At 44.2% G+C, this 144,179-nt stretch overlaps 1 protein-coding gene across 4 annotated transcripts; it reads left to right on the top strand.

Annotated features, from left to right (window-relative positions):
• Nucleotides 1–28,645: 28,645 nt before the first annotated feature.
• MACROH2A1 (macroH2A.1 histone) lies at nucleotides 28,646–93,030 on the top strand. Of its 4 annotated transcripts, none has more exons than XM_054249629.2 (9): nucleotides 28,646–28,817; nucleotides 39,113–39,317; nucleotides 57,741–57,847; nucleotides 58,255–58,452; nucleotides 67,123–67,230; nucleotides 76,953–77,043; nucleotides 81,839–81,928; nucleotides 84,552–84,726; nucleotides 92,278–93,030. In XM_054249629.2, exons 2-9 carry the CDS (start codon nucleotides 39,146–39,148, stop codon nucleotides 92,441–92,443), a joined length of 1,107 nt encoding a protein of 368 aa, XP_054105604.1. In that variant the 5' UTR covers nucleotides 28,646–28,817; nucleotides 39,113–39,145; the 3' UTR covers nucleotides 92,444–93,030. The 4 variants fall into 4 exon arrangements, with proteins under 4 accessions (XP_054105604.1, XP_054105598.1, XP_054105600.1 ...); XM_054249623.2 differs by lacking the exon at nucleotides 76,953–77,043 and adding an exon at nucleotides 74,846–74,945; XM_054249625.2 differs by having other exon boundaries at nucleotides 67,120–67,230.
• Nucleotides 93,031–144,179: the final 51,149 nt, after the last annotated feature.

Here is a 144,179-nt window from a genome sequence, read left to right as displayed (position 1 = left end):
TGATCCTGCTATGAGAATTAGTGTTCAAGTATCTACTTGAGTCCCTGTCTTCCTTTTTTTGTGTATGTATATACCTAGAAGTGAAATTGCTGGGTCATATATAACTCTATGTTTCACTTTTTGAGGAACTGCCATACTGTTTTCTACAGTGGCTGAACTATTTTATATTTCTACCCATAATGCATGAGCGTTCCAATTTCTTCACATCCTCACCAATGCTCGTTATTTTCCCTTTTTTTTTTTCTGCCTAATGTGCATAGCTTTGGGATGTGGGAGGAAACCCAAGTGCCCAGAGAAAACCCACACAGATCTGTGGAAACTGTGCCAACTGCACACAGACAGTGGCCCCGGCAGGAATTGATTTTTTTTTCTCATCAATGTTATAACGAAGCAACATTGGGTGAACGGACATTACCAGAGGACCCATTGTGTAGCCATCTCAGTAGGTGTGAAGTGGAATCTCACTGTGGTTTTCTTCAGATCATTCTCACACACGCTGAAGCTGGAGAACTCTGCTGTCAATAAAAGAGAACATTCAGCAGAGAGGGACCCAGGGTAAAGGGAAGCGGATTTTTGCCACTTTTCAAATAGTTCATTCTTTTCTTTTTCTTTTTCTTTCTTTCTTTTTTTTAACAAATGCTGGTTGCTAATGCTGAGTTCAGTGGCCCATCACGAGCACTTCATAGTCCTGAAGTGAATTTGAAGAGTTTGGGGGCTGCAAAGACTGGATTTAGAGTTGCGAGGCTGCAGGCAGGCTTGAGTGAGCGGGGCAGTGGGCCAGCGCGGGTGACAGTGGTGCTGTGGAAGCCCACGGGCAGGGCTGCACGCTCATTAAGCTTTTGCTGGTGGAAGGGATTGAGTCCGAGCATCTCTCCAGGGCCTAATAATTTTATGAGTCGGCTTTGTGGGATAACTTTGCTTTTTTGGAAGCACTGTAATGAGAATGCACAATAGGAAAAGTGCCAACTGGCTTTTTAATAAAGTCATCTGAGGCAGGGGTGAGAGAATAACTTCCCTGCCTTCCCACCAGAATGGTTTGTGCAACAGGACTCAGAGGGGAAGATACCAGGCTTCGGGCCCATCTTGACAGACATCAAATAGAGGGATTTTCTTTTATTCCAGGGCTCTGGTCCAGGCTGAGTAATAAATCTCTCTGGAAGCAGGGGGATGCCTCCTTATGACCCTGCATCAGCCTGACCAAGAAGCAGGTTCCCATTAGTCGTGGGGGTTCTGAGGGTCTGAGAAGGGTTGGGTGGTACCCAGAGCTGACCCGTAAGCCCTGTAGAGGCTGCTTTCTTCCAAATGCCAAATCCTGCCAGAAGAAACACTCATTGTTTTAGGTGTGATTGTGCTTATTTGGCTACACTGGGACAATTAGCAAAGCAGAACTCTGTGGGTAAGAGCACTCTCAGTGGGACTTGTAAGAGCCACAGCCAAGAGATCAAATAACCCCGTTGCTCTCTGTGCAGCAGGCCTGGACTCCATCAGAGGGACACGCCCAGCCAGCCATGATGTAACTTTAGTGCAGACAGCCAGCGGGGCAGTGAAGCAAGCAATAAAAAGGCCTAATCTCTTAAGGCAACATGAATTGTTGGTGAGAACAAAACGGGAAAGCAACATTAGCCGAGGATCATTTTCTTCTTGTTATAGGTGCCTGCAGACTGCTTGGAAAAACCAAAGTGGGAAAAAATCCTGCTAACACTGGTGGGCAGCAAGATGCAATTTACAGGACTGATACTGTACACTGTTAGTCGTCCTGTAATGATTAGTGACTACCATCAACTAAGCACTTCTTCTGCAACAGGTATTTTATGTTTAATAGCTTGCCTAATCCTCATGATCCGGAAAAATTAGTAGTATTATCACCCTGTGTCAGTCAAGTTCAGTGTAAGAAACAGAAGTCACTCTAAGTATTTCAAGCAAAAGGGGATTTTCCTAGAGGGAATCAAATGTTTATAAGATTGTGGTTAGGTCTGGAGGAGCACATGCATGGGGGTGATGATAAGCAGTTGGATACGTGGACACATCAGACAGCCGAAATATCAGGAAGCTGCTGTAGCTGCCACCAGAGCCACTGTCATGACTACTTCTTCCACCCTTGAAGCTGGTGACCACCTTCCTTGGCTGCCTCTAAACTCACCACAACCAAGTTTACCAGCAACCTCAGAGGGAGGAAGAAGGTGTCCCTCAGCTCTGCCTTCCAGACCTCTCTCATAAGAACCATGACTAGTGGAATTTACTTCTAGCCAGAGCCCTAGCTGCAAGGGAGTCTGGGAAGCTTTCCAGGCTGCCCAAGGAAGGAGAGTAGACGTGACAATTCAGTTGAGTCCAGAGAGGTTAAGTCATTTGCTCAGGGTCACTCAGTTGGTAGTGGAGCCATTACTTGAGCCCAGGTTCGTAGGACTCTGAAGGCTGATCTTCCCATTGCTTTACAGAGAAGTTAGGAAGAAGAGCATTCTACATATTTTAAGCATCCCCTTTAATTATAATTACATTGGATGGTTATTATGTGATCTCAGATTAAATTCCCAGTGGATTACTCTGAGTTTTAGAGATAAAGACTCTGGCCATTGTGAGAAATGAATTGTTCCAGTATGAGGAAAGAGAGGGTAAAAACGGGAGTGGTGAGAGAAAATAAATGGGACTAGTCTGGATTTAGCTTCAGAGCAAACCTGTTTTCCCCTGGATCCCCATTCCAGGCTCCAGGTTCTTGAGCCCAAGCCATGGGCAGCCTGGGGAGCTTTACAGCATCATTGTTGAAGGGCGAGCATGGAAAAGCAACACTTACAGCTTACTTAGTCTTACTTAGGTGCCATGGATTAAGGCATTTCGTCCACACAGCAACATATGAAGTAGGCAACTATCTCCTCCAAATTTCATAGATGAGGAGATTACATCTCAGGGAGGTTGAATGACTTATCTAATGTCATACAGACCATCTGTGGGAAAGCCAGAGTTGGCACCTGAGTCTGTTTCAGTCCATATTCTTAGCCCTTGGCCATGTCTATACCTCCCTGACCTTATGAGTTCTGGCAGCCTCTTAGAGCACACAAGAACCTGGACTAGTCCAAAAAGGCTGACACCAGTTGGGTGGAAACTGCCTGTGGCAGAGCCGTAGTGACTGACTCCATTCTGGAGAACTCAGGGGAGTGGGCTCCAGCAGGCTTGGGAACCACCTGGGGCTAGGCCATCTCTCTCCACCAGCGATTCCTTCCAGATGCATCATGCAGTTGCCCACTGCACCGCGTCTTGTGAGACCTGGGGCCTGAAACCACATTGTTCCAGTTGTGAAATCTTGATGGTGTGCTAATCTAACCCTCCCATAGCACAGACGGAGAAGCAGAGACTCTAAGAAGGTGCCCCACCAAAGATAATTCCCATGGCTGGGCTCGGGGAGGGCAGACCCCAGGCCTCTTCATCCTCTCTTCAAGTTTAGTGCTAACATTTTTAAAAAGAGGCATTATAGCCCAAAATAATGGGTCGGACACTGAATGCCACTTGAATTCCTCTCATCACCAAGAACTCCTCCACCTGCCCTTCTTGGCTGGAAGCTTCTAAGACAGTGGTAATGTTCCATTTCTTGATCTCGGTGAGAATTACTTGGCTATACTAAACTGGTGAAAATTCATTGGACTGGATACTTACTTTGTTTTTGTATTTTTCTGTATTATGTCATGCTTCAATTAAAGAAAAAAAAAAAAGAAAGAAAGCTTACTTAAAGATAATGTTGGCTGTACACCTCTCCCAAGACCAGTAAAATATTCCTGTGTTTTAATTGAAAGGTATCTTCCTCTAGTCTTAAGACTCTGAAAAAACTCTAACCAATGCTGCTGTCAACTCGGGAGTTAAGTAGACTTGGAGATGAAAAGACCAAGCAGGTTCGAGAGTTCTGATGGAAGCTGAGAACTTTTACTTTACCTCAGAAGGCAGAAATGCACCCACACAAATGATACCTGTGGCAGAGACTTGATAGTTGTTTACAAACTTTTTACATCTTCCTCCTGGGCAACCAGCTAGACTACATTTCCCAGCCTCCCTTGCAGGTAGGCGTAGTCATAAGACTGAATTCTGGCAGGGGGCAGTGGCTCACGCCTTTAATCCCAGCACTTTGGGAGGTTGAGGAGGGGGGATCACGAGGTCAAGAGATCAAGACCATCCTGGCTAACATGGTGAAACCTATCTCTACTCAAAATGCAAAAATTAACTGGGTGTGGTGGTGCACCCCTGTAGTCCAAGCTACTTGGGAGGCTGAGGCAAGAGAATTGCTTGAACCCAGGAGGCAGAGGTTGCAGTGAGCCAAGATCACACCACTGCACTCCAGCCTGGTGACAGAGACTTTGTCTAAAAAAAAAAAGACTGAATTCTGGCCAATAGAATGCCCAAGGTGATAGATGCACATTCCAAATCTGGCCCATAAACACTCCGTTGTACATCCCCTGATTGCCTTTTTCAATCTACTGAGTAAATAGAAAATTCTCTGCGGCCCTAAGGAGGGTGGTGCCATTAGATGAGAAGAGGCTGTGTCCCTGTGACATCACCTGGAGGAGAGCCACGTAGGAGAGTTACCTGACCAGGAGGACTTACAATGGGTCAGTGCATGAGCAAGACATAAACTTTATTATGCAAAGCATTGAAGTGTATAGCTTATTTATTATATGTGAGCCTACTCTGAATAATACAAGAGCCATTTTAAAATTAGGCAAATCATTTTCTCAACCTAAAGTCAGCTCCAAAGTATTTTTAAAAATCTAAGAAGCTACAGGGGCCTCTTGCCTGTTACCTAGTGACTCATAAATCAGAAACAGCTTTAACAAGGACAATTCACCTGTTTCCCAGGTCATCAGGGCAGCAAATCAATGGAGAAAGACTCATTCTTATAAAATGCGAGATTTGGCAGTCATTTTTTAAAAAACGATTGTTCTGTCTCCTTCCTTATTGACAAAGAACCTGTAACAGCAACGTTCTGGACCCCTTTAATACAAGGGCTAACAGTTCTGTACCACCAGAGGGCGATACTATGTAATAGCGATGCACAATAGAAGAATCCTTATGACAGTGAGCAATGGAGTCAACATTTATAGAAAGGGACCAGAGGCAGACACCAAAATTGTGGACAGGTTCCTGGGCAATAGGATGGGAGACAGCACAGGAATCTCCTTTCACATTTACCCCACCGCTACCATCTCCTCACAACTAAACTCTGCCCGTATTTTTCCTGCATGTATAAAAATTCTCCAGCTGAAATACCTGATTGCATAAGGCAAGGAAAAAAATGTGCTCAAGCTACCTTCTACCAAAACATCCAAACATGCGAGCTGTTAGGAAATGAAGACATTGAGAAAAAAAAAAAAAAACAGAAAGAAGGAGATAGGCACACAAGGGAACAGGCCCCTTTTGTTCTCTGTTGGGCCTGGGGCCTGCAAGAGTCTACAAGAAAACAGCAGTTTCTCCAGCATTACTCTGCGGTTTCCGGTTAAAACCATACGTTGCGAGTTCTGCTTCCTAGAATGGGGAGCTAGCTTTTGTCCAGACCAAACCTCTGGCTGAAAAATAACTAGAAAAGGACAAAAATATTTCATTTAATCTGTGTGATGGCATTGAAGAACAATGACAGACCTGGAGAAGCAAGATCTAGGGGAGAAGGAGGAAGCCCAATTTTCTTTCTTCCTTCCTTCCTTTCTTTCTTTTTTTTTTTTTTTTGACAGAGTTTCGCTCTTGTTGCCCAGGCTGGAGTGCAATGGCACCATCTCGGCTCACTGCAAGCTCTCCCTCCTGAATTCAAGCGATTCTCCTGCCTCAGCCTCCCAAGTAGCTGGGATTACAGGGGCCCACCACCATGCCCAGCTAATTTTTGTGTCTTTAGAAGAGGCAGGGTTTCACCATGTTGGCCAGGCTGGTCTCGAACTCTGAATTCAGGTGATCCGCCCACCTCCATCTTTCAAAGTGCTGGGATTACAGGCATAAGCAACCACGCCCAGTCAAGGAAGCCCAGTTTTTAGCAGCCCTTCTCCTTGGGATATTTGCCAATTTAAACTTTTTGATCAAAAAGCTGATCAGAAAAGTGCAGCTGAGAAGCTGAGAAGAACTTTTGACCGTCTCTCACCAGGGTGCAGGTACAAAAATTAGAGTTCAAGATGTGCCAATCAATCAGGAAAGGCTATGATTAGCAGCTCAGGTTTTCAGCTGGGATCTCAAATAAGTACAGCACAGAAATAAGAGAATTTTGACCCAGGTTTCCTAGAATACAGAGCCCAAAGCAAAAGCTTGCATGCTTCCTAGGAAATATAACTGCAGGGAAGCTGGAGTGAGGAAGAAAGGTGAGTGAAGCAGAGAAACACGAGCACATATAAGGAAGTGGATCACTGAGCTTTACAACAAGTGCAGCTGACTGCAATGTTTCACGGGAAATGCTATGTCAGTCCTTCCAAGGGCATGTGGGTTGAAAATTTTCCTGCCAGTGCCTTGCATCTCTTGTCCCCTAGGGTAAAAGTTCACTCCATAGAGGGTTAACTCCTACATTTCAAGATTATACACCAATCCCTTTCGCAGCCTCAAGACAGCCATATTCCACACCCTTTATATCTGTGTGTAGAAGCTGTAGGGGAAGCCAGAGACTTCACAGCAGATTCATGTGTCTTGAATGCCTTTTTCAGAGTCAGTAACCCTTGTGTTGGCCAGGGCTGAACAGGCAACCAATAGCCCTAAAGACAGGTGAAACTCATAAGATCTGAAAAAGAATGTAAGTGGTGTCTGGTCCACAATAAGTAGACCAGAACTAGAGCAGCACTAGCCAAATCCAGCTTTCAATATTAAATCATTTCAATCTCTGATTGGATTATGGAGATCTGCCCCTGGAAAGGCAAGACTAAGATAAAGTCCAGTGAGGGACTCCACTGGGTGCAAAATTTAAGGGGGCTCAAAAAAATCTTTATGCTTGTGATAATCTACAATTGCAATATTTAAAAGATAAAAATTAACACAAAATATTTATGATGAAGAAATATCAAAATGGTGTTTTGATTGGAAACTGCAAGACTAATGACAAAAGGAACTGCACAGAAATAAGGAACTTTCCTTAGTAAAGCTGTTCCTCACAGGGGTATAGGTTAACAATTCTGAACCTGCTGCACGTGTGTGATGGGACTGAACAAATGAGTAAATGAAAGAGAGAGAGGTGGTTGGAGCCAGGTTTCTCACTGTTAGAGCTAGAGGGTGTAGAAAGGAAAGTGAGGAAGCATGTGGTTTTAGATTAGTGCAGACAGCAGTATGAACTCATGAGTAGCTCAAAATAGATACAGATGGAGAGACATAGAAATAATTACAGACATGTATGTATATAAATATATATGTGGGTTATTATACATATGTACATATATTTCCTAGCTCTGTCTACTGAGAGGGCCTAGGAACTATGGTGTTCTAGCAACAGTGAGGATACCCAGTGCCTTAATCTTGGTTTCTGCTAAAAGCACCCAGGGATCTTTGATTCTAGGGCTGGGCCTGAAGCTCATCTTGTAGTACCAGAAAATAAGGAAGTGCTCAAAAAAAGGAAAACCATAGGGACATGACTCAAGAGCCAACCTGAAAGGGTTCTAAAGAGCTAAATCTGGAACAATTTCAGCAACATGAAATTACAATATTGGATTATAACCCCAAGTGTAAAATACATATCCATGAAGCAATACTGATACCAGTTATTGAATAAATAAATCAAGGAATTCCAAATAATTGATGTGGTTGCTCCCTGCTCCAGGAGGTAGACTTCACTCTCCTCTCCAGTTTCAAATAAGCCGTGCTCAGTGAATTGCTTCCTAAAAGTAGAGTATGAAGAGGGGAAAAAAATTTACTTCATGGAGGAGAAACCTGGCCAGCACTCCCTCAGCCCAGGGATAATAGATCATGAGTCATGTTGATGGCAGGTACCCTTGATATGATGTGATAAGACTGGCATCTCACCTCTGGTCTTTTTCCCCCAACCACCAGAAAAACGTCACATAAACTAAAATTGAGGGACATCCTACAAAACACAGTACTCCTCAAAACTCTCAAGGTCTGAGAATCTGGAGAAACAAAGAAAGTCTGAGGCTGTCGCAGACCAAGGAAGGCTAAGGAGACATGAAAGCTGAATATGACATGGTGTCCTGTTGCAGAAAAAGAGCATTAGGGAAAACTAATGAAATCCAAAAGAACTATGGAGGTTAGTAAAAAGTTGTGCACCAGTGCTGTTTTCTTAGTTGTTACAAATGTACCACAATAATGTAAATTTTTAACAATGGGGGAAATTGGGTCCAATATATGTGGAAATTTCTATACTACCTTTTCAACTTTTCTGTAAATTTAGAAGTATTTAAAATAAAACTTTCATTTAAAAACAAGATAAACAGGTAAGTCCAAATACATTTTCACTGTTGAAAACATCAATAATAATGTCTTGGTAGGTTATATGTATGTGTGTGTGATATTATTTATAATTAAATCACATAACAACAGATAATATATTTATCAAATGTTAATAAATATATTATCTGTTGTTATGTGATTTAATTATAAATAATTAATTACATTCTTTATATATTAAATCTTAATATCAGCATATATAGTTATAAACATAATTAAAATATGCAACAACAATAGCACAAAAAGGGACTAAATGGAGCTAGGATGTTCTAATAATTGTAAAAACAGTAATTTATATTAGATTTTAATAAATCAAAAATGCATACTGTAATCTCTAGGTTAATTGCCAGTAGAATATAACTAACAACTAATAAAGAAGAAAGCCAGAAAAGTAAAAATAATGCAAAAGGGAGTAAGAAAGGAAATGGAGTATAAAAGGTGAAACAAGTAAAATAAACAGTAAGTTATAATGCTGAGACCCAAATACATTATAAAATTAAACATAAATGAAGAAAGTGCTCTAAATAAAAGTGTAATTAGATTAGATTTAGATTCAATAGCAGTGACAACCAAAAGCTCCTTTAAATACATACTTAAATGTAAGGATACAGAATTACTTAAAAATAATAGGGTGAAAAAACATTTAATTCAAACATTAATTTGTAAAAGATTGATGTAGCTAAGGGGACTTTAAAACAAAAGCGTTACTAGAGGTAAAAAGGGGTAATGTATATTTAAAAGATCAATCTACCACAAATATACAGCAATTCCCCATTTGTATGCATTTCATAAGTTCAAAATATAAAGAGCAAAATTCACAAAACTAAAAGGAAAAAGACAAATCTACAATTAAATGGGCAATTTAAATACATTTCTCTTAGTAACTGATAAAACAAGCTGAAAATAATAAGCAAAGATTTAGAAAATGTGAACAATATGATTAAAAAGTTGATCTAATTAACATACATAGAGTATGACCTGCCAGCAGTGAAAGAATATACATTCTTTTCAACTGCACATGAAAATTTGCCAAAATTGAACATACATTGAGCCACAAAGTAAATTTCAACAGATTTCAAAGAACTGAAATCACACAGAAGATATTCTTTACCCAGTAGCATTAAACTAGAAATAATTAGCAATAAAATTAGTAGAAAAATCCTCAAATATTTGGAAATTAAGCAATATACTTCTAAGTAAATCACGGGTCAAAGGAGAAATCACAGTGGAAAGGAGAAACTAACTGAATAACAATGAAAATACAACAGATGAAAACCACACAGTAAACCCAGACTTAGAGAGAAATGTATACCCTGGGATTCACATAAGGGAAAAGAGGAATGAGCATCTATCCCTTGGAAGCTAATATTACAAAAGCAAATCAAACTCAGAGTTCCACTTTTTAAATAGATGAAGTAGATAGTGGAAAGGCAATGTTCCTGCTAAAATGACATAGAAAAATCAGAGATCTTATAAAAATTACATATTCAAAAGCATCAGAATTACAGAGATTATGGAATAAGGAAGTAAAATTCCATTGAAAGGAGAATCTTTCAGGGCCAAGCTGAATGTATCTATCCTTGGGGTATTTGTAGATCCTGGGCACAGGCCACAGATTGAGAATCTGGGGTAGGAACTGTGCAGGGGTCTCTTAGGGGCAGAGTTTTAGGAAATCACATGAGACTAGACTCTTACAATTGGAGACGTGAGGGGCCTCAGACACATGGCAGGTTTCCTTTTCAAGACCTTAGCTGAAATCTCAAACTTCACATTTCAGGAGGCTAAATAATTAATCCAAATTCTTAGAAAGCTGAGAATTTTCTACAGTCTTAACATGTTTGGTAGATAAAAATCTGCTTGGGGAGTGAGCAATGAGAGCCCTAGGAATAATAATAATTGACACTAACAATCTCCCACTCCCTTCACTAGCAGCTGGGCATACCAGGAGGCGAAGAATCCAGTTTTGGTGCCTAGCAGAAGGCTTCTGCCATAGGACTGAGAAGCCAGCCTTAGGTAGTTGGAAAGCCTCAAATACATAGTTTTCCCTTTCAGAATTACTGCAAAATTCTGAAAGTACTCAAGGTGGGAGGCTAAAAATTTAAGCCAAAAACCTCTGAAAAGCAGAGTGAAAAGTTCCCATGTCTTTAGAGGCGGAGAAAAAAAAATAACACATGAGTCTCTCAATTCTGGAGAGCCACAACCTGTAACAGGGACAAACCAGAGGTAAAGTGCATTGAACTTAATTTGTGCCGTAGGTATAACTGAGTGTTATAACGGGTAAATTGTAATAAATGCTGTTAATGACCTGATCAGATTTCTTTGGGCCATATCATTGTAGCACACAATGACCTAACTTCCAACAGCTTGATGGCTTTATTCTAGATGCTGAAGCCCACTCTATGCATGCACACAGAAGAACCAGAAAATCAGTGTCTCCTGGGAGCAGCCTTCAATCAATGACTAATGAGAGCTAATTAATAAATATCTCCACTCCTTCGTCTGTCAGATGGGCAAACTCTTAGCATGCATTCCACATGGATGCTCAACATTCCCAAGCAAAAGAAAGCTCCAGTTACTCACAGTGAGAACTTGCTTGATAATGAACCCTTAGTTGACTGTATTTGCTCTCCTGTCTCACTTCCCCATTCCATTACCAATATTTTCTGGGATCATATTTTACATGAACAACTTGTTCTCAAATTAAATACCAGGGTCCACTTCTAAAAGGACCCAAAGAAACAAAGCAGAAGACAGAATCAATAAACTTGAAGACAGATGAACAGAAAAATCCAAGCTGAATCACAGAGAGAAAAAGAATATGGATGGGGGGATGGGGAACCAGGACCAAGTGTAAGAAACCTAAAGAATACAGCCCAAAAGCTTAACTTGTGTAACTGAAATTAGCAAAAGAGGAGAGAAAGAATGAGGCAGAGGCACTATTGGAAAAAATTATGGCTAATTATTTTACAAGCCTTACAAAATGCATCAAACCACAGACCAAGAAACCTAATAAAACTCCAACAAGATAAATACAAAGAAAACCGCACCTAGGCACGTTACCACAAAGCCATTGAAAACAAAGACCAAGAGAAATCATGAAAGTAGATAGAGAAAATAGACACACCATCCTCAAAAAATCTCAGTAAGAGGGAGAGATAAATTATTACCAGAAATGAAAACCCAAAGACAATGAAACAATGCTTACTTGACGTGCTAAAAGAAGCTAGGCATGGTGGCATGTGCCTATAGCTTCAGCTACTTGAGAGGTTGAGGCAGAACCATGCCTTGAGCCCTGAAGTTCAAGGCCAGCCTGGTCAATATAGCCAGACCCCATCTAAAAAAAATGAAGTTTTAAAAGAAAATAATTGTCAACCAAGAATACTACATTCAGTGAAAATATTCTTGAAAAATAAATATGAGGAGTTCTAGCTTCTGGTCAGACTAACCATTTTGCAGATAACAATATTTTAAATTCAGACAGATTTTAAAATATAATTATTTGAGGATATTGAAAATTTAATAAACCAGACAGGAATTAGATGTAAGCCCTCCCTTGAAAAATGAACTGTAACAGATGAATAGTAAATTTACTGAACTGTAAGTGGTGCACATGGCAGAAAGCCACAGTCTTACTGGCTTGTGTTGTTAGAAAAAAAGAGTGAACAATCTTCCCTGTTTGCCCAGGACTATCAGAGCTAAAACAGGCACAATCCCAAGCAAACCAGATCAGTTAGTCATCCTACACAGAGTTCTGCCAAAATACCCGGAAAATTAGGAGGAGAATCTTTAAAATAAGAATATACAGAGGACAGTAGGCCCCAAAGACTGCACATAAAATTAGCCCTAAATCAAATAAAGTCCTGGTTGACTGGATATCTATACATGGACATGGAATCATTAGAAGACTCAAGGAAAAAAAGCAACAGCTGGAATTGTGAAAGAAGTAAACAGAGATTCCCACTGCTGTCCAGCATGAAAGAGAAACAGTTTTGAAAAGTTAACTTAATGGACTCAAAGTTAACTGTTTACTAGAATAAAAATTATTCTTCAGAGGAACATAACAGAACTCAGTTCAACAAACACTACTCATGTTGTCCACTATTCAATTAAAAATAAACAGACCCATGAAGAAACATAAAAATATGACCTACATTGAAGAAGAATATCAGTTTATGGAAACTCAGATGTTGCAAATAATAAAGTATTTAAATAACCATCATAAATAAATTTAAGTATTTAAAGGAGACAATGGACACATTAATGGAAAATCTCAATAGAGGAAAATATTGTTTTAAGCCAAATGAATATTTTGGATCTGGATAGTACAATAACTAAAATGAAAAAAATTCACTGGATGAGCTTAACAGCAGATTGAAAACGATGGAAATGAGAGCCACTGAAATTCAAGACACAGCGAGAGAAGTTATCCAACCTAAAGAAAAGAGAGGTGAAAGAATGAAGAAATGAACAGAAATTCAGAGACATTGTGGCCAAATATCAAGTGGTTTACTGGTTTAACACACCCTTGACATGCAATTGAATTCCCAGAAGGAGAGGACATTTTTATTGCTCGTATTAAAAAAAGAAAAAAGAACTTAAAATAAGTGATCTAAGTCTCTACCTTAGAAAACTTAGAAAAAAACAAGCAAATAAAACCCAAAGTATGTAGACAGAAGATGATAAAGATAAGAACAAAAGATCAGTGGAATAGAAAACAATGAGTGGAGAAAATTAACAAAGCCAAAAGTGGTATCTTTGGAAAAAAATCTATACAATTGATAAATCTTTAGGAAGACAAATAAAGAAACAAGAAGAGAAAGCACAATTACCAATACCAGAAATAAAGAGGGGAATGTTACTATAGTTCTTACAGTCATTCAAAGGGGAAAAAGGAGAATAGTATGAATAACTTTATGCAAACAAATTTGATAACTTAGATGAAATTAATATTTTTGTTAAAACACCCTGTACCCAAACTTTCACAGAGACAAAAAATAGAACATAGTTACTAAGGGCTGAGGGGAGAAGAGAGTAGGGAGTTATTGTTTAATAGGTACAGAGTGGCCGGGCGCAGTGGCTCACGCCTGTAATCCCATCACTTTGGGAGGCCGAGACGGGTGGATCACGAGGTCGAGAGATCGAGACCATCCTGGTCAACATGGTGAAACTCCGTCTCTACTAAAAATACAAAAAAAAAAAATTAGCTGGGCATGGTGGCGCGTGCCTGTAATCCCAGCTACTCAGGAGGCTGAGGCAGGAGAATTGCCTGAACCCAGGAGGCGGAGGTTGCGGTGAGCCGAGATCGCACCATTGCACTCCAGCCTGGGTAACAAGAGCGAAACTCCGTCTTGAAAAAAAAGAAAAAAAAATAGGTACAGAGTTTCAGTTTGGGAAGATGAAAAGTTCTAGCAATAAGATGATAGCTGTGGTTGCACAACAATGTAAATGTACTTAGGCCACCAAAATTTCCACTTAAAATTATTAAAAATGGTAAATTTTATGTTATACATATTTTTCTACAGTTTAAAAAATGATTTAAGAAACCAATACAAGACAAAATTTATAATCTTACTACTCTAAATCTGTCAAAGAAATTGAATTTCTTGTCAAACCCTTCCACAAACACACGCATCTCTCTAGAATGAGACGATTTCACTGGTGAATTCTATCAAACAGTTAAGAAGACTTAATGCAAATTCTGCATAAACCCCTTCAGAAAATAGAGAAAGGAGAAACACTTTCTAATGCATAAGACCAGAATAATTTTGATAGCAAAACCACACCAAAATATTATTAAAAAAATACAATTTTAAACCAACATCTCTCATAGTATTGATATGGAAAAAAAAAACCAACATGATATTTGTAAATCGAATTGAGCAACATATAAAATGGGTAGTATATCATGACAAACTAAGGTTTCTTCCAGGAATATAAGATTGATTTCACATTTCACAATCAGCTAATAAATTCCATCATACTAACAAAATAAAGGAGTAAGATTATATGTCAGAACTGCAGAAAAAGCATATGACAGATTTCAATGCTATTACGAAAATTCTCAGAAAAATTGAAAGATAATGGAATTTCTTTCATTTGTTAAAGGACATCCACAAGAAATCTACAGCTAACATCATACTAAACATTTTTCCTCTATTATGAAAAGGTAAAACTGGCTTCTATCACCAGTTTTATTCAGTATTATACTAGAGGACCTAGTTAGTGAAATAAGATAAGCAAAATAAATAAATTACATTCACACTAGAAAGAAAAAGTAAACCTGCTTCTATTCTCAGACAGTTTTTTAACCTAGAAAAAAACAAAGAAATGAACACCAACAATAAAACCCCTAAATATGATAAATAAGTTTAGCAAAGTTTTAGTATAAAAGGTTAATATATAATATTCAATTGTATTTATATTAGCAACAAATAATTACAAAAATGAAAATCAATTGCATTAAAATAGTATCAAAAACTTAAAATGCATAGAAATACACTTAACAAAAGACAGGCAAAACGTTTACTCTGAAAAACCATAAAACACTGCGCCAAGAAATAAAAGACCTAAATAATATGGTAGATGGATATTCCATGTTTATGGATTGGTCAATTCAATTTTGTTAAGTTATTAAGTTTCCTTAAATTATATTTTCAACACTATCTTAGTCATAATACTGAGCTGTTTTTAAAAATAAAAATTAATGGCTGACTTTTAAATGTATATGAAGGACCTAAAATAACCAAATAATTCAGAAAAGATGAACAAAACTGAAGGGCATATGTTATTTAACTTCAAGATTTAGTATAAAGTTAATCAACAAAGTTTAGTGTTAGTACAAGGATAGACAAATAGAGCAATGGAACTGAATAGAGAGCCTAGAAATAGAATGGCATTTATATAGTTAATTTGTTTTCAATAAAGGTGTCACATCAAGTCAATGGGAAAAGAAAAGCCATTCTATCAGACGGCGCTGAAGCAACTGTACATCCATATGGAATAAAATGAAGCTTGACCTCCTAACCTCACACTTTATACAAGATTTAATTTAAGATGGATCACAGACCAAACCGTAAAAGCTAAAAGTGTAAATATATATAAATATCTGTCACCTGGGGCTAGGTGAAGATGTCTTGGATAAAACCAGAGAGATATAACAAGAAAGAAATTTATTGATGAAAATTGAATTTATCAACACTAAAATATTATGTTTATTAAAAGACACCATAAAGAAAATAAATAGGCAAACTACAGATTGGAAGAAATTATTTGCAAGATATATAACAGAGAAAGCATTTGTATACCAAATACATAAAAACTCCTATAAGTAAATAATAGAAGTGACAAAAAAAAGCCATAAAAATGAGCAAAAGACCTGACGGACACTTCACAAAGGGCAATACTCAATTAAACAATAAGCCAATGAAAAAAAAATGTTGTTGTAGTTGTTGTTGTTGTTGTTGAGATGGAGTCTTGCTCTGCTGCCCAGGCTGGAGTGCAGTGCTGCGATCTTAGCTCACTGCAACCTCCACCTCCCGGGTTCAAGTGATTCTTCTGCCTCAGCCTCCAGAGTAGCTGGTACTACAGGCGCGCACCACCGCACCCAGCTAATTTTTGTATTTTTAGTAGAGACGGGGTTTCACCATATTGACCAGGCTGGCTTTGAACACTTGACCTCGTGATCTGCCCACCTCAGTCTCCCAAAGTGCTGGGATTACAGGCGTGAACCACAAAACCCGGCCTGCAATTTTTCTTTTTAATTAATTTTTAATTTTAATTTTTTATTGAAATAGCCTTAAGGGTACAAATGGTTTTTGGTTACATGGATGAATTGTACAGTGGTAAAGTCTGGGATTTTAGTGCACCCTTCACCTGAGTAGTGTACATTGTACTGAACAAGTAGTTTTCATCTCTCACCACCCTCCCAACCTCTCTGCTGCTGAGTCTTCAATGTCCATTATTTCATTCCATATGCCTTTGGCAATTTCTTATTAAGTTAAATATGCACTTATACTTTGATCCAGCAATTCCAATTCAGCCATTTATACAAGAGATATAAAAACAAATGTATGCAAACCAGCTGGTACAAGAATGTTATCTCACTTTTATTCACAATAATACAAAATTTGAAAAAAAAATTCAAAGGACACTCAAAGTTTGAAAAGCCCAATTTAAAAAACTAGAGTTAATTGACATTGCACCCAACAACAATAGAATTTACATTATTTTCAAGTGCACATCAAATTTTTGACAAAATAGTTTCATGAGTGGAACCAAAAAGAGGCTCAATAATATTCCAGTGTTTACAATCATCCATAGTATAGTCTCTGAGTACAACTGAATTAAGAAGTAAATAGCAAAATCCACAAGTGTCTAAAAAATCAAACATGTACTTCAAAAATATCTGTAGTTTAAAGAAGAAACTACAGGTGAATGAGAAAATATTATGAACTTCATATAATGAAGAAGCTATATATCAAAACTTGCAGAATACAATTAAATCAGAGAAAAATTTATAATTCTAACTACATATGTTAGAAAATAAAAAAAGATCAATTACCTAAGCTTCTGTCTCAATAAGATGTAAAAAGACCAGTGTGTTAAATCCAATGAAAGTAGAAGGAAGGAAAGAGGAGCTGAAATTTAATTAAATAGGAAAACTTTAATAGAGAAATTAAATAAAGCCAAAAGTAGGTTCTTTGAAAAACTGATAAACCCTTAGAAATACCAGTTGAAACAAAAGAGAGAAATCCCAGGCTATCAGTAATGACAAGGAAGACATCACTACAAATGCTGTATTAAAAAGATAAGGAAGTATCTGAACAATTTTTCTTCAAGCCAGAAAAAGAGCCCTTATCAGAAACTGAATACGCTGACATCTTGATCTTGTATTTCTCAGCCTCCAGAAGTGTGAGAAATACATTTCTGTTGTTTAAGCCACCTAGCTTATGTTTTGTTTTGATAGTTCAAGCAAACTAAGACAAGTAGAAAGCCCAGAAGCAAATCCACAATCAGTCACTTGATTGATGATACTATGGTGCAGTGTGGAAAGTGTAAAAATTATTCACTAATTGGTGCTGGAAAAATTAGAAAAAAATTATCTTTATTGTATTTTTGTATTCCAGATGGATTGCAAATTTAAGTGTGAAAGATAAATTTTTCTGATTTCTTTTAAAAAATGTTTTTATTTTTAAATTTTATGTATACTATAGTTTTTATAGACTACATATTTTTATATAATATAGTATATATACTATATTATATAAGTATATAGTATATATAATATAGTATATATACTATATTATATAAGTATATAGTATATATAATATAGTATATATACTATATTATATAAGTATATAGTATATATAATATATACTATTATAGTAAAGATGTCCATTTTTCCAAAACCGATCTATAGGTTTAATGCAATTTCTATCAAAATTCCAAGGGTTTTTTGTAGATATAGACAATCTTATTCTAAAACAGCTACGACAATCTTGACAAAAAAGAAGAAAGCAGAAGCAACCACTCTCCTGGTATTAAGGTTTAATATATAGCTCCAGTAATGAAGACATGGATTGACACTGGCAGAGGGACAGACATATGGGCCAGTGGAACAGAATAGGGAACTCAGAAATAGACCCACAGCAATATGCCTAACTCATTTTGACAAAGGTCCAAAACCAATGCAATGGAGGAAGGATAGCCTTTTCAGCAAACAGTACTCAAGCAAATAGACATACACGGGAGAAAATAGAATAGGAAAGAAAAAAACCTTGATCTAAGCCTCACACTTTATACAGAAATTAATTTAAAATGGATTCTGGGGTTAAATGTAAAACATATGGCCAAGCGCTGTGGCTTACTCCTGTAATCCCAGCATCCCAGCACTTTAGGAGGCTGAGGACGGTGTATCATTTGAGGCCAGGAGTTCAAGACCAGCCTGGCCAACATGAGGAAACCCATGTCTCTACAAACAACAACAACAACAAAACTAGCTGGATGTGGTGGCACACACCTGTAGTCCTAGTAACACAGGAGGTTGAGGTATGAGAATCACTTGAACCCGGGAGGTGGAGTTTGCAGTGAGTAGATTGTGCCACTGCACTCCAGCCTGGGCTACAGACAGAGACCACTGTCGAAAAGAAAGAGAGAGAGAGAGAGAGGGAGGGAGGGAGGAAGGAAGGAGAGAAAGAAACAAAGAAAGAAAGGGAGAGAGAGAAAAAGGAAGAAAGAATAGAAATAAAAAAGAAAAAAGGAGAAAAATCTTTGGAATCTAGGGCTAGGCAAGTAATTCTTATTATGACTGAAAGAATGATCCATAAAAGGAAAAACTGATAAATTGGACCTCACTGCAAATAAAGAGACACTAGAACAATAGAACATTATTTAACAACAACAAAAAAGAGTGAATTGCTGCTCCATAGAACAGTGTGAATGAATCTCGAAGATAACAGGTCAAGCAAAAGAAGCCGGACATACAAGAGTACATATTGTATGACTCCATTTATGGAAAGTTCAAAACAGACAAAGTAAATTCACGGTGTTAAACATCAGGATAACATCTACTTTGAGGGCTGGAAACTGAAAGAGGGTACAGAGGAAGAGATTCTAGTATGCTGATAATATTCTGTCTCTTGATCTAGGTGCTATTTACACAGATATATTCACTTTGTGAAAAACTACACAGGCTTACAATTTGTGCACTTTTTTGCATGTGTATTATATTTCAGTAAAAGTTAAAAAAAATTAAACCCCGAGTAGAAAGAAATAAGTAACAATAAATAAAATAATAGAAATTGATGAATTAAGGAACGAGCACAATAAAGATGATCAACAAAGTTGGTTTGTTGAACAGACTCATAAAGTGGATAAACCATAGCAAAACTGATTTAAAAAATAGAAAAGACACAAAAAAGTATCAGAAATTAAGAAAGATCTATAGCAATGAACCTATGGATCTGAAAAAAGAGAATTATGTAATATTATTAGTAATTTAATATCATTAAATTAGAAACCAGTTGAAATGAATGAATTCCTAGAAAAACACAATTAACCAAAATTTGCACAAGAATAAATCATCTGAATAGTGGATGTGCTTATTGCTACAGGGATGTCTTTCGCTTTGGCCCTTTAAACAGACAGAGCTAGGAAATACATGCATGTGTATACACATATACACACACATACACATGCATATGCATGTATATACATGTGCATATATACACATACATATTTATATATAGTTATTTTTAAAATCATGACTTCACACCTTTGCCTCTGATTCCAGTACATCCCCGTGTGGTATTTTCTTGTCTTCCTCCATTACATGGTTCTATATCTCTTCTTCCACAGGGAGAAATTTGGCCCTCGATAACATCAGCACGTTTACTCATTTGCTAAAGCCTATAATACATCAAAAATTATTTTAGAATGGATTTCCCCATGCCACTACAAAAAACAAACTAAAAAAATAAGAGTTCAGGATGCATTTGTAATTCCTCCCTTTCTCTCTTCCCCACCACAGACTGAGAATATCAAATACTGTGGTCATAAATTTCTTGAATTATTTTTCTCTCCCTTTTAGTGGGATCATGATATTCATTTGAAATGCAATTAGATTCATTGGTGTTAATTTGCTTTATGTTTTAGGAATTTTCTCCTTGCCTGTTCTTATAGGTGTCGTTTTAGTTTTTGAATATGTAGAACATTAACACCCTTCTAAAAGTCAAAAGTATACAAAAAAAGTATACTGATAAGTGTCACTTTCTTCCTTATTCTTTCTGCCCCTCACTCCTTATAGGAACTATTGTCATCATTTTATAGTTTATCCTTCCTGTGGTTCTGGTTGTATCTGTAAGCAAATAGACGTAAGCTTTCTTAATTTCCCTTTTTCCTTCTACAAAATGTAGCACAATATGTATGTTTTCTTAATTTCCCTTTTTTCTTATACAAAATGTGGCATAATATGTATGTTTTCTTAATTTCCCTTTTTTCTTACACAAAATGGGGCATACTCTCATTTGCACTTTGCTTTTTTCACAACATCTTCTGGAATTCACCTCATATAAGTTTATAGAGATCTTCATCATTCTTTTTTACAGCATATAATATTCTTTGTGTATATTATATCATAATTTATTCAACTAATTTTCTATGCTTGTACATTTAAGTAGCTGCCAATATTTTGCAATTACCAATAATGAGGCAATGAATAACCTTGTACATATGAATTTTTTTATTATTGGCAATGTAGCTTCAGGATAAGTTCTAAAAGCATAATTATTTGGTTAAGGGTAAAGGCAGAGATAACTTTTATTAAATATTGCTAAATTTCCCTCCATAGAATTAAAGCAGTATTTCCACAAGTCTCTTTAGAGAAAGAGCCTGTTTCCTACAGCCCTGCCAATATAGTTTCAAGCTTTTGACCTTTTGCCAGGCCGGTAAGTAAGAAAGGGTTTCTATGTGGACTTCTATTTGCACTTCTCTTACGAATGAAGTTCAACATCTTTCCATATTTTAAGTACATTTTTATATCTCTTCCTATTAGATATTCATATTTTCTGGGTATCTTTCAATGGGACATTAATTAATTTTCAGAAGGTTTTTTGTTTGTTTGTTTTTTGTTCTTTTTTCTTGAGACAGGATCTGGCTCTGTTGCCCAGGCTGGAGGGCAGTAGCATGATCTCAGCTCATTGCAGCCTCAGCCTCCCTGGGTCAAGCATCCTCCCACCTCAGACGTCCAAGTAGCTGGGACTACAGGCACATGCCACCACACCCAATTAATTTTTGTATTTTTCATAGAGATGGGTTTTTACCATGTTGTCCAGGCTGATCTTGAAATCCTGGGCTCAAACTATCTGCCCAAGCTATTGGCCCTCCCAAAGTGCTGAGATTACAGGCATAAGCCACCCCGCCCAGCCAGAAGATATTAGGGAGTGCTATGAACTGAATTCTGTCTCCCACAAATTCATACGTTGAAGCTCTAACCTCCAATGTGATGGTAATTGGAGATGGAGCCTTTAGGAGGTAACTAAGTTTAAATGAGATCATAAGGATGGGACTCTAATCCAATACAATTAGTGTCTTTATAGGAAGTGACATCAAATAATGCTTTCTCTAGCCCCCCAAACCACCCACACGCATCCATGGAAAAAAGGCTATGTAAGGACAAAGCAGTTGTGTACACGCCAGAAAGAAAGCCCTTTCCAGGAACCAAACATTGTTGGAAGACCTTGGACTTTCAAGCTTCCATAACCGTGAGAAAACTAATTCCTGTTGTTTAAGCCACCCGATCTATGGTATTTTGTTATGGCAGCCCAAGAAGACTAAAGCAAGGACAATAGTTTTTATTTGTGTTATATTTTGCCAATGTTTTCTTCCAGTTTGTCATTTGGCTTTTTAATGGTGTTTTTCTTTCCATGCAAAAGTTTTGTTTTTCTTTTAAAGGAAGGAATATTACAGTACTCTTTTCAGATAACTGTGGATGTGTTCTCTGATTCTATACCAAAACTCAACAGGTGGTCAGCTCTTAAGGTTTCGTAGTTATGTAGAATTTGAAAACATCGCTAACTTTTCATACTCTGTGACATTAAATCCATCGGTTTACCTTGCACTTTGAATGGATCTTTTTATCTATGCATGATTTTGTGGCATCATACATAGGTCACTTCAAAAATATTGGTTTGCTAATGTATACAGATCTTTCAACATCAAAAAGTTATATTAGTGAATACTAGCACCAATCTCAGAAAAGTATTGGGAAGCTCTCAAGTTTATGGTAGCAGATACAAGCTTTTAAAATTTTAAAAAAATTTGTTTCCCTAGGGACATTCTTAATTCTTAAGTGAAACTAATGCTCTCTTTCTGTGGGCTGTGTGTGTGTGCGTGCATGTGTGTCTGTGTGTGATGAGGTGAAGAATTCTATGACTGTTAGTACAGTTTGGGGCCACTGCCCTGATTCATGCTAAGGCTCCAGCAGTTTACCCACCAATGCTTTTGTGTCATCAGTGCAAATGTCAACACAATGAAAAAGGCACATTATTTTGAAAGTAGTTTTGGCCGCAGACCACGTGAAAAGGTCTCAGGGATCCCATAGTAGTCTGCAGAGGACACTTGTGAGTTTCACTGCTCTATAGGTATCCTAAATCCTTCAACTAGTAGTTTCAATCCAGCTCTCACCTCAGGGGGAAAAAAAACATTTAAATTTAGAGGCAAGAAAAGAGGTAATACAGCCCTCTTCCTTCCTACAAACTCTCTAGGATGGTTTCCCTTGGCCCCTTTGTTATTCCTCATTAAGGGTAACTATTCACCTATACTTATCTTAAAGAAGGGCATTAACTGCTTAAAAAAGACAGGAGGGGTTGTTGAAAACAAGGAAAAGTGTCAGATGTTGCCGCCAATTGCAGATCAAAGAGAAAGAACCCATCCCTGCAGTAATCAAGTGAGGAAGAAAGGCTTCGGCTTGCAAAGATGCCGAATGAATCTGTTCATGGAATAAAGCACATGTTTGTTAGTGGAGGGCAGAGGACACTGAGGGAGAAGTATGGAAGGTTTGCCTGAGGCTTTCTTTCCGGATGTCCCCTCCCTGGCTACCCCACTCATGCAATGCACACACATTCCTCTTGGTTTGAAGTGTGTTGATCAAAAGTTTAGGAGACCTACTCTGTCCTCCCACAAAGGAAGTCAAGATAAACTGAGGGAAATGGTGACACCTCTATTGTTTGACTCTCAGATTATCATAGGTCTTGGGGAACACTCAGGGTAGGGCAAGAAGGTTGTGGGGAAACCAGAATGCTCAGCCTTGTCTATTGGCCCAAACACTGTCCCAGCTTCTCTGGAGAGCCCTGTGTTAAAGCTTTTAAATTGGGATCTTTAATTCAGCAATTCCACCTCTAAGAATGTATCCTTGATAACCAGATGTACACAAATATATATATATCTTTTTTGGGGGGAGACAGTGTCGCTCTGTCACCCAGGCTGGAGTGCAGTGGCATGATCTCAGCTCACTGCCACCTCTGCCTCCTGGGTTTAAGCAATTCTCCTGCCTCAGCTTCCTGAGTAGCTGCAGTTACAGGCCCACACTCCCACACCCAGCTAATTTTTGTAGTTTTAGTAGAGATGGGGTTTCACCATGTTGGCCAGGCTGCTCTCAAACTTCTGACCTCAAGGAATTCGCCCACCTTGGCCTGCCAAAGTGCTGGGATAATAGGCGTGAGCCACTGCGCCTGGCCAATCTTTAAGAATATTCATAACGCCTTTATAATAGAGTTGGAAGCAGCCTGAAAGAAGAAAAAATAAGGAGTTTGTTAAATTAACAATGGCCCAGCTTGTGGATGTTGTGAAGCAGTGCTTCTCGAAATGTGGTCTGCAGACCCCCAAAGGTCACTGAGGCCCTTTCTGGAGGGCTCAGGGTCTATTTTTATGTTAACATTAAAATTATTTGGCTTTTCACTGTGCTGATCTTTGCACAAATAGTGCAAGAACAATAGTAGGTAAAACTGCTGGTGACTTACCACAAATTAGCAATGGCATCAATGATCATCATCTTACTCTTATTATTTATTATTATTTTATTATTACCTTGCACTCACAGACATACAAATAAAAAGAGCCAGTTTAACTTAAGAATGTCCTTGATGAAATAGTAAAAAGTATTAATTTTATTAAATCTGACACTTTGGAACACAATTTAAAATATTCCATGTGACCCAAAGGGAAGTATGCATAAAGCACTTCTGCTAGGATGGTCGCCTTGAAGAAAAGCACATGTGCGACTGAGCTGTGAGTTGAACTAGCTGCTTTTCTCATGGAATCCCAGTGTTTCTTGAAAGAAGGACTGACAGCAGGGCTGTGTTACACTGTCATGGCCCTAGGCACTTTACCTTCCTGAATTCCCTCTTCTATAAAACGATAGAAAAAAAAAATTACAACTGTTTGTAAAAAGACAAATATATTAACATTATATATTAAAATATTTTCTTCAATATAAAAGAACTAACCTTCATTTTATTCTATTTATTTTTTGAGATGGAGTCTCACTCTGTCACTCAGGCTGGAGTGCAGTGGCACAATCTTGGCTCACTACAACCTCCGTCTCCTGTGTTCAATCGATGTTCCTGCCTCAGCCTCCCGCGTAGCTGAGATTACAGGCACATGCCACCATGCCTGGCTAATTTTTTATTTTTATTTTTAATAGAGACGGGGTTTTCACTATGTTAGCCAGAATGGTCTCGATCTCTTGATCTCATGATCCGCCCACCTTGGCCTCCCAAAGGGCTGGAATTACAGGCGTGAGCCAGCGCACCCAGCCTTATTCTGATTTTAAAAGAAATTTAGATATTTTTGTGGTCCCATAAAGTCCTGGGGGCCTGGGTAGTGTTTCTAATGGAGAAACTACACCTGACAGACAAACTATGGGTATTCAGAATTGGGTGTATGTAGGGCTGAATGCTCCACGAGGCACAGTCTTAATATATAATATTAATGTACTTGTCTTTATACCAGTGCAGTTGTCTTTTTAGTGGAGGAAGGGGCCTGTGAAGGCAAAAATGCCTATGGCCTTTTTAAAGTCATAATGCGGTCCTTCATTTGTGATAGACATTTTCTTGAAAATGAATGAAATGAACCTGTTCCTTCTAGGAAAATCACTGTGACAGTATGTTGTCAGTGATAAACTTGAGCTTTCAAGCAGAAATTACAATTTTGGGAAACCCATATCTGCTAACATGAGCTTGACAATTTCCCAATACTTGAAAACCTTCAGATGACATCAGTGGTGCTATTAATAGATGCGATTTTCTAACATTGTACAATGAAATGTGTTTACATTTGGAAGATCTGTATAAATCAGTGAACTGATATCTCCCAAATGGCCAATATATGATTTTACTAAATCATGCATGGCTAAAGGACCCAGACAAAATATAAAATAGGCCAATGGATTTTAATGTATTAACTGAGTCAAAAAGTTTATTGACTTTTTTTCAGGTTTTACATTGCACTTAACCTTTAAGAAATTACTCCTGTCAACAGATCGAGACCATCCTGGTCAACATGGTGAAACCCCGTCTCTACTAAAAATACAAAAAATTAGCTGGGCATGGTGGCGTGTGCCTGTAATCCCAGCTACTCAGGGGGCTGAGGCAGGAAAATTGCCTGAACCCAGGAGGCAGAGGTTGCGGTGAGCCGAGATCGCGCCATTGCACTCCAGCCTGGGTAACAAGAGCGAAACTCTGTCTCAAAAAAAAAAAAAAAAAGAAAAGAAAAGAAACTACTCCTTCTTGCATTTTGGTGTAGGGGAAAAGAATAACATCTCTAATTGTCTGAAAAGGTGATTGAAATCCTCTATTCTTTCCCATATACATATCTACATAAGCCTGAATTTTCTCCACATATTTCAAACAAAACATGCTGTGACCGACTGAATGCAGGAAGCGACAAGAAACCAGCTATCTTCTATTACACCAGACATTAGAGAGTTGTGCAAAATTGTAAACAATGCCACTCTTCCCACTATTTTTCTTTGAAAAATACAATTATTCTCCTAAAATATATTATTTATGTAATATAACTTGTTTACATGTTAACATTTTTAAAAAATTCACATTTTCTCAGTTTTTATTTCTAATAAAGCAGATATTGACAGATGTAACCTGTAAAACAAAAGCTCTTCAGGGTTCTCAATAATTTTTAAGAGGGTCAAGAGAAACCCAAACAGTTCCAGTAATGTTATTGTAGAATAACTACCCGGTAAAATGCTCATAAAGCACCATTAAGTTTAAAATGCAGCTAACAATCACTAAACAGAGTAGAAACTCTATATGTTTAATATGAAATAGATATAAAGGCTGGAATGGGAGCAGCCTGTTCTAGCAATGAACGTAGATTGGTTTTTATTTTTTGAGCATTTTTATTTTCCATATTTTCAGAGTGAGCATACTTCTTTTTTTTTTTATTTTTTTTTTTTTGTAATTGGGAAAAATAGAAACCTTTAAAAGAAGAAGCAATAGCAGCAGCAGCTGGTATACTTCTCCGAGCCAGATTAGGGGAGGGGACAGGTCACTGAAGTGGAAGAACAGGAACTACCAAGTGCAGGAGGGAAAGGGGAGAGAAGGTGGAGGCTTCTGGAGAAGGGTGAGGTCAGAGCTGCTGCATTGAACACACTAGGAAGAAGGTCCTAGTGTGTTTTATAAGAATGGCATGCTGTGGAGGGGCATGGAGGTGGAGCCGCCCCAAGATCAGCTCCTGGAGGAGTGTAGACTTTAACTTCACCTGGTGGGCCCTCAAGAACTGAAAGTCCTTGCCCAAGGACCTAGAGAAGGATCGAACCACAAGGTGGGGCATGGGGGGAGCGTCTCTGCACCTTTCCAGACATCCCTTCCCTAGGAAATCCTCATACATCAAAAATGCTTTGTTTTGGGACCAGAAGAATCATAAGCATCATAATTTTTCCAGCTTCATCTCGTGTTACTTTCACCTTCACCCATTCAGTAATTTGGGAAACTCGTAACTGTTACCATGAGCTTGACAACTTCCCAATACTTGAAAACCTTCAGATGAGATCAATGGAATGTGTTTACATTTGGAAAATCCGCATAAATCAGTGAACTGATATTTCACAAATGACCAATGTATGATTTTACCAAATCATGCATGGCTAAAGGACCCAGTCAAGATGCAAAATAGGCCAATGGATTTTAATGTATTAACTGAATTCAAAAGTTAAGACATAGTCATAGCTAGAGATATAGTCAAAAGTTAAGACGTAAGTCATAGTCAAGATACTCGCTGTGTCTGGACTATTTTGGACACACTCCTACTCCTAGCCTTTGCACGTGCTATTATTCCTCATGCTTGGAGCGATTCTTCCCCAGACATCCCACAAGGCTTGCTCCCTCAGTTTCTTCAGGCCTTTGCTTTAAATGTTGGCTCCTCGGAGAGGCCTTCTCTCATAATTGAGCCTCTCATCTCACACTCCTATCTCACACTTCCTATTCCCCTTCTCCGCCTTATTTTTCTCCACCGCATCAAGACCCTCTGACATATCCTCCCGTTTTTCTTTCCCCCACGAGACTGCAAACTCCAGGAGGATAGATATTTCTGCCTTGAGTGCTTCATACCCAGCACCCAAATTGATGCATGACACAAAATACGTTCTCAGTATTTAACTGAATTAACGAATGCATGAATGGCAAGTATTGGACATTGTTTTGCAAACTTTTAAAGTAAGGTGTAAAGCATCCAAATGAGGTGGAGGTTACCGCCACTGCGATTCCCAAGCAGCCTGAGGACTGGGGATCTCTAATTACCTCCATAATCCCCAGCAGCGGCACTTTAAACTTCACATCAACCCTAAGGGATGTGTATTACTATCCAAATTTAGTTCACAGCTGGATGGAGAAGTGGCTTCCCGCTCCACACTTTGGAGGGAGGGGAGTAGAGGGAAGACCACTATTTAAGTACCCGGGATGGGGCACTAATGCCTTCAGGTGGTAAACCAATTTAGGAAGGCTTGGCAGGCTTTGTGGCGGCCCTTCCTCTTTCTGCCGGTAGTTTTTAAAAATACGAGGGTGATGCTAAAGAATCACTGTTTATATTAGTAATTCCCAACTTGAGTCAGAAAACGAACTTTTGCTGAAGCGAAGTAGGAAACCGCTTCCAGGCGCAAGGCAGGTTCCAGATTTCGGGGTGATGGGGGTTAACTGAAGAACCCCAGGGGAGCCAGGTGTGTAGTAATTGATTTGGGGCAGACACCGGCTTGGGGGTGGCCTGTATCTAAAGACAGCGGGGCCTCTGAGGCGGGGGCTGGGAGGGTTGGCATTGACTGAGGAGGGAAGAGTGATCACGATCCCGGGTAACCGCCGTTGTGCCTCCCCACTGGGTTAGTGAAAAGGTTCCTAAGGATGCGGTGGCGGCGACAGTCCGGTGCTCAGGGCCAGGCACACAGCAGGCGCTCACTCGAGACGCAGAGGCTGGGACGCGCCCTGGAGAAGCGCCTCTCGAGGGGAGAACTTGGCCCCTCCCAAGGACTGGGCTCGGGGCGCCCCCGGGGTCACGGGTCGGACGTCGCGTCCGAGGCGCGGGCGGGTGCTTGGGCGCACAGCGGCCGGCGTCGGTGGGCAGGGCGCGGGCCCGGGGTCAAGGCTGGAGCGCCGGGCGGCGCGGGCGCGGAGGCCGGACGCGCGGGGCAGAGATGGGATGTGACGAGCAGCGCGCTGTGCATTGTGGGAAGCCGGCCGCGAGGACTGGTTCCAGTTCACTCGGCAGCGGCGCCGGGCGGAGGGGGCGAGCGCGGGCCGTGCGGGCGGGAAGCGAAGAGGCGGGCGGGCCAGCGAGGAGCGCAGAGAGAAAAGGCGCGAGCGGCCGGGAGGGCTCAAGCCGAGACACCTTGCAGCTGCCGCCGCCGCCGCCGCCGCCGCGTAAGTGCCGCGGGGCCCCCTTGCCACACGCCCCGTCCTCGCCGCTCGGTCCGCCCGCGAGTGCCCGGGAGCGGCCCGGCCTGCGCACACCGGGGTGTCGCTCGGCCGGCCTCGGGCCGCTGGGCTCCGCGCGGCCCACGCCCGGTCCTCGCGCGCGCACAACGCCCTCCTAGGCCCTATCGGGCCGCGCGGTATTCCCTTTGATTTTGTTGAGAAAACAAACCCAGAAACCAACTTCTCTTCGAAACGCATCCCCTGCCCGCGCCTGGGCGCTTTTGTGGGAAAAAGGCAGTACTGGCGCCTCCCCTGGCGACCCTTCCTGGGGCGGGTGCACGGGCCGGGCCCGAGGCCGCAGGAGGCCGCGCTGCGCTGGCTGGGCAGCCTGGGCCTGGGCGCCCGGGAGCTGCTGTGCGCGGAGTTGTACTTGGTGAGGCTCCCGCCGGCCCGCGAGTTGCTGGCCAGGGCACAATAAGTCGGGCCTGAGCCCTGGGGGGCCGAGGTGTAGGCGTCCGGCTCGGTATCTGTAGGGAAGGTAGGGCGGGAGCTGCTCACGGGACGGAAACCGGGCTGCAGCGGGGGACCGGGTCGGGGAGGTGGTACAAGGATGGACTGGAGAGGGGGCCACGGGAACCCCCGCTGCTCCCGATGGTCTCGGTATCAGCCTTTTGTTTGCTTTGTGGTAGGAAGGGTTTTGTTTTGTTTTGTTTTTTTAAGGTAACTCCGGAAGGCTGTAGGCTTCCCTGGGTGGAGAAGGCCAGCAGGAAAGAGCCTCGCTGGGGGTGGGGTGGAGTGGGGAGGTGAGTGCGCAGGATGCTGCTGGCAGTGTCACCTGACAACAGGTGTGCGACATGGCGCTCCCCACCCCCACTTCTGCAGGGGCCACAGATCACTCAAGGAGCTGGTCAGTACCTTGCTTGAAAGCTTCTTTTAGACAAGATGTTAGGGGAAATGTTTCTGAGTTTGAAAGTGAGAGACTTCTGTACAACAACTGGGACAAACCTTGAATTTAACAATTACAATTACTATAAAGTCCTTGTAAGATTTTAATGACCCAGTAAACAGCACATAAGAATAGACAAAGGGGGCACTCCTGTTAGCTTCCCTCTTTTCTTCCACCTTTGTGGTTTGAGGTTTTACCGTTAAAGTGAGGGGGAGTGCTTCGTTCCGAAGCTCCCTGCTCCTGGGAGTCGGGCATTTTTTAACAGTCTTAGGTTTGAGTGGGAGACTCCATTTGTAAATTAAGTGGAATTCACCTACTGCAGGCCAGCGTTAGGTTACTAGCCTGCTGTCAGAGGTGTTAACTCTGAATAGACACCTCATGCCTGCAACTGGAATTAATACCCTTTGTACACATTTAACCAAAGTTGGGCAGCAGCATCTCGGTCTTGCACAAGACACTCTCCGATGACGAAGAGTATGTTTTTAAACTTACTTTTTCTTAAACACAACAAAACTCTTGAAGGACTTCAAATTCTTCCCCCTTCTGGTTTTACAAGGAGAGAGAAATCGCTCCGGTCTGTTCTTTGGTTTTGATCTGTTACCATTGTTAATGCTGATCCCTGGATAAGGCATTAGGAGGGGCGTGTAAATGAAAGTTATTTGAGGTGAGGCCTTTAGAAGAAGGCACAATTTAACACACATATAAACTTTGAGAATTGTCTGGAACTTCACATGTGGCATTCTAATACGCAACCATGCCACTGGTTGAGTTTTTACCAAATGGGCCAGTGTCAGGGAGTGGTGCCATCTCCATCTGCTGTTTCTTCTGGTGCCTGAGAGAGGAGAACTTGAGCGCCTCTCCTTCCTTCCCCCATTGAGAAGCTCAGAGTGCATGTATTCTGGGACCTGCTTTCAGAGCTAATGCGGCCCAAGTCACCTAAAGGAGATATATTTTAAAATGTAAACTGAAAACCTCAAGCTGAAGAACCCAACAAGACTCTATATGTGGTGTTCATCAGAATTGCAACAGCCACTGATTCTTATTTGAGTCTCCCCAAGGATTTGTGACAGGCTTTTCAGAGCCCCATTCCCAGAACATGGGCAAGGAACGGGCAAAGTGAGTGAGGCTCAGATCTGTCTGTGGGTTCTTCCCACATTCTGTACATTTAGAGGTCCATTGGACCCTGCCTCAGCGATTACAAATGAACCTGAGTGAGTCAACTCTTCATTCCTAAGAGTCGCATAGCTTGTTTCCTTGGACCAAACCTGTCAGGTCGGTGTCTCACAGTCTTTCCGTAAATATTTCCTGAGAATTAGCTCCTGTTCAGGCACTGGGGACACAGCCATGATTAAGAAATGCCTAGCCCCTACCCTGGGGGAGCTGACGTTAGGTAGAAGGCAGGCAAGTGGCTGTTGTGAGGTCAATGCAGAAGGCCCCAAGTAGCCCCCAGCAGTGACAGTGAGCCCTTATCTGACATGGAAAGGTTAAGTAGGAGTTGGCTGGGCAAAGGAGGGCAGGTAGGGACAAGTGTTTGAGGCCTGGGGAACCACATGTGTGCATCTTAGAAGAAAAGGACAGAGGTTATGTGGGGAACTGCCAGAGGCTCGGGATGACTAAGTCCTGGTGGGGAATCAGATGAGGCTTCAGGGAGGGACAAACAGGACAAATTACAAAGGATCCTGGGCAGACCCACACTGTATCCTAAGAGCAATAAGAACCGCTGAAGTGTTCTAAGCCTGAGAGAGACAGGATCAGGTGTTCTTTTTATTCTTATTGGGAACACGTCTACTCAATAAATACTGAGTGGATTCCACATGCTAAGCCTGATCAGAGTCCTGCCCATAACTTTTCTCTAAATGGCCTTATATTAGACTAGTTGGTTATCTTAGAGTTTGGCACAACCTTTGAAAGAGAGAGGAATATGTAGGAAAGTGTTTTTGTAAAGTAGGCAGGCAGTGACTTTCTGTTAAAAAGTAGAAAGCTGCACAGTTCCTTCAGTGCATCTCTGGGAAGCACATCAAGGAATGGGTTTGCAGAGGTGAAATTTCAACCCCAGACGAGCTTCTCCAAAACTATTTCTTGCCTGTGGTGAATGACAGTTGTGGTTGTGTTTTGTTTCTTCCTGCCACTGAAAATCTAACACAGGAGTAAGGCAGGTCTCCTGGAACAAAATACATGGCTTACAATTTATTTACTATCTCAGTTGGTCTGTCTCTTCTGTTTGCAATCCCTTAGTTCACTGAGTGGACTGCAGGTTTTTTAATCATCTGACTCACTTTAATGTGGTGTTTTATGAATGGAGAGAGATATTTTTCGTGATTGGCTAGAGTAGAAGAACAGTTCTCTGATCCAAGCCAATCAGAGTGCAGCTTGTGAACCCCAGCTCTGTGAGCAAGGGTTGTGTAGTATAGCCACATGCCTCTGGGGACATGACAGCGGGTGACACCGTTAATCATTTGGTGCCATAGGGAAAAGAATGCCATAAACAGGATTAGTGTCCTGCCCTTCAGAATTAAGTGTCTCAGGTTTGCCTTTGTGATTGGAGTTGATGGGAAGGTGACAAATGCATGTGGATATGCAGGCATTTATACAGCTGCCAGAACAGATGGAGCAGTTCTTCCTCATCAACAGTGATTTGAGCACTGATAGCTCAGGCTCCTCTATTCTCAGGGGCTGAAGATAGGGCTCTTTGACAAGCAACTCCCTCACAGTTCTAATCAATATTGCTGGGATCAATATGCATGTATTCATTGCTTAGATAATAAAAGACTTCATGATTAACTATTCCAGTGGTTTCATGAGTGCCCTGATTGTTTAAGGGTTTCCTGTGCTGAAACTTTAACAGGTGTCAGTCTCTTATAGGTGTGAGGAAGGTAAGTATTTTCTTGCAGTCTAGGGTACTGAGCCAGAGGCAGGAAGAGAGCTCACTGGAACCATAGACTGTCACAGAATCATAAGGCCTCTGTGTGATCTATGCCCAGCTGTCAGGGCAATTGGAGTGTTCCTTTCCTGAGAATCCCCAAGGTAGCTCCACAAGCTCCCTGAATTTTGAGTGTCTGGGCTCTTATAGGGATTTTGCCAAGTGTATGCACATGAATGGCCCAAGAGAAGGTCCCTGATTGGTGTCCCACTAGCCATAGCTCCAAGCCCTGTGGCCCTTGGAAAAGCTGTCCTCTTCTTTCTCAAGGGAACCCCATCCACTGTCAGTGCCAATGAATCAGCTACCACATAGCCAGCATTTGAGTGTCTACCAGGTGCCAGGCAGGGTGGTGGGTGCTTGGAGATACAGTTATGTGCAGAGCAGATTGGTTCATTTCATCAAAACAGACAGATACACAGGCAAGGACGATACAGTGAACTGAGTGCTAAGAATGGGATAGCTGGTTTCAGAATTTATGTGTAAATGGGATCTAGAGTGGCTGGCAATCATGATAGAAGGAAGGGCTGGAAACTGCATTTGCATAGTACTGTACGTAACACTGGAAGAATAATTGAGTATATTAAAGAATAGGGGCAGGCTGAGGGAGATTGTGAGGCACTTTTAGCTGGGCCCTGGGGCTGCAGCTGACATACCCATTGAGGGAACTGAGAGGGAGAGATTCATCCTGGTGGATCTCTGGTTGCTGCAAATAGAGATGGGTTGGAGGTCAGCAGGGCCTGTACACAAGGTTGGAGTCTGGACATGCAGCTGCCCCAAACTAGACTGTGACTAACAGAAGGCATGGGCATGGCAGGAATGCAGAGGAAAGAGCACCTTGATGGATCATCGCCAGAGAATGCATTGGGATCACTAGGCAGGATTACCCTAGACAAAGGGCTAGAGCAATGTCCGGACTGAGCATGCTGGATGTGCTGAAGGTGCCAGTGGGAATGAGGGTGTTTTGCAGTGCAGGGAGCAGCAGCCTGTTAGGATGCCTGCTGGGGAGGGATAGGAAGGTGTGGCAGGGCCTCCATGGCCTCGTGGCTACTGCCCCTCCTAGTAGTACACAGCTTATTGTTCTCATATTCACCTTACTTATGGGGTCTGCATAGCCAGCCTTCTAATTAGTCCTGTGCTACAAGAACAGATGTTGTTTCACTCACATCTTGATTGCTGAGGGGCCTGTGGTCAAACTCCTGCTTCTCATTCTAGTCTGACTCATCTCTCCATACAGCTCCTCTACAAAAGTTGGTCTTTGGGTAAGCTTTGAGGTTCTGTAAACAAGGTTAATGTTTATTGTGATTGATTTGTAATTGGAGGAGTTGCAGAAATAAAGCCCACAGAGATCCCTTCAGGATCAACCACAGAACCTTCATTTTCTACCCTGATAACAGCCAAAAGGGCAGTCAAGCTAGCATGCAACGATGAATAGACACAGTTGCCTGAGGACACAGTTGCCTGAGGACCTATCATTGTCTTCAAAGCATGCAGAGCCATCAACATTAATGAAGCCTCCTGGTTTACTGAAGGAAGAACACATCTTTGCCAGTTTGACCAGATATATAGCTGTCTCCAGTGACCATCTTCACTGCCCTGCAGAGATGCTGAGGGCTTAGGAAGCTGCTTTGTCTATGATGTAGGGCTGTCTATTTCTCAGACCAGGTTGGATGCGGAACATGGGTCAAATAGGGTCCAATAGGTTTTGGCTGGTCACTCATTCTGGCGTTAGGGTCAGCGTTCAGATTGGTTTGTTGTGTGACAGAGACTGGTTGTTTCCTCCTTTCTTCTGAGTAAATAGAGTACATTTCCCAAACTCTCTTGCAATTAGCTGTGGCCACATGACTAAATTCTAGTTAGTTGATGGATCATGATCAGAAGTGATGTGCCCCACCTCAAGCCTGGCCCCTTAAAACCCTCATAGGCTATTATCCATGATCTTCTTCTTTCCATGCAACCCTGGGAATCATGCATTGAAGATGTCAGAGTCACAAGATGGGAGGCATCATGAATCACTATATGGAGGAGAAGCAGCAGCCAATCACGGAAACCCATTTTGGACTGTTCAGGAGTAGAAATAAGTTGTAGAGACTTAACCTGTTACAGCAGCTAGCAGTATCTTCAGTGCAGATGTCCAAGATCTGTTCTGCAAGAGGATGGCCTTTCTATCATCTTATACAGATTGTTGTTTTTGTTTGAGCACTTGCTCAGTGAGTGAGTATCAGGTCGTTACATGGATGCTTTGGTTCACTTCTATCACCAACCCTTTGAGGCCCTTACTAGCATCATCTCCACTTGTAAGATAAGAAAATAGGTTCAGATGGGTAAAATCACTTGCCCAGAAACACACAGCCAGTAAGTGGCAGAGCCATGGTTATAATCAGATCAGTCTGGCTTTGGACTTATAGTTATTAATCATAATGTTCAATTGTCGTTGACCTCATAGTCACTTTCCCCCTCATCATGGGTGCCTGACTGGAGCTTTCCACTCCTGCATAGATCTTGGAAGACCAGGATGGACCTGGCACATGCATGGGTTTATCTGAGACTGCACAACTATGAGGTGATTTTCCAGAGGGTATTTTGAAACCCACCACATGTTGCTAGATGTCATAAGGCTTCATGGCTTAGTCAGAATTCTTTCATAGCTGTGGCTGCAGCTTGGGGAACTATAGTTAGAAGTGCAGGAAGAACATGGGGAGGGGTAAAGAACAGAATCTCTGCAAGACAATCCCGTTGGTGGGGAGGCTGCTTTATTGGACAGGAGCCTGACTCAAAATGAGAAGTGAAGTTCTTCTGCTAGCAGGGTGGCACCAGAGGAGCTGTGATATTTCAGGCCTTTCTTGGGATGAGTTGACTACAGTGCCTCACATCGAGTGGCTTGTAGTTCAGTTGAGTTGGAGATGCATATGCTGGGATATATACCATGGGAACATGGAGCAGTGAGCAATTCTAGGCTGTGGCATCCACAAAGCCTAGATGGCATCCACAAAGCCTAGATGGCAAATTCTAGGCTTTGTGGATGTGACCACATCCACAAAGTCTCCATGGCAGAGGGAGGCTGTGTCAGTTCAGCAAGTTGACAAGAGGACAAAGGGCAATCCAGACAAAAGAACTGCATGTTCAGAGACATCCTTAACACAGTGTGACAGACTCAGGAAGTCAGGGGTGGCCTAAGGCATATGAGCCAGGGCAGGGGTAGCAGGAAGCTGTACCATGGAAGGAGCTGAAGGATGCTGTTTGTGGCTAGCATAGGAGCTCAGGCCAATGGGGAATCATCAGAGTGGGCAGAGCTGCCTCTTCTGTCCATGGATAAAGACTGGTGCAGTGAGAATAGGTCAGAAGTAAAGAGGCTGAACCAACACAGGGAGGGTGAAAAGTAGAGGCCTGAGAGGTTCTGCAGGCGGTTTAGCAGAGCTTGGCTAATGCTTGGGTGCTGTGGGGTGGGTGAAGAAGTTGGGGCCAGGTTGACTGCTGTTTGGCTAGCTTGGTACATGTCATTGCCACTGAGATGGCTGAGAGACCCAGAAGAGTTCAAAACGCCCATGGGACTTGTAAGTGGGCCCTTGCCATCAGTAGTCAGAACAGAGCTCTGAGGCTCAGCAGCCAGATGTTGCACTGGCATAGAGACCTTGGAGTCACTGGCATGTTGATGTAAAGACTCAGGTAGAGTCAGAGGAGGGTAAGACAAGGAGCATCACTTTTAAGGAGTCAGTGTGTCTAGGACCTACCAGGTCCCTGGGTGCTAATGGCTCCTCCTTGATGGAGAGCACTGTCCAGTTCCCACACAGGCAGCCCCAGACATGCCCAGTGGGTCAGCTGGGAAACAAAGCTGAAGTCTGTGCTCTAGTAGGAAAAAGGATTGAGCTGCTGTTAATCATCACTGACCACAGGCCTCACCTGCTTAAAGAGGGGAGACATTCCGATTTAAAAGCTCTGAGTCCAAAGGCATCAGGTTGTTGGTCTGTGAAACACATTTATAGTAAAGCAAAAGACTGTTAGGAAATCCAATGACAGCTTTCCCTGAAAACACAGGCACATACATATGTACACATACCATTTCCTGCCCAGAGTGAGCACAGGTACCTTTTTGCAGGGAATGTTTTAAAGTGAAGCTCATCACAGCAAGGAATGGATCCAACTAATTGTTGCTGAAAAACCTAGACCCTTCTGGGTTTTTCTAGCCCTCAGTGAGCAGTTAAGACTTGGTCCCTTGACAGGGTGCTCATGACAGGGGCCTTTACTCTCCTAACATCACTCCAGAACCAGGGCCTTCACCCCCTTAACTCTGTTGGGCCTCTCAACACAGCAGCCCCAGAGTGCCCAGAATTCTGTCTGCTGCCCTCACAGCCATCTGTCAGGCAGATGATTTGAGATGCTCTTGGGGTCAGAGAGGTGTTAAATGTGTACCATGGCATGTCCTGACATTGTCCCTAGTATAGGTGGAGCATCAGAGTAACAGAGACTCCTATTCCTGTGGCCTCCAGTGGTCACAGCATTGACTGCTGGAGCCAGAAGGCCCCAAACACCATGGAGCCTGACCTCAGTTTATCAATACATGGGAGACCTGCCCAATTGGTTCAGTGAGCATGCATGTTCATAGGACTTTAGGGGGCTCTAGAACAGGCCAAGTCCCCTCATATACCCTCTCCCAGCACCCTGCACTGGCCCTTTGAAGCATACATCACATTTATCTTTTAAATGACCAGGGGGTTATTTATTGTCTTTTTTCCCACCAGTTCCACAGGGACCGCATCTGCCCAGCAGAGTCTTAGTGAATGCATAAGTGAACAGGATGCTCTTAGTAAACATTCGAGAACTTCGGTGGCGCTACAGTAGGAATACAGTTAGGGGCACCCCTCCATCTGCCTGAAGTCTGATGGGAGAATGGGTCCATGTACATCAATGCTGTGGTGTGCAGCACATGGGGCCCTGAGGATGGACGGCCAGATCCCAACATTTGGGAGGACTGGCAGAGGACAGAGGCAAGTGTGAGGGATAATGGAGGTCCCAGACAAAGGGAACAGCCACTGCCTAGGCAGAGAGAAAAGAAGTGGAAGAGCATTTGGGGGGAACCTTGCGTGGTTCCCTGTGTTGGAGTTTAGACCACAAGTGGCCCAAGGCAAAAATGGACAGGTGTGCCAGGCCTAGATTTCTAGGGCATTTTGTGGCAGGCGAAGAGACCTGGTTGTGTCTTGAAAGTCGTGGCAGCCACAGAAAGCTTTCAGGCCAGGGCCAGGGTGTGTTCAGATGTGTGTGTACCCAGATTGCCCCACCCACAGGGTAGAGGGTGGATTAGAGGAGAGGGGGCTGTGGTAGGGAGACATTCTTAGGAGACATTTGTGACCACTTGATTAAAATAGTGATGACCAGGATCCCATCACTGGGGGTGGAGATAAAGAGCTCACAGGAGATGTAGAGGAGGGTTTTCCTCTTGACTGGGTGGCTGTTTGGATGGGGACTGTAAGCAAGGAAGGAAAAACACCTCTCTCTTTTCTCTAAAGATTGGCCCATCTGGCAGACTGGAAGTGTTCAGCTTGCCTCTTACTGCAACCTGGCTGTATACTGTACTGACTCCTGTAAGCTGTTCTTGCCTCTCACAAATAAAGAATCATAAGATAGGCCAGGTGCAGTGGCACATGCCTGTAATCCCGGCACTTTGCAGGGCAGGTGGATCACAAGGTCAACAGATCACAGGCCGAGGCAGGTGGATCACAAGGTCAACAGATCAAGACCATCCTGGCCAACATGGTGACACATCGTCTCTACTAAAAATACAAAAATGAGCCGAATGTGGTGGCATGCACCTGTAGTCCCAGCTACTCAGGAGGCTGAGGAAGGAGAATCGCATGAACCCAGGAGGTGGAGGTTGCAGTGAGCTGAGATCACGCCACTGTACTCCACCCTGGTGACAGAGCGAGATTCCATCTCAAAAGAAAAAAAAAAAAAGAAGAATGATAAGATAGAGATACTGCTTTCATCAGAGAATCTAGGTACCTGCCTTTACATCATCTTTCTAGGGGCAAGTGTCATAGTTTTCTTTTATTAAGCCTTCTGTAAATTTATCAGCCCTGGTCTCAAGTGTATGAAAATGCAATTATTAAACAAGTGTATAAAATGTGGCCAAGAAATCCCATTTTCCTTTTCATCATGTGGCATAATGGCAAGGCACTTAAGAGCACTCATTTCAGTGTAACATTTAAGTGGAAGTGGCCAATAAAATCAATGTCATGGTATAAACTATGCAGAGCCAAGCCTTTCTCTTCACGGATTAAACTGTTCCAGCAGAGTGCATCATGTGGACTCGGAGGGCCACACAGCTGCAGACAGTGGCATCTGCAGGCAGACTCCATTCCTTCCAGGAGACCGGCGTGTACCTGGAAAGGCGACACGTGCTGTCCCCGGCTACCCTGACCAGTGTGCCTCTTGCCTTCCCAGTGTGCTCACTGATCCGCCTCCAAGGTCACCATCATGTCGAGCCGCGGTGGGAAGAAGAAGTCCACCAAGACATCACGGTCTGCCAAAGCAGGAGTCATCTTTCCCGTGGGGCGGATGCTGCGGTACATCAAGAAAGGCCACCCCAAATACAGAATTGGAGTAGGGGCGCCCGTGTACATGGCTGCTGTCCTGGAGTACCTAACAGGTGAGTGTACCTGAGTCAATCCAGACAGTTCTTATAGTTCTCCAAAGACCACTTTTGTTTCTTTTATTTTGAAATATCTCAAACCTGCAGAAAAGTTACAAGAAGAGTACAAGGAACATTTTCACCTAGATTCTCTAGTTGTTAACATGTTGCCTCATCTACTTTATCTCCCCTCACCTGTGTGTGTGCATGCGGGCATACATGTGGATATTTCTGTATTTATTTTTGGCTGTTGTATAGTCCATTTTGAAATTTCCTCGGTTGCCCCAATAATGTCCTTGATAATTTTGTTTGTTTTCTTTCCTGATCCAGGATCCATTTCAGGATCATACATTGCATTTGACTGCCAGTTTGTTAGTCTTATTTAATTTTGAACAGTTCTCCAGCTTTTAAAACAATCTTTCATGGCATTGATACTTTTGAAGAATCCAGGCTAGTTGTTTGGCAGAATGGTCCTCCAATCTGGGTTGGTTTTAGGATTAGATTTAGGATGAGCATTTTCTTAGGAGAATGGTATCAGAGATGCTGCATCCTTCTCTGTGCGTCACGTCTGGAGGCATCTGACGTGGTTTGTCCCATCACTGGTGATGTTCCTCTTGCTCATTCAGTTAAGGTGGTATCTGCTGGATTTCTATACATCCCGGACCATGGTATTTCACCCAGTGGCTTCAGCAATCCTTGATGATTTTACCTGAATCTGTTATTACAGTGGTGGTTATAAAATAGTGATTTCAAAAATTTCTTTTATTTCTGTATTTCTTAGTTGGCATTCTTCTGTAATAAAAGCTTTCCTTGTGCCCTTCCTTTTTTTTTTTGTTTTTTGTTTTTTGTTTTTTGAACTATAAATACTGGTTAACAGATTTTTTTTTAATTTAGTAAGTTATTTCATTACTCACTTTAATGCTTGCATTACCTCAAATTTGATCTTCAAACTGGTTCAGATGTCCTTTTGCCATGTCTCCATCAATTTCCATACATTTCTTTGCCTTCTAACACAGTAAGATATTCCAACCTCACCCTGGACTTTCCTTGCCCTAGTCTTGGACTCAGCCATCTCTCCAAGGGGTCCTTGGTCCTGTTCACAGATACAATCTTATTTTTGATTTCATAGCACTTGTGGGAGACCAGCTGGAAAGGGAGGGAGACCACCCCCATTTTTAGTGATGGAAAAACCAGGCCTCAAAGCATAAAGGACTTCTCTGGAGTTTGTGTACAACCTGTAAGGGGTTGAGAAGGGACCCAAATCCTGCTATCCTGTTGTAATGCTTTTACTGTGTATTGCTTGAGACATGATCAGGTGGGTCGGTAGGTGCCAGGAAAGAGTACTCTGATTCTTGTAGCCACCTCTGCTACAGCCAGAAAGGAGTGACTCAGCAAGACAAAGCGCTTCTCCAGGCAGCGGAAGAGCTGGGTTGCTTCCTGCACTCCCAGCTCTCTCAGTAAGGCAACGTCAAGGGTTTCCCCATAGAAAACACAGCCATCAGGAAGGTAAAGTTTTTGTGTTCTGTTGAAAGCATCTGGGCATGAAAAGTAATAGTGTTAGGTTTAAGAATTTGTACATATTTTGGGACTTTTGACTTTCTGCTTAGCAAAACTTTTATAGGTGGCAGGTCTGCTAATGTGAGCTAAGCATGACTTTTCAGTGTAGATGAGGAAACAAGCCCAGAACTTAGGTGACACACACAGGAAAGCTATGTATAACATTGGCAGTCAGCCAGAGAGACTGGGAGAAGTTGCTAGATAGGAAGCAGAAGACATTCTAGTTCTTGCCTGGTTAATGTACATGCTGTGTAACCTAAAGGGAGTCACCTAACTTCTCTGGACCCCAATTTTCTTACAACTCAAATGGAGTCAACTGTCCCTACTCCAACTCCAGGATGCTGTGAGGGCCAAAGGGGCTTTGAGCATAATGGGAAAGCTAATGTGCTACACAAACCCAGGCAGCCCCTGGCTCCCGAATGCCATGATGCCTGTTCTGAGGTGTTCAAAGACACTATCATTAGGTCAAGTACAATCTCAGTTTTATTTCTTCCATCTAGCTTTCTATTCTTTTTTGAAGTGCATGATGGAGGAATACCATTGCTTTGTCATATCTCAGGCAACTACTACCTGTGCTGCACATAAATCTGTGTTTTCCTGGTCTGAGCATGGCTAGTTTTGAATCTGAGCCCAGTGCTCCTGAGGTGTATGCCAGCAGTCCATTCTCATGAGGGCTAGAGACCTTGACTCAGTGGCTCATACATCTATCATCCACATCCCAAGCTATCGTGGGTATTGGGAGAGGTCACAGCAGGGCATGAGACTGGCCAGGACAGCCCATCACTATCACTGGAAAAGTAGCTCAGAGCAGATCCTTACTCTGGCATCAGCCACATCAGCTCTTGTATCCTAAAGAATAATGTATATTGTTAATTTTTATGAAGACCTTCCAGCAGGCCTATACTTGGCTGAATCTGAGGCATTTCCTCTGCCTACATGTGGCACTGAGACATTGGCATGACCATGCCTGCCCCAACATGGAGTCAGGTTCAACTGACCTCAGGAGGATGTCCTGAGCAGTTAGTACTGTACCCAGTCACTGCTTGGTCACTTATGTCCTGTTTCATGATGGGAGAGGAGCCAAACTCTGTGGCCATGTCTAGTGAGAATACTGCTCTGTTCCACCCCTCAGAACAGTCTACACACCCACACTGACTTTCCTCAGAAGGTGGCCAGCCCTTAGCTATTGGGCGGGGATGTGGGAGCACATGGATGTTAGACATTCTGGGTATCTGCCCACTTAGAACTTTGTTGGCCCTTGAGTGTGAAGAAAATGTGTCCATGCCCTCTTTCTGCTCTGCTCTTCAGTTTTGTTTCCCTAGAGGCCTCTTCTCATTCGCTCCACATGCTATCTGCCAGGCACCACCATAGGCTCTGTGTGAGAGCACAGGAGTAATCAGAGCAGAGTGACCTCTGCTCTTTGGAGCTCACACTCTTGTCTGGAAAAGAGACAGCCAGCCAATCTAGACAGTTTAGAGACTGAAAGTGCTGTGAGGAGTGAAAGCAGGTCAAAGGAGAGCCCGGGCTTCTGGGGGGCTTGGAGATGAGCTGGCCAGGGAAGGCTTCTCTGAGGAGGAGAAATCAGCTGAGACCTGGAGAGGTGCCAGCCAGCCCTGCAAGAAGTGGGAGAGGGGCTATGGCAACCACTTACCTGTCCTCATGTGCCTTCTGGGTGCCAAGTCAGCCCCTTTCCAGAACATAGGGAAGCTATAGAGAGGGAGAAGCTGGAGTACCAGCTTTCAGGCAGCTTAGGGTCTGGTCAAGGATGTGATCCCAACATTGTGCTCCAACACAAGGCAGACATCTGAGGGAAGTCCCACCCACTCAAGCTCTCCTTGCTGAGAGCTTTGATGTGCCTGGCATAGCTACACACCGACTCATCTCCACCCCCAAAGGGCTTCCTGTCCAGACACTGGTATAGGCAAGAGAAAGGCTGTGGTGATGCAGGACCACCTGTGCTGTAAGCCGGGTATAGGACCGCAAGTGGGTTTCTGGAGAATGCTTCTTAACAAGTTACCAGAGCTGCCCTGCTTGTTTAGGTGTCACCTGAAGTCCCTAAGAAGGGATTGTTTTCTTCTCTGCATAGCCCAGACTCTTACAGGTGGCATCAACAATTGCAGGCATGATGATGGGGTGTGCCACATGGATGCCCATTTGAAGTAGCTGGGCCAGGCCTCCTACCTTCCAAAGGTACCTGTGGGAGAGATGAGAGGAGTCTGGATGCTCAGTAATTGCTAAGAGGACTGCTAAGCTGCAGCGCCAACCTAGGACTAGGTGCTTCTCAAGCAAGGAGCTGACATCTCCTAGGTGACCAGCTCTGGGGACCACTTGGGGTCCACTGTGTTCTAGAACTGGGCAGTTTTAGAGTATGGGCACTGGTGCCAGAGCTGCCACTTCTTACTTGTGGCTTAGGCAAGTCACTTACATCTCCATGCTACAGTTTTATACTCTCTAAAATGAGGATCACAGTAGCTGTCTCATAGGGTTCTTACGAGAGCATACACATGAAGTCCTTATTCCATGCCTGCACATCATAAGTGCCCAGATGTTAACTATTAATAAGATTAGCATTAAAGTATGAGAGAGGAAGGGAGTCTATAGTAATCCTGTTCCTTTTCTTGTCTCTTATCAATGACCACAGCCTCCATACTCCTCTAATAGACACCCAGCATCCTCTGATAGCAGATGCACCAGTTTGAAGCTGCCTGTAGGTACTTGGTTGGCCAATCCTTGTGAAGTTTATGGAGCCAGCTCTTGACCTGGGGAAGAAGCAGGGTCCCATGAGTGATCTTATAGCCACTTTACTGACTGGATGAGGCCAGGCCTTGGGCTTGACTACATCCTGAAATAAAACCCCAAGGAAAAGAGATAGTTGTTAGAAATATATCTTGCCATCTGGTTTTGGCTAACAATGTGATTGTCCTCATCCTGAGTTTTGGCTTACTTGACTTCAGTCTCTAACCCAGGTCAGATGTTGCATATCCTTTTGGTGGTAGTCACTGGGCTGCAATCCACCCCTGCCTCCATCTCTTAGAAGTGGAGAGAGAGCCCACTCCTGTCAGCAACACATCCTGTTACTGATACTCATTTCAGCCAGTATCCATCTCATTTGGCATTTCTCATGTGGGAAGCAATCCTACAAGCTTGGAAGATTGAGGTAGACAGAGCCTGCAGTTGGCTTTGTCACTTACCTTGAAAATAAGTCCCAAACTTCTTTACCACCTTCCTATCCAGGACACTACAGTGTGTCCTGGACTCAGACAGCTAAAAATTGAGCAGGAAGAAGAGGATAGTAAGGCTTGGCTCTTTGAGGTTCCAAGGCCCTCGGAGCCCCCACATCCTGCTTGTTTGCATGAGTGTACCTCCATTAGACTGACATATCAGGCCAGAACCCAGCTAATGCTTGCTAGTACCTTCTTGGACACTCATGCTGCACTGGGGCTTATGCCACAGCATTTGCTATGTTCTGCAAAGCCCCTCCCTTACTCTGTTTTCCTTAAATTCACACACACACACACACACACACACACACACACACAAACACAAAAGGAAAGATTAAGAATTTTAAGGAGTCATGGGGTTACAACTAGAGAAAACACTGAAACTGGAACTCCAGTGGGTACTCAGAGTGTACAGGGTATATTTAAGTGTATGTTCCCTTTTATGATTATGTGAGTAATTTTTTGAAAATTAAGAAACTAAAACTCATTCATAATCCCACTACCCAGAGATAGCAGCTGACACTTAATGCCTTTTGTGTATGTATAAAAGACAGTTAGATTTTAGTCTAATTATTTGTTTTTATTAACATATGCTATTGATGATCTTCATTGACGGCCAGTCATGGAAACATCACAGCACATAATTTTACAAAGAAATTGTGTACTTGAGGAGGTGCTCCCCACATACACTAAGTTGCCAAGCTTCCTTCAGTCTCCACAGGGAATAGATGATTCTGTGGTGGATAAACATTCACAGGGCATTTGAAAAAGAATCAGTTTAGCACTATGTACCTTTGACATTTCTCTGATGATGTGGTGTTATATGGCCAGCAAGTTAACAGACCCAGGTGGGTCAGGCCTCAGGGTTTGAGGCTAGAGCCTGGAAGCCACCAGGAAGTAGAATTCCACCAGTACTTCTCTGTCTTACCCAAGATGTGAAGGTGCAGCATAGCTTGATAACATGCTTCTCATAGGGCACATTAATCCAGCTATAGAGCTCAAAAACTGAGTTTTTATCTAGTTCTTCATGGTCTTTCTAAAGAGTCCATGAAGTTGTTCAGGAGAGTGTAAACATGATCTGGGCCTACTTTGTGAAGCAATGGCCTCATTTTTCCCTGCTCTCCCAAGGCCAGCAGTCAGACTGTAATACTTGGATCTGAGAGGGGAAAGACCTCATTGCTTCTTCATGCATATATTTTCTTCCACTCTATGGCTTGTCTTCTCATTCTCCTAACACTGTCCTTCACAGAGTAGAAATGTTTGATTTTCATAAAAACCAGCTTAGTAATTATTTATTTTATAAATTTACACTTGGTGTTGTGTTGAGAAAGTTACTGCCAAACCCGAAGTCATCTAGATTTTCTCCTATGTTATCTTCTAGAAGTTTTATCGGTTTGCATTCTACATTTAGGTCTATGATCCATTTTGAGTTAATTTTTGTAAGACGTGTAAAGCCTATGTCTAGACTTGCCTTTTTTAAATGTGGATATCTAGTTGTTCTACCACCATTTGCTGAAAATCTCATTGCTATCTTGAAGATAAGGCATGCTGACTGTAAATCTTCAAAAGTCAAAGGAGTCTCACTGTTGTCTCATGACACCACTTTTAAGGGCAACATGCAGCTATTACTTCTACCATCAGGGTCTGCAGAGGGGTAAACACGTTCCATATGAAGGGTTCTGCTTTTGCTTGGGCCAGTGGACAAGCACACAGCACCACAAAACCTATTTCTGAAATCAGGCAAGGAAAAAGGGGTGACCAAAACTAAGTGTGCCTTCTTTTCATCTAGACCTTCCATTTGGGATCTGTACACTTGTTATTGAAGTATACCCTTTAGAATCTTATTTAGTGAGGGTCTTTTGGTGATATGTGTTCTCAACTTCTATTTTTTAACATGTCTGTCACATCTATAAAGTTTTTAGCCATCCTTTGAACAGTTTCTCTATTCTAGTCACTTCTTACGGAACACAAATTAAACATATGTTAATACTTTACTGTCTTACATATCTGTTAATCTCAGTCATGTTTTTAATTCATGTCTTTCTGGACTGCTTGCTGGATAATTACCTTTTCATCTGTCTTCTAGAACTATCTTCATGTTTACTAAATCTTTCTCCAGCTGTATTTAATCTGCTTTATTAAATAGAATCAGTCACTGAATTTTAAATTCAGTTATGATATTTTCATTTATAGAAGTCGTATTTCATTCTTGTTGGAATCTGCTTAGTCATTTTTCTTTTCTTTTTTTTTTGGAAATAGGATCTCACTCTGTTGCCCAGGCTGGAGTGCAGTAGCATGATCATGGCTCACTGCAGCCTCAGTCTCCTGGGCACAAGTGAGCCTCCCACCTCAGCCTCCTGAGTAGCTGAGACTACGGGTGCATGTCACTGTGCCTGGATAATGCTTGGCCATTCTGTATCATCTTTTTTTCTCTTCATTTTCAGTTTTATTTAAATATATGTCACATGGTTATTTTATATTCTTTATCTAAATGACTCTAATATAAGGAGTCTTTTCATCTATTTCTGCTGGATTTTGAATCATTGTTAGGAAAGCCTGCCTCCTTCCAAAGTGATAAAGACATTTCTTCATGCTTTTGCTCAGTATTTTTATGGTTTTTCACATTTATATTTTGACCCATATATTTTCACATTTATATTTTGAGTTTACCATGTTACATGGTGGGAGATAGGAATCAGGTTAATTTTGTTTCACATGGTTACCCAGTTACCCAAACACAATTGAATATTTCAACTTTTTCCCAGTGACCTGAGATGCCAACTTTATCAGACATGAAATTTCTAGATATAATTAGGGCTATTTCTAGACTTTAATTTTCTGCTTTATTTATCCATTTGTCTTGTTATATACTTTATATTTCCCACATCTAGTAGGTCTTTGTCATTTTTTACTTTTGTTGAACTTGTTTTCTCTAATAAGTAATAATATCAATGGTAAAATTCACACACTATCAAAGGATAGACCACGTGACATGCATTGCCATTCCCGCACTTTTGCATATTCGGTTCTCTTCCCAGGAGATAATCCATGTTACTAGTTCTTATATATGTTACATATCTTTTAAAAGATAATATTTTCCCTTTTTATTTAAAAATAAATCTAGAAAATAAAATGCCAAAATACAGAAAATCAAAAGGATAATGGGCACATGCAGAGGCTGACATATTTATATTTGAACAAAGATCTTGGGAGAATATGAAGATCTTTGATCTGCCCTTAATCCCTCAATACCTCTAGACCCCTCAGCTAACCTCGAGGCTGACTTGGGATTGAGTTAAGGCCTGCCTGGATCCTGAGCCCAGCCTGAGGCTGTGTTCCCTGGGACGATAGCTTTATAGTTCATGCTGCCTGCTACAGAGCCCAAATGTATGTTCTAAAACAGGAAACTAGGCCTTGGCCTTAGAGAACCTGCCTGCACTTCCATCCTTCATCACCACTGACCACCGCAGCGCTTGGTTCACTTGTTTAGTAATGCATTTGGAATTATCCGTTTGTGAAAGAGTTAGGTACAAAGTGACAAGCTGGGTGCTGGGGTCAAAAGAATCATGGTTGATTTCCATAGAGTTGTAGGGTGCCTGTGGCATGCCATACATCAGAGCCACATTAGTAACCCCAGGGCTGGGCCTAAGCTTTCCCCAGCCCTCCCTCACCTTTGTATATAGCTCCCAGCACAAGGCCAGATATTCTGCAGCCACATGGGAAATAGTTTTTTATTGAAGGTGAAGAAGACCGGTTAGAAGAATGATGAGTTTCAGGGGTAGAGAGTATTGGTAATATCAGATGCTACCAGGAAATTGATTAGGGTGAGAATTAAACGAGACCCCTGAGTGGGACCCAGCATCCAGGGGTCCTCTGTTGATGACCATCAGGATGGGCTTCTAAAATAACTATTAATACTTTCTCACTGAAAGGAGAAGGAAGTAGGTAAGAATTCCACAGATGTCTTCTCTCCCACTGTCTTCCTGTTAAAATATCAGCAACCGATAGAACATATTTACGGTGTTTTTGCTTGTTTTCTCCTGCCCGAGGGCTTCTGTGTCTAGTCAAGTCAACCCAGAGTAAAATCTCCTAAAAGCAAAGAGCCACTACTCAGAGCTATAAATAAACTCTAGCAAGACGACAAACCCAAAGGGTATTAATCATAGTCAGACTCCCTCTGTCTCTTCCCACCGCCCCCTTCCAGTTCTGGTTGCCAAGAAGATGACATAAACCCTCCTTGGATTTGCCAGGCTGCTCAGCTCAGCTCTGACCCTGGCTCCCTCCCTTTCTTCCTCCTCTTCCCACCACACCTGCTTCCTTTTTAGGTGCATCTTCCATTTAGTGGCCAGAATGTGTGGGTTCCCTGGCACCCAGTACTGGGCTCTTTAGAAGCCCATAGTGGTACCTGGTGCTGAGATAGCTTCTCACAGGGTTGTCATCACCCCCTGCCTACAGAGGACACTATGGGTTTTTATAGAAGGTGTGATCCCTGCAGAGCTGTGGGAGCCATGTGAAAACAAACTCAGGGCCTCTGGAAATGGCTAATATGTTGGTTTCCCTTGCCGTTGATATCCTGCTTGATGCTCCTTGTGGTAACTGGTAGCTGAGGTAGTTTTGGGTTCACATTTATGTTGCCTCTATAAATCTGAATATTGACTGCTAAAAATCAATATCTGTTATTCATTCAGAAAATGAGGGTACTTGGAGTAGCATTGTTTTTCTTGCCCTTTCACTCTTACCCCAGGCCCCAGCAGTCTCCAGTTCATATTCTAACTGTAGCTTGTAATATTAGTTTTAGGGACATAGGGGGAAGTGCTCTGAGTTCTAGGTAAAGGTGAAGCAGTTAAAACATCTGCCGTATGTTGAACAGTGACTATATGCTAGGCAGCGATTAAATGCTTTACATTTGGTAACTCTGTTGAATCCTTGAACCAGCTATTTTGCTTAGGAACAAATTGGCTCAGAGTTGAAATAACTTCTCCAAAGTCACACAGCACAGAGACCAGAGCATTCAGAGGGAACTGAACCCCAGAGCGCTTCATCCGCTTGCCATTTCCTTTGTCTTGAAGCAGCCAGCAGACACCTCAGGAAGACTGGTAAATGCCCAGTCCCCAAGGCCCGCTCAATGAAGACACAGCCTGAGGGGAGAGACTCTGCAACAGTCATGGGTGATTTGCCAGAGACATTCTTGTGGCCTCGTATGGGCAGGGAGGACAGGGGTCCTGCAAGATGGGCCTTGAAGGACGGGCAGTCCTGGACAGGGATGAGGAAAGTCTAGAGCATGCAGACAGGAAGGTGAAGGCCCATGGAGTGACATGAGCTGGCCTGCTGGGAAGGGGCAGTCTGGTCTGTGTTGGAGCTGCTGCTGTAGCCATAGCAGAGCAAGTGAGGTACTGGGCAGACAGCTGCCCTGAGGAGCCACAGCAGGCCTTGGAGAGGACAGTGCCCAGTCAGGTATGGGGAGCTTGTGTCACTCAGTGGCGCTGAGGAGGGCTGGAGAATGGGAAGCTTTTTGGCCAGTGTCCTTTTATTGTCCCCTTAGTGAAGGCAGGGGGAGATGGAATCCTAGGTGTCAGAGCTTAGGCAAATCCTTAGATAAGCAGTCCTCAGCATCAGGAATCCACCTGGGCAGACAGCCCAGAGGTGGGGTTGGTAAAGACCCCAGGAGCTGTAGTCACTCTTGGGAGCCTCCCTTTCTATGACACACTCACACTGCTCTAAAAACAGCCGTGAAGAAGAACCTAGAAAGTCTTCACATGCCCAGAACCTTTTCTGGGGAGAAGGAGGATTAAGCAGGCTGGGACAGAGTGTCTGAGGGTAAGGGTGCTTGTGACCTGTGGTACCAAAGGTCAGCTGGAGCAGCGAATAGCAGAAGTGCCTGCAGCATCTCATTTATCCAGCATTATAATTCTTTTCATTTTGAAAGAATATACAGAAGATAAATTCAAACAGCACAAAAGGAAGTAGAGCAAAACGTCGCCCTCTGACCAAGTTCGTGATTCTGCTCCCAGTAAGCAAAGCTGCTCCCTTCTTGATGAACATGTGTAGCCTGATGGCAGACGTCGCCTCCTCCCTGCACACAGTGCAGCCCACGAAACTCACTGTTCTGCTCCTTGCTTTTTCCCTTTGAGTCCATCTGGGAAATGGTACCATGACAGGGCTCCTTAAATGAGTTTCCTCTTTACATTATACTCTTCAAATCATTTCATTTCAGCAGACATCGCTGATTGTTCACCCCTTCCTGAGATGAATTAAGAACAAATGGCTGTGGTTTTCCCTATCAAAACAAACATACATATTAACCATTTCCTTGTAACTTAATTGAGAGTCCTTGACAGCAAGTGATTGGTGGGTCAGAGGGTCCTGCCCAGCTGCCAACCAGGCCTTGGAGTAGAACAGTTTTCTCAGGGCCTCCCCAGGCACCTTCTTCCCTGGGCCTTGACTTCTACTCCCTGAGCTGCTGGCTCTGCATGCTCTGCTGGGGTCAGGCAAAAGTTCCAGACTTCATCCCAAGGTAGAGATGCCTGTGGGGGCGCCCTGGGTGCTGTGTTCCATCAAGGCAGGTCTGGCAGCACCGAGGTTAATCAAGTTCAAGTGCATTTTTCAAACATATGTTAACTGTTAAGCATAACAGCAAAGAGTAAACTATTGGCAGAGGAAACACCAGGTTTTCTGTTGCTTTTTTCCTCCTTTTGGCACACATCCCCCCATCTAAATCATCCAGTTATTGATAGAGGAAACCAAGGCAAAGGAAGTACAGTTTTCTCTTGTTAAGCTTGTTGCACTTTTTTATAGTGCAGTTGTAGCCTTCACAATAGTAGCTTGCATTTACTGAGCGTACTAAACATTTTACTTGGTAATTTATTAATCTCATAAGCCTAGAGGTAACTTCAGCTATCACTCCCCCCTGTATAGAAAAGGAAACTGAGGCTTAGATGCACTTGGCCACGTCTTATAGATAATTGAAGGAGCTGGGATCCAAACCCTGAAGATCTGACAGCAGACCCCAAGCTCTCACCACAGTGCCATTTGTGGTTGCTGCTCTCCACTGCAGACAAGGCGGGTAGCTGAAACAGTACCAGACGTGAGGAAGACAGAGGACAACTTTCCTGACAAGGAAGATATTCGGCATTGAGTTGGGTTGATGGGTTAGATTAAGAAAATGTTTGTTAGAATCATAGCTCCCTTTTGTTATGTATAATGTAAAATTAATTTTTTTACTTTGAAATAGGGCTGAACGTGCCAGCCAGTAGAACTTACTTTACAGATTCCTAAGTTAAGCTGCATTTCTATCTTATTGGGAGATTTTTGTGGGAAGGCAGAAGACTGGACTAGATGCTGTCTCTGAGACCCCTGGTTCCTGGACTTTTCAGAGGAGTCTGCAGTGGGCTTAAAGACAGTAGATGAGTTTGTGTCAGACTCAGAACTGTCTTTGGAGTACTACTTTCACGTCACTGCTGTAGATTTTATTTTCTCTAGAGAATTCTGGTTCTTCTGAGGCCCCAGGGACAAGCAGATGAAGAGCTTTGCTCTGGCCCAGAGTTCCAAACTGATGGCTCTGCAGGCTTTAGACCCTGACACTTAACTCCTGAAAAGGTGGGATGGGGGCAGTGGATTCTGGGATGTGGCTGCAAACACTCGGGGCCACCAAGGGAATTGGAGGAGGCTGTGGTATAGTCAGAATGCAGGAAGCTCTTAGCAATCACCTTCTGATTGGGGTTGATTGGGTTAAGGCCTTCCGGAATGGTGTAAAACAGTTCTGAACTCAAAGGACTGATGATGGAAGGATGATGAATTAAAAGAAATACAATAAACAGATTCCTTGTCATGTCGTTGGCTTTGTAGCAAACATGTTTTCTCCTTGGGATTATGTGAACACTTGCTTTTCTTTGATTTCTGGTTGTTATTTTCAGTATTTCTTTTGTTGGATGAGCTCTATTTTACAGAGCTTCAAACAGCTCTGTTGAAGCCCCTGACTCTTTCCTATTTGCAAGGGCTGTGTTTAGAGTTTGGCTCAGCCTCAACACATCACCTGTTAGCTGTTAGGAGTCTAATTCTGCAAACCATGACTTCATCTCGCTGAAGGAAGATAGACAAAATGCTTCACTACAACAGATATGGTTTAGTTCAAGACGTTTGGAAAAAAGAAAAAGGACCCTAAGCTTTCGGTCTCTGGGTGAACTTAGAAAGTAGACCTGTCAAAGGTATTCATGTTGAGACGGCTGGTCTGTAGTCAGAAAGGCTGCCAAACCATGCTGTTATCCAGGGATGTTATCCAGAGAATTTTGTCAAGCAGCCTTAAAACAGTCATGTTCAATGAAGCTGGGAATGTTTGGCCCAGGGTGCCCCTGCAGGGCTTGCAGCTCTGAGGAGAGGGAATATGGTTGCATCATCTAGGCCACTACAGATGATGGTGCCAGCTACTCACTAGTTGCCAGAGATTGGCCCTGGCCAGAGTGAGAGCCAGAGGCTTAGGTGTTTTGAAAAACAAAAATCTTGGAAGAGCTAATGAGCTGGCCAGTTTGCTCACCATTCAACTTGTGACCTTTGCACCATTTATAATTGAACTTTACTACACTTACAGTCCTCTTCAGAGTAGACCCCAAGTGCCTTGGGCCCCCAAATCAGTCTAGTATTGGGCATTGGTAACAAAGCTTAGACTGTCACTGGCTGAGTAGACTTGGCTTGATGGGGTGAAGAACCTGGTAAAGGGTTCTGTTTCTTCTCCTAATGTTATTTTCCCAGTTTCCTCCTGTGTTTTCTTACGAATTCCATTTATTTTGGTTACAGTGTCCAGGCTGTGGCTCCTGATAATTCCCTCCAAGGGGGGATGCAAGGGTTGAACTCTGGAAACTGGAGAAAAGGATTTATGTCCATAGATCTGGTGTTTTCCTGGTTCTCTTTCTCAGAATCCCTTTTCTTTTAGACCAGCCATAGGCAAAACTTTTAGAGACACACACAACCTTCCAAAATATGAAATGAATTGAGTGCAAGAATCTGCACCCCCCCCCCACCCCAACCTTGTAGGAAGGCATAGGCTCCATTCAGGTTGAGGCAGAGGCTGAAGTTGGCTCTGTTCTAGCCTAGGTGGAAGCCTTCCTTGCTGGGGGGATGTGAGGGCCACCCTGGTATGCATGGGAGGAGGGACAGGCAGGAATTGCTGTACAGTCCTGAGCCTGGGGCCTCCATGACTTTGCCCTCCATATTATTGCAAAGCAGAGGATCACTTTTGGGGAAGAAAACTGCATCAGGACATCTCCTTTGGTGATGTGTGCCCCGCCGCAATTCCTCCGCAGTCAGTCACCCTCTCCCTCTCCTCCTCCTCCGAACACAAACATGCCATAGAGAGCAGATGGGACCCATTCTATCTTATTGCATTGCTGGCATTTTGCACCTCTACTCTCTCGCTGCAGCAGGCCCCTCTTTCTTAGCCCGGAAAGCCCTTTACGATGACTTTTTCTAAACCTGGACTAAGGATGAGAAGGTGGATATTACTGATGCTTGACAAGGAATGAGTGTGTGCTCTGGGTTATTGCTTTTGTTAAGTGTGGCATCCTCTGTCTTCCCTGGCCATGGTGAAATGCCCAGACCCTCTGCTGCTGCAGCACAGAGGAGGGTGGGGCACTGAACACACTTCTCATAAAAGGTGTGTTTCTGAGGTGCTCTGCCTTGTGTGTCCCTTAACAATGGATTACTGTGGTAACTATCCATCTGAAAAAAAAATGCAAGAGTAAACAGAAGATAAAGCTCTTGCTCAACTAGCTGGAGGGTGGATCTATGCCCCTGTTTGTTATCCCTACTTGACACAGCTCCCTCCTACCTACCCATATAAAGGTGAGGGCCCACTCTATGGCGGTAGGAGTATGGGGAGGCAGTAATTTTGGCTTGCACAAATCAAAGACGAGCTGGGGCTTTGCAAAAAGGAAGAGCCTTGGATTTTGGGGCTCCCTGGTAAAGAAGGCAGCAGAATGACATATCTGCCCAGCTCTTTCCAGGGAGCTGAGATGTTCTTCCTTTCTGCTCCTCCTCATCAATCTTGCTACTCACTGTCACTTTTAGTTGGTCCAGTGTGGCATCCCTGATTCCCAGTTGAATTAGCAAAACGTGAGCATAGTCCTTGAAGTTTCCCTAGTAGAGAAACTGAAGCTACTGAACTTTCAGTCACAAAGTAAGAGCATAAAGGGGTAAACCTTGCAAAGCCAGGGAGAATATCCTTTAGCTCTTGAAGAATGTATCTTCAGGTTTCTCAGCTCCGTGAGCATACTTCTGGGCTACTCCATTGCTTTCTTTTTTTGTTTACATACTGCGTGCCCTCACCCAAGTCAGGGGCCCAACCACACTCTTCCAGGTCTTTTTACTCATCATTCTAATTTTCCCTGCACATACACAAAATGAAGGCAGCACTGCAGAAAATAAAGACCACATCCCTCCCTCCTCCCCCACCACCAACGGCTACTGAGACTTCTCTCAGGGAGGGCCTTCCTCTAACGTTTTGGGCAGCAAGAGGAAACAGGCCACCTCTACTTTCCTGAAAAACTGTACCTTCAAACGATTTTCTTGCCAAAGGGTTGGGCTTAGGACTTAGCAAAACAGGTCACCACTGTGGGCATTCTCATCCTCCCTCCCTTCCTCTTTGTTTTTAATGAGGGGGCAGATAAAGCATTCTTAGCACATTATGTTCAAAAGATTGTAATCCATCAGCCTCCTCCTGTATATTCTGGCTCTGCCGATACAGATGGCCCAAGACTTTGCTGTGGCCTCTGAAAGGGGAAGGTTGAGGAAGGGAGGGGAAGCCAGCAAAGTAGGCTATAGCTCCATGGTACCTGATATGCCTCTCAGGCCTTCCTGCTGTGAAGATTCTGCCCAGGGCCCATCGTGGCTGACTCTCCTTCCTGTTCCATTGCTTCCAGGTTCTGTGTTCTTGTTGGGCTTAGACTTTTGGCTTGGCTTCCTCTTGGGCTATGGGCAGGACAGTGGCATTGCGGATGTGCTTCCCCCTCCATGAACACAGGAGAATGAAGGCCTAGCTGGGCTGGCCAGGCAGGCATTTCTGCATTCATGGCACCCAGGGCCCAAGGTCACATAGGCATAACAGGCACCTTTTTCACTTGGCCAAGATGGGCCCATCACTGCTGGGCACTGGGACACTACCATGCTCAGTGATAAGGAATCTTCAGTGAAACTGCTGGGTGGCCGTCTCCCTGCACCACTGGTAAACTAAACTGCGCTGACACTGGTACAGGGAAGGGAGTAGCCCTGGGGAGATGGATGGGTGAAAGTGAGAAATATGAGCCCCCTCCACCAGATTCCATGTAAGTACTGGCTATCTTGCTTTCTACTCTGCCTTGCTTTTGTGGCTCTCATATGTGTAAAGCCCAGGTAAGGGACCCTATGGCACCCTTTATCACTCTCTATCACTAGCATGTGCAGCCCTGCAGACCTGGGAACACTGAGAAGACAGGGGCCTCATGGTGCCTTGGGTCCCTCCCACCAAGCACAGAGTTGTATGTCATCAGTGTGGTGATCATAGAGCAAATGAATTCTGCCTTGGATTTAGAGGGAAACCTGCTGTTTCAAGTGTGACTGATCTCCTTCTACCCCTGCCCCCTACAAAGTTAATATGAGACTTTCCTTGAATAGCCAAGCAACTTTTCAGCTTTACACACATACAGCAGGTTTTTTGCATTGGGTTGAGCTCTTAGTACCTCTTTTTCATATTGTGTCATACTGTAAATTTTTAACACATTATTTTTGTACAGCTAGAATTTTGTTCCTAGTTATTTCATAATGATTCTGAGTGCTGATGTTGCTGGAGAAATCTAGTGTTTACAACATAACTAAATATTAGAAATTCTTTGATACTGGGAAGAGGTCAGACTTGAATTGGGCCCAAAAGGGTAGCTTAAAATGACACATCCCACATGGGCAGAATTGGGCAGAATCTGGTGGAGGGGCTCACATTTCCTACTTTCACCCATCGTCTCCACAGGGCTATTCCCTGCTGGCCACCCAGCAGTTTGACTGAAGCTTCCCTATCATTGATCATGGTAGTGTCCCAACGCCCAGCAGTGATGGGCCCATCTTGCCCAAGTGAAAAAGGTGCCTGTGATGCCTGTGTGACCTTGGTCCCCAGGTGCTGTGAATGCAGAAGTGGAGAGTATAACATCCATTCTGGGCCTATCCGTATGCTTCACTAAGAAAACAAGGAGACTGTGATGAGGTTGACAGGTTACCAAGAGCACTGTAATGCCAAGGAGAAAACCAGGCCTTGCCAAAGGGCACTTCCTAATTCCCACCATCTTTGGTGCTGTGGAAAACCTGTCTTGTTTTGTGAGACTGTGCCCAGATGGCAGGTAAATCAACTCTAACTTATTACTAACTATAGGTTACACTCATAGCCCTTCTAGTTTTTCTTTTCTCTCATACTTATTATTTTGAAAAATTTCAAACATACAGAATGTCAAGAATACTCTTATTTCATCACCTTACATATTTATTTCCTTGTGTTAGAACTTTTAAAATCTATTGTTTTAGCAATTTTTAAATATGCATGATTGTTAACTGTAGGTACCATTCCGCACCTACATTAAAACTTCTCCTAACTGAAACTTTGTCTTTTGACTAACATTCACCCCGACCCTACCCCCAGTCCCTGATTCCACATAGTAATGAGCTCATGTTGTATTTGTCCTTCTGTGCCTGGCTTATTTCACTTAACATAATGTCCTCCAGGTTTATCTATGTTGTTGCAAATGACAGAATTTCCTTGAAAGAGGAACATTCTTATATACCTAGATTTAAGAGCTGTTAACATTTGCCATACTTGCTTTGTTCCTTAGAGCTTTTTCAGAATGGAGGGCAAGTTGTATGCATGTATACATAAACACCTCAGCATGTATCTCCTAAGAACAAGGATGCTCCCTACAGAATGGCAATGCCATTATCACACTTAAGAAAATTAATAATTCCCTAGTATCTGATGCCCAGTCCACATTCAGATCTCTTCAGTTGTCTACAAAATGATTTTCATAGCTTTTATTAAAAGAATCAGGATTTCATTAAGGAGTGACATTATTTTTGGCTGTTATGTCTTTTTAGCCTTTTTAAATCTACAGCACCCCCCTTCCACTTTTAAAAATGCATTTATGACATTGACTTTGTAAATAATCCAGTCACATCCTTCTAGTTTTGTATCCAGATGTATAGGCATTCAGCATTGATGTAATCAACAAAGACTTAACAGGCTTCCTCAAGAAGCCATCCTGTCTTCAAAACCCTATAAGCAGGTATGGTACACTCTCACCACACTGAAGACTTTGGGTTTGGCCTGGTGACATCCGCAGTGCTAATTTCAAGCACCTTTCTGGGAAATGGGAGTCGGATCTCAGCCCTCCCACTCACTCACTGAGTGATCTTCAGCTGGTCCCTTCTCCCTCAGCTTCAGTTCCTTCATCTCCCAAACAAGGGCATTGGACCTGGTGCCTCCTAGGTCTCACTCAGGTTTGCCATTCAGCACCTCTGTGACTCTGCCCACAGATTCTCACCTCAGCATAGCTGCTTCCTGAAGCAGCTGCCTGTGCCCATTCCTGGCACTGAATGCGGGAAGTCGGGGGGGACACATGGTCCTCTACCATGACCATACTCTCATCTCTGTTCCTCACAGCGGAGATTCTGGAGCTGGCTGGCAATGCAGCGAGAGACAACAAGAAGGGACGGGTCACGCCCCGGCACATCCTGCTGGCTGTGGCCAATGATGAAGAGCTGAATCAGGTATGGGACTCTCCCACCCATCCCCCACTGATGCTTGAGGAGGTGGTCATAGTGCCCAAGAAACATAGCTGAGTGTGGACTGCATTTTGGATTAATTAGCAGATTCCCTGCCTCCCATGGCAGTTTTTCCCCCAAGGCCTTATTGGGAGTGTTGGGGGAAGTAGGATAAAACAGGGTATTTGGCTCTCCCTGAAGGAGAGAGATTATCTGAATTCCATTCAAGTAAGGGACTCTGGGGACTGGATTCCTGAGCTATGAGCCTGAGTCCTGACAGCATCCTCATGGAAAATGCCATGGAGGAAGGAGCCGCACCAACCAAAGCAAGACTGTCCTGGGCAGGGCTGGCTTCTTGATGGTCAGAAGCAGGGTATCTGGCTCACTATCTGCCATTTTGGTTTTCCTGAAAGCTGCTAAAAGGAGTCACCATAGCCAGTGGGGGGGTGTTACCCAACATCCACCCCGAGTTGCTAGCGAAGAAGCGGGGATCCAAAGGAAAGTTGGAAGCCATCATCACACCACCCCCAGCCAAAAAGGCCAAGTCTCCATCCCAGAAGAAGCCTGTGTCTAAAAAAGCAGGAGGCAAGAAAGGGGCCCGGAAATCCAAGGTACGTGATTTGGCAGGGATGTATGAAGTGGGATAGGATGGGGTACAGATAAACAGGGTTACCAGGGCTCCCCTTCCTGCTGTGGGCTCATCGCACTCATGAGGGACTAAAGGAAGAAGATGTAGGAGCTGATTACACTTCAGAGGGGCCAGTAGCCAGGAGGCCCTTCCAGAGTCTGGACCCAGGTGGAGGACAGAATCCCTGCAGGCAAGGGGGATGAACAATGAGCTTTCAGGGATAGCTCCAAGCTGGAAGGACTCCCAAGCTGTCCCTTCCAGGAAGATGTACACACCTGTGGGAAGGGGGCTTCCCTGTGCTAAGGGACAGCCATTGTCTAGTCCTGTGGTCAGCTGCCTGCATGCTCGGCTGCTCAGTTGCAGAACTCTCATTGTGTTGCTGTGGCTGTGTATCTTCTGCCAGGATGCTCCAGACAGTTCGCTTTAGAACGCTTGCCTCTGACAAGGAGGAAAATGGATGTACTACTCAGGTGCTTCCTCCTGGACCTAACTTGGATTGGCCGGGTCCTAGGTGCTGGAAACCCTCTAATTAGCATCATCTATTGTCGTCTTGGGTGGAGAAGGCCAGCAGACTCCAGGTCATGATCCTCAGTGTGGAGGAGCACCCTCCGGAGGTCCAGGCCAGTGACTGCTGTGCTCACCTGTCTCAGCATGAGCCAGAGACTACAAGGCAACTGGGATGCATTTTCTTTGTTCCTTCCTTGCTGAGTCCTACCTGTCAGCTGTTGTCACAGACTCCAGAGCCAACAAACAATAGACAGTACAACCAAAGTTTGGTCTCTAAGAAAATGGAATCTTGAGGCTGCCCTGCTCTGAAGTACCCCTTAAGGAGTCCTCCTGGCCTCCAGCCAGATCAGGAGGAAATTACCCCTAGCAGAAGGTGACTTCCCTCAATTAGAAGTCCCTGGAAATGCCCTGTGAAATCTAATGATGCAGTGTCAGGAAGTTCTTCCTACATGAGACCAAAACCTCTCATCTGAGACAGTAAGAACACCTTCCCAGGACAGGCTCAAGGAGCTGTTGCCAGGTGAACAGAGCTCCTTCTGTCCTGTCAGCACGTCCTTTCCTTTGAGCCTGCCTGTGCCTCAGACTGGCCCTTCACTGCCCCTGCATGTAGGGGCATCTTCTGTGACCTCAGCCTTTTTGCATCCACACTGTTTGTGGAACTTTCTTCAGTTGAGGTGGAAGAGGCTGTATTTCTTTGCATGCACAAAAGCTAAAGTTCTCTTGCCAACATGCCACCCACCCCCCAGAGTCACTCCCAGCTCTTTCAGAGAGAAATCCAGTATTGAGGAGTGTCCCCTAAGTTATTTCCAGACACTTGCATTCCACCTAGCTCACAAGTCCTAGAGGAGGCTTGAGGCCAGGCAGAGATTTTACAGAATGCTCCACTGCTCATTCCTGCTAACTATAAAATGAGCAGATTGGATGGTTTATTTTTCCCTTTCAACATTTGCAGTTGGGAGGAGGGCAGGGAAGGGTAGGCAGGGGGAAAGTGAGTATGTAACCTTTTTTAAATGTTGAAAAGGCAACGAAGATACTGAATCCATCATCTTTTGATAATGAGCCCCAGAGACCTGGCTGCCTATAGAGCAGGGCCCTTGGTGCTGAGGACCAGCAGGGCAGGACCACGTCCTCAGGTTAGCCTTTGCTCTGGCTGTGTCCTAAGCCACTGCCCTCTTTCATGCATTTTCACTGTTGATATTTGAATGGGTCTCTCAGATGCCAGTGTCTGCTGGCAACCTGGGTTGAATCTTGTTCCCGTTACCCTAGTTTTCCCCTAGTAATTTTTGTTCTATGACTTTCTGAACTTTCTTATTTACTAAACACTAGGAATTCATCTTTCTTTTTGGACTTGAAATATTGGGGGTTGGTGTCTTTAGCTCCTAGTAGCTATATTTGGAACTTAGTGTTTCTAATAACCATATGCCAATAATCACTCAACCACTCAACTTTTCCCTTGATTACAAAAGCAGGAAGTCTGTTATGGTGGTCTGTTTTTCTTCCACACAATAAAACACATTGTCTGCTTACTGTACCAGTATTTGGCTAACATTAAACCCTGGGGGAAGCTGAAATTGGAACCGTGAACAGCTAATTTTCAAAACATTTGTTTAATGTAAATTGTGGTGTCAGCTCCCAGAAACAGCAGAGAACCCTGCATCTCTAGGTTTAAGTGGAACGTTCTGAAAATAACCTTTCCAGGGACATCCAGAGAAAGCTTTAGTAACATGCTAAAGCACTTGTAGTGAGAGTTGGTATTTTTCAAGTGTCAACACTTGAATTCCAAATCATAATTTTCCCACAATTCTATGTAATTTGGAGGTTTTGAAAATCTCCAGTTGTGACAGCTGAGTCAGCTATAGTGGAAATGGTTGGAGAAGGCAACAAACTGCACCAGGGGCTGGACATCCAGAACCCCGGCTGTACACTAGGGATCCTCCTCTCTACTTGGGTGGCTTCAGGCAAGTCTGTTCCCTCTCTGTGCCTCAATTTACCTCCACCCATAAAATGATTGGGTCCATTCCAGCCTTACAGTTCAGTAACCATATGCATATTGCATAGTATTTTTGAGTAGAGCATATGTGTATGAGTTTGGACAAAAGAGTATGCAGTAAAAAAAAAAAAAGGCTTGTTCCCACTGTAGTGCTTCCCCCTACTTCTTCCCACGGTACTCTCAATGAGTTTTTATGTCTCCTTTCAGAAAGTCTATGCATATAAAAGCATATAGAGATGTAACTCCCTCCCCATCCTACTTGCTCTTCTTTTTTTTAAAATATCATATGACCTATTTTAGTAGTGTGGCATAGTGGTCAAGGGTGCAGGCTCAGGAGTCAGCCATTTCCTAGCTGCATGATCTTGGCAAGTTACAGAACATCTCTGGTGTTCAATTTCCTCATCTTTAAAAAGGAGATGTAACACAAGGTGGTTTTGAGGCTTAACGGAGTTCATGGAAGTGTATAGAACAGTGTCTGGCACTTGTGTTCCCTGCCACTCTCATTCTCTGGCCAGTCCTCCCGTATCTCTGCATGTAGAACTGCTTTAGTGTTCTGTGGGGTGGCTGATCACTTAGATGATATATAAAACCTGTGTAGCCAGCTGAATTAGTCCATTTTCATACTGCTGTAAAGAATGGCCTGAGACTGAGTCGTTTATAAAGAAAAAGAGTTTAATTGACTCACAGTTCCACAAGGCTGGGAAAGCCTCAGGAAAGTTACTATCATGGCAAAAGGTACCTCCTCACAGGGCAGCAGGAGAGAAAGGAGCAAGCAGGGGAAATGCCAGGCACTTATAAAACCATCAAATCTCATGAAAACCCATTCGCTATCAGGGGAACAGCACAGGAGAAACCACCTCCCATGATCCAGTTACCTCCATCTGGTCCACCCTTGACACATGGCATTACGGGGATTACAATTTGAGGTGAGATTTGGGTGGGGGCACAGAGTCAAACCATTTCACTGGTGTTCTACAAGTGGACTTTTAGATTGTCCTAGCATTCATTCTGACAAACAGTAACTGTCCTGTTTGTGTATCTCTGTCCTCACGTGCAAGCAAATGTATAGGAAAAGTCCTCAAAGTGAACTTACTGAGGCAAAGAATGAGTGTATTTTTAACTTTGGCTATTACTTACAGGGCATTTTAACTGCATTAAGAAATCTCAAAAACCACCTCATCCTCTTAATGTTTATTACTGAGTTTTTAAAAAATGAATATTCATTAGACCAATTTGTATCTACTGTGTATACACTAGTTATTATTCTCAGTAGTGGAGACGTGGCAGAGAACAAAGTCCCTACCCTCCCTCAGTGTTCAGAGAGGAGGTGCAGATTCATTACAGAAGGTGGGAAGGAGTAGCTGCTATGACAAAAATAAAGTATTGTGATGGCAGAGCCAGTGTTATTTTACGTAGGCAGGAGGTGAGGTTTTACTGTCATGACACTGGAGCAGAGCCCCGGCAGAGAGAGGTATTTGGCCATTCTAGTGACTGGGAGCAGAGAGCTCCTGGCAGAGGAATGGCAAGTAGGCCTGGGGTGGGAGCATGCCTGGCCTCTCTTGAGAGAACGTGACAGGACTTGCCTGTGGGCTCCCTAACATTTTTGTAACATGGATACTTTTGGTAGTGGGAGAAGCCTGGGGACCTTACTCAAAAGATTCCAAATGCATAAGGTAAAATACCTAAAATTCAAAGGAAACTGGGCCAGGCGTGGTGGCTCACACCTGTAATCCTAGCACTTTGAGAGGCTGAGGGGAGTGGATCACCTGAGGTCAGGAGTTCAAGACCAGCCTTTCCAACATGGAGAAACCCCATCTCTACTAAAAACAAAATTAGCTGGGCATGGTGGCACGTGCCTATAATCCCAGCTACTAGGGTGGCTGAGACAGGAGAATCTCTTGAACCTGGGAGATGGAGGTTGTGGTGAGTCAAGATCGCACAATTGCACTCCAGCCTGGGCAACAAGAGCGAAACTCCATCTAAAAAAAAATTCAAACAATACTATGCCTAATTTTGTCCCTCAGGTTAAGATCTATCAGAGTGTATACTAAGAATCACAAGGTAACTTCTAGGGGATCTCTTAAGAAGCCAGTTTTTGCCAAACTTGTGGATAAATAATGATCTCACCAGGGATTTTTTTCAAACACAGACCATCAACAAATCTTACCCTATCCCCATGTGAAAGCTACTCTCCTAGAGTATAAATCTAGGCTTGCTCCTCACTACCCAGGAAAAGCCCGTCGTGATTTTGGTAGAATGTCTCTTTCTCTTGTTGAGGAATATTTAAACTGCATATTCCGTGATTAATGTTTTGGTAAGGGAAGCCAGAGAAAGGAATTGGTTCATTTGAGAAGCTACTATTACAGAATTTTGCTTGCCTTCTAATGAAATTTTAGGCTATTCAAACAGAATAACAGAGACTAAACATAGGTAAGTGTGGGGTGATGATTTTATGTAAGTCTTTCTGGATGCTCAGTTCTACAGCTTCTTAAATGTCTCCCAGCTGATTCTGACCTAACACATTTTCTACTGCTCAATACAAAGCTAGGCGAGTGTCCAATACATGGGAATTTATGAGTTTGCGGGACAATATAAAATTATAACAGCCATTTTGGAGCTGACAGACATGATTGCTTACTAATTTTTACTTCCCCTAAACTGAGATATAAAAAGAATCTACCGTAGTATCACTATTTCATAGAAGAAAAGGCATTTTAATACCAAAACCTAGGAAGAGACATATTTCAGACAATAGATTTTGTGAAAAACTTGGGCACAGTTGCTGTGATTTGAATGCATTAACATCTCACAAGACAACAGTGCTGACCTTAAGCACCTGCTCTGTTGTCCGGTCGGGTGGCAACCTTGAAGGAAAAAGGCAGAAGTTCTCTGCCAGTGGGTGGGCTATATAGAACCAGGCAGTAATGGCTTGTCTCTATAGTGCTTTACTGCTTTCTAAGGCCAGTCGCTTACTTAGGAACTCTCCAGTGTTGGTCTCATTTTCTGTCTTTTGCATTTTTGGTAGCAATGGGGTTTTGCTGTGTTGCCCAGGCTGGTATCCTCCCACGTTGGCCCCCTGAAGTGTTGGGATTACAGGCATGAGCCACCACTCCCAGATCCAGTCTTATTTTCCAAATAAGGAATCTAAGGCTTAGGGAAAGGGAGCAATTTTCCCAAGGTCACACTGTTAAGGGAGCCAGGACCCAAATACAGAACTTCAGAGTTCAAACATAGTATCACTTTTATGTCCTGTGACCATGGAACACTTCCCTGGGCAAAAAAAAAGGCCCTTCTGTTCTGATGGTGGAGGGCTGCAAAGCCACCCACTGCAGGGTGAGTTGGGGGCAATAGCCTTAATGAATCATTGCTGAAAATCACCAGTACTATTGCAGCTAAGCCTTAGAATCTGGCTGCAAATGTGGCTACTAATTTGTATTAGGAGCACAGGGAAGCTCAAAGGCCTCCCTCCTCCCAGTAAAACCAGCTCCAACTCCCAAATGCCTGAAATCCTATCAGCTAGGTCTTTCTCACTTCTTAAAATCCAAGTATCCTTGTCAGGAAACACTAAATCCTTATCTACTTATCCTTCCGTGTAAGCACCTTTACCTCATTTCCAAGCATTTACTGAGCACCTCCTGTATGTGTGGTATTGCACTGGCTAGGGTAGAGCAGTGGTTTTCAAACATTTTTTGCTTGTATACCTTCTCAAAGAATTTTTAAAATATGACACCTAAAATTCTCATAAATTTAAATCACTGCAAAGGGTATTTTTTGTATACTGTGAATATGGACATTTGAAAAGAACTTTTCTCGTTTAAATGTATCCAATGAAATCTAAATACTAAACAGATTTGATACATCTATTTAAAATGTACAAACAAGCTCTTTTTTTAACAGTTGGAAAATTTACATTTTCTTATTTCTCTTTTACTTGTCCCGTAAACTTTCACCTTAACACATTTCTATTCTATATATTTTTGAATTCTACACAAAAATAATGTATATAAATTTCAATTTTGAAAAATTTTCTTTTGACTTTTATAAATGTGCTAAATAGTAGATTCTACAAGATTGGATAGTTAGCACATTTAATATACAATTGATCAAACTGATAAATGCATTACACATTCTAATAACTGTTAAGGAAAAGGTAAAATTTTATTGGAAAAGCATCTTGATGGGCTGGCTGGATTTTTCCCCACTAACTAGTTCAAGTATCCTCAGATGAATATTACTTATTGCTGAAATGAAACACAGTTCAGTATCCTATTTTTATATATTTCTAGATATAAGTGTCTGGAAAATGTTTACTTAAAAAAAATGGAAATTGAAAGGATTTTGTTATAGCAACATCATTCAGTCCTCTGAACTCTGATATATGCCAACAGTACGTAGTATAATCTCATCAATTTGGTTTAATAGATGTTTTATGTTTGAATAGTGTTAGATTTAAAGAAGGGTTACAAAGATAGTACAGAGTGTTCTTGAACATCCCTCACCCAGTTTCCCCATAATCATCACCTCACATAACCATGGTACACTGGTCCATTACTGTTAACTCCACCAGTCTGTTTTCTGATCAGCTGTTAACTCAATTAGGTATTTCTTCAGTTTTGTTGAAGCACTGCATTAAAAACATCTGACTTGTGAAAGTCTGTTATGCAGCCTTTCCTATTCTTGGCTCCTGAAAAGTATATCAAAAAGGGCTGCACTAAGATTTACCATGTAATTGTTATACCTGTTTCTCTTTCACTCTTCAAATGTTAAACACTCAAAGTATTAGGAAAACCAAAATAGTGATAACTGCATCTTTGCCAGAACCATATTTCTAGATAAAATGCTTTTTCTCCTATTTATAGCATAACCTTTAGCTCATTAAATTCATGAAAAATGCTTGCCATATAACATAATTGCTAAAGCAGCCCTTGTTGTTAAAGCCATTAGCAAAATTAGACGTTACTTTTCATCGTAAGTAAAAAGTGTTTATATGTTTATGTTAATGAATTTGAACCCTAAATAGGCAAATGGATAGGACACAGGATTTGCCCTGAGTTTATTCAGATATATCCTTCAGGAAGGCATGGCCATCTGTAATATTTCTCACCCCTTCTTTCTGGATTTCCTCTCACTAGACCCTCCCTCAGGAGTGAAGTAGTACTTTTTATTTGGGGAAGGGAAATGAAAACCAACATTGTTATCACTATCCTTACTCTACAATTTATTTGAATGCAGAAAATCTCCAAATTAGCCAAAGTACCCGTTTCTAATACAGGCTTTGTCCTTAATAGAAATATGCCAGAAACATGCATCCCTACTCCCACAGTGGTGTGCCATATTAATACTTACTCTGGGAAGTGGGAGGAGTAGACAAAAGGAACTCTGGTGTGGAACCTTGACCACAGGTATAGATCCTTCTTAGGGCAGATCAGTTGTAGGAAAATGTTAGGAAGTAGGTTATTGGAAAGTTGGTTTCTTAAACTCTTGTTGTCATATACCTCTCAGAAGATCTTTGAGAACTCCAGGGCATACATATTTCAGCCTTAATGACACTGAGGAAGAAGCTGAAGAGCAGGCCAAGAACCATACCCACTACTGGAGTCAGGGGGTCCCTAGGGTGACAGATGGTTCACCACAGCCACCAGATGCATCCTTCTCTAAGGCTGGCTTCAATGAAGGAGGGTAGAAGCGAGTCTTACCTTCTGGAGTCAAGAAGGTGGGAGGGTTATGGTCCTTAGTCTGCTTTTTGAGAACTAGTGACCCAGAGCAGTTTTGCTTAAGCTTGAATAGTATTACAGACATCTAGAAAGGAAAGACACTTGAAGATCCTTAAGAGACATTTACTTGGTCTGAATTTATGAAAATGGTTTTATTCTAAATGATCACTGTAAAGTAAAGTTTTACCTTTAGGTAGCTGTTTTTGTTTTTTTGTTTGTTTTTTAGATTAAAAAGTGATTAAAATATAATTTAACATATTCCATAGAACTCTTGTACCTCAAAATGAGTCTGAGCCTCCCACCTGGAGAAATGCTGAGAACTGGTTGTGGTTTAGTTTCCTGTTCCCCTCGGGTGTTATGGGCAAGCCTTGGGAGCTGCCTCTCTGTTAGGATGCCTGTGCCTGTGTGGCCCACATTCTGACTCTTCTGTCTGTGCAAGAAGAAGCAGGGTGAAGTCAGTAAGGCAGCCAGCGCCGACAGCACGACTGAGGGCACGCCTGCCGATGGCTTCACAGTCCTCTCCACCAAGAGCCTCTTCCTCGGCCAGAAGGTAGGCAGATGCGCAGCCTCAGTCTACTGGAGGGCCCCCGGGACAGATGGGCACAGGCCATCTCCACTGGAAGGCTGGGGGGTCCCGGGGGCCACTCTCGGCCTCGTGGGTAGAGAGAGTGGGACATGAGCTTTGGGAGTGGCCTCAGGGAGGGCCATGTGCTGGGGAGGCCACAATGCTGGGGGGTGGGGGGGACCCTGGCAGCTGGGGAAAGGAGACAGTAGTAAAAAAGAAGAGGGCAGGAGGCTTCTGTGGGAGATGGCGACCCTTGGTTAGTCTGGAGGAGGAGCTGCTTCTGTGGGATAAACTGGTCAGCAGATAGCACTGGCCAGGAAACTAGGCAGAAGTCAAGCCCTAGTGGTGGGAAGTGAACGATCTAGCCGGCAGCCTGCTTGTTCTGGGGGCACTAAAGGTAGAGCCTCAGGTCTGACCCAGGCTTGTACAGGGGATTGTTTCGACAGTACTGATGGGTGCATCGGGTTTCTTCACTGAACCACCAGATGACTCTTCCAGCTAATTGTTTGTTTTAACCATGGGCAATGTATTTTCAGCCGCCCCAGTGATGCAGCTTTGCCAGGACGCCATGGTTTTGTAAAAAGACGATTCACTTTTATTGAAAATAAAAATGATGCAAAGGCTTTTAAGAACTGAGAATGAGAGTTAACTAATATTTCTTGACACCAAAAAAGGGGTGGGAAGAAAGAATTAAGCTCTTCTTAATTTTTAAATCCTACACTTATAAAGTTAAAGGAATGAATTTGACTTCCCAAGTTAATCTGTGTTTAGTTTGAATGTGGTAACAAACTTGGATCTGAAGCTGCATCATTTTTAAACCCTCACTGTCAATTTCTTTTGCATCACAGTGACACGGTTCCCTTGCTCACGTCATTGCAAGTTCTCCACCTACCCCTCTCCCTCTTTCTGTCACTAATTGCACTCTCTCTCATGATGCAATTCCTGTGGTGAACTCTGTGTTCCAGAAAATAACCATTACTGTTTACATTTTTAACCATTCTCTGTATTTCGTATGCATTTTTCAAAAGAAAAAGTAGCACTAGTTGTCATCTTAAGGTCTGGGACTTTGAAAGTTTTTGTTTAAAATATTTTTTGTTCCTTTTAAAAAATTTCAACTCAGCAGTGAAGGCAACTGCCTGGGTCTACTTTCACCCCTGTAACATTTCCCTTGGGTAATGTATTGAAAGTTAACGTGACCCATCATCCACATTGTTTCTGTTTGAACTATAGAGCAGTTCAGCCCCTGGGGTCACCTTTCCCTCTTCTCCCCACTCTGCCCTTAGGCTCTCCCACCCTGGCCTCTCCCATCCCTGTGTTCTTGCTACCTCCTGCCAGCCACTCCAAAGGCAGCCTCAGATCAGAATTCCTCACACCTCTCTTGCTGGATGAACTAAAATATTTCCAAAGTAGCAGCAAACATGGCTGTAAAAATGTCCATGCACAGATGCAGATGCCCTTCTTGTTGCTCTGATCTTCTGAAAGAAATGGGATCACAGCCACCTCTGGGCTCTATGAGCCCTGGAAGGGAGGGGGCAAAGGCCACAGACATCTTGCTGGCTTCTCCCAAGAGCCAGGAACATGTCAGCTCTCAGCAACTTTTTTTTCCTTTTCAGATAGATCTGGTCTCAGGGCCAGGTGTCACACGAATAATTTTGGCTAATAATGACTGATTCCTACTCAGAGTTGGTAGGGTGAGGATACAAGAAGGCATAGAAGATTATTGATACTCTATAATAAATTACAAACATATCATTTAATGTTACTTAAGAAATGGAGAATGAAAGTGAGCTTAACAGTGAAACTAATGTGGTTATCTTGACTTCTCAAGGGAAAATTTGAAAGGAATGGTTAGGACGGAACCCAGTATAAAATGGTCAGCCATAACAGGAAGGGCTGAATGTAGACCCAGCCTAGCCCTCTTTTCCATATTACACACTTCTTAGTGGTGAAAAGAAAACACCAAGCTACCAAGAAACTGCCCTTCCTGTTTAATGTGCTTGCAACTTTATGACCCAAGATTCACATATCCAGGAAGAGGTACCTGAAAATTAGTGCGGCAGACACTGTTTAGCAGAAGAAACTCCATGTTCCCAAAATAAAGCAGCATCTTAAGTCAGCCTAGCATCAGTAATACAAACTAGGGTTCCAACTGCTCTTTCTGGAACCCTACACCCCTGCAGCATGAGATGGAGTGAGTGTTGATATATTAGAGCATTACTTGGAAGCATTACTTTCTGGCTTTTTATTGGCTATTACTGTCAGGTAAAAATCATGGCATATAGTGAACAAAAAGGCAAGAATCACGAAACTGATACACAGTTTTTACACGAAGCACATTTAAAACGTTGACATTAATTTTGACTTGGATTTTGGGAAATGTTTCACAAGGGGTACTTTAGAATGGTGTCAGTATGGTACCCTGTGTTCTATGCATCTCCTTTTTCCATCTGTGACATTGAAACCAGTGCTTGAATATTGCAAGCAAGCTGGGGTGCAGAAAGGTGATACTGTGCATGCTACAGCCCTGTAAGTCATGGTTGCTAAGCTACTCACAGGAGGCATGGCCTAAGCTTAGGAGCCTGATAATTGTTGTTAATGATGTATTTCACATACTGAAGTCTCACGAGTAATCCCAGTCGTTACTCTCTGATTTTGCCCAGTGTTCAAACACATTGCTGAATTGTTTTAAAAAGAAATCAGTGCTGTGAATCTGAGTCAACTAAATGCTTTTGCTCTGTGACCCAGCCAAGATTTTCAGCCTCTTTTTAGAGGTTTTAAAATTTTCCGAAAAATGTTTCTAATGTGTCTACTGTGTCAGTGGTAGTGAATGATTTAAGTTTCCTTGGTAGAGTCAGTATTATTTGAAGGAGTTGGGAAGGCAGTCTGAGGGTGTGATGAGTCTTCTTACCTCCCAAATGATCAAGATTACAACCCCAGCTCACAGGCCATTCAAGGCGGCATAACATACCATGGGTTTTCTCTCTTTGATCCACACACCCTTCTTCTGGAGGCTGGAAGAACTGTGAGGAGAAAGGGAGCTCTTGAAGCATCAGTGAGGGAGAAAAACCATTCACCCCTTCCCACCACTGTGGCTGAGGACTGACTTATGAGACAGTTTAGGAAACTGATAAAGCCATGAAGGAATGGCTCAGCTATAGGCCATGTGGCCATCCAGCAGTGTCTATCCATGTCCTTATCTTTGTGGGGCTCTTTCTAGCTGGACACACTAGATTTTGCTGCCAGTCCCAAGGCCTCTGGAGAAATCCAGGCTGGGCATGCATGCGTGCAGGGAGAGCCATACAGCATAGCTATGAGGGTAGGAGCCAGACTTGTAGTGTGCCCCAGGGAAGACACAGCTCTCAGGAGGAGTCTAGGAAGGGTCCTGTGGAAAACATTGCCCTTCCCATTCCCCTTGTAGAAGTGAACTTTGGGGACAGGAAAATAACTGTATTTTAGGTGGCCAGCACAGGGAAATGAGACCAGCCAGGCTTTCTTCCTTGTTATGAGAGAATGAGAGACACCAAAATCTGACAGTCACAGGTTAGACTCAACATACCACTCAGGCACTTTTTTTTTTTTTTTTTTTTTTTTTTGAGACGGAGTTTCACTCTTGTTACCCAGGCTGGAGTGCAATGGCGCGATCTCGGCTCACCGCAACCTCCACCTCCTGGGTTCAGGCAATTCTCCTGCCTCAGCCTCCCGAGTAGCTGGGATTACAGGCACGCGCCACCATGTCCAGCTAATTTTTTGTAATTTTAGTAGAGACGGGGTTTCACCATGTTGACCAAGATGGTCTCGATCTGTTGACCTCGTGATCCACCCGCCTCGGCCTCCCAAGGGCACTTTTTTTTTAAGAACCAAAAAGGAATGTACTATTTCCTGTAGCCAGGTAGGTCAGGTCAGGCAGTCTGCATGTCCATCCAGGCGCTCCTTCCCTGTCATATCAACAGACTGCCTCCTGCCCTGCCCTGCCCTACATGGTAGGGCCCCCCTCTTACCCAGGCGGGGGCATCTTGGCTCTGGGTTGCCTCAGATCCAAGCCAGGACCAGGGCTCATTTTTGAGCTCTGGCATTTCCATTAACCTTGCCTTAAAGGAAAGCAGTGAGGGACAATAATTTCATCTGAGTTACGTCAGAGGATGTTTGATATTCACTTCTAACTCTACATGCCCAGGGGAAGCCCAGCACTGGCTTAGGCATTGTGCAGCACTCAGGGTTAGGAAGCCACACCAGATCTTGCCTTCAAAGAGATTTATTCTGATGAGCGCACACCATGAGTAAGGAGCAAGGGTTCCCACAGACATCCCCACCGCAAGGAAGCCTCGGGTACTGCTGGTCTCAGAAACTGACCCAGCAGAGCCAATGAGATTAGGATTGTCGGATTCCAGTGCTGGAAGGGATCTTGAAGGTTCCTTGGCTAAGACCCTTTCTGCCAACTGCATAGCCACGTGGGAACCCATCCTGCTTTATAGCTGGCAGTGCCCTATGGTTACTTTCTCCAGTGGCTAACAGTCTTCATAGCTGCTTTAAATTCCTCATGTTGTGGTTTAAAACTTAGTTTTCCATATTTCCTAATGATGGTACAAAGAGGCAATCACCTTACCCAAATTCTGAAACCATTAATGATCCGTTTTGCTCCCAGCAAATCAGACTAATGTTGGGAATTTTTACAGTTCCCAGAAATCTGATTTCCTAACCCACAAGGACCACTTCTCTGCCATGTGCTTCAGATGGACACACATCCCTGTAGCTGAGAAGCCCCATTGGATCTGACCCTAGCTGGTTGGAAGGAACCCTGGGGCCTCCCAGGACTGGACCTCTGTCTCGGCTCTACCTTGCCTATTCATGTATGACTGGACAGTGGGGCCCTGTCCAGACATGGGTGTCCATGGTCTATTTGCACCCTATGCTCATGGGCTTTCTTCTGTACAGTGGAGCTACTGTCTTTGTTCATGGTCATCTTGCTATTGGCTTCTGCCCACTGGCCCACCTGCCAAGTTGATTACCCATTTGTCTTTGCAAAGTACTTAATTTGTCTTCTCCTCTCCCCCTTCTTATCCCCTGATGCACACATCTCAAGCACATACTTTCTAGTCAGGATTATTTAAAAATACATATGTATACACATAGCAGCGAAACTTTTGTGGCTCAGCTCTGTAACCTGAGGACTTCTGCTGAGCCCCTGTGTATAGCAGAGCGTAGTTGGAAAATCACAACTCTAGCCTCATCCACAGATGTGGAGAGAGTGAAACAGTACTTGATTGGCTGGGAATTCTCAATGCTGAGTTGTAATGGCTCCTTGAGGTACTGTAGTATGCACTTCCAAAAGTGGGTCTGCTTCTGGTCAGAAGGGAAGGCAGTGAGTCCAGAGGAAGCTGGGAATTCTCCATGAGTTTGAGTTCTGTTCGCAGCTGCTCCCTTGCTTCAGCAAAGCCAAGTTTCCCCCAGAGAATCCCATTCCCCTAGGCAAAGCAGGTGGTTCTCCCCAGAAGAGAGTCAGACACAGTCCAGAACGGGTCTTCCTGGCTAGCTGAATCAGAGCCTGTGAAAATAGCTGCTTTTCCAATGAAGCATTTCCAAATACAACACCAGAAGCATCTATACAATTGGAAAAAATTGTGTGAATTTTAAGAATTGAACATGTATTTTAAACAAAGGAATTTATAGATGCCTTAAAAGCATACACATCCACATTACACTGAATAGATTGAGTCTTTTTCTGCTTTGCCTGCCTTCCTCACCAACCTCCTGCCTCTTCACACTGTGTGGGGTGTGATTTGGTGGTGTGTAGCAGGGAGTATTGGCTTAATTTGAATTTTTATAAACAGCATTTGCTTGGAGCCAAATGCAGAACTAAGAAATAGAGTAAACTCCTTTGCCTTGTTCTAAATCCTGGGAGGTCACATGCCTTACCCTAAGCCCCCCCACTCTGTGGCTACCCATACCCCTCCTCCCTGATGGCAGCAGTCAGGCCCTGGCCCCTGTGCTGCCTCTTTTCTGTGCCTCTGTCCTGGTGCCAGGGCCCTGAGCTGCTGAGAGCTTCGCTTTGTGAGATCACTCCGATGGGCTTTCTTCAGCTTCAAGGGTGTGGGTGGCCTCTAAATCACTCTATAGTGCTAGGAGCAATAACCCAGAAAGTCCACATGGATAAAACTTGGTCCTCTTCTCTGAGTCTTTAACCAAAAATGAAGTCCACTGACCTGTCCAGAATTCTTCATTGGCTGTATGACAATACTTAATTCCACAACTGTTTCCTCCCAGAGGATGACTTTTAGTGTAAGCACACCCGTCTCTGAGAATCAGACTGCTTCTGGGAATAAAAAATGTGGGTTTATATTTCTGATGCTTCTGGAGTGCCAGTTTTTTTGTTTGGTTTTGTTTTCAACAAAACGTTTGGCCCTAGAAATGCAGTGACTTGTTGCTCTGTTGCCAGGAGCTTCCCTGCCAAGTGTCTATGCACAGCCCTCTCCTAGGCAAGCTCCTGGACAAAGCCTCGTGCCCTGGTAAGCCCTGCAGGCTGCAGCCACTATTCTAGCCAAGGTCATAGTCTTGAGCACCAGCTCTGATTGGGCTACTCAGTCATCGTACTTGTCTGCAGGCATTAGGAATTTTTGTCACTGAAGAGTGAGCAGTGTCATTGAAAGAGCATGTGCAAGAGCGAGCTTTCCTGCAGACACTTGTACCTAAAGAAAAGCAAGGTGAATAGTAGGACCCAGGACAGCAGTCCTAAGCCCATTACTTCCCCGTACCTCTCTGACAGAATTTCAGATTCAGAATTCCTCGAATACTCAGATGCCAGGATTGCCATTGTAACAGAATAACAGTGGCTGGGGGGATACCCACTCAGTGGCTCTTCAGAAAGAACAAATTCATTGGGGTAGATATAAAACTTAAGGAAAAGAAACCACCCATTGAGACTCACAGCAACCTGACCAATAAGGTGAAAACCATTTAAAAGACACATTGTCTTACTGGAGAACTTTCCTCCCCTGGATTTCACCAGGGAACTTTAGCATTACATGACTAATGGGCACATAAATTAGATGTTACTAAGCAACAGACTATTCTCACTTCTTGCTACTCTGATCAGGGCAGGGAAGCTAGCCAGCAGTCACAGTGATGGGGACAGCCTTAAAGACCCATAGTCACTTGGATGACAATGGCAGAGCCACTAGGGGTTTGCCCCAGTCAGGTAGGATGTTTGCACCAGGCCATCACTCAAGGATGAGGACGCTCACATACACAGCCCCCACACTCAGCAATGAGTACTTATTCTAGGTCCTGACAACTGTCTTTGGCCCCCATATCACACGTCCCTTTAAAGGAAAGCTGATTTCCTTGTCCAGTGTGGCTTGTGCTTCCTTTTGCCCCAAGCACCTCCCACAGGCTCTGAACATTCATCCTAGTTTGCTTGCTCTCGCATCCCAAGCAGCATTTGAGTCTTATGTTTGAAATGGGTTCATTTGAGCCAGCAACTCCCTGCTTCCCTTTGTGCCTCATGCACTTGGAGTGTCCACTGCCCTTTACCTGTATCCCAAGGCTCCTTCTCTGAGACTTCCCAGCTCTCCTGTTATTTCCCACCTCATGCTTTTCTTTGCAGCTGAACCTTATTCACAGTGAAATCAGTAATTTAGCCGGCTTTGAGGTGGAGGCCATAATCAATCCTACCAATGCTGACATTGACCTTAAAGATGACCTAGGTAATTGGGGACGGGGTTCGGCACCACCAGCTGTCAGATGAAAAGTTATGGAACCCAGAATTTAGGCGTTTCATCTTCCCAGACTTTATAATGGTGAAGCCAAATTTCCAAGTCAAGGATTGATACTTGAGTGTAGACACTGAATATCAACTTACTCCAGGCCCTTCCAAGTGTAAATGGTCTGATGTTTCATTAGGTGTGATTGGCTACTCTCTCCTCAACTGCAAACATATTGCCATCTAAATTCTCTTCCATAATGATCAAACTGACTGCTGGTTACTTGGGGAGGGATTTTTAAACATGTGTTGGTTTTTTTTTGTTTTGTTTTGTTTTTATTTTAGAACTGAAAAATCTCAGGTAACTACAAAATGATAGTTTCTCCATTTAAACCTTAATTAGAAATGACAAAGCTTGAAAGAGAAGACAAGTACATCAGTGTGGTATTAAGCTGCCTTTTTAGTCCACAACTTACTACCGTCACTTGAACTTTTTTTTAGAACTGAAAACAGTATATGACTGAATGCCACCTTCATGAATTATTTGTCTAGAGAATGGTATTAAACAGAAGGGCAGTATCTCCAAGCAAGTTCTTATGGAAAACTACCCCAGAACCATGGTGTCTCGCTGCTCAAGATGGCAGATGGTTCAGGGTAGGCTGAGAGGTGCCCCTCAAGTGTCCTGCCTCCATGGCTTTATCTTTGCCTATGAGGCACTGTCAGCTCAACGGCACAACAAAGGGTCCTCTGCTGCCCTTCAGTATAGAGGCTTGCCGGGGAAATAAGCTACACAGATGCAGCCTCCTTCCTAATCCTCAACTGCAGTCTATTTTGAATGCCTTTAGCTCTCAGCTTCTGCTGCTTTTGTCAGACGGCAGACTTCCTTACTGGGAGATATACTCATTCCATGAGCCCAGGCCTCACCTACACAAACTGGGTGCAACAGTGGGCTGAAAACATGAGGACTGGACTCAAGAATGTCCAACTTGAACTTGTTTTCCAACTGCCTTATACAGATACTTAAAAAAAGGCCACAAGCTAGAAAAATCAAGGATTCTATCCAAAGCGCATTTTATACTAAAATACAAAGGCCAGGTGCAGTGGCTGACACCTGTAACTCCAGCACTTTGGGAGGTTGAGGCAGGAGGACTGAGTGAGGCCAGGAGTTGGAGCCCAACCTAGGCAAGATAGTGAGACCTCATCTCTACAAAAAATAAAAAACTTAGCTGGGCTTGATGACGTATGCCTGTAGTCTCAGCTACTTGGGAGGCTGAGGCAGGAGAACTGCTTGAGCCCAGGAGTTTGAAGCTGCAGTGAGCTATGATTGTATCACTGTACTGCAGCCCAGGCAACAGCAAGACCCTGTCTGTAAGAGGAAAAAAAAAATTAAACCATAAAAATAAGATAGGCTAGAGTAAGAAATGGGCCTGGAAAAATATTGATAGAGATCAGCCCATATGTTGAGGGTGGGAAATAAAGGTAATTCTCTATGTGTATCAATACTGTTTTCTGGGTTTTCAAGAGAAATCCCTTGAAGGTAGACAAAATGGTAAATGTTACAAGAATAAAAAAGCCTGCAAGTTGACTGCTGCAGACAGAATGGAGAAACTTGTTGTTTTGGTTGGCCTGATGGTCCACTTTTTTTTTTTTTTAAGCAGATACCATGTTTTAGTAGCCTTCTCAGTGGGATGCCAGTTTTATAGGCTTTTGCGAAGTGAAACGGGGCATTCGTTTTATTTCTTTTAACCTTTGGAAATGATCTCATGTGTGTTTCTCTTTTTTTGGACTTGTCATTCAAATGTTTAATTTAAACATGTCACATTTGATATTCCTCCTCCTCCTGTCCTCACCCCCATCCACATGTGCGCACACTGCGTGGACTGATTGCCCCTTGGGCTCATATGTTGGAATCGACCAGGTAGGCCAGCCCTGCCATTGGGGCATTAGTAAATGTGCCTGTGCGTGGGTCTCGGTCCAACACAGTTGATATACATTTGTTTACCTGTTATAGTTGCAAGTTGTACAGGCTGACATTGCCTCGATCGACAGTGATGCTGTCGTTCACCCGACAAACACTGACTTCTACATCGGTGGTGAAGTAGGTAATGCCTAGCCGGGTGCTGCCGAGTGTGTGTGTGCATGGTCAGTCGGCCGCCGCAGACAGCTTGATCCTTTGACAGCTATGCAGGGCTGCATTCATTTCACACTTCCAGCTGTCCTCACCTTCCCAAGGTCTCCTGTCCCTGGGTCATGAACCTAGAAATAAAGCTAGCTGTCAGTCAGGATGTGATGTGTCACAAATGGGCATTTCTGGTTTGAAAACTGGTTCAGCAGGATCATTTCTTCACCTGCCCCACAAAGTATAGCTTTGTTGGAGACTGGGTTCACAGATGATTTCAGCTGCAGGAACAATACAGTCACATGGACTGAGTGGCATCCAAGACCACCTCTTTGCACTCTAAAGAGCAGACAAACACAAATGGCTGTGCACGGATCATCCCTCAACCCCGCCAATCTGTTTCCATGTCAGAAGCACACTTATTTCTGAAAATGCCCTTAAAGCCTCAGGTGCACAAGGAGGACCCTTTCCAAATGCTTGCTCACACTCAGGGTTCTCAGACCTCAGATGCATGAAAATCATGTCATTCTGACATGGTGTCCTTAGACCACTCATGAGAAACATCATCCTAGACCCAGAAAGCACCTTCCTTTCCCCTGGAAGCTGACAAGGCATTGTTGGTTGATTCCTGGTGTGCTCAATAGCTGAGGGTGGCTGAGACAGAGGGCACTTGAGATGCCACATCCTGAGGTTGAAGATTCCTGGCAGGAGCATCAGATAGTGCCTTGCTTTCAGAACACACTGAGGGGCCTGTCTGAGGAGGAGACACCCACGTGTGATAGAAAAAAAGCACAGCTTTGGAACTAGGTGGAACCAATTGGAATCCTAGCCTCACTATTTACTGATCATGGGGCCTGGGCAAGTCATTCAACTCTTCAGTGTTTCAGGTTCCCTATCTAAAAGGTAATGATAATGATGGGAATTACATTAAATGTAAGCAAAGCACCTTGTTTTGTAAAGCCTGGCTCATGACTGGTGCCTGCTGTAAGGTATCACTTGTGTGTATATAGGATTTTTATAGATGTGCTGGTCCTGAGAGCAGCATTCTGAGTCTGGATTCAAATGCCAGCTCCGAAAGAGAATGGTTACATTTCTAGTCAGCACACAGTGAAGTCAGCTGCAGGATGAGGAGATTGGGATTTCCACAAGGGTCCCAGATACTAGATATGCAGTAGCTTACAATCTCTGGCTTCCCAGCTGTGTTTGGCATCACTAGCAAAGACTGCCATTCAGTCTTCCCCAGCCACTGCAATTTGGACTAATCACTCTCCTGGGCATTTTGGATTTTGGACATGGATGGAAAGAAACTGGATGGAAATTCAGGATTTGCCAAGTCTGCCAGGCCAAAATGAAATCGGGCTGTAGGCAATTAAACTCCCCTTTCACAAGACTTTGGAGGAGTTAAAGGGCTCCAGAGTCAGACAGCTTAAGGGAAAGATGCTTCCTTTTTTAACCAAGTGTAAATTTAATGGGAGGAAAGTACTTATTTAGAGAAAAATAAATGAGAACAGCTAAGAGTTGTCTTTGTCATATCTGGGAGTGACTAAGGCATGGGTTCATCCTGCTATCAAGGACATTTGGCAAAATGGGAATTATGAAACTTCCTGGGCAAAAGTATCTTACCTAAGTCCAGGGAGAGGAGAAAGTCAGCCTGTCTGCTGCAGCCTGAGGAAGGCCATGCCTAGCAGGATTAGCCATGCCAGGAGGCAGAGTTGCAGCTTTGAGACAAGGCTGAAGCTATGAGGGAGTAACAGGCAGTGCCACCCAGAAGACCCCAGTCATTCCTGAACTGTGACTGGAACGGGTCTCTTTGGAGTAAGGACAGTATTAATGCTTTTCCTCTATGACGTGTTTGCCTACAACCCACAGATAGCCACAGGGTGGGGATTATTAGCTTTCAAGCCACAGGAGCAACCTGAACCCAAAAGCTTGCCCAGGACTCTGGCACACATCACTCACTGACATTGTCCCAGCTGCAGAAATCCTCAGCAGGTTCAGATACCGCAGCTGGCTAAGGCGGAAAGACCGCCAGGTCAGAACCCAGTCTTCCAAAGCCCCCCTGGGCTTTTTCTGCCCAGTGGACCAGCCCAAACCAGTACTGACCCCAGATATCTTTTGCAATCCCAGTGATAAACCAGATTCCTACATGGCTTCAATTGGTTTCAGCTCCCACTTTGATGTGTGAGAGGAGAAAAGAGGAAGCTAGTAATCACTCCATTTCTCATATTTGGTGTGAATTCCTGAGACTGCTGGAAGAAGGAATCCGAGTGCAGGAATGCTTAGCCCCAGTGATTAACTTTTACCCATCAAAAGTTCTTTCTAACAGTGAAATAGACCACAGGCTTAGCCTGACATTTGTCCAAGCCTAAATTTTCGCTTAGGCTGTTTTGAACACTGATACTTATGCCTGCTTTCTAAGCATGAAATAATGTTCTTGTTCTCATGGGAGTAACACATGTTTATGCTTGGGGGCAAATAAGCCAATTGCTTTATGATTAACCCTGAAGTTAAGCCTAAAAAGAAAGTCTTACAATAAGAGTGTTGACAATATGGTTGAAAATGGGCCTGTTTCTTGTTAAAAAGTACACGTGTGTCTACATGAACATGTGCATACATATGTGTGTGTAGGAGTCAAGTCCTGACTGGGTTGATTGCCTGCAATCTAGGGTTCAGTTTTTAAGTTTGGGAAATGCATTTAAGTGTATTTTTAACTTGCAAATTTCACTTTTAATTAAAGCAATATTAATAAGTAAAAATTTTAAAGTAAACACTCTTCCTAAGATAAAACACCTTTAATTATAAATCAGCCCATTTTCTTAAATATTTTAGAATGGAGTTGGTAATCATGATAAAGTAAAAACATTATTTTACCTTTCAGATTTCTCAGTTCTCACCAAAGAGTTAATTTGGTAAATAATGAGAACCCTAACTAGTCCAGCCTCCAGTGTTTTCATTGTCCTGCTTCAAGCCAGCGAATGGGTTTAAAAGCAAAGGCTAAACTGGGCCCCAGGGGCAGCAGTGTGTGGAATACAGCTGTTTCACGTTCCAGATTCCCTTTTCTCAGCTACAGGAATAATTTAGGTGAACCTGTATCGGGGTCTCACTCACCTGGGTTGCATCCACTTTGTGATGGTGGAGTTGGGCTCTAAGCCCCTAGCTTGCTTCCTCCAGTGCATGGCCCATTCAGCTGCCACCTCTGATGCTGACTTAATTAGAAGCATGCAGCAGCAAAAGGTGTGACATTTTGATTCTGCCATTTAAAGCCTGTTCTGCTTTTCAGGACAGGTAAAGGCAGGAGGACAGTCTGAGATAATGAAGAGTGACACAAAATCCCACCTTAAGGGTGCTAAGTTTGTACCTCTCCCAAAGCCCCACCCTCTCAGTCACAGCTGAGTGCTCCTCTGGGCGATGGCTGCTGGTCATGTTCATCTGCACACCCCAGGTATCCTGTGCCGGTGGGTACAGGCCCAGTCCTAGCCATTAGCCCTTGTTCTTATTTGGGAACCCCCAGGCTGTTTACTTTTCCTCCAAGACACCTCCTGGGGTTAGTTTACCCCTGCAGAACAAACATTGAAAGGAGGCAAGTTTCACTAAGATAATTAGTCCTACTCATTGCAGGGTGACTCCAAAGAAAATTTGGGCTGGTGCATTCCAGTACAGACTGTCCCATACCAGAATTGTGCCAGGTGCACCTGGAATTTTCTAAGACAAATGGTGAATCTTAAGGGGAGTATTTTGTCCTCTTATGAGGAAAAGTACTTTAAAATGTGCAAAACTGAGGAATCAGAGCTTAGGGAAGACTCAGACCCATTTTGGCCAAACTTGAAAGGCTGATATCATGTTGCTAACTTTGATTGCCATGTGCTATTTCACATGAGCATCAACCCAGAGTTCTCATGGGTGTTGGTGATCTTGGTTTTCATAGCAGGAATTCATTACTTCGCAAGTGCCCTAATTCAAGAAAACACATTGCCCAACCTCCATTGGCTTTTATAAAAAATCTGGTTCTAAGCAGTTAGCCTCCTTTCCAAGATTTTTATAGAATATAGATTAATCTTTAAGCTCTGCTTCTGATGTTGCCCTCCTTTACTGAAAATTATTCTGAATCCTTAGTGTAATTAAGAAAATACCGTCTAAGGCCATTTTTATTTTGTATTTGCATATGACACCAAAGCTGCAAAATAGGAACTAAGCATGGTAATAATGCTGGTCCAAAGGTGGCCACTTATGAACACTTCTTTTAGGCCTGCTGCCAAGAGGAGAGCTGGCTTCTTGATGGGAGCATTGTGTGCTGCTGAAACCTCCCTATTTGGGGGTTCTCCTCAGAGACAGAGAATAAAACCCAAGGTGGGCATTCGTCTTGGAAACCAGTACCAGTTGGTATTTCATGCCAGTGAAAAGCATCCAGGACAAGCATGCTTGCAAAAAAAAACAAGTGTCTCCTGTCTCCTTCACATCTCTGGCACATGCATGATGTGAAGAGTGTTTACTTTAAAATTTTTAAATTTTTAAAGGTCATCCATGACCCTGAGTCAGACCCAAATAAGGGGCAGCAGAGACAGCCAGGTGAAGCAGCAATGCAAGGCTAGTAACTGGTGATGACAAAGCCCTTCTCAATTTCAGTTTACTAACTCAGCCAAGACTTAGTTCCTGTTTTGCAGCCTGATGGAAATTTAGCTAGTCAGATCATTTGAAGTATGTAATCACCTGACATGCTAAGTGTCTCTGTGTGCCAGAGACACAGAATAGCAACCTGACCCCACCCTGTCCTTGTCTAGGAAACACGCTGGAGAAGAAAGGTGGCAAGGAGTTTGTGGAAGCTGTTCTAGAACTCCGGAAAAAGAACGGGCCCTTGGAAGTAGCTGGAGGTGAGTTGGGAAAGCCACTGTGCTTATTTTGTTGTGGCACATGCAATATTAGGAAAACCATTTTGAGACAGCTTTGAATTCAGGGGTACGTGGTATTACAGCCACATCGTCAAGCTGGAGGCCAAGGACAGCCTTTAGCTTTACAACTTAGAGTTTTATCACATGCGTTGTCTGGGAAAATCACCTTTGCATTTTTTTTTGTTGCTTAAAAGAGTTCCTATGTGTTTGATGTCTAGATCTCAATTTTAAGGAATTATATAGGAGGTGAGTTTGGCACATGTAAGAGCTGAAAGTGAGTGATACTGAGCCATCTGCAAAACTGCTGGTGAGAGATGCAAATTAAAACTCTACAGCCATCTGTGTTTGTAATAGGAAACATATAAATACACATTTCTCATTTGCCAATTATGCCTTCCCCGGTATAACAGGAAGAAAATGACTTGGCATCTTATGTGGAGAGAATTATTGCTAAGACTTGGAGGCAAGGTACTTCTTGCTGCTTCAGGCCTGAATATAGGGATTTTAGGTGGTACTTTGGGGTATGCAAAACAGAGAACCTCCTGAGGACCTGAGAGATTCAATCAGTGGGGAGGCCCAGCTCCCCTACCAGCTGTTTGAGGACAGCCACCCACTTCCTTACTTCGGGCTCTGGTTTTCTCTTCTTACTACCTGATCCCACTGCCTATCCTGTCTTTCAAACCCTCTATTGTGAAAATGAATCTTAACTAAAGTTGGACATCGATAATTTCCACATAACATTCGAATAAGCTCTCTCTTGCAGGGTTCACTAGGCCTTGCCCCTCTGTTCCCGGCGACTGTAAATTACACCCCTTCCAGGCTAGTCTCAGGGTCCAGTAGGGATTCCCTTTGTTGATCTGTGCCTTTGACCTCTGCTTTGCCACTTCTGTTTTGCCTGCAAGGGATATGACATACAGGGCACTAATTATAAAGTTCTTCCAGGTAGTTCCACCAAAGTCCCACATTGTACAAGGGAGGGTATACACAGTGTTAATTACCCAGCCAAGGGCAGCTGGCCTTTCCCCAGGCCCTTTAAAACACCTCTTTGACCAGCCTGTGGGTCCTTTCCCATCGGGGTTCCAGCTTGAGTCCTGCTGGTAGCCCTTGGCACTAGAGTCTCCACACCACTGCTGATGTGGAGGCAGCCTGGTGCTGCTATGTACCAAACTCTGCTGGGGAAACCTCAACCACAGTAAATGCAAACCCATTATCAGCAGGGTTCAAGATATTTTTGCTTGTTTCAGTAACACTTCTGTTCTTGATTTTAAGAGCTACTTTAGAAAATGCTTTAAAATATTTTTAAAAGTATAAAGAGGCAAATAAAACATACTCCTGCTCAACTGCCCAAAGATAGTCACTGCTAAGTTTCCAGTCTTTTTCTCTGCATAGTTTAGCAGTGACTTCTTCTCATGGGGACAAACCCTTTGGTTGCATTCAACACCCCCGCCCCATGTCAGGTTTTTATAGGTTAGCCCAGAGTTCTCAAGCCAACACTCAAATTCACACCCTATGACTCAGCTATTTCTACTGTACCATCAGACACTACCCAGAGATTACTCCTTCTCCAGTATCTATGACACGACCATAAGAACCCATACCCCTTGGACAGATGTTCCTTAAAAAATGGGTTTCAGAAATACCCTACCAAAAAGTTTGGATGTTTTACTTCAGTGGTGGTGTGGAGATGCATATGCTCCTGTATAGAAGTATAGCATGCAGCACCCACTAAACCCAGTGCCCCACAATCTCTGCAGAGCATCTTATGAACAGATATCCTGGAACATGCTCTGGGAGACATGATACTTCGCAGTTTGTGCAGACCCTAACCTAGGCTTGTGTCCTCAGATCTGGCAAGGGAAAGGCAGGTCTTTGGTGGAGATGTGTAGCTGGAAAGAGGCTCCTCTTTTAGGAAAAGAAAATAGCTCCTTCTCAAAAATTAATCTAATTCTGCCACAGATAAACAGGATCAATTATTCATATGGTTAGCCATCCTCAGCAGGGAGAAGACAAAGGCAGCAGAAATGCTGGTCAGGTTGCTTAGCAGATCATTTAAAGCAGTTGATTTCCTCATAGCTTAGTCCTGAATTGGGTCTGGGAGATTGAGAGATACATCATAGTAGAGACAAATACATATATCATACTGGTATGCAAGTTGATAATTTGCACACCAGTCAACTTAAGGGGGATTGGAAACCCAAAACATTTATTTTGAGGCTGAAAATGTTCTGATATGATCAGTTGGATTAGATGGGTAAGGCTCTGCCTCTGGGAGAACCCTGTATTCTCTCTGAGAATGGAGACAGGCTTACTGTGAACTTGATTAAAAAAATTCCTGGTGGTGACACATCGTAATGCCAACTTTCCAAGGGTGGGGCTTGGCTTGGCTCCCCCCTTTAAGTGAAAAGACTAAATGATGAGCAGTTCTTGGCTCAAGCTCACATTGGAATCACAACACAGCAGACAGCTGTGGAACTCCCCAGCCACAGGCCATTGGAGGGAGGGCCCAGGAAGATGTACCATGGCAGGGGAATGGGTCTGTGTTTGGTGTCTTGTGCTTTGCAGTGAACCAGAGCTCACTATTTCTGTTGTATCCCCCTACCACTAGCTGCTGTCAGTGCAGGCCACGGCCTGCCTGCCAAGTTTGTGATCCACTGTAATAGTCCAGTCTGGGGTGCAGACAAGTGTGAAGAACTTCTGGAAAAGACAGTGAAAAACTGCTTGGCCCTGGCTGATGATAAGAAGCTGAAATCCATTGCATTTCCATCCATCGGCAGCGGCAGGTAGGAGCACATGCTTGTTACATATCAGTCATGGGTGTGTCTCTCTGCGCACACATGGCCCATAATTGTGGAGCTCTCCTTCTGTGTAAGGCCTGCAGAGGCTAGGAGACCAGAAGCACGATATAGGGAAGAATGCAGACATTAAACAATGGTGAGGGACAATGAGAGGTACCCAATCCCAAGGATAATATAAAACTTTAGTTTTGATAGCAGATGTCATTACAGAAGGGGACCCCTGTGTGTTCACAGAAGGGGACCCCTGTGTGTACTGGGACCACAGAGATGGCACCTCGAAGTTAAGTTTTGAAGGGCACAATGACTTAGATGGCTGGAGAGGATCTGGAGGAGTGAATGCAGGAATACAGATGAACAGCATGCTGTCTCAGAATAAGCTATAGGCTGTGTTGTGGTCAGTCCCCCAAACCACAGTATTCTTTGGATAAAGCCCTCTATCCCTTGCCTTTCTACTCAAAAGCGTCTTTCATTGAGACACAGTTGTCTCTACCTGACTGTCTTACTGCCCTAGGTGACCCTGCTGGCCTGCTAATGAGGTAATGGGACCTGGTGGAATGGAATGGGGAATTATGTGAGATTTAAACAGGGCTGGGCCCTACCCCACTTCCTGTCCCAGAAATATCCCCAGGTAGACTCACCAAGGTCTTCAGGAGTAACAGAATTGCCCTTAAGACACAGACATACCCAGAGTACCACCACGGGAGAAGTCTAGTTTTTCAACAGCTGATGCATCTAGGGCTCAGGGTAAGCCCCCCAACACACCCCCCTGGTTGTGCACCCCACAGATGACAGCTAATAACCTATCAGGAACCAAGCACTCTGGCTTAGGAGTCAGGCCTGGGGTTGCATCCTGGCTTGGCCACTAACCAGGTGAGTGATGATACATAAATTAAGCCTCATTCTGAGAATCTGGCATCATAATCCCCTCATGCAGTGTCTCAGGGTTGCTCTAGAAATTAAGGGAGCTCTTAGACAGCAGAGTGCTTTCAGAAGTATATGCCATGATGCAGATATGAGGACCTGTCAGGGCAGAGCCACCTCCAAGATTGTGTCCCACTGCCCATCACTATAGTCCTCCTTACCAAGGGTCTAAGTCCAAGGCCTCTGGAAGGCTCGAGGTCTGCATTGGACACTAAAGCAAAGAGAATCTGGCCTGTAGAGGCTGCAGCTCTTAGCAACTTGGGCCCAAAAAGGAGGCATAACCTGGGGTTCTGTATTGCCAGGGGGTTGCTTTGGACAGAGTACCTGCTAGTGCTCCTGGGGCTTCCCACCCCAGCTTGTGAGCCTTCCAGGGTCTCTGCCCATCAGCCCCACCCAGCACCCAAGGAAGGCAGGGCTGTGCAGCACCAACTGCCTGTGACCCTGCAGGCTGCCCCTTCCTTCTGGGTAACAATGCCCTGAACTGGATAGAAAGCTGCTCTTTCCAAAGTACTTTCCTTCTAAACTTCTGAGAGGATAGAGAGTGGATTTTGCCTCCTGCATGCTGCCATCACTGAGGTCCCACACCTCAAGTACTGGTGGCAGAACTAGAACGGAGTGGGCTTCCTGGCATTTGACATTCTGCCTAGCAGAAGTCCTTGTCCACAGGCCAACAAGCACTGCCACCATTCCCCAGGGCTTTCTGTGGCCAAGGCCGTGTGCAACTGGCAGGCCCCACCATTACCTGGCTCTGGAGAAAGATCTCCAGTTGCACCTGAACCTTCTCTGGAGCCTCTAATCACTGCCCTCCACAACCCCCCCCCCCCCAACCTCCCCAAATCAAGGGCAAAACAGTAGAATCAGCATTTTCCCAGCAACCCCTCCCCAGTCAGTGAGCTACAGGCAAGCTTGTCTCCCCTGGCCTCGCAGCTCTGGTCCTGGGGCTCTGTGAGTGAGGCCCCTCAGCTCTCCTGTCCTGTGTGACCTTTGGTTAAATGAATCATCCTCTCTGCGCTGGTCTGCCTTATCAGCAAGTGAGGCTGTAGGGACTGCCCTTCCTCACAGATGGTTCTGAGGCCCCGTTAATTAATGCTTCGGATGCACTTTGATCTGCTCTGATGAAAGGTGCTTCCGAAGAGGGAGGCAATAGGAGATTTTATTGGAGGTAATAATTTCACACCCTTTCATATGGGTATTGGGAAATTTTTAATTGAAGCATAAAAGTAATTCCCATAAAAGAGCATCTGTTATTACAAACTTATTTACATTTTTCATGAAGTGAAACGTAGGAGTAAAAATAATCAATTGAAACCTTTAAGGGGGGGAAATGCCGAAGGCAGCACATGTGCGCAGCTACCTAGGCCACATCTGCCAGGCAGACCTCACCCCACAGAGCTGTGTAAACAGCTGCCCTCTCTTTCATGAGTAAAAACATGGGATTACACCAGAGCCAGCCAGTAAATCACAGTGGGTTTTAGGAAGGGAAATAAAACAGCTTGTTTGTTGCATCCAGTGTCTCTGACATGAAAGTCATGTCAGAATTAAAACAGTATAAATGCAAGCATGTAGGGAAACAGCCACTAGTAAAGGATCACTCTTAGCTGAGGCACAGTCTACGTGGAGGATGACCACAACCACACCTGTGTGATGGCTCCCTGTCCGCCTTGCTGGGGACAAGTGAGACCGTGGCATCCGGATATCATGTCCTCAGCCATTCTGGTCATGATAGTTATGGATACCCCACTCTCTCAGCTCTGACAATGGGGGTGACCCCTCTCCAGAGAGGTAGTACATAGAGAATACTAGTTTGGGGTTTTGATTAAACTTTCCTTAGATTTATAAGCTTAAAAGGAAAAGCTGATTTATTTTTTTCAAGCTATCTATTTATGGGTATGTGTCGAGCCCCAGGCACTGTGCTAAACCCTTTATCTGCATTATCTCACAGCAGCCCTACAAGGTGAGCGCTATTACTAATTCCCTTCAAGGGCAAAGAAACCAAAGCATAGAGGGGGTTAAGTAACTCATCTGAGGTCACTCAACTTGTACTTGGTAGAGCCAGAATTTGATCAGAAGCCCTGGGCTTCAGAACTGTGAGGCTCATGGAACCCCTGCCTCCTTTGGTCAGCCAGACCCCAGCTCCCACCTCCTCTCATGCCACCACAGGGCTGCCCCCTGCCTGCGTACTCTGTGCATAAAACACTACACGGAAACTCCCTGACTAGGTATAGCCATCAGCCTCTCTCCCCTCCTAAGTGCTGGCCTCACAGGAGAGATAAAAGGACAGAAACTCAAAGACCTTTGAATGGGGGATAAATTTTCATTTACCCAAAGCCTGGGGGCCTGGAGTGAGAGGCCACTTTGGGGTTGCCCTAGCCTCCTTTGCTGCAGGCGGCACAGTCAGGGGAGTGGTGGGCCCATCACCATTGATTCTGAATGTTCTCCCTCCTGTACCATTGCTGTCAGCTCAGGATCCTGATAGTTTGGTCTTTTGGATCAAAGTGGCCTATGGCTGGGGCAACGTCAAACAAACAACCAAGTAATTACTCAAAAATGGTTAAGGCCTAAGAGCAGCCCACAGCACAGTGCGAGGAAACCTAATCTTGGCAGAAGAGTGTCTATATCCTGAGTGACAGACATTTTCCCAACCCTGCCCACCAAGAATATCAGAATCCACCTCTACTCCTCCCCAGCCACTAAGGGCAAGCTCCCAGTCTATCTGCTCCAGAAAGTATCCCTGGGCTTCCTCTGACTCAGGTCCCTCATGAGCTCCTAGCCTGGCCCCAGCACTAGAGGGTGAGCTCACTGAGAGCAGGGGTGCTTGCTGAAGCCCCACACAAGGAGAGGGCTGAGCAGAGCTGGTATATGGTCCTTGGTGGAACTAGAGTCTCTGCATGTCTAGATGGGACCGTGGGACAAGCATCCAATGTGTGTGCTCCCCGCCATCACTAAGCAGGCTGACCCAAGGGGGCATCTGGCACTGGTCCTGGGAAACTGAGGTCCAGGACTCTTGGGAAAGGCAAAGGCTTTTACAGAGATAACTGGAGTGACTTTAGGGGAAGCTCAGATGTCTCTTTAGTCCACTCAAGGTCCCACCTCTATCATGTAGGAAACACTTTACTCCAGAGACACTTAAGGAACATGCCATAAACACAACCCACAGGTCAGGTCAGGGTCTGAAGAGAGTGGAAACGACATGCAAAGCACCCATCTCCCAGGTGGGGCTGATGGTGGCCGCAGCACTGGCAGCCTTATCACCACCACTGTTATCATCATTGCATAGACTCCTGAAATGCCTCATTTCCAGTGGAGGAAACTATGCTTAGAGGGATTAACACCCCAGCCCGAAGCAGCTGGAATTCAAGCCTGATTCTGACTCTAGAGTGGAAGTCCTTCACCCGTCTTGCTCTGTGGCAGCTGGAGGGCAGAGTGGCTGTCACAGGGGCCAGGCCAGACAGAAATGGCTATTCAGAGTGGCCGTGGTTATGCAAGTAGCAAGTGAACCCAGCTGAGAAGCCAAAGATGTGGCACCAGGGGCATCGGTGCTCTGAAAGTGGTCGGCACTGCGCTGGGGAGCCTCTGTGTAGCCCCTGCTGTTGCAGGCCCACAGTCACAGCCAGCAGCTCTGTGGGGTCTGAGGCCAACATTGTTAGCACTGACTACAAGGACAACAGCAGTCACCCAGTCACAGCTATCCCAGGGACGAGGTTGGAGGAGGCAATTTTCTACTGCATGAGCCTTTTAAAAGACCTTCAAGGCCACCTACTTTATAGACAGCTTCTCTTAACTGAAGACTCTCTGTGCCATACCCTGGTGTTCCTGTGCATTTTCTTGTCCCATACTCTGACTCCATTTCGCTGGATGGGGAAACAAGGCACTGAAGCGGGACCACAACTCAAATCCTGTGTGACTCCAGGAAATCCTGAGCTCTTAACCACTCTCTCTACCCTGGAGGGAGTAGGGCTGTCAGTCTACCTGTGCCTCAGAGACAGAGCTGGGACTGACCTGCCCCAGCTGCTGCATGTGCCACCATTGCCTTTGTCTGGAGGCTGCAGGGCTGCGTGTGGAGTGCTCTTGCTAGGGCATCCACCTACACATTCCATTTTGCTGTAGTCATTCTAACTGGCAGCAAGACATTTTGAGGCCCACCAGAAAATGTTAGGAAAGCTATTACCTCCACCATTCCTTCCTGGCAGCCTGCACAGTCCAGAGTAGCCACAGTCCCATGGTATGGTTTCTTCCTTCGGCTGTGGCTTCCTAGGACAGAGGGAGGGATTTGTCAACAGAGGTTTTTCCTGGAAACAAATCCAGATTCATGTTCACCCACCAGCAACCCTGAAATGCTTGCAAGTTCCAGTGGAACTGCCGGCTCTCTCTTTACAGGAGGATAGGCAGGTGAGGACACGCAGTTCTAAAACTTGATACTGACCCTTCTCCCATATTTGCAGAGCCTCAACCTCTGGCTCCATGCTGCCAGCTTAGATCATAAAGTCCATGATCTGTTCTGTTTGTAGAACAGCAGTTGTCACAGAGTGGTCTCTAGACCTGCTGAATCAAACTCTTGTGTTTTGACAAACCCTCCAGAATTCTGATGCAGGCTACAGTTTTAGAACTGATGACATAGAGGAATAAGAAAGAACACTTTCTGAGTGAAAGTCACGTACCCTTTTGCAAGGGTCCAAAGCAGAGGCAGGGAAAGCCCCAGGATGGGTCTGTGTCAGAAAGCACTGGTCACAGGTGGGAGTGACTGGCACACTTTTGGTGTTCCATGGAGACCCCTTGGGACCTCCCAGTTGGCATGGCATGGGCATGGGCCAGGCCATGCTGTGCCTGCATCAAATTGCATCTCACCCAGCTTGTGTAGCCAAGTGTTAGAGACAGCTACCTGGGCAGGCAGCCCTGCTGCAGCTACAGAAGCCCTGCCCTGGGTCTAGCTCAGCTAGGCAGACCATCAGGCCATATGACAGCTGCTATTTGCAGCAGTTCCATAGGTCCTCACCACAGCCCAGCTCCCTGTGCAGGTATGAGGCTGAGACAGGCAGGAGGGCACCTCACCGTGGGGAGCTTGGAACTGGAAGAGTGTGGTCTTGGGCTTCACATCCAGAAAGCAACTTCTCACAGCTCCTCTAAGCCCCCATTCGTCCAGGTCACATCCACAGACTGGCTCTGCCTGCTCCAGAAGCCCCTGTAGTTCCCTTGACCCAAGTGCAGGCTACAACAGGACCAAGGAACCCAGCCCAAGCTGGAAGCAGCATGAGCTGCTGGAAAGATGCCCCAAAAAATAGAAGATTGAGTTTCTCTCCCCAAGCAATTCCCAACGGAGCTCATTCCAGACAACCTGTCCTCGGTTCTCCTTGACTCCTGTGAATATAGTCAAGGCAGCTGTGCCTGAGATTTCACATCTGCAAACAGCACTGGTGCCAGAGGAATGACCTGCCCACTCTCAGCAGAGCCCTTTTTCTTCCCTATCCGTGCCACACTCCATCCTGGCCCACCTATTGGTCTAGAATCACCAGGGTCTCCTGGGGAGGAAGCTGTGCAGGTCTAACACCACGGAGATGCCCACCGTACACATCTGGAAACCCCTCTACCTGGCAGCAGGTGCCCCACGTGAGGAAGAGCTCCAGCTGAAATAGGCAGGCTGGCCCAGTGCTTTGGACACCAACATGCCCTCAGGCTCAGGTAGATGATGACTATAGATCTGCCAGTGAACAAAGAGCTACCCATGAGAGCTGGCCCCAGACTCACCCTCAGTATCCTTAACTATAAAATGGGACCAATACGGGATGTGAATCCAGAGCCACTGGCTCTAAACCCGGGTTTTCACTAGACTACACAAGTTGCCCCTGTCCTTGTGGGTCGCCCACATGCCATGCTGACCAGGAGCAGCCTCAGACACACCACAGAGCAGTGAGGGCCACTGTTGCCAGTCCCGACTTCACCTATTGGTGAAATCTATTGGCTAGGATATTTTTAAGTCCGGAGCACCTACCTCCAAAAATTGCCACATGACATTGATTTGAAGTGGAAATGTATGTGGATTCAAATAGATTTGGCCTGGAAACTTGGATGATAGCCCTGAGTAGAACAGCTCACAGCTCCCTGCGTTCTGGCCTCTGAGGTGGTACTGCTGTGTGTGTTGGAGGGTGGATTCCTGGGCAGTGGCCCCTGGTATGAAGGGGTAACTCTTCTGTGTAGGTGGACAGCGGTCAGTGCCTTCCTAGAGAACCTGCAGCCATCCCCTGGAGCTGACATCAAGAGCCTGTGCTGTGGCTCAGGCACTGTGCTAGTGGCAGGGATGATGGAAAAAGAAATTCAGGAGCTCACACTGCACTTAATGCACACCACAAAACTATTCTGTGTACTTGCTGCTGCATTCTCTAGAAGCACATTGCACGTCCTTCTGCAGATGCCAGCTCTTTGCCCAGTTTTCTGTCTCCCATCCCGTCTTCTGGGCACTGGGCTTTCCCACACTGGTGTCCAAGCAGACATGGGGTTCAACACGCACCAACCCAACCCAAGGCAAGCTGCAGCCCGGAGGGAGGTGGCCCTGTAGGGCAGGGCAGGTCCTGCGTCACCGGTTGCATCCCAGTTGCTGAGTGCTTGTCTTTTCTCCTACAGGAACGGTTTTCCGAAGCAGACAGCAGCTCAGCTGATTCTGAAGGCCATCTCCAGTTACTTTGTGTCCACAATGTCCTCTTCCATCAAAACGGTGTACTTCGTGCTTTTTGACAGCGAGAGTATAGGGATCTATGTACAGGAAATGGCCAAGCTGGACGCCAACTAGGCTGAGCAACGACAGAACCAGCTGCACCATGTCCCCCACCTCCAATTTAAACGAAAAAAAGAAAAATCCCCTTCACTCCTACTGGGAGGTGGGAACCCTTTCATTTTCAGTTTTGCTCATCTAGGGAAAATAAGGCTTTGGTTTCCAGTTTAATTGTTTTTGACCTTCTAAAATGTTTTTATGTTAGCACTGATAGTTGGCATTACTGTTAAGCACTGTGTTCCAGACGGTGTCTGACTTAGTGTAACCTAGGAGATTTTCTAGTTTTATTTTAACGAAACCCTGATGGGCGCACAGCAGTGAGGAGAACAGCGTCTTTTACCTGTCCTCGAACCCAGGAAGCCCCATTTGTAACTGTGTGTTGTGGTGCTTTCTCGTACACCCAGTGGCGTTCTTTTTACTCTAATGTTCTTTTTTTTTCCTCAGAAGAATCATGAATTTGCAACAAACCTAATTTTTTGTTACTTTTTGTCTTAATGATGGATTTGAAAATGAAAGATTTAAAAGGAAAAGCAGAATCTGTTGTCCTTAATTATATTTGCAATTTGGAATTTGTGTGAGTTGATTTAGTAAAATGTTAAACTGTTGTTGTGACTGGCGTGTTTCAGTTACTGTGCCCATGAGTCGTGGGGTTCTAAGTCGGCCTCTGCAGCCACAGGATGCGGGGGCAGGGTGGTCCATCCCCCTTAACCCCCACCCCGCCCCCACAATTCCTTGGACCCTCACAGTTTCAGTGCAACTTGGGCCAGTGTGAGCCATCTGCTGGCCCCAGTGGTTTGTAGAAAGAATTCTTATAAATTCTTTCCTTTTGGTTGTATGTGATCCTTGGGCCAGGGTGTTATCCTCATTCCACAGATGAAGGAAGGAGTGTATCAAAAGTCGTGCGGGTGGCATGTGGCAGGCTGGCACAGAGCCAGGGCTCCAGACCCTGAGCCCAGCTCTCTCCTATTATCATCCCTTTCTGACAGTCTCTGGCTCAGGGCTGGGCCTAGCCACTTGCTAATGTAGCTGCTGGAGCCTCATGCCCTCTGCCGGGGCTGCTGGGTCTGTCATCCCTGTAAGACAGGATCCTGGCAGAAGGGTGCCAGGAGATTTTCAAGGACAAGCCGCCATGGCCAAGGCTCCTGGGATTTGCTGGCTGCTGTCACGTGCCTTCTCACCCCCAGGCTGTTGAGGGATGTTGATTATTGAGGAAGACCTCAGCCAAGCCAGAGTAGCTAAAATATGTTAGCAAAACATGGACACTTTTTGCTTCAAAGGGCACTTACACCTTAACCTAAATTTGCCTAAAATACTCCTTCTGTCTCTTTAAAAAAGTAAGAAACAAAGATAGATGCCTACTTCTAAAGCAGATTTTAACCAGGAAGAAATACGCAGTACACTTCATATCATGGAAGAATGTCAAGGATCACTTTTCCTTCCCAAACTGCACCTAATACAAACTCTTCAAAACAGAAGGTCCTAGACCATCACACCACCAATCTTTTCCATGAAAAGGCAACGACTTCCAACTCAAACCTGAAAGATGATTTTTCCAAATTTCATCTGAACATAAGGGGCTATGTTAAGTTTTTTATTTATTTATTTTTTTGAGATGGAGTTTCGCTCTAGTTACCCAGGCTGGAGTGCAATGGCGCGATCTCGGCTCATCGCAACCTCCGCCTCCTGGGTTCAGGCAATTCTCCTGCCTCAGCCTCCTGAGTAGCTGGGACTACAGGCATGCACCACCATGCCCAGCTAATTTTTTGTATTTTTAGTAGAGAACGGTGTTTCACCATGTTGACCAGGATGGTCTCGATCTCTTGACCTCGTGATCCACCCGCCTCGGCCTCCCAAAGTGCTGGGATTACAGGCTTGAGCCACCGTGCCCGGCCTATGTTAAGTTTATTTTCCAAGATCTTTGCTGGGTCTAGAGTACGTATTCCTACTTCTTGATTCGCGTTTGAAATGGGAGAGAGCAGTGGGGAGGGGGAAACTTTGCATTTTTTTTTTAAGAAGATGCATCTTAAAATGATACCACTTCATAGTTAATAATAGTAAACTGCTTAGACAAACCATACTATGCGGCCCTCCACCTGAGAGCATTATTTCTGCAGTGTGGATGGAGGGTAATGGAAAATTGTGGCTACTATTAGCTTATCAGACTGATATTTACTGTATGTCAGGTACTGTGCTGAGTCCTTCATGGGCATCATTTCATTTGGTCATTGCAATAACCCTATAGGGCAGTTCCTATTATTAGATACATTTTATAGCCGGGAGGAGATCACACTGCTGAAAAGTGACAACCAGATTCAAATGCAGAGTTTCTGACTGCTGTGATACAGGGTTCCTGGTGGCACACTCTTATCAGCAGTCAGAGTCCATTCAGCCTTGGTGGTATTTCTAACTCAGACACTGAAACACAGAGGGACTTTTACATGGACACAGGGTTTAAATGACGTGTTTTTTTGTTTTTGTTTTTTTTTGAGATGGAGTTTCACTCTTGTTACGCAGGCTGGAGTGCAATGGCTCAATCTCAGCTCACCACAATCTCTGCCTCCTGGGTTCAGGCAATTCTCCTGCCTCAGCCTCCTGAGTAGCTGGAATTACAGGCACGTGCCACCATGCCCAGCTAATTTTTTGTATTTTTAGTGGAGACGGGGTTTCACCATTAAATGACTTCTTGATTAATTGGATGGGCTTAACTTTAGAGGAACACCATAGAAGCAAATGTGTTTTTCAAAGATCCTCCACTAGATGTCACTAAAAGGATTAAGAACTAGAGAAAAGGGTTGATCCTTGTGATTGCACAAAAGAAGAAACTGCATTTATCCATGTTTGCATGAATGATTTACCATGATCACCTAAATGTTTCTAAACTTTGAATAATCCAAAATGCATCATGCCCTGTGATGTGCGTACACTGAAGAAACTCTTTCCAATGAAACTGAGGGGAAGTGAGCCAATGAGCTGCCTGGAGTTTCCCCTATTTCTAAGCCACTCAGTTCATTTTAAAAACTGGGATCAAAAACTGTTCTCTGATGTCAGCCTCATGCTTTAGGGGGGGAAAAAAAGCTCATTACTTTTAAAAAATTGGAACAACTGCAAGGAACGTCTTGAAATGCACACATGCCTCTATTCAAATGACAAGTTTGCAGCTAGTAAACTTACCAGAAATGAAAGTATTTTGTGAGGGGGTAAAATCCTGCTAGAGAGGTTAAGTGTTACAGCCCAGCCCTTCTCTTCACTGTAAGCCTTCAGAGGCAGGCGTGCAGTGGGTGCCACTGACAGAGCTGCCCCATCCACTGTTGCTGTGCTGAGCCCCCGCCAGCCTACCCCAACCTCAGAGCCATGCCTCCCTGTGATCCAGCGGCAGTATTAGGCAGACAACACCCGTTCCCATTCATTTCGCAAGAACAATTCTTGCCCTCAACAGCTGGGCCCTGCCCTGAATAATCCAGATGATTTTCTCAGTGCTCCTCCATAGGTCCCTTTAAATAACACCTGAGATCTACCGCAATGCTGTGGCTCCAACTGGGACTACACTGACAACCACCACTGAATGGGTGTGTCCTCTACATACATCATTGTGTGTGACCTCTACATACATACAGAGACCCTATGAGGTAGGTAATACTATCCCTGTTTTACAGATGAGGAAACTATGACTATGACACAGAGAGGTGAAGTGTATTCCCCACACACAGCCATGAATGGTAGAGGTGGGATTTGAACCCAGCTCTGACTCTACAACCAACTCCCTGGAGCTGAAGTCTCCTTTGCTATCCATCCCAATATTTTGTTCTTCAGGTTATGCAGGGCTTCTTGCCTACTCACTGAGAGGTCCTGTGTGGCTGTCCCTGGAAACAAACAGAACTTGTTGGATGACAGATGAATAGGAATGTGCATTTAAAGCAATCCAATGGTCAACAAGGACTTACTGAATGCTCTCTATGAAAGAGGCCTCAGATTAAGGGTTTCTTACAAAGGTGGGTAAGCAGGCATTGTCCAACAAGCACTAACCCAGAGAGGTACCTGCTAAAAAGGCAGAGGCTCAGAGCAGAGTTTTACCCACTGGCTAAGCAGGCTCAAGAAGGGCTTCTTGGAGCAGTAATCCTAGTTCTGGATTTGGTAGGAAAGGTGATGGGTAACAGAAGGAAGGCTGGCATAGGGGCTGATCCCTCAGCCCCAGGTGGGGAGCTCTTGCACACTCTGTGGAGAATCTCAGTCTGCACCCTCTTGCACCTAGGACAGCCACTTCAGCGCTGGCCTCTGCTCGCTACACGCCATCTCCAGCATTTGAAGTTGTCCACCCATGAATTTGTCTGTGGCCGAATTCCCCCTCCCATTCAGGGTCAGGGGGCTGTGTTTGGTCACAGCTGTAGTCAGTCCTGACAGAGGACTTGGCCTACACCAAGGCAAAAACAGAAAAAAGGAAAAGAAGTGGGCGGTAACTTCCCTTTCTCACCCAAGGTCCTGCCCTTCCAGTCCCAGGGTGGTCAGCCTTTCTCAGGAGGTGGAAGCCCCCACTGGGCCTGTCTACTCTGGGCCTGTCTACTTTGGGTCAGGCAAGCCTCTCATTTCCTTATTTGTCACTCAGGCTGCCTTGTCCATCGCCCTGAATGGTCCTGGAATGATGGCTTGGTCAATTTATTCATTAGCAACTACGATGTTTAATTTTCGCTGGCGGGCACCCCTAGCTGATGTTATCTTGGGAGCTGGCCTTGGTGCCGCCTTCCAGTGATCCACCTGAAGGCACTGGGGTGAGGAGGGGGTCCTGGGGCCCACTCCCGGCTGAGAAGAAAGGGGAATGCTCAATGACAGGGGGCAAGGCCACCTTTTCTTCCATTTATAACCTGGCCTGTTGTGTTTGCTTCTGGGGGCCCCCCATATCAAAACAATATCACATGAGCCTCCTGACAGGCAAGCAGTAACACTGCTCATTAATCCCCGGCCCCCACCCTGCCCTCCATGCACCTCTGCAAGGTGTGTAAATAGAGTGGCCTTTCCCTGACCCTGGAAACCAACCCAGCCTGGGCTACCTTGTCAAACTCAGAGAAGAGAGTCTTAGGAACACTCTCTGTAGGAAGCACTTCTTCCTCACTCCCCTTCCACGCTAAGCAACACTCACCCATTCCCACGCGCATGCACACGCACACACACACGCACATAGTGAGGTCCCAGAGCCCTCTGTGTTGGCAGAGTATAGAAATGAGGAACATGCAGACACCCTTTGAACTTGGGCAGAGAGCAGCCAGGATTCTGTCTCCCACAAAACATAGCTGACATTTCTCCTCGAGAGACCCTCCTTGGCCTATTTTGCGCTGTGAAGTGACCAGAACTGTCTGCACACCTTCCACTAACAACTTCCTTGGCTCACTTAGAACAGGGCACCTGGGACCCCCTGGGGTCTGATGAGGGACCCAGCACCCACAGCAGAGGACAGCAGCCATGCACCACCGCGGCCTGTGCACACTCAGTGTCTGCATGAATGTGCCCTAGAGCACCCCTAGCAGGTCATGTGCTCCCTGGCAAAGAGGCCCTGTGATGGCCCTGCTGGGCAGAGGAGGAAAACGGTCCCAATGTCATGGGTTAAAGGTCACCTTGGCTTCAGGTCTGTAATTGCTCGAGTTTAAAAAGCTCAGAATCCCAGAAAGACACCCTTCAAATCTTATGTTCAAAGCCCTGAAACCAGAGCAGTGATAGCTGAGTGATGATCACCATGGCCCCAGAACACAAGCAGGCAGGAGGTCAGACCAGCCTTGCTGGGGAGTCTCTTCCTATCCTGAGCCCCGGGACAGGCACCCTGAATCCCGACATCAGGTGTCACATCATCCCCCATTCCCATACACGCCCTTGCCATCCATGAACCTGGACTGCTGGGTGAGAGCCAACTGAGATGGCATGTCCCCTGCTGGCCACCACTGCTCACCCGGGTCGGGCCCCAGGCACGACCCTCTTGGCTCATCTGCCTGTGCACTCCCTGGCCAGACTGGCTGGGAAACCTGATATTTCTGTACCTTGAAACGACAAGGCTTCCTAAGCTTAAGAGAATAAATTAGAGTTGAGTTCAAGTAGGCTCAGCTGCAGCGGATGGGCAAATTGATTTGCTTCCCATCTGGGAGATTAAATTCCACTGCCCAGAAATGGCAGTGGGGTAATGAGCTGTCAGTCAAACAGCCCAGAGCCAGGGCCGCGTGCGTAATTGAAAGCCAGCAGCTCCTCATTAGGTCCCATGGAGGGCCTGGCTGCGGATTCCCACCTAGAGGAGGCCTCTGGACCCTGGAGAGAATGCACTTGGCCCGGAGGCCACATCCTCTAGAGGACCTCGAGCCAGTGCTGGGCTAACTTATGAAACTTTCACTGAGCTCAAGGTGCTTACGATATATTTGTTTGCAGTCACCAACAGCCCCTCCAGGATTTAATTATGGGCAAATCCACCAAGATTCCACCCAAGGGGCATCTTTTCCAGGGCGCTCTCTCCTGAACTCTCCTGTCGTCCTCTTGTGTGTTCCCAGTTGCCCCAGGTCATCTCAAAGGGCAGCACCCCCAAAAGCATCACCACACCCCACTCAGCTCTTTGCGCATGCAAAACACCCACACTCACCCTGCCCGTGTAATCCTACAACACCTGCAGATAGTGATGGCAGCATCTCCATTTGATAGCTGAAGAATCCGAGGTGCATGTAAGTTTAGAAGCTGCCTTCTAACAGCTTGGCAGGCCTGGGAATGGAGAAAGGAGTGTTCTCCTCTTCAGCTGCATCTCACACCACCCGCCTTGCATGCTCTCCACTGTACTTCCTATGGCCACTCATATTTCACTTTCAGGCCGTTGCATAGACCAGTTCCCCACCAGAACACACTACAGCCTCCACTTACTTATAATTCTACTCAACCCTACAGGGCTCTGCTCTTAGACATCCCTTACGCCTCCTCCAGGAAGCCCTCCCTGACCACCCTGACGAAGGGAGGTTCTCTCTCAGCGCACCCTGCACACCTGCCAACCACACACTGTGCCTTCTGAACAGCTGTCATGTGGTACATGGCCATCTACCTCATCAGACACCGAGCACCACTCAGGCATGCATTCCCTGAGCCCACCGGGCCAAGTTCTGTAATAGGCTCTGGGGATGAGCAAAGGAGAATCTGCCCTCCATGAAGGCAGAGACCAGGGGTGGTACACCTGCTGCATCCTCACTGCCTCACTCCAAGGGCACAGGGCAGGGCAGGGGCTCTCTCTTGGTGGCTCTATGAATCAACAACATGACTCAAAGGCCAAGCATCAGGCAGAGGGACTGATTCAGAGAGAGGAACGTGGGAATAACATGCCCACGCTCCCTCTCTCCCCTCATGCCCATGTGAAAGTCAGCCCAGGTGACATCAGGGGTAACCCATCACCCTGGACCTCTCACTTCAAGCAGGTGCATGTTGGCTCCAGGCCACAGCTCAGGCCCATCTTGCCACCACTAACCACAGTCTGGGTCTCATGGCATCTAGTGCTTCTGCTCTTCCAGCCTCCTGACTTGAAAAGGGAGTGGACATGGGACCTTTCTGGATAGATGCTAAATCCAGTGTCAATCAACAGGGAAAATAGTAGGCCATGTCTGCACGAGAGGCCTGTGAATTATGCCAGCAGAGAGCCCTTGCCTGTGTGCCAGTTAGCGTGGGTGGGCACATAGGCTGAGGAGTCCGCGTGCTTCATTTCATCAAATCCTCCTAACAGGCCTGCGGAAGGAACACCATAGCCCTGCTTTCTAGGTAAAGGGAGCTTAGATCAGAGAGGTGAAGTGACTTGTCCAGGCCACACAGCAGGAACCTGGCAGAACCAGGACTCACAGCCAGTGACGAGTGACTGCGGTTAACTCTTTCATCCTGATATGCCTCCCAGGGGGCCTCAAAAAGGGAGGAGAGGCTCGGATGAGCACCTTGTCCAAGACAACAGAGCTGGCGCGGGGAGGAGCTGGGGCCGGCCCTGAGAGTCTGCGCTTCCTCCTGGGTAAAAAGAGCAGGGACGGCAGCAAAGCCCAAAGGGACACAGGAAGACACAGGAACGGGTCCAAGTTCTGCTCCTCCCAAGTTGGGGTCCCGGCCCGGGCCTTCCAGTAATTACTGCGCCCTTGTTAAGACTCAGTCGCGCCGTTTGGGCCAGGACTTGTTTTTGTTCCCATGCGAGGCCCTCGCAGGAAGGCCGGGCGCACGTGCGCAGCCCCATAAATCCAGCCGGCGTCGCTCATTACACGGTTCCGCCTCACGGCTCGGCCGCCCCACCCCAGCCTTCTCCGGGACGGGCCTCTCTGCCGCCGAGCTGCGCTGCCCCGTGCCGCCCACAGCCTCAGACATGAGCTCATCCAGCACGTCGCGTGTGAGGAAGTGGCGGGACGGCGCTCTCGCAGCGGGGGACAATGTGCCCATTAAGGCCTGTCAGCCCCCCGCCCTCCGAGCAGGACCACCCCACTCCGGGCTTGCCCAGCCTCTGCGGACCGCGCTGCTGGAAGCCAGATCTCGGTGATGTGCCGCGGGTGTGGCCGTCCACCCAGGAGTGCCACAGGAAGTCCAATAAGGCGCAGAGGACTTGCCCGGAGGGAGGGGGATCAGGGCTCGGTGACGGCCTCCCGGTAGCTGGCCCTCCCTGTGGGATCTGCGGCAGGGGCTCCACCCCTCTGAGTCTCCATCCCGCAGCTGTAACACGGGAAGCTACTCACTGCCCAGGCCACCCCACTGCCAGAGGCGTTATCAGGACAGATGACAGGATACAGAGAGACATCTCACCGTTCAGCGAGGCCCGGGGAGGGAGCCAGGTGAGGGAAGCCCTGTGCACCTGTACCCGTGACCTTGAGCCTCTGCACTTGGCTCACCTTCAGTAGGAAACCCGGCTGGTCCTTTACTCTGTGATCAGAGGCACTGGTTAGGGGCATGAAGAGGTAGGCCACCATCGTGTGCGCTTGGGACAAGTCACTGCCCCTCTTCAGGGCATGTTTTCTTCTTCTGTAAAGTCGAGTTGGCCGCACAGCATTAGATGAAAATGCTTAGTGGATGGGAACTGTGTCTCTCACTTTGATTCCCGTGGAGGTGGAAGCTGTGTAACAGCTACACCTGAAACACAGGCTCTGACTGCAGTCTGTGCTCCGGAGGGACCAGCTCATGCCCAGGTGGCAGTCACTACCATACATCATCAGAGCCCACCTTTGCTACATGTGGCCGAGGGTGCTGGAGGCATCAGCCAGCCCCTTCATGCAGTGCTGTCACAGCTCAGAGAGGAGCTGGGCAGCGTCCATCTGGGAGAAACATCCTAGAACAGCTCTGCCAATACAGCAGATACTAGTCGCATGTGTATTTAACTTTAAACCAAAGTAAAGCTAAAAATTCAGTTCCTCATTCACACTAGCTGCATTTCAAATGCTTGGCAGCCACATGTGGTTAGGAGCTACCGTGCTGGACAGCGGACTATAGGACATCTCCAGCATTGCAGGGAATTGCACTGATTGGCTCTGTTCAAGAACACCGAGCCATGGAGCCCTTCAGGGTGACACCCCATGCTTTCCGTATCATTTGATTCAGTGTATGGAGCAAAAGCCTCAGCCAAGTCATTTCCCTAAGCAAACGGTTCCATGCTAGTAATAATGATGACAGTGGTATTGTGATGGTGGAAACCGTAACACCCATGGACCGAACATTTCTATGACCCGGCACAGTGCTGGGTGCCTGACGTTCGTGTCACATTCAACTCCCTCTAAAATACTTCGCCATTAGTGACACACCTCTATCTTATGGACTCAGACCAGCTAAGGAACTCCAGCAAGGCGGCGTCACAAAACCAGCTCTGACTTCAAAGCCAGCCTGCTTCTCAGGCACAGAACCTGTCTAACCTCTTCCTGTGTTTTGAATAGAGGTGCACCCGGAGGGATGACTGTCCTTTTAATACGACATTTGTGTTTCCTTTCCTGGCTTTCATATAGCTTTGAACACCTCCTCCTCTCAGGAAAGCTCAGACTTGTTTGAACCTCAGCTGAAGGTCACTTAGGTGCTGGTGTGGAATTTCATGCCCTGGCCAGGCCTGTAAGGGGCCAATGGGGCTAGTCTTGTCCCACCAACCATCCCGGTTTCCAAAGGGACCTGCTCACTGCCTGGCTTCAGCCACCTGAGGCCAAGTACTAGGTACCAGGTACTCTGGGGAGTGAGAGCTGATGGACTGAGGCCTCAGCTGTACTTGCAAAACCCATTCAGGGACACAGCCCCCTGCACAGGTCAGGTCAGCAGAGCTGAGAGAGACTCAGATGCCAGGTGGATGCCCCGATGCATGTGCACGTGGCTGTGAGCAGCAATGCTCCAGGTGCTCCTGCTCAAAGCCATGGCGTGCTACACACCAGGGAATGGAGAGCAGGACAGGGCGGCCCTGGCCAGGCCCTAGGAGTAACCCTGCACCTGCACCCACTCAGCCGCCTGTTAGCTAATGGGTGAACTCATGAGTGTTAGGCTCTGGTCTCCACACCTGCTGGGTCACCTGGCTATCTTACAGTAGCTTCTAAAGAGCTCTGGGCCACAAAATGCTTGTCTTGACATCCCCAAACGCCTCTCTCTAACTATATCCTCATGGCTACCCAAAGGGACTCGCAGGCAGAGTAGGGACTACCCTCCAACCTGTCATATGTGGAAACCGAGGCCTAGTGAGCAAATGCCATTTCCAAAGCCTGTGACTGCCTCCTGGCACTTGTCCATGAGGCTTGTCACCTCTCCCTCAGCCGTCCTCTCCGGGTGTGTCCCACAGGCATGCACACTGTGGGCTCCATGGTTCCCAAGGCCACACAAGTTCACCAGAGGGACAGCTCCAGGTGCCCTCCTCTCTGCCCCAGGCCTGTCATCCTCCCTCGCCCCTGCAGGCTGCCCCAGGACCTGTCACCAAGGATGATTGCTGAGCTCTCCTGGCCTGAGTACTGCAAACAGGACATTTCTCCCACAGACACCTACTTGTTTAGAAACCTAGAATGCCAGCAGGCCCAGCCCAATGTTCCCAGGCACGGGAACTCTCTCACCCTCATACTCCAGAGGGCCACGTGGGCCAGCCAGCCTCCAACAGGGACTCACCAGATATAGCCTGGCAGTCTCAAGGACAGTCCCCACATCCAAACCAATCTGCCCGCTGGCATGAGCCTGCAGCAGCTGTATCTTAAACAGGCTCACACGTCATAGCTGAAGGCTAAGGGAAGCATGCACCCCCCACAAGGCCTGATCCTACATTTGTCTCACTGAAGCCCTAGGGCTCCAGTTTAAGAGACTGTTTATAGACTCCTATAAAGGAGAAAGTGAACTTTTAACATGTTTGCACTCCACTAAGTCAATACGCATAAAAGGGACAGCAGCTGAGCTTCCGCTGCCCACTTGCAGTCCAGGGCACTGTCACTGCCACCCAGCTCTGGTGGGTACCTGTGGCTGATTCTCCTTGCTCATGGACCTGGAGCACGGCCCCCAATTCATAGGCTGTCTGTCCAGTAGGACCATGGGCAGGCACTAACGAAGCCAGAAAGTCCCCACTTCGGCTGGGCTAATGGGTGGCTCCCGCCCTTGCTCAGCCGAGACGGCCTCCCAGATGCATAATTTTCGTGGGAAGATTTAGAGGAGGGGAAACACGGAAGCTGTAAAGTTTTACTAGGAATTCTCAACCGTCCTCCTTTGGCCCCGACATTCATGCTGCCCTTCACTTTTAAGAGAGCTTCCTTTTTGCTTTGAACTGCCCCTTAAAGCTAAGCAACCCTGTGCCCGCCTGCAGGATCCAGGGTCTGGACTCAGACTCCAGAGGTGCCTGGCTGCCCAGGAGGAAGAGGAAGAGACTGCTCCAGGCACCCAAGAGGGCATTCTCCTGCCAAGCCTTGTCCTGATACAGTCCCTCAGGACGTCATCTGCCCACTTGCTGTCCTGTCAAGGTGAAAGGAAACAGGATCTTATGGCTGAGAACCAACACACGCTCCAGGGTTGGGTTTGCAGACATCTGCACACAGGTCTCCATTCATTCATTGGTACTCAGCACCTCCTGTGTGCCAGGCACAAATGAGTGATGCTAATAGCAGCCTCCACTGACTGGGCATTTGGTGGATGTTGGCTCAGTGGTTCAGAAAGGGGACGTTAAAGTCAGTTCCTGGGTTTTGAGTCCAAGCTCTGTCACTTTCTGCTATGACCTTGGATGTCACATAGATTCTCTGAGTCTATAATTTATCTATACAATAGGAACAATAGTTACCCCCACACACACACACGCATACACAAAACCATCATGAGATTATTGCACAGATTAAACGGCATGGTATATGTGCCCAGCATATAGTAAGCACTCTGTGAATGGTAATGTGGAGCTCTAATAAATCTGTGATTAAGGAATAGGAAATGCCATTATTCCCTCTTTGAGAATGAAGGAGTGGAGGTTTAGAAGATTAAATGACTTACTCAAGGTCATGCAAAAGAGACAGAACCGAGCTTGGATCCCAGTCCTCTCAGGCTCTAAAGTCCACAGCCTTAAACACTGTCATGCAAAACACTCCAGGCCTGAGAAGCAATGCAGGTCCCTCAACAGGTGAGAACAGTTCAGTGTCGATAAACTTACGATCATCAAATCTATGAAGTGATTAATTTCAGCGTCACGGTTCAGTGTTGGTTCTTGTTTGGGGCTGGCAATAGTCGGGGTGGAAGGAGTAGTATTACAATGTTTTCAGTGCTTAGAGGAGTCAGTCTAGTGCATGAAGCCAATTTTTCATCTGTTGCAGATCAACTGGACATGGTTCCTGAGAGGACAGCCTACCAGAAGGTCTCTGACTGGCTGTGCACCCAGGGAGAGGTGGAGAGGGAGCCACTGCAGGCGGATGTCAAGGCTGCCCAGTGACTCCTCACAGAGCAGGCATCGCTCTGCCACACCCTGGTCTGGAATTCTCTGGGAAATTGAAATCTCTTTGCAAATTCTAAGGACTGTCTGCTGAGCCTTTCTGTAGAATTCTTTCGAACTCTTCAAGAAAGCGTTTCTCGGCCAGGCGCGGTGGCTCACGCCTGTAATCCCAGCACTTTGGGAGGCCGAGGCGGGTGGATCACGAGGTCAAGAGATTGAGACCATCCTGGTCAACATGATGAAACCCCGTCTCTACTAAAAATACAAAAAATTAGCTGGGCATGGTGGCACATGCCTGTAATCCCAGCTACTCGGGAGGCTGAGGCAGGAGAATTGCCTGATCCCAGGAGGCGGAGGTTGCGATGAGCCGAGATCGCGCCATTGCACTCCAGCCTGGGTAACAAGAGCGAAACTCCGTCTCAAAAAAAAAAAAAAAAAAGAAAGCGTTTCTCCTTACTTCTGAATGCATCAAGTCCTCAGCGTTAGTTATAAAGCCAGGACTGGGATGATGTTCCAGCCTGGAATTAACCAACTGTGCAAGTCAGAAATGGATGGATCCATGGAGACTATCTGGGGAGCAGGTAGGGAAACTGAGGCCCAGGGTGCAGAGGGACTTGCTCAACAGCCCATCACTGACACCTGTCAGTGCCCAGAGACAGGTGTCACTGTCCCATTTGTCTGGCTTTCTATCTGTGCCTCACCCTCTTTTACAACAGCCTTGAAATGCCCAAATCCCACGGCAATTGTCTGAGATAAATTCCTCTGGATAAAGAGTTGATTTGTTTTTCTAAGTTGTTCAAAGGTCTGGGGATGTATGGATCCATCGGGTTCTGGGAGGAGGCCCACTGTGAGCAAATGCTGGTCTGTCCATGGAAGATTCCCTAGCCCTTAACAAAGCAAAACACCAAAGCTGATTGTCCCGGCCAACCCGCCCCCACATCCATCACCACAGCCTAACAGTTCCTCTCAACAAAGTCACTTGCCAATCACACCCTCTCTTCTTAAAGCTGCGGATGAAGGTGTTGGTTTAGTGCTTGGCTCCGAGTACACCAAAGCCAAAAGGTATTTCTGAAGAGAGCTTACAGACCCCACCACTGTTTTGGCTTTCTACACAGGGACAAAAGCGGAGTGAATTCTCCTTCCTGTTCCCTGGCATCACTGAGAAGCCATCTTCTGGCTGGCAGTCAGTCTTCCGGGAGCCCTGGCTCTCCAGAGCATGGCCACAGGCCCAGAAATTGTTAAGAAATGCAGCCAAATGGGGAGAAATCACTGTCACAATGCTCACAATCATGATCCCATGGGAAAGACTGGGCACCTTCCCAGAGCAGTGACGTGGACATTGTCCCTGTGACCTGTGTATCCCTCCGTTTGCTCCATGTGCTGTCAGGTGTAATTCCAAAGGAGACAGATGCTGACACGTTGCAGGTGCCGGGGCAGCCAGCTGGCAGCAAGGTGGGGACCGGGTCTCCACAGAAAGAGCGCTTAGGACCAGTGGCCTGCATACAGCCACTGGTAGGAAAGCCAAGGCTCTGAAGATTTAAGGGAACTACCGAAGTTTACATGGGCAAGCGACAGAACCAGGGCTTCAGTCCAACTCTGAAGTCCACTTTCCTAATCACCATGCTCCTCTCCCTGCCCTGGCGCTTCCCCAACAAAACAGAATTCCATCCAGAGGTCCCAGCTTCAAGGCTGCTGCACTCAGAGTGTTTCTGAACCTAACAGCACACTGTATCCAGCAGCTGGGCCACCAGACCATTCCAGGGCCTGAACAGAGCACTCAGCCCCTGCCAGCCCGGGAGAGTGAGGCTGACACAGGATAAGGGCCCCTCTTGTCCCTGAGGCTGGAAGTAAAACCAGTTGTCAGGCTGCTCTGATCAACTTCCTTTTCTCCTCTGCCACTAACATTGCTGGAGTCTTTCCTCCAGTGATGGGGATATCTTAGTATCAACAGAGGTGACCAAGCAGAAGAACAGGCTACATAGGGACAGCAGGTAGTGCTTGGGGACAAAGATGGAAATGGGACTTTCTCAGTGGAAAAGGTATAAGCAGATACCTTATACCTGGTGCAGGAGAAGATTTAAGTCCAAACTATGTGATAAACCCACTGTCCTTGGGAATTAATCCTGATTTAAAACAAAAGCTGAGGAGCCCAGGGCCCCATAAGGTCTTGCTGGTGAGCATTTGGGAGTCACTCAACAAAACAGACACTTACACCCACACCACACACACCTGTCCCTCAACCCTAAGCATCCACATTCTAGTGACCAGTGGCTCCAGATCCTGACAAAGATGACAGTGCCTCGGCACCCCTCCAGGCCTAACCACGCCACACAGCCCTTTGTCTGTGTGTACTGCATCCCCACACCCTCATTTTAAAAGATTTACTCTTCTGTATCATTTGAATGTCTACTACTGTCATGAAAAGGGAAGAGGAAAAATTTCCTCAAAGCCCACCCCAGCCGACTCCCACAGTCAGCTTGCACACGCCACACTCAGAGGCGCGGCTGTGCAGGGCTGTCTGCCTGAGCAGGGGTCGTACTGTTCATGCTGTCACCTATGCAGCCTGGCCCAGCCCATTATGCCCTGCCAAGCCTTGTTTTCTGAAGCAGCACAGGGCAGTGAAGAGGGGGTGGATTTCAGAGCCAGGCAAGCCTGGCTTCCCAGCTCAGCCACCTACTAACCTTGTTATAGCACCTTTTCTGTAGCACTTGCCATTTTTCAGACTCAGTTTCCTCATTTGTAAACACATTTCAAAAGGCTGCTGTTTAAATACAATTACAAGTATAGGTGAGACACTAACATAGGGTCTTGCACACAGTAGATGCATTTATCAATGCATAAATCACTAGGGTTTTTCATCAGAGCTTCCCTCTTGCAATGGGAGACATAATTCATGCATCTTTTTGTACCCATATGTCCTGTCCTCTCTCTGACAATAGCCTTCATAAAGAGAAATTAGGTCTTTTCTTCCTCTGAATGGCCCCCAGGCTGAGTCCAGGGCTGTGCCCTTGAGACTTCTTGAGAAACAGTGCCTACTATGTGCCAGGGAAGAGTGAGGTCAGGGTGCTGTGAAACAGATACCTGTTCCTAGCAATGTGGTAGACCACCCTCCCACCATAACAACCAGAAATGCTGGATAAGACACAATAAACATAACTGTACAGGTAAGACTCAGCTGAAAAAGAAAAGGAAAAAGAACAGCTGTGGAAATCCGCAGTGCTAAAAGCTGCAGCTGAGGCCAAAGTCTCATGAGCACTGCAGCCATGACTGCATCACCTCCATCATCTGCTAAGCCCAACTCAGTATGCCAGAAGCCAGACCTACAATTCTCTGGAGGCATCCATCACTCATGCATGCATGCATACAGTCCCTCGCATGCACTCAACTTAATTGTAGGTATTTTGAGCTCTTTAGGCTTCCATAGGAGCCAATTTGCCCTGTTAAATCAACCAGGTATGGCCTCAATCTAATCAGAGGTTTTTAAGGTTTTACCAAAGTTGTGTGATGGCCATATCTGCAATCTGATTTTTGTTCTAAGATTTTTGTTCACAGTCTTAATGGCTGTTTTTTAATTTGGTCTTTGACCTATGGCTATATATTAATGGCTACATCCTAAATACGGCGAGGAAACAGTTCCATTCTGCAACTGCAAAAGTCTAAGAACTTCAGGACTGTCAATTCTGTTTGCAAACTAGCCAGTTCTTTACTGAGTTCATTTCTTTCTTGTAGCACCTTATAAAATGCAACTAGTAACAACTGACTCACACAAGGAAGCCTTGAACTCCAACTTTCCACCTGCAGAAAGGAGGCTGAGAAAGGCACTCAACCACTCTAGGGAGAGCATATTTTTAATGCTTTTTTTTTTCTGGAAGTAGACAAGGAAAATGGTGGAAAGGAAGGAACTCCCAGAGGGTAAAACCAGGAGCCAATGCATCTGGGAGCTGTTCGCAGAGAGCAGAAGCAGGACTTAATCCAGAAATATTATCTAACCCCAGGATAGGAGGACCTCACAGTGTTTTCCCCGAAGGAAGAATTTTGCTCTGTGCTTCCTGCCTGGTCCACTTTCAAATGGGACTGAGAGTTGTGTTTACTTTGTCCCAGCTCTTTAATTGTATATTGTGGTATTTTGGTGGGCGGATTAGGGACAGATATGTTTCTCTTTAGTTCACAGGCCGCTGGGTCAATAGGAAATAATGGAGACAAGACTCTGAGCCTGATGCTGTGATTGGACTGGAGATTTTTGAACTGTTTTGGGGAGAAACGAAGTGCATTTTGCTTGAGGGAGGGAAGTGAATATTTGTGATGAAGAGAACAGGCTGGGTTAGATTGTATTATTGCTCAGCAAATAATCATCTTCCCCAACCCACTCCATGGCTGAAGTGGACTTCCCACACCCCTTATTTGGGGCTTTGCCATGTGACTTCCTTCAGCCAATGGAATGCAAGTGGCCATGATGTGTGCTGAGGTTAAATGTACCTGTGTGGTCTAGGCAAAACCATTCAGGACATAGGAGTAGGCAAGGACTTCATGACCAAAACACCAAAAGCATTGGCAACAAAAGCCAGAATAGACAAATGGGACCTAATCAAACTCCACAGCTTCTGCACAGCAAAAGAAACAGTCACTAGAGTGAATCGGCAACCAACAGAATGGGAAAAAAATCTTTGCAGTTTACCCATCTGACAAAAGGCTGATATCCAGAATTTACAAAAAACTCAAACAGATTTACAAGAAAAAAACAAACAAGCCCATCCAAAAATGGGCAAAGGATATGAACAGACACTTTACAAAAGAAGACATACATGAGGCCAACAAACATATGAAAAAATGCTCATCATCACTAGTCATTAGAGAGATGCAAATCAAAACCACATTGAGATACCATCTCATGGCAGTTAGAATGGCGATCATCAAAAAATCTGGAGACAACAGATGCTGGAGAGGATGTGAAGAAATAGGAACACTTTTACCCTGCTGGTGGGAGTGTAAATTAGTTCAACCATTGTGGAAGATAGTGTGGCGAGTCCTCAAGGACCTAGATATAGAAATTCCATTTGACCCAGCAATCCCATTACTGGGTATATATCCAAAGGATTATAAATCATTCTACTATAAGGACACATGCACACGAATGTTCATTGCAGCACTGTTTACAATAGCAAAGACCTGGAACCAACCCAAATGCCCATCAATGATAGACTGGTCTGGGAAAATGTGGCACATATACACCATAGAATATTATGCAGCAATCAAAAATGATGAGTTCATGTCCTTTGTAGGGACATGGATGAATCTGGAGAACATCATTCTCAGCTAACTGACACAAGAACAGAAAATAAAACACTGCATATTCTCACTCAAAGGCGGGTGATGAACAATGAGAACACATGGACACAGGGAGGGGAGCACTACACACTGGGGTCTATTGGGGGGAATAGGGGAGGGTCAGCAGGAGGGGGGAGCTGGGGAGGGATAGCATGGGGAGAAATGCCAAATGTGGGTGAAGGGGTGGAAGGCAGCAAAACACACTGCCATGTACGTACCTATGCAAATATCTTACATGTTTTGCACATGTACCCCAAAACCTAAAATGCAATAAAAGATTAAAAAAAAAGTACTTGTGTGGTTCATTTTGGCGCTACAAGGCCTGAGAATTCACCCAGGTTACTGTGGCCCAGCAGCATGGGTCCTAGAAGGAGAGCCAGGTGGATCAGACCTGAACCAAGTGGCTCTGGATAACAGAGCCTCCAGGGCCAATCCACGAACCTGTGAGCAAAAAGTAACTGTTTTTGTTGTATGTGGTTGTATTCCTCTCAAAAATTTACTAGTAGACTGAGAAAGTTTATTATATATCTCATCAGATCTCCCAAAGATAATAGAATGAGGATGAGGAATTATTTAAAGAGATGATGGCAGATACTTTTCCAGAATTGGTAAAAATTGCTAACCCTCAGGTTTTGGAAGCCAACAAATTCCAAGTAGGAAAAGTTTTTTTTAAAAAAATTCACACTTAAGACATACTGTAGTGAAACCGTACAGTCCTGAAGACAAAAAGAAGACCTGAACGGTTGCCAGGAAGGACGCAACATGTCTCCTGCCTGCATGAGTTCCCTGCCTGAGGAGCTGCAAGTGGAGACAAATACCTAAACCCTTTACTGAGGAGAATTGCCAGGCAGGTGGCTTTATGGGTGTTATGTTATCTGGAAGAAACCTTGGAGGGCCTCTAATCTGGCCACCTCAATGATACATGAAGACACTGAGTTCAAAAAGGGAGAGAGAGGAAATGTCTGCCTCTGTTGTCCCATTTTCTTGGCATACATTAGACTTGAGGCTACAGCACCCACCTCCCAGCCTATGTTTCCTATCACAGAGGCTGAATGTTCCTGGGCTGGCCAGAGAGCAGGTGCTCCTCAAAGCCATGTGACAGCACCTAAGAAGCCAAGGAGAGCCCTCTAAGACCCCAACACACAGGTTCTTTAAGCAGACCCTTCTTGGCTCATGACAGCTGTCACTTGGAGGAAACTGATGTGATGCAAGCTGGCATCTGGGGTCTTTCCCAGCACTACACACACCCTCTATTCTTCCCAAGAGAGTGCACAGCCCAAACCAAAACCAAGCCCTGCCAAGAAAAGACATGCCCACCCCTATCCAAAAAGTCCCCAGCCGGCCACTCATCTATCTTGGAATGACCCTCTCAACGCAGACACAGCATAATCTCCCTCTTATTCCCCAGTTGGCCAAGGTTGTTCTAAGGAGAGTGGTCAACAGAAACAGCACATAAAAATGAGCCCAAAAACCAAATTCCGAACTCCAGGAAGATGAGCATCTATTTGTGCGTTGTGGATCCAACTTCCTGGGACAGCTTCCCACAGCCCAGGGTCATCTGTCATGTCCCATAGGCCCACAGGTGTTGGTGGCAATGGGGTCTCCATAGACAATAGTTGTCTCAGGAATCTGCTCTCACAACCACCTTTCTCCCAGGCCCTAAGAAGAAAGGACAGCTGCAGGTTTTACAATGGTGCAGCCAACACGGGATACCAGATGCAAACAAAGAGGCTGTGGAATGTGTGGACTGGCAACTGAAGAAACAGCATTTGTCCCTGAGCAGAAGCTGCTGGGCCTGGAGGTGCAGCTGAAGCCATTACTCAGCTCAATAACAACCACGGGTTTCTGTACTTTCACTAAAGAATCATCTGGCTAGTGTTTCGCTGGATGGCACCCCTGGAATCACCTCACAAGAGGCTACCTATGGACAATTCATTCTGTGGACAGCCTTGGCCCATTCATTCACGCTTGGCAACTCCTGGGCTCCTGTGTTGGCCAGAGGATGCAAATTCTCACATTAACCTGAAGTTAATGCAGAAGAAGCTTCTCTAAGACAAGATATGGAAATTCCCCCCAAAGCAAATGTGGTTATAAGTCGTTAACATGGAATGCAACTCTCAGGCAATCTTACCTCTTCAGGATATTTAGGAGTCAAGAAATAGGCCACGAAGTCTTTGAATGACCCAAAGAATTGTCACAACTTCCAAGCACTGAAAGCTCATCCCCCTTCCTCACAGGGCACCTCCCTGAGAGCCAGCGATGCTGCCCCTAGCAAGCAGGTGCAGACAGAAGCAGCAATGAGAAAGTGAGCAGGACCACCTGCAGGTGGACAGACACCAGCAGAACGTGGGCTGCCAACTGGAGCAAAGGCACGCAGGGCCATCTGAACAGATGAAAAGCAACTTGAAAAATGTGGCCCACTACATTCAGGGCAGTGACAAACAGTGTGACGTATCTAAGCTCTGAATTAGCACACAAGGCCTGGCACATCATAGCATGCAAATATGTTTAACTTTTTAATTTGAAACAACTGTAATTAATTTTGCCTGAATTAATGATTATTACAATGACTGCCAGAGATCTTTCTAACCCCATCGTTCCTTCCGTATTGATCAGGTGGCATTCTACACTGAAAAGGGGCTTTCTCTTCACTCACACTTACTTATTTATACAAGTGTGGGCTCATGGATTGCTGCTCAATGGGTTTCACTCCAACATCACATTATACATTTTGATGTTCAAATGTCCCAGGCTGGGCCAATGAGAGTCCCTTCGAGCTGTTTCCATGTCCTTTCAACGTGTCTACATCCTTCTTTGAGCACTTCCTTACTCTCTGGAATAATGCTCATTATTACTTTTCCTGTCCCAGCCCTGGAATCAACCATTTCTCCACAGTCCTGGTCTCCTTAGCAGAAAATGGTATTAGAAACCATCACCAGAGCAACTAAGTATGCTATTTGTTAAATAAATGTCATTGCTTCTGGGCCTGGCCAATCCATTGAAAGAGCTCAGAAGCTTGTGTGTGTGTGTGTGTGTGTGTGTGTGTGTGTGTGTGTCACATAATGCTATTTTAGTCAGTGACAGACCACATAAATAAAGGTGGTTCCATAATATCATAATATCATATTTTTACCGTACTTTTCCTATGTTTAGATGCACAGATGCTTACCATTGTGTTATATTTGTCTGTAGTATTCGGTGCAGTCACATGCTGCACAGGTTTGTTCCTAGAGCTACAGGCCATACCACATAGCCTAGGTAGTAAGCTGTACCATCTAGGTTGGTGTGAGTACACTCTGATGTTCACGCAGTGATGGAATTGCCTGATGACACATTTCTCCGAACATTTCCCTGCAGTAAAGCAACACATGACTGCGTGTGCACATAAACGTGTATATATATATATATATATATATATATATATTTAAAAGTGAGAGAACTGGTCTGTTATCCTCAGTATATTCACTTATCTGGTCAATCCCCCTATATATAACCAAGTTCTTAGACCCACCAGGCAGCCACCTACTCAGTTACCTTCCTCGTATGGCATTCAACCTCTGCCAGGTCCAATTCCCTGTTGGGCTTGCATGAATGCTTTTCTTTTTACAAATAATTTTAACAAATTAAAAATTACCATAAAATTAACTCTTTTAAGTATGTGATTCAAAGATTTTTAAGTGAATTTGTAGAATTTTAGACACTTCCATCATCCCCAACAAACTTCCCAGTGTCCTTTTATAGCCACTTCCTATCCTTAGGCAACCCTGATCTGCCTCTTCTAGAAATTTTATATAAAGGGAACTATGTGACTTTTTTGCATATGACTTCACTCAGCATGGTTCTGAAGTTCATCCATGTTGTAACACGTATTTCACTTCATGGAGGTATCACACTTTCTTTAGCCATTAACCAAGTGATAGACTGGATTTGGATTACTGCAAGCTTGGGGCTGCAGTGTATAATGCCACCATGAACATTCATGTACAACTCTTTGTGCAGGCACATATTTTCATATGTCTTGAGTAGTGTTGCAGGAAGAATAACGGGCTCCCAGAGATATCCAGGTTGCTCATCAGCTGATCTTAAGAAAGATTATCCTGGATTATTTTATGTTATGTCCATGTCCTAATCTGCAGAGTCTGTGATATTACATGGCAAAGCAGAATTAAATTTGCAGATGGAATGAAGTTTGCTAATCAGCTGACCTTAAGAAAGCAAGATTATCCTGGGTTACCTGAGTAGGCCTTGTATCATCACAAGAGTCCTTAAAAGTGGAAGAGATAGAAGAGGCCGCCAGAGTGAAACGATGTGAGAAGTACTCAATCCTGTTGCTGGCTTTGAAGACGGAGGACATGGTGATGAGGGGAGGAACTGTGGGCAACCTCCGAAAGCTGGAAAAGGGAAGAAAAAATACTCTCCCTAAAGCCTACAGAAAGGAACGTAGCCCTGCCAACACCTTGATTTTAGCCCAGTGAGATCCTGTTGGACTCTAATTCCAAAAGTTTAAGATAATAAATTTGTGTTGTTTTAAACCACTAGGTTTGTGGTAATTTGTTACAGCAACAATAGAAAACCAATACAGGTAGATACTTAAAAGTGTATGTCAGCTGGATGGCAAATTTAGATTTGACTTTTTAAGAATCAGCCAAGCTGTTTTCCAAAGTGGTTGTACCATTTTATATGTGTATGAAATGTATGATCTTGCTCAGTTTCTAGAGCCTTTCAGGTGGTTTTCACAGATTTTATCCAGTTTTATCATTGCTTTCGGGGGAGAGGATTTTTCAAGCTTCTCATTCCACCATACCAGAACTCAATGACTTTTTGATTAAACGACTGAAAGAAAGGAGGAGGGAAAGAGGGAGGAAGTGGGGAAAGGTCAAATATTTGTTGTTGACTTCTTGGCAATAATGGAGGGCAACAGATTTCAAAGGTTCAAACACCTACCCATGTCTTATTAGTTGTATGACTCTGGGAAAGTTGACCCACTTCTGTGAGCCTCAGTTTCCTCACTATAAAACAGCACTGGCAATTACAGGGTCTGCCTCCTAGGTTTGTGATAAGGATTAAATAATACAATCAAAGTACATGTCAGTGCGTGGCCTCTAAGAACTCTCAACTGTCGACAATGTTTTTAATGGTAAGGGCAACAAGAACAGGTTAAAGTTTGTAATATTCTGTTCTATTTAGGTAGGAAGATGTATAATTAATTGGAAAAACCACAGAGTATGGGGTCCTAGAAATATAAACAGCTGTCTTAACTGGCATATTTTTCAACTCACTCATTGACTTCAGACACCTAAAATCTAACTACACAATTTTACAAGTCATCTGTTGCCAAAGATTATCCATACACCGCCAAGTCCTTCCATCAATAACAACCCTGTACAACTGTATAAGATTTTATACTTTTTAAACATCTTCTCAGTATACACTTTCACAACGTCTCTAAATCAGCCCAGTGGATTTTCTCATTGACAGATGAAGAAGATTGAGGAGCAGAGGTTCCAAGTGATTGCCTCGAGGTTTTACAGAGAGGAGGTGGCAGAGTGGCTTCCATTTCCTCCTCTTCAATGAATGTCACTGGTTTCCACCCATGGGCATGGTTTCCTCCTCTCTTTCACTGACATCATTCATGTTTGCTCACTGAATGTGGAAAAGATTAGGTTTCATTTGATTCAAAGATGCTAATAACACACTTAATGTCCAAGAACACATACTGATTTTATTATAATCTCACTCCTCTTGCTGGAAGCAGCCATGCCTGGCTTGGTGAAGATTCAAGACTCACCATTACAAAGAGTAAGCTATGCTTAGGTTAAATTGGCATCTGAGCCCAGTGGCATTTTTAATGCATTTATAAAAATGGAAATGAGTTGAGGCACCCAAGGCCGATTAAATGGGCAAGTCAAGGAGCCCACAGAGAAGGCCTTGCCTGCAGATTCACAGCCCTGCCACCGGCTCCCATGCTCAGCCCTTCCAAAGGGCTGCCCTCCTCCCACAAAGCCCTATCAGGCCTGCCATCTCAGACAAATCTTCACAATGGCCTTATGACTTTCAATCTTGTCCCTCTCTCATTTCACAGATGAGGAAGCAGAAACTCAGAGAGGTTAACCCACTCGCCTAAGACATACAGCTGGCAGGCAGAGCCTGGTCTCAAAATTCTATGAGCTTCTCATGCTGCTCACGTGTTCATTTGTCCATTGCTAATGAGACCCCTTCCTCCTGCCCATTCCTTTCTAAGGCCCCTCTGATCCAAAGAGCACAGTGCACAGGCTGAATAAGTGTACAATACAAGGGAAGTGGTGTGCAGAACCATTTCAGCCACCCGAGGCCATCTCTGTGCAGCCTCTGCCCTCCCCAGGTTCATATACAAGGTTAATTTCTGATTTGAGGCTCTTGAAACAAAGAAGACATGGAGGTAGAAGACACTGGTACAGAAGAACAATGCCTCAGAGTCTCACTGAACTTGTCGGTTTCACTGTTGCTATTATCATTTTTTGTTCTCTTACGGTTTTGGGGTTTGCTGCTCTGGGAAAAGCTAATCCATTAAATAAGCGATGCCTCACTCTCTTGAATCAAGTGTTTCACTTCATAGAGGGCACGGAGGAGGATGCAGAGAACAAGAAAGTAATGTGCAATTATACCAGACCCTGTTTAAAACACAGGGTAGAGGAGTCAGAAAATGAAGACCCATGTCTGTCTCCTCTGTCTCCACGTCCTCTCTTGCAGGCACACATGTATATGACCAAAGTTCACATGACAGTCCTAAAGGATGTTTTCTCAAGGCCCCCCTCCAGGCTGTTCCAAAAGCCTGAGAAGGCAGGCCCTGCATTCAAGGTGGTCCTGCACTGACAGCCCACCTGGACACTGCAATAGCTGAGTGGAGGGGCCGCACCTGCACAACCTCAGAGGCCAGTGAGGGCCAGGGAGCATCTCCCACTCATCTTCCGGAAAACCTGGAGAGAGGGGCCACATCTGCACTCTCCCCTGTGGCCCTGGAGTGAGACCACTGAGAGCTCCCAGCCTCCAGGGCTGATCCCCACCTTTCCCAGGGTTAGGAACACTTGCAGATTTGGAGAAGGGGAACAGATGAGATACACCAATCCTATTTTCGAATGAAGGTTATTCACATTCATTCATTCAGCCATGGCCAGCTCTGGCAGACGGCATGCTAGGAACTGGTAAGTGGCAGTGGTACAGCACTTTGTGGTTTCCAGAACTACTTATTTCCCACACATTTTCTGGTGACTCACACAGGGCTCCTACTGCCAGACAGGGTAAATGTTGTGCCCATTTTACAGATGAGCACACTGATGTCCAGAAGTAACTTGCCCAGATCACAAGTTAGTAGCAAGAGAGTAGCAAAGCCAGGCTGGGAACCCAGAATGGAGGTGGGTAGGCAGGCCACGCAGGCCACAGGGCCCCAGGCTTCAGTGCCTTCGGGATCCTCTTGTGGAAGGAGTGACACATCAGAAATGTTTTGGCTTCCACCTCAATTCCAAAGATGGTGGAGGTCAGCAAACACCTCCCTGCCTGTCCCCTCAGCACTGGGACAATCCTTTCACCAGCCAATCCCTGCCCCATGTTCCCTGTACCTAACTGTCCTCATCTTTAAATGCACACATCAAGAGTGGCTACCTTCTGAGAGTGCCACAGGAACTGAGTAGGATAAAGCCGACGTGGGTCCCTTCACCTTGCCAGGCACAGGGCAAGCGCTCCCTAGACATCAGCTGAATGCATTATGATGGCTCCTCAGTGTCCAGCCTGCACACACCATCAGGGCTTGGGACCTTCACCGAGATTGACCTGGGACACAGGTGAGTAGGTTGGTGTCTTCCGTGCCCTGGCCCCCCAGGAGAGAGGAGGGTGCTGGAGGGAGGGAGAGGAGGCATCCAGCAGGGCTCTGGGCTGCCTGGTGGCCAGGCATTCCCTCTCCTTGCCTTTGTCTGCACCCCTGTAACTGAGAGGCCTGTCTAGACTGAGTGGCTACTAGAAGTAATCCAGGGAAAATCTCCCTGAAACCCGATCCCTCCCCTTATCGAGGGGCAGGCAGATTAGCCTGATTGATTGAACAATGGACGCCGAGGCTTTAACACAATCTCCATGTGTCTCTCGTGCAGAAGAGGCTCTGGGCAGATGCAGGGCCGGCCTAATGGAGGAACCTGTCCTGCGGGGTCAGCACCATCAGCCTCCTAGGCTGCTGGAGGGAGAGAGCTGGGAGGACCCACTGCTACCAGAGTGACACTAGAATCCTGACTACCACTTACACCACATAGAGGCTCCTCTCCATGCATGACCAAGTCCCTGGTCAGGCTTACATGCTCCACCTTGTGAGTGCCTACCATCATCATCGTCATCACCACCCCTACTTCACAGGTAAAGGCACTGAGCCTAAACAACTTGCTCAAGGTCACGCAAGGCGAAAATAGAGCCTGGAGTCGGCGCTGGCCTGTTTGACACTGAGGCCTCAGCCCTTACCCGCCCTCACGTCCTGTCCCTTGGTGTTCACACTGCTGGGGTCAGCGTGACACAGGCCATGGCCATTGTTCCAGAGGACCCTCCGACATCTGTCAGCAAAGCAGTCTTCAACACCACCATAGGTGTAGAAATGCTCTGCAAGCCACACACCCCTGGCAGCCAGCATCAAGGCCAAAGGGCATCATTCTCTTTTGTTTTTATCTAAACCACCATGACTGGGAACTAACTTATAAACAAAGGCAAGGCTGTCCCTAGCTGCCGGCACCGGCACCAAGAGCCTTCCAGAGTGTGATGTCCAAAGAGAGGGCAGGGACACTGTCACACATGGGGACCATCGAGTCAAGAATAAAAAGGTCACCCTGGCCACACTCTACAGGTCCTCACAAGGGCTGGCTGCAGGGAAGTCCCATTGGTACATTCTGTAATCCATGTGCTCTGGGACAGCTTGGGAGCAGGGGATGTGGGGAGGAGGAGACAGACAGATGGAAGGACGGACTAGTCACAGCCTGGCCCATGCCTAGCACAGGTGAGGCCAGCAGAGGGCAGTCCACGGCAGGAGCACTCAAGCAGGCCACACCTGACTTCCACGTACCTCTACCGGTCACCTGTGGAACCCTGGGACAGTCACCTAGCCTGTTTGAGCCATATCAGCTTCATTTTACAAACGAGATACTAGTCACTCACCCCTACCCTGCTTTCCAAGGGTAGGCAGGAATTAAATGAACCAACCTGCACCCTAAATGTAGGTTAACCTCTTTCCATGGCAAGAGACTCAACTCCCTAAGGGTGAAGGCCCCACCCAGAAACTTATTAAAACTCAGAATTGATGTAACTTATCAATGAAATGTAACAGCCTGATAGCAGCAATGCAGGATAGTCACATCTGACTGTCCTTGGAGTGCTGATCTGAGACGGTGCATGCCAGTCAGCCCCTCATCACTGCCCACAGCACAGGGCCAGGAAAGCCTCTCTGCCTTGGGCACCACCTACATGGCTCTGCAACGCTGAGCAGTGTCCACTAACAGGAGGGCTGTGGCACATGGGCCTCATCCCACAGATGAGGAAACCGAGGCCCAGGGGGATTTCATCAAGGAAATAACACAGATTTCCCCTTAGGTCTCAGCAAAAGGGTTTCCATGGAAGCATTATCAGCTCATTAACTAGAGTGGGTAACACTGATCCCCCAGTAATACCACTTTGAGATTCGTTTGCAACCTGAACAGCCAGCTGGGGTCCTAATTCATTTCAGCAAATGTCATCCAGGGCATGTCTGTCCCTGTGATCTCAGGTTGGATAATCCCTGCAGTTCTGGTTTCCCGTTGACCAGGTAACACCTGTACTCCCAAGCAACGCCCTCCCCACCCTCTCACTATGCCCCTGAGCAGATCTATGTCTGCCCCCACATGCCTCCCTGCAACCATTCTTGCATCTTACTCCAGGTAGACCCTCAGCCCAGGGCCTGGCCCCATTCTACCTCTGGGATTGTGGCCCCTTGGGTCCTTTTTATCACTGCCTCAGGCAGCCAGCCTACCCAGTTTGGAAGATACCTGCCTACTGGGCCAGAGGGCAACACCTTCATCTCAAATAATGGGCCAATTTCTTCCTGTGACTTTATTATCAGGCAGGGAAAGGCCACTAAGGCAGCCCTCCCTTAGGGATGACAACCATGCCAGTTGGGGAAGGGGTCTGGGATAGTCCTGACACTGGCATGATACCGGGCAGGACAGGACCATGAGGAACTCTGGGTGCTAAGGACAAAGGGGACACAAAGGTCGGGTGTTTCCATGCAAGTCAGTGTGCATGCCAGCTCCTATGTGGCCAGGAGGGGTGGGGAGACAGCCACGATCCAACTGCTGCCTCTGGAACCCCATCCAACCCAGGCTAAGTATGCTCAGGGCAGCTGAGATGTGATTTTGGGGGGTTGTTCCCTAGAAGTGGGACCTCTGGGTTCTGCTTTGAGAGAAAGGCAGGAGGTACGGGGCACAGGTATCCCAGGAGAAGGCTACATGTGAGGGCAGAAAAGGCACAACTCAGTGGGACTCCTGGGGGAAGGTCATGCCAGGCTCAGATCACAGGTGAACTGTGCACTGGGGGAAAGGGGAAGCCACTGAAGACACAGAACAGGGCTGAGTTCTCCAGAGACCACTCTGGAGGCAGAGGATCAGGTGGATGTGGGGTGCAGGCAGAAAGAGCAGAGCAGTCATAGGGCATCACAACAGTTCAGGCCACAGAGGGCTCCACGCTCTTTACCTTTTACAAGCTGGGTAACCTTGGGCAGATTACTTAAACTTTCTGAGCTTTTGTCTCCTCCTGGGTCAAAGAGAGATGACAACAGCAGGGCTGTCATGAGGAATGAACCGAATAATGCATGAAAAGCATTTAGCATGGTGCCTAGCACACAGTAAATGCTCAATAAATGTTTGCTTAAAAAAAACAAAAAGGCAAAGACTGACTTCTTAGAGCCTCCTCCATCCCTCAATCTCCCCAATCAATAAAAGCAGCCCTTTTATCTAAATCCCCGGGACCAAAGGGAAACCAAACACAGCAGCTGCAGCTCTGCCTCCCAAGACCTGTGCCCCGCCTGCCTGAGCTTCTCCTGCCGGGGGCCGCCGCTGAGGCTGTGGCCAAGGAAAGAATGCTGGCGCAGTGACCTGGCCATGAACCTTCCCCCAGCCTCCAACACGCACAAAAGCATTTCTTCTGCCTCAGCAACACAGGCACCACCCCGTCCAGCTCACCCGACCCTACTGGGGAGCCCACGGAACCAGAGTGATCCATGCAGAATTACACACCTGCCTGGGTTTTGTTGCCTGAGACCAATGCTGGGACACAAGAAAAAAAAAATGAAAGAAAAATGTGTTCTTAATATTCATGACTCTCGTGGTATTTCTGAGCACAGTGCTGAGTTCCTGCATAAAGACAGAAATTCAATCCAGTGTAAAATGTGCTTGATAGAGGAGGGGGTAACACAAGCTCCTGAAACCCTGAGAACGGTTCGTTGGTCTTTTCACAAGAAAATTGTGGGATCTTCCAGGTGGGCCAAGAGTTTGGGAGGCACACATTCTGCAAAATTATCAAGGAAACAGATCAGCCCGGACTCTCAGGAACTGCAGAGACAAGTCCTGCTGGCTGCTGTTCTTGGTGTTATGGTGGTGGCCCGCTCCCTGGCATGGTCCTCAGTAGCTCGTATACCATGGGAACATGCAGGCAAGATGGCTTTTCAGATCTCATAAAAGGGGGACTGCCTCCTTGGCCGTAGTAGGATCACAATTTGCCTCCTGTAGTGAGATGTAGCAGAAAGATCACAGGTTTGGGGGTGGGTAAGATCCCAGGTTTGAATCATATTTCACAACTTAATCACCACATTGCTTACCCAATTTGACCCTCAGTCACAGGTAAAACATGGAGAAAACAGACGCTATCAGTGGGGCCTCTTGTAAGGGTAAAATTACATGTGATTATGCCCATAAAGCACCAAGCCCTGTGCCTGGCACATCACTGGCACTCCGTTAAGTATCTGTCCCCCTCCCTCAACAAGTGTCCATGCTGGAACATGGCACATCTACACCCCCCTCCCATACACACACCAAAGTGTGCCAGTGAATCAATTATCTAGATGAAGCAAAATAATTTTTCAATGACCGCCACTGGATAATAGAAATCACAGGGATTTTTTTTCCCCATGGAAATTATCTAAATAAGTCTCAAGTGTCTTGTGGCTGCAATAGACATGGACTGATAAACAAGGGACTTACTCACCCTGGATGAAAATCCAACCCCTGGTCAGATTTCCAGAAGACAGAAGGGCAACCTTACCTTTTCAGAAACTGAGATACAAATGCAATTCCCAATCTCACAATTATTGTTTAGTACAGAGAACCAACCCAAAGAGAGCTCCTGGGAGAAAATTCATATTAAGGTGGTAGAAATTAAAAATCCTAATGAATGTGACTTTACCTTTTGACTTCATCTCAAAAGAAAAAGCAGCTTTTTAAAATTGATTTGTTTTCCATTTTTAAGCGAGAATACCTATAATCAGACTTGGGGGGATGCTCTAAAATCAGAATTAGGCACTGATTCTTGTTACTTAGTGAAATTTTCTGTCCACTAAAGGTCTTGGTTGGCTTTTTTTAAGAAGTCTATTGAGGTACAATTTACTTAGAGTAAAATGTACCTATTTTAAGTGTACAGACTGTGGAATATTGACAAGACTAACCCAGCATAGGCAGGATCTAGAACATAGCTCCCTGAAATATCCCCTCCCACTAGCCAGTAGTTTTTTTTGTTCTGAAATGACATATAAATGAAATTTTGCAAGGTCTACAGTAGTCCCCCTTTATCTAGGAGGGATAGATTCCAAGACCCAAAGCAGATCCCTGAAACCACAGATAGCACCAAACCCTGTATACACTATCTTTTTCCCATACATACACACCTTTAATAAAGTCTAATTTATAAATTAGGCACAGTAAGAAATTAATAAAATGGAACAATTATAGTAATATACCATTAACAAAAGTTATGTGAGCATGGTGGTCCTTCTCTCTCTCAATATAGCTCACTATACGGTACCCACCTGTTTTCCACAATGGTTGGCCTGGGAAAGTGAAACCTCAGGTAAGGGCAAGCTCCTGTGCTCTGCCCTATGGTACTTGCCTCCTCAACATGTCTCCGAGATCCATCTACAAGGTCGTGTACATCAGCAGCTTACTGTTTTTTATTGCCAAGTAGTATTTCATTGTATGAATGTACCACAATTTGTCCATTCACTTACTGATGAACATTTGGGTTCTTTCTAGTTTTTGACTCTTGTGAATAAAGCTGCTATTAATATTTATATAAAAGTCTTTTGGTGAACATATGTTTCCATTTCTCTTGAATAAATACCTAGGAATGGAATACGTTAAGTGTGTGTTTAACTTTAAAAGAAACTGCCAACCCGTTTCCCAGAGAGGCTGTACAATTTTACTGACCCACCAAGATACAACAGTTCCAGTGACTCCATGTCCTCACTAGCACTTGGAATTTTCAGGTTTTTTTCCATGTGAAATATATTCTTACTCTGCGGATTTTGTGAGGTATAAATTACAGTCAATAACATTCATCTGTTTCAAGAACTCAGTTTGATTAACTTTGGTAATTGTATATAGTTGTGTAAACCACAAGCAAGATATAGAACATTTCTTTCACCCAAGAAAGTTCCCCTGAGCCTCTGTGCAGCTGATCCCCTCCTCTGAATCCAGATCCTCAGCCACCACTGATCTGCTTTCTGTAACTGTAATGTTGCCTTTATTTGAAATTCACATAAAAGGAATCATATAATGTATAGGATTTTTTACTTGCTTATTGTTGTTTGAGATTCAGCCATTTTGTTGTGTGTGTGAATATTTTCCTTTTTATTTCATAGTATGAATCCATTACAATTTATCTACTCACCAGAGGATGGTCGCCAGATTGTTTCCATTATTCTTTGTAAATAAGGAGCTTAAATACTGGGCTTGGAAAACATGTATCACTTTATAAAACACAGCCAAATAGAATAAACTACACAACCAAACTCTTTTCCATTGTGTCTATATAATTTGCATCCTCACACAATGCAATGTATGAGCATTCCAGTTGCTCCATGCCTTTGTCAACAACACTTGGCACTGTCAATCATTAAAATTTTAGCCATTCAGTGGATGCGATCTCATTACATCTCCCTGTTAAAGATACTAAACATACAGTCATATGACAGTCATATGATTATCACCCATTCATATTTGTTCTTATGTGAAGTGACTATCCAAATACCTTGTGTGTTTTAACAATGTATATCTTTTCTTCCCCTGTTGAAAGAGTTCTTTACATGTTTTGGCTAAAAGTCCTTAATCAGATATATGTGTTGTGACAATTTTATCCCAGTCTGTCATTTGCCTGTTTTGTTGTTTTTTAATTAAATCTCATTTATACATTTTTTATGATTAGTGACTTATTTCTTCTACAAGAAAGTTTAGCCCATCCAGTGTTGGGAAGAGTTTCTCCTATTGGTTCTTCCAGAAGTTTTTAAATTTTAGCCTTTACATTCAGGTCCATGATCCACTTAAGTTTTGGGTATAATGTAAGGTAGTAAAATAAGGTGCCTCTCTTTTCCATATAGCTAGCCAGTTGTTACGGTACAGCTGTTGAAGCAGATATTCATTGCCTTAGAGGCTTTGTTGCAAATAAAGTGACTGTGTATGTGGGTCTACTTCTAGACCCTCTGTTACGTTCTTTTGATTTATATTCTCTCCTTACATTGGTATCCCACTAAAGATTGCTGTACATTTAGGAGAACTGACATCTTAATTATATTGAGCACTCCAACCATGAGCATGGCTCAATATCTTTTATTTAAGTCACTTTTTCTCAGTAATGCTTTGTAGTTTTGGGGATAAAGGTTTAACACATATTCTATTAAACTTATTCCTTATATAATTCTGTTTTGGGGAGGGGTTGTTTTTCATCATTGTTGCTGTTTTTTGAGATGGAGTTTTGCCCTTGTTGCCCAGGCTGGAGTGCAATGGCACGATCTCAGCTCACTGCAACCTCCGCCTCCTGGGTTCAAGCAATTCTCCTGCCTCAGCCTACCAAGTAGCTGGGATTACAGGCATCCACCACCATGCCCAGCTAATTTTTTTTTTCTGTATTTTTTAGTAGAGATGGGTTTCACCATATTGGCCAGGCTGGTCTCGAACCTCAGGTGATCTATCCACCTTGGCCTCCCAATGGTAGGATTACAGGCATAAGCTACCATGCCTGGCCCCTTATGTAGTTTTTAAATGCTGCTCTAAGTAGAACTGCCGGTTGAATTATGTTTTCTAATTGTTTACTGCTAGTATACAGGAAAATTCTGATTTTTGTAAATTGACCTTTTATCCTCTGAATTTGCTAAGCTTGCTTATTAGTGCTGCATGCTTTTTCACAGATTCCTTAGGATTTTCTACATACATGATCATATTGTTCATGAATGAAGACAGCTGAATTCTTCCATTCTACCTGCGTATGTCTCACTTCTTTCCATGACTCATTGTACTGGCTACAATCTCTAGTTCAATCCTAAATAGAAGTGATGAGGGTAGATAACCTTACATTGCATCTAATGTGGGGGGATAGAGAGTGTCTAATATTTCACTATTAGGTGTGACGTAAGCTGGAGGTTTTCTGTGGATGTCCTTTGTCAGGTTGAGGAATTCTCCTCTGCTTCTAATTTGCTGAGAGTTTTTATTATAGTAATGAATGTAGAATTTTGTTCAGTGTTTTTTCCTGTCTGAGATAATCATATTTTTTCCTTTAATTCTGTTCATGTGACTTACACTGATGTCCAAATATTAAATCAACTTTGCATTCCTAGAATAAACACTGCTCAATCAAGGTATATTATCCTTTTTAAACATTTCTAGATTTGATAAAGTTACATTAAGGATTTTTAAGCTATGTTCATGAGAGATGCTGATTTAGAGTTTTATTGTATCTTTGTCCAGTTTTGGTATTAAGATAATGCTGTCCTCATAAAAAAGTTTATTCTTATTCTTACTCTTCCACTATTTTTTGAGTTAGGGTAATTTTCCTATTTCTCTTCCCTTAAGTGCTTGACAGAATTCACCAGTGAAGCCATCTGGGCCTGGAATTATCTTTATAAGGAGGTTTTAGATAATATATTCAATTATTTTGACAAGTATATGCCTATTCAGTTCTGGCAATGAGTTCTTGGATACGACACCATGAAAAGAAAATATGATAAATCAAACTTTATTAAAATTAAGAACTTCCGCTCTACAAAAGACACAGGAGAATGAAAAGACAAGCCACGTACTGTGGCAAATATCTGCAAATCTCATATCAGAGGAAGAATTTGTAAACAAAACATCCCAAACACCCTTGAAACTCAACAAGAAAACACCAACCAATTGTTTAAATGGGTAAAAGATCTGAACAGATACCTCACTAAGGAAGACGTTCAGATGGCAAATAAGCATATGAAACGATGTTTGACATATCATTGGAAATACATTTTTTACCACACATTTCAATACACTCATGTGTGCATAGTATAAATTCATTAAACAAAATGTTCATTAAGCTATGTTCTCACTACTGTTATGTACTATGAAATGCTATCTTCATGATACTATTTTAAAAAGCAGAGACATATGTGATAAACATTATTTGGTCTAGAAATGTGTTTTTAGAATTCTTTGCCTAAGAAATTAAATTTATTGTCTCAAAAATTCACTTCAACAAAACACCCCACTCCCTGAAATAAAATTGTTTTTAATTATCACAATGATTGTAATGATACTAAAGAAAAGAAATGCCTATTGTATCCATGCTGTTGTCACTTTTCTATATTTGGTTCAAATTCCTTAAAGATTCTCCAAGATAGATCTTATAACCTCTGTGTTACAGAGGAGGAAACGAAGTATCTTAGTCTGCTCCGGCTGCCATAACAAAATACCAGAGACTGAGTGGCTTCAACAACAGAAATTTATTTTCTCACAGTTCTGAAAAGTTTAAGACCAGGGTGCCAGCATGATCAGGTTTGGGGGAGGACTGTCTTTCTGGCTTGCAGGAGGCCTGCTGCTTGCTGTATCTTCACATGGGGGAGAGAGAGGGAGGGTGAGGGATGAGAGGGAGAGGGAGGGAACGCGCCCTTCAGTCTCTCTTTTTTTTTTTGAGACGGAGTTTCCCTCTTGTTACCCAGGCTGGAGTGCAATGGCGCAATCTCGGCTCACTGCAACCTCCGCCTCCTGGGTTCAGGCAATTCTCCTGCCTCAGCCTCCTGAGTAGCTGGGATTATAGGCACGCGCCACCGTGCCCAGCTAATTTTTTGTATTTTTAGGAGAGACGGGGTTTCACCATGTTGACCAGGATGGTCTCGATCTCTTGACTTCGTGATCCACCCGCCTTGGCCTCCCAAAGTGCTGGGATTATAAGTGCACTAAGCCCATCATGAGGGTTCCACCCTTATGACCTCAACTAAACCTAATCACCTCCCAACGGGCCCACCTCCAAATAACATCACACTGGGGGTCAGGGCTTCAACAGAGGAACTTTGGAAGGATACAATTCAGTCCATAGCACCACAGTTCAGAAAAGCTAACTTGATCAGTAAGCGGTAGAGGCCAGGCTACACTCTTGCCTACCTGACTTGAAAACTTCCGTTCAGTAGACAACATCTCCAGTTAATAAAGCTGGGCTCTGAGGCAGCCTCCAACTTTGAGTTTCTGCTTTTACTAATGTAACAACTGAAGAAAGATGAAGGTGAGCAATGAAAACCAAAGCAGCAGCTTTAAGAGCATAGGGTTCAAGTCCCCACACCACTCCTGATGCCAAGAAGGTCTCTCGTGGGAAAGCGCATGAGGGAAAAAGGGCAGTGGAGACTGGGGCAGGAGGGGGAACGGCAAAAGGAATGAAGCAGGTGCAGGCCTGGTGCGCTTCTCTCTGCTGGGCTATGAGCCACCCTGGCCTTGGGCCCCACCAGAGTCCAAACCCCAGCTTGACCTCTGGATTCCCTTCGAGTGAAACGAGGCCCACAGTGAAGAGGGGTCTCTGGTAAGGATATAGGGCTTTTAGAGACAGCATCCAAAAATAAATCGGCCAAGTCCAAATGTCTGCCTACCACCAAGAAATACAGTTTTAAGAAATTTCATCACATCCTCCTCACCCCTGCCCCAACCCAGGGCCTCTCCCATCCTAGAGCCTCCCATTCAGGGATGGAGGTAGAGTCAGACGTCCATTATTCCCATCATTCAGTAATGAAACAAGCCTCATCAGCTGAAATGTTATTGTATTTGTAAATGTTTTTCTTTAGATCATGTCAAAATGTCCCAGTGTCAAAATAGCCAAGTCAACATGTCCTGCTTCTGAATGACATTCCTGAATCAGCCATGTAAAAAGGCCCAGCGTAACACCTCCCTAGGTGGGAACCAGCTGGAGTGACAGATACATTAATCCACACTCTGGACTCCCAGACTAGGGGCGAGGTCACCACCCAGGAAATGTGTGTGTCACAGAGACCTTCACTGTGAATCTGCCTGTCCCTGAGATGGAAGGAGGTGGGGGTAAGAAGGAAGGGACAGGGCTTGGTAAGCATCTGGAGGGAACTAGCAGGCCTCTGGGAGGTGGCTGGGCTCGCACCCCTAACAGGCACCTGAGTGTCCACAGGGCAGACTCAGGAGACAGGGAGAGAAGCTGGCCTGGGCCTGGGTTCTAGACCCACCCCCAGCCCCAATTGCTGGGACCTCAGTATCTGCAGAATTAAATAGAAACCTTGGTCCTGCTCATCCATTCAATGAGACATGAATGTAAAGTGCTTAGTGCCTAGCAAATGCTCCATGCAAAACACTAATATTAAAAAAGAGAGAGGATAAGCTATACAAACTCTAGACATTAATAATAAACACCACAAACAGCTCTATATCCATAAGTTCGACAATGTAAATAAACTGAATCAATTCCCCGAAAGACACTCACCCATGAAATAGTAGATAACCAGAGTAGTCCTTTGTCTATTTCAGATAGTTTGAAACCTTCCGGTAAATAAAACTCCAGGCCCAGATGGTTTCACTGCTCATTTCAACCAAACATTTAAGGAAGAAATAATACCAATTCCACAAACCTCATCCAGAACACAGAAAAGGGTAGAAAGACTTTTAACTTATTTCATGAGGCTAGTGTAACTTTAATATCCATACTAGAGAAGCACATTACAAGAAAAGAAACTATAAACCAGTATTTCTCCAGAAAACAGATACAAAAATCTTCAAAACAACACCAACAAGGCAAATTCAGCAATACATTTTAAAAAAATCACAACCGAGGGGGATGTATCTTAGAAATGCAAGGCTGAATCAGATCTGAAAGTCAATCAATGCAATTCATTGTTAGCCGACTGTATACTGTAAAGCTAAAGAGAAGAACTGTACTCAAACACGACATTGTAGTCTGTGAACGTAGTTTCTCAGTTACCAACTATGAGAGTCACATAATATCTGAGCAACCCATACTCACAGAGTATGAGTTAGCGATTCTGAAACAACATTCTACATGCTAGAGTTGAACAAATAAACATATGTAACTGGAAATAATGAGCCCTAGGTTTCTCACACTCTGAGAAAGCAATTATAAATAAGCAAATGTGAAAGGCTAGAATGAACACTGTGGCAGTAAAATTAGAGGCACCGACATTAACTAATAATTTAAAAATATATTCAGTTAGGTAAAAACAAACACAAATGAACATATGCAAGGGTTAGTATACATACATACATTTCCAAGTTCTGTGCACTGGTAAAACCTAGAAGCAATGACATCCCAGTAGCAACAGGACATCTACTGCCCAGATCTTAGCTTCTCAATACCATTCTCTAATTTAAAACAACAACAATAATAACAAAATCAGGGCTCCTTGATTCAATGTTTAGTTCCAGGGCTGGAGCAGAGAAAATACAGGAGGAACCTGGAGCATCTATGGTGCCAGAAAGTAAAGAAGTGCTCAAAAAAGAATGAAGACATGTATGCAGGGCATGGGAACTGGCCTCGAAGAATTCTCACTAGCCAAGGCTGAAACACTTGGAGCAACAAAATGCAAAACAGAATAGAATAAATAGACATGGGTCATACTGATATAAGTAAATAAGAGAGATGGGACAGCTCTTTCTTACAGAAAAAAATTCAATTAATATAAGCAGAAGGAATAGGGGAAGAGAAGACCACCACGGGAATACTACAGTAACTGGTGCAAACAAGATCTATGATGGATGCTAAAACCAGTGAGAGAAACGTTGAGGTGAGATGAGATATCGGCATCACCTCAAAATATCTCTTTCAAGGTATTTATGAATTACAAAGGGAAATACAGTAACCTCCAGTGGAGAGTCCGGGCCAACATCACCTGAACCAGGTAATCCATGTCAACACCACATAGTGTTAATGACCCCATGCGACCCTCACCACAGAATACACTGAAAAGGCCCATCACTTCTGGGGGATCTTTGCCTAAAGTGCACGATGTTGATCTGGAAAACATTAGGTCCAGCTCGAGAGGCAGTCTACAAAATAACTCTTCAAGGTGTGAACATCATGAAAAACAGTAAAGATAAAGAACTATCAGAGATTGGTGGAGACTAAGGAGACATGACAACTAAGCACAATGTGGGAACCTGAACTGGCTCCTGGAACAGAAAAAGGACATCTTAGAAACACTGGTGAAACCTGAATAAAGTCAATCCTTGAGTTAGTGGTACTGTATCAGTGTTAATTTCCTAGTTTTAATAATTATACTATGGTTATATAATACGTTAGTTAATCTTGTTATATAATGTTAGTTAATATTAAACGAAGCTCAGTGAAGGGTATACAGGAACTCACCATGCCAATTTTACAACTTTTCTGTAAGTCTAAGTTATTACAAAATTAAAAAGTCTAGAATTTCCTTTAAGAGGGATTTGGCTCTTTAATGCACCGTGTGTGTGTGTACGTCTGTGTGTGTGTGTGTGTGTGTGTGTATGTGCGTGCGCACACATACACACAGGTATATATATGAGACAACGACATATAAAGAAGTAAAACATAATTTTAAAATAGCACAGGAATAAAAGTGAGTAAAGGGAACTGTACTGTTGTACAGCTCTTTATAAATGACGTGTTACAAAAATAAAGATGCATATTTAAAACTTATAGCAACAACTAAAAACTAGAAACTGAAATGAAGATGCACCTAATAAATCATGAGTGAAAATATAATGAAATCATAAAAAATTCAATTATCCCCAAAAGGCAGAAAGATGCTTTTAACAAAGACATTATTAACAAATAGAAAAAGAAATATAGCAAGATGGTAGACTTAAAGACCCAATTATACTGATAATTACATTAGATGTAATTCCAAATAGTCTAATAAAAGGCAGAGGCTCTCAATGTAGGTGGGAAAAAACCACTAAAACTATATATTCACTAGAAGAAACCTATTTCAAAATAAGACATAGATATATTAAAGTAAAAATACATTACAACTACATAAAAGCTATATCAGGCAAACCCGAATCCTGAGAAAGCTGAAGTAGCTTTATTATTAAGAGACAAAATAGAGCTAAAAGAAAAACTAATATCAGATAAAGAGGGTAATTTCATAACGATAAAGGGGTTAATTCATTAAAAAACATAATTCTAAATATGAATAAACTAAATGATAGTATTTTGAAATACAATGAAATGAGGAAATATTTTTAACCCCAATGAAAATAAAGGTGCATCATATCTAAATTTGTGTCAGAGCATTACAGTCATGCTCAAAGGGACATTTATGACTTTAAATACTTATATCAGGAAAGACAGATTATCAAAAATAAAGATTGAGGCTCTACCTTAGAAAGTCAGAAAAATAAGAGCAAAGTAAACTCAAAATAATTAAAAGGAAGAAAACAATTGCAGCGATAAATGAAATGGAAAATGAATAAACAATAGAGGAAAGCCAATGAAACTAAAAGTAGATAATCTTTAAAACATCAGAATTCGACTCTTAAAGAAAAAAGACACAAATTAACAATACCAGAAATAACAGCAGACAGACATTAAAATGTTCACCTACTATACGCACCTACTATGCACCCACAACAATTAAAAATATAAATGTTCAGACATGACACAAATTAACAATACCAGAAATAACAGAGGACAGACATTAAAATGTTCACCTACTATACGCACCTACTATGCACCCACAACAATTAAAAATATAAATGTTCAGACATTAAAATGAGAAGTGACTACTGCAAACAACTTTGTGCCAACAATGTTGTCAATTAAAAAGAAATACAGAAGTTCCTTAAAAGATACTAATTATCAGAATTTACTCAAAAAGAAAGATAAAAATCTGAAAGGCCTGTATCTTTTCTAATTTTATGTTTTAAATTCATATACAGTCAAACTGACTTTTGGTGTACAGTTGATTATATCCTTCAAAAAGCATGAAATTCATAATTTACGCTATTCCCAACATTTCAGGCCCTGATGGCCTTAGTGGAGAAATCTTCCCTTAGAAAAGGAAAGAAATGGGAGTGACTGCTAATGAGAATGGGATTTCTTTCTGGAGTCATTAAAACATTTTGGAATTAGATAATAGCGATGGTTGTATAATCCTATAAATATACTAAGAACCACTGATTTGTATATTAAAATGATGGATTTTATGGTACAGAAATTATATCTCAATATTTAAGGAAAGAATACCAATCCACCACTCGTATTTCAGAAAACGGGGAAAGAAGAACATTGTCAGCTCATTTTTTTGAAACCAGCATTATCCTAATGCAAAAACAACATAAAAAATAAAAGCAATGCAAGAAAACCACAAACTATAAAACATTATTGAAAGAAGCTAAAGACAAGCTAAATAAATGGAAAAGCATTCAATGTTCATGAACTGGAATACTTAATATTGTTAAAATTGCAACACTCCCAAAATTGATTAAATGCAGACCCTATCAAAATTCAGTCTGCCTTCTGCAGACATTGACAAGCTAATACTAAAATGTATATAGAAATGTAAGGAACTGAAATATCTAAAACAATCCTGGAAAAGAATTACAAAGTTGGAAGACTCCCACTTCCCAATTTCAAAATTTTCTACAAAGTACTCAATTGACAAGCTAACTCTTAAATTCCTTCGTTCTACAGTAATCAAGAAGTGTAGTACTGGCAAAAGGATTGATATATGAGTCGATGGGATAAAACTGACATCTATCTATGGCCAACTGATAATAAGAGTGTCCAAACAATTCAGTGGGAGAAAGAGCAGTCTTTTCCACAAATACTGCTGGGACAACAGAATAATGTCAAGCAAAAAAATGAATTGGATTCCTATCTCACACCATATGCAAAACTTAACTTGAAATGGATCAAAAACCTAAAGTTAAGAGCAAAGACTGTAAATCCCTCAGAAGAAAATTTAGGCATAAATCTTTGAAACCGAGGATTGGGCAGTTGTTTCTTAGATATGATTTCAACAGAAACAAAAGAAAAAATAAACTGGACATCATCAAAATTAAAAAATTGCATGCTGCAAAGGCAGCATCAAGAAAATGGAAAGACAACCCACAGAATGGGATAAAATTTTTGTACATCACATACCTGATACGTGACTTGTATCTAGACTATATAAAGAACTATTACGACTCAATAATGAAGTGATAAGTAACCCAATTTTTTTTAAAGGGGGCAAAGAATCTGAATAGATGGTTCTCTAGAGAAGATATTAGAATAGCCAATATGCACATGAAAATAGGCTCAGCATCATTAGCCATGAAAGAAATGAAAGTTAAGGCCACAGGGAGATACCTCTTCATATCCGTTAGGATGGCTACAATCAAAAAGATAGATAATAACAAGTGCTGGCAAGGATGTACAGAAACTGAAGCTCTGGAAAACTTTTAGAAGGAATATAAAATAATGTAGACACTATAGGAAACAATTTTGCAGTTCCTTAAAATGCTAGACTTACCACATGACCCAATAATTACCACATGTACCACACCTAGGTACATCTCCTATAGAATTAAAAATACATGTCCACACAAAAACGTGTACAAGAATGTTCATAGCAACATATTCATAACAGCCAAAAAGTATAAACAAACCAAATGTCTACAGCTGATAAACAGCTAAATTGTGGTATGTCATATATACCAGGGAATATTATTCAGCCATAAAAAGGCATAAAGTACTACTGCATGCTAAAACATGATGAGTCTCAAAACTTGTATGCTAGATGAAGGAAACCAGATACAAAAGCTGCATAATGAGGCTGGGCACAGTGGTTCACACTTGTAACCCCAGCACTTTGGGAGGCCAACGCAGGCAATCACCTGAGGTCAGGAGTTCAAGACTAGCCTGGACAATGGTGAAACCCTGTCTCTACGAAAAACACAAAAATTAGCCAGGCATAGTGGCATATGCCTATAGTTCCAGCTACTTGGGAGGCTGAGGCTGGAGAATCACTTGAACCCAGGAGGCGGAGGTTGCAGTGAGCTGAGATCATGCCACTGCACTCCAGAGCCTGGGCAACAGAGCAAGACTCCACCTTAAAAAAAAAAAAAGGCTTAATGATACCATTTATATTTAATGTCCAGAATAACAAAACTCAGAGACAGAAAGTAGATTAGTAGTTGCCAGGTGCTTAAAGAAGCAAAGAATGACAAGTGACTGCTAATGGGTATGAGGTTTCTTTTGGGAGTGATAAAAATGTTCTGTAAGTAGAGAGTCATCATGGTTGCACAATCTTATGCATATACTAAAAAACCACTGATTTGTATGTTAACTTTAAATGATGGATTTTGTGGCATGTGAATTATATTTCAATAATAAAATGAAAATCACACACCATTATCTGTCTTAAACACAGATGCAAAAACCCCTAAGAGAATGTTAGCAGATTGAACCCAACAATATATAAAAAGGACAAAATGACCATATTGCTTATTTGGAAATACATATAATTTACCACATTAACAAAAGGAAGGATAAAAATATATATAATCATCTCAATGGACACAAAATGACAAAATTCAGTACCAGTTGATGATGACAACTCTCAGCAAACAAGGAAAGAAAAGGAACAAACATTTATTATCTCACAATTTCTAGGGTCAGGAATCTGGGTGTGGCTTAACTAGGTACTTCAGGCTCCAGAGTCTCACAAGATTGTGGTCAGACTGTTAGCCTGGGCTACAGTCAGTCTCTTCTGAAGATTTAAATGTTAGAGGATACATTTCCCACTTCATTCACATGGCTGTTGGCAGGAGTCAGTTCCTCACAGGCTGTTGGGCTGAGGATCTCCATTCTTTACTAACTGTTGGCCCTGTGGGCCTCTCTCCATAAGCAGCTCACAACATGGTGGAGTTGGTTTTTCTCACAGCAAGCTAGCAAGAGAGGGTGAGCCCCAAGATGAAAGCCATAGTCTTTTTATAACCTAAACTTGAAAGTGATAGCCAGTCACTTCTGCTGTATTCTATTAATTGAGGCAAGTCAACAAGTCCAGCCTACACTCAAGGAAACTGCAGGGTCTGAATAACAGAAGGTAGGATCTTTGGCGGAAATCTCAGAGACTGCCTATGACAAACAGCACGTGAAAAACTACAACTAATAGTACTAATATATTTAATGGTGAATAACTAAAAGCTTTCCTCCCTAAGATAGAGAACAAGAAAAGGATGTGCACTCTTACTAATTCCATTCAACATATACTGGAGGACATTTTCAGGGCAATAAAATTAGATAAACAAACCAAAACTAAACAAATAAATAAGGCATAAAGATAAGAAAGAGAAATAAAACTCTCTCTTTCCTGAGCATATGACTGTTTATAGGATAAATTGTAAAGAATATGCAAAAAAAATCCATACTACTAGAAATAAGACAATTTCACAAAGAATAAAAGTCAAAATGCAAAAATCAATTATATTGCTATATGCCAGTACCAAACAATAATAAATGATATTTAAAACAGAATACTTTATTGTGTTTATTTAACCACAATGAAAAATTGGGGGAAAGCACAATACTATTTACAATAACATCATAAGCACAAAATACTTAGGAATAAATTTACTAAAGAATGTGCAACTGTTTACAATAGCAAAGACCTGGAACCAAACCAAATGCCCATCGATGATAGACTGGTCTGGGAAAATGTGGCACATATACACCATGGAATATTATGCAGCAATCAAAAACGATGAGTTCGTGTCCTTTGTAGGGACATGGATGAATCTGGAAAACATCATTCTCAGCAAACTGACACAAGAACAGAAAATAAAATACTGCATATTCTCACTCATAGGCGGGTGATGAACAATGAGAACACATGGACACAGGGAGGGGAGCACTACATACTGGGGTCTATTGGGGGGAATAGGGGAGGGACAATGGGGACGGGGAGCTGGGGAGGGAGAGCATAGCATGGGGAGAAATGCCAGATGTGGGTGAAGGGGAGGAAGGCAGCAAATCACACTGCCATGTGTGTACCTATGCAACTATCTTGCATGTTTTGCACATATACCCCAAAACCTAAAATGCAATATAAATAAACAAATAAATAAATAAGACGTGCAAGACCTCTGCACTGAAAACGATACCATATTGATAAGAGAAATTAAAGAAGCCTTAAATAAGTGGGGAGCTATACCATATTAATGGATTGGAAGACCCAACATAGCTATGGTGTTCATTCTCTTCTAATTGTTCTAGAATTAACACCATCCCCTCCAATCAAAATACTAGCAAGCTTTCTTTTTTTTTTTTTTTTTAATTTTTTATTGGATTTTAGGTTTTGGGGTACATGAGCAGAGCATGCAAGACAGTTGCGTAGGAACACACACGGAAGTGTGCTTTTCTTTCCTTCTCCCCTTCACCCACATTTGGCATTTCTCCCCAGGCTATCCCTCCCCACCTCCCCCTCCCACTGGCCCTCCCCTTTTCCCCCCAATAGACCCCAGTGTTTAGTACTCCCCTTTCTGTGTCCATGTGTTCTCATTTTTCATCACCCACCTATGAGTGAGAATATGCGGTGTTTCATTTTCTGTTCTTGTGTCAGTTTGCTGAGGATGACGTTCTCCAGATTCTTCCATGTCCCTACAAATGACACAAACTCATCATTTCTGATTGCTGCATAATATTCCATGGTGTATATGTGCCACATTTTTCCAATCCAGTCTATTATCGATGGGCATTTTGGTTGATTCCAGGTCTTTGCTATTGTAAACAGTGCTGCAATGAACATTCGTGTACATGTGTCCTTATAGTAGAACGATTTATAGTCTTTTGGATATATACCCAGTAATGGGATTGCTGGGTCAAATGGAATTTCTATTTCTAAGGCCTTGAGGAATCGCCACACTGTCTTTCACAATGGTTGAACAAATTTACACTCCCACCAACAGTGTAAAAGTGTTCCTTTTTCTCCACATCCTCTCCTGCATCTGTTGTCTCCAGATTTTTTAATGATCGCCATTCTAACTGGCGTGGGATGGTATCTCAATGTGGTTTTGATTTGCATCTCTCTGATGACCAGTGACGATGAGCATTTTTTCATATGATTGTTGGCCTCATATATGTCTTCTTTCGTAAAGTGTCTGTTCATATCCTTTGCCCACTTTTGAATGGGCTTGTTTGTTTTTTTCCTGTAAATCTGTTTGAGTTCTTTGTAAATTCTGGATATCAGCCTGTCAGATGGGTAAACTGCAAAAATTTTTTGCCATTCTGTTGGTTGCCGATCCACTCTAGTGACTGTTTCTTTTGCCGTGCAGAAGCTGTGGAGTTTCATTAGGTCCCATTTGTCTATTTTGGCTTTTGTTGCCAATGCTTTTGGTGTTTTGTTCATGAAGTCCTTGCCTACTCCTATGTCCTGGATGGTTTTGCCTAGATTTCCTTCTAGGGTTTTTATCGTGCCGGGTCTTATGTTTAAGTCTTTAATCCATCTGGAGTTAATTTTAGTGTAAGGTGTCAGGAAGGGGTCCAGTTTCTGCTTTCTGCATATGGCTAGCCAGTTTTCCCAACACCATTTGTTAAACAGGGAATCCTTTCCCCCTTGCTTGTTTTTGTCAGGTTTATCAAAGATTGTATAGTTGTAGATATGTTGTGTTGCCTCCGGTGCCTCTGTTTTGTTCCATTGGTCGATATCTCTGTTTTGGTACCAGTACCATGCTGTTTTGATTACTGTAGCTTTGTAGTATAGTTTGAAATCCGGTAGTGTGATGCCCCCTGCTGTGTTCTTTTTGCTTAGAATTGACTTGGCTATGCGGGCTCTCTTTTGGTTCCATATGAAGTTCATGGTGGTTTTTTCCAGTTCTGTGAAGAAAGTCTATGGTAGCTTGATGGGGATAGCGTTGATTCTGCAAATTACTTTGGGCAGTATAGCCATTTTCACGATATTAATTCTTCCTAACCATGAACATGGAATGTTTCTCCATCTGTTTGTGTCCTCTCTGATTTCGTTGAGCAGTGGTTTGTAGTTCTCCTTGAAGAGGTCCCTTACGTTCCTTGTGAGTTGTATTCCAAGGTATTTTATTCTTTTTGTAGCAATTGTGAATGGCAGTTCGTTCTTGATTTGGCTTTCTTTAAGTCTGTTATTGGTGTAGACAAATGCTTGTGATTTTTGCACATTGATTTTATATCCTGAGACTTTGCTGAAGTTGCTTATCAGTTTCAGGAGTTTTTGGGCTGAGGTGATGGGGTCTTCTAGGTATACTATCATGTTATCTGCAAATAGAGACAATTTGGCTTCCTCCTTTCCTATTTGAATACCCTTTATTTCTTTTTCTTGCCTGATTGCTCTGGCTAGAACTTCCAGAACTATATTGAATAGGAGTGGTGAAAGAGGGCATCCTTGTCTAGTGCCGGATTTCAAAGGGAATGCTTCCAGTTTTTGCCCATTCAGTATGATATTGGCTGTTGGTTTGTCATAAATAGCTTTTATTACTTTGAGATACATTCCATCGATACCGAGTTTATTGAGGGTTTTTAGCATAAAGGGCTGTTGAATTTTGTCAAATGCCTTCTCTGCATCAATAGAGATAATCATGTGGTTTTTGTTTTTGGTTCTGTTTATGTGGTGAATTACGTTTATAGACTTGCATATGTTGAACCAGCCTTGCATCCCCGGGATGAATCCTACTTGGTCATGGTGAATAAGTTTTTTGATTTGCTGTTGTATTCAGCTTGCCAATATTTTATTGAAGATTTTTGCATCTATGTTCATCATGGATATTGGCCTGAAGTTTTCTTTTCTTGTTGGGTCTCTGCCGGGTTTTGGTATCAGGATGATGTTGGTCTCGTAAAATGATTTGGGAAGTATTCCCTCTTTTTGGATTGTTTGAAATAGTTTTAGAAGGAATGGTACCAGCTCCTCTTTGTGTGTCTGGTAGAATTCGGCTGTGAACCCGTCTGGACCTGGGCTTTTTTTGTGTGGTAGGCTCTTAATTGCTGCCTCGACTTCTGACCTCGTTATTGGTCTATTCATAGTTTCAGCTTCCTCCTGGTTTAGGCTTGGGAGGATGCAGGAGTCTAGGAATTTATCCATGTCTTCCAGGTTTACTAGTTTATGTGCATAGAGCTGTTTGTAATATTCTCTGATGATGGTTTGAATTTCTGTGGAATCTGTGGTGATTTCCCCTTTATCATTTTTTATTGCATCTATTTGGTTGTTCTCTCTTTTATTTTTAATCAATCTGGCTAGTGGTCTGTCTATTTTGTTGATCTTTTCAAAAACCCAGCTCTTGGATTTATTGATTTTTTGAAGGGTGTTTCGTATCTCAGTGTCCTTCAGTTCAGCTCTGATCTTAGTTATTTCTTGTCTTCTGCTGGGTTTTGAGTTTTTTTGATCTTGCTCCTCTAGCTCTTTCAATTTTGATGATAGGGTGTCAATTTTGGATCTCTCCATTCTCCTCATATGGGTACTTACTGCTATATACTTTCCTCTAGAGACTGCTTTAAATGTGTCCCAGAGGTTCTGGCATGTTGTGTCTTCATTCTCATTGGTTTCAAAGAACTTCTTTATTTCTGACTTCATTTCATTGTTTACCTAGTCAACATTCAAGAGCCAGTTGTTCAGTTTCCATGAAGCTGTGCGGTTCTGGGTTGGTTTCTGTATTCTGAGTTCTAACTTGATTGCACTATGGTCTGAGAGGCTGTTTGTTATGATTTCAGTTGTTTTGCATTTGTTGAGCAGTGCTTTACTTCCAATTATGTGGTCAATTTTTGAGTAGGTGTGATGTGGTGCTGAGAAGAATGTATATTCTGTGGATTTGGGGTGGAGAGTTCTGTAAATGTCTATCAGGTTTGCTTGCTCCAGGTCTGAGTTCAAGCCCTGGATATCCTTGTTGATTTTGTCTGGTTGATCTGTCTAATATTGACAGTGGAGTGTTAAAGTCTCCCACTATTATTGTGTGGGAGTCTAAGTCTCTTTGTAAGTCATTAAGAACTTGCCTTATGTATCTGGGTGCTCCTGCATTGGGTCCATATATGTTTAGGATCGTTAGCTCTTCTTGTTTTATCGATCCTTTTACCATTATGTAATGGCCTTCTTTGTCTCTTTTGATCTTTATTGCTTTAAAGTCAATTTTATCAGAGATGAGAATTGCAACTCCTGCTTTTTTTTGCTCTCCATTTGCTTGGTAAATCTTCCTCCATCCCTTTATTTTGAGCCTTTGTGTATCCTTGCATGTGAGATGGGTTTCCTGGATACAGCACACTGATGGGTTTTGGATTTTTATCCAATTTGCCAGTCTGTGTCTTTTGATTGGTGCATTTAGTCCATTTACATTTAGGGTTAATATTGTTATGTGTGAATTTGATACTGCCATTTTGATGCTAAGTGGCTGTTTTGCCTGTTAGTTGTTGTAGAATCTTCATTATGTTGATGCTCTTTAACTTTTAGTGTGATTTTGGAATGGCTGGTACTGGTTGTTCCTTTCTATGTGTAGTGCCTCTTTTAGGAGCTCTTGTAAAGCAGGCCTGGTGGTGACAAAATCTCTGAGTACTTGCTTGTTCGCAAAGGATTTTATTTTTCCTTCACTTCTGAAGCTCAGTTTGGCTGGATATGAAATTCTGGGTTGAAAGTTCTTTTCTTTAAGAATGTTGAATATTGGCCCCACTCTCTTCTGGCTTGTAGTGTTTCTGCCGAGAGATCTGCTGTGAGTCTGATGGGCTTCCCTTTGTGGGTAACTCGACCTTTCTCTCTGGCTGCCCTTAGTATTTTCTCCTTTATTTCAACCTTGTTGAATCTGACGATTATGTGCCTTGGGGTTGCTCTTCTTGCAGAATATCTTTGTGGTGTTCTCTGTATTTCCTGAATTTGAGTGTTGGCCTGTCTTGCTAGGTGGGGGAAGTTTTCCTGGATGATGTCCTGAAGAGTATTTTCCAGCTTGGATTCATTCTCTTTGTCCCCTTCTGGTACACCTATCAAACGTAGGTTAGGTCTTTTCACATAGTCCCACATTTCTTGGAGACTTTGTTCATTCCTTTTTGCGCTTTTTTCTCTAATCTTGGTTTCTCATTTAATTTCATTGAGTTGGTCTTCGACTTCAGATATTCTTTCTTCTGCTTGGTCAATTCAGCTATTGAAACTTGTGCATGCTTCGCGAAGTTCTCGTATTGTGTTTTTCAGCTCCTTTAATTCATTCATATTCCTCTCTAAGTTATCCATTCTTGTTATCATTTCCTCATATCTTTTTTTAAGTTCCTTAGTTTCTTTGCATTGATTTAATACATGTTCTTTTAGCTCACAAAAGTTTCTCATTATCCACCTTCTGAAGTCTAATTCCGTCATTTTGTCACAGTCATTCTCCGTCCAGCTTTGTTCCCTTGCTGGTGAGGAGTTTTGGTCCTTTCTAGGAGGTGAGGTGTTCTGGTTTCGGGTGTTTTCCTCCTTTTTTCGCTGTTTTCTTCCCATCTTTGTGGGTTTATCCGCTTGTCGTCTGCGTAGTTGCTGACTTTTTGATTGGGTCTCTGAGTGGACACCCAGATTGTTGATGATGAAGTATTTCTGTTACTTGGTTTTCCTTCTACCAGCCTAGCCCCTTCGCTGTACGACTGCTGAGGTCCACTCCAGGCCCTGCTTGTCTGGGGTGCACCTCTAGCAGCTGTGGCACAGTGAGGGATGCTACCTGTTTCTTTTTCTGCTATCTTTGTCCCAGGATGATGCCTGCCAAATGTCAGTCTTTTGGATATAGAGGGGTCAGGGAGCTGCTTGAGGAGACAGTCTGTTCTTTTTAGGAGCTCAATTTCTGAGCTGTGAGCTCTGTTGTTCATTCAGGGCTGTTAGGCTGCTATGTTTGATTCTGCTGCAACAGAGCTCATTAAAAAAACCCTTTTTTTCTCAAATGCTCTGTGTTGGGGGGTTCAGGCTTTATTTTTCGATGTCCGTTGAGGTGTCCTGCCCAGCTAGGAGGCAGACTAGCCACTGTTTGCCTGCCGAGTCTCCGCCCTGCTGTTGTGTGATTCGCCCTGTTCCTGCAGGCTCTGCTGTGGTCTCCGCCACGCCCTGCGGTGGAGTCTCTTCATTGTAGTGTGTTGCCTCGGCAACGGCAGGCTGCGTCAGCAGTGGGCGTGTATCTCAGTTGGGGCGGGTTGCCTCGGTAGTGGTGGACGCCCCTCCCCCACAGAGCGTCTCGGACCATCTGCTCGGGATAGTTTGAAATCGCGGTTTTGTTCGTCCCACTGGGTACCCCGAACACTCTGTCCCTGCAATCCCCTGGGCTGGCCTACTGTCCAAGTCTCGTTCAGTCTCAAGGCCAGCCCTCTCAAGTCTCAGGTTGCCAGTTCAACAGGGCACCCAGACAAGCGCGCCCTGTGGGGATTGCTGGGTAGGGCCGGCCGCCGCCGCCCCAGCTGCCGGCTTCACCAGGCAGACTTACTGCCTGGCGTCCCGTGTCTTTTTTATACTTGGGAGTTTCCCCGTTCTGTGGGCAACAAAGATCAGTCTGGAAATGCAACTCCGACTCACCTCTTTGCGGATTCAACGAGAGCTCCAATCCTGGGTTGTTCTCACAGCGCCATCTTGAGTCCTCCCTCCGCGAGCTTTCTTATAGAAACTGACAAACTGATTCTAAAAGTTATTTGGAAATTCAGAGGACTTAAAATAGTCAAAACAATCTTGACACAAAAGAAATTTGGATATCAACTGGCCAAACAGGCCTTTGCAGAGGACTCCATTAAACAGCAGCATAATATGCATTCATTTTAAATATATGTGGAACATTCTCCAGGATAAATCATATGTTAGGATATAAAATAAGTCTCAACAAATTTAAGATGACTGAAATCCTATCAGGTATCTTTGCTGACCACAATGCTATGAAACTAGAACTCAGTGACAGGAGGAATCTTGGAAAACTCACAAACGTGGAAATTAAACCAACACACTCCTGATCAATCGGTGGGTCAAAAAAGAAATCAAAAGGGAAATTTAAAAATATCTTGAAACAAATGACAAGGAAACACAATATACCAAAACCTATGAGATGCAACAAAGGCAGTTGTAAGAGAGAACTTCATAGCAATAAACAC

The sequence above is a fragment of the Callithrix jacchus genome, chromosome 2, assembly GCF_049354715.1.
Source record: "Callithrix jacchus isolate 240 chromosome 2, calJac240_pri, whole genome shotgun sequence".
In the NCBI taxonomy this organism is placed as follows: domain Eukaryota; kingdom Metazoa; phylum Chordata; class Mammalia; order Primates; family Cebidae; genus Callithrix; species Callithrix jacchus.
This window is presented reverse-complemented; position numbering and strand designations above follow the sequence as displayed.

What these genes read in the sequence shown, in the direction of transcription:
- MACROH2A1 (XM_054249621.2), top strand. Translation starts at nt 39,146, where the DNA reads ATGTCGAGCCGCGGTGGGAAGAAGAAGTCCACCAAGACATCACGGTCT. An exon ending in TGTCCTGGAGTACCTAACAG is followed by an intron (nt 39,318 to 57,740) that starts GTGAGTGTACCT and finishes TGTTCCTCACAG; the next exon opens with CGGAGATTCTGGAGCTGGCT. An exon ending in ATGATGAAGAGCTGAATCAG is followed by an intron (nt 57,848 to 58,254) that starts GTATGGGACTCT and finishes TTTTCCTGAAAG; the next exon opens with CTGCTAAAAGGAGTCACCAT.